Here is a 144,179-nt window from a genome sequence, read left to right as displayed (position 1 = left end):
AAGACCCTGATGCTGGGATAGGGTGAGGGCAGGAGGAGAAGGGGACGACAGAGGATGAGATGGTTGGATGGCATCACTGACTCAATGGACATGGGTTTGGATGGACTCCGGGAGTTGGTGATGGACAGGGAGGCCTGGCGCGCTGCGGTTCGTGGGGTCGCAAAGAGTCGGACACGACTGAGCGACTGAACTGAACTGAACTGAATCCTCCGTTGTATACATGTACTGCATCTTCTTTATCCATTCCTCTGTTGATGGAAATTTAGATTATTTCCATGTCTTGGCTACTGTGAATAGTGCTGCTATGAATATTGGGGTGCATGTATCTTTGTGAATTATCGTTTTGTCTGGGTATATTCCCAGGAGTGGGATTGCTCTGTCGAACAGTAATTCTGTTTTTAGTTTTTGGAGTCACCTCCACAGTGTTTTCCATAGTGGCTGCACCAACTTACATTCTCACCAACAGTGCAGGAGGGTTCCCTAAAAGGTGTTTTTTGATGTCCAGATTTTGTAGAGTGGAAACTCTCTGAGGGTGCACCTGGGGTGAAGGGTGCTAAGCTAAGGGGGAATGGGATCAGGACTATGGATATCATCTTCTTCAAGAAATTCCCTTCCTTCTCTGAGCAGCTGCCTTGCTTTCTAAGCAGTTTTGAGGACAGTGGTTCTTGCTCTTACCCACACATTTGAATCACCTAGGGTGATTTTAAAAAGTCCAGTGTGCAGTCTGCACTTAGAGCAATGACATCAGGGTCTCTGGGGCGGGTGAGAAGGAAACTTAGTCATAAGGATTTTGTCAGACACTCCAAGGCTGGGAACCACTGTTTCGAAGAGAAAAGGCAGATTGCTACTATTTTCCCCTCAGCACCATGATTTGTAAATTTACCATTTTTATTAATACAGCACACATTCATTTCAAAGTTGAAGTACCATATAATCTGTGATATTTATGATCTGAAATACACAAGAGCAAGTATCCTTGAAGGATTATTCTCTCTACAAGAAAGAAAAATGGCTAGTGTGCACATACTGCAGATCAGTATATCTCCAAATTAATTTCCATTAAAAATCATTTTTCCATCTTAGGAAGATTTTCCCTAACTGACTTTTATTTCTCACATTTTGTATGGAACTTAATATTCTTTTCAAAGAGTTCCAGGTCTCTTCTTCCTTGGAGCATACACTTGCGGGTTCCCACACTGTTTACTTCTTATGGCTCTAGTGAGTACTGAATGCTTGTGACTCACTGGAATGTTTACCCTTTCAATTCTTTTTCACAGTTGGCCTCCTGGTCTCCTTTTACCTTTGATGTGAACTGACTAACACTGTGGTTCATTTCCTGTTATTTATAATTTTGGAATTAAAAGTGTAAATGAAGTCAAAAAAATGAAAGACCCAGGTCAGCTATCGTGTTAAGGGTCACAGCTGTGGTTCTGGAAGGTTCCAGTCGAAAAACTGGCTTGTTTTCCCTCCCTCCCTCCCCAAATGTAGGCTTCTCCTGTGGAGGCAGTTATTAGGGTTGGCCAAGGCGCTCTCAGAAAAATGTGTTATCTTTGTGAGCGGTTAGTTTTTTCTATGCTGAATCGCATATTTTGTTGCTTGGGAATGTATTTGATGAAGCTCAAGCAAATAATTTGTCTCAGTTTATTCAGCTTGTCCTTCAACATCCTTTATCCCTGAGATACCAGGAATAACAAGGTGCTGTAAGTTGGCTTCTTAGTTGTGGGGGATGGGGTGAAGAGGAGGCGTTATGGGCAGTTTGCTTGCTTAGGCAGAATTTGGAGTCAGAGGTACTTGTGTTCATTGCAATGTATAACTCAGTTCAAAATTCCAAGGTCATAAACTTGAACATCCACCTCCCAGGTTGGGTGTGCACGTGAAACAAGATCAATGTAAGTCCTGCTCTGTAAGTGCTGTTTTTTAAGCAGTCACCTAGTGTGCTCACTTATTAGAAAAACATTCTGGTTTTAGTATACCTTCTGTCGCAAGAAAAGAATTGGACGGATCTCACATTTTACCCTACTACATGCCAGGCTTGTGTCTTGGAGGAAAAAAGAACAACATAACATGACCTGCTACCAAGCAACTGAGGACCTCAGTGGGGAGAAGACCTTTCCCTGTGGGGTAGATTCAAGAATATGAGGTGTGGCTTCACCTGGTGGCCCAGTGCTTAAGACTCCGAGCTTCCACTGCAGGGGGAGCAGGTTCAATCCCTAATCGTGCATGCTGGAGCAGCAAAAAAAAAAAAAAAGAATATGAGGCAACCTATAAATGGGAGGGGACTACACCACTTCCTGGTGAGACTGACCCCGTGGACTGGGGTGGAGCATGAGCTGAGGGTTAAAGGGAAGGAGAAACATCTCAAACCCAGCGACTGTCTCTGGTTCCCACAGACCTCGGCTCTTCTCGCAGCAACTGCTCCCTCAAAGTGAGGAAGATGGCAGCCATCAGCTCCTGGCTTCTGCTGGGTGCTGGGGAGCCTGGAGGCACCAAGCCCTGAGCCCAGTCCTGGGGTCATGGGATCTTAGAAAGGAGCAGGGCAGGCACCCAGACTAATAATTTGGCCAGGACCCCGGGACCATGTGGGTGGAAGAGGAGTTCTTCTGATAAACAGAAGGATGGAGATGGGGAGTGGGCTGAGCAAAAATTAGAGCATTTGCAGACCATGATATTTGCACATTTCTTTTTTTTTTTTCTGCCTTCTAGACATAAAACTAAAAATCTGGACTGTTCCAGAAAAAAACCAGAAGCCAAACGACCTTACATGTAGTATCCCTATATTGTCTACACTGACGCTGTACAGACACTTCAAAAAATGTTCAAAATGGTACTCGCCTCTCTGCCCTGCCACTCAGCACGATTTCGCTGATTTCTTACAACCCCTCATTTTTTTTCTTCTTGCTTTTTTCCTGCTTGCAAATCATGTGATACTATTTTTAAATGCTGTCTCTTTCTCATCTTCCTTATCCTGTAGACTTTTCACCAGATCATCTTTTGGACTTTTTGTAAAACAAAACAGTAATTATGAAAAACTTTCTTAAAAGTTGTTAGGATGTGGTATGCAATATATACTGAGAGAATTGGAGCTCTCCCTGCTGAAGCCACCCCAGGGTTCAGGCTGGGAGTCCAGATAGGAAAAGAATAGATTGTGATGATGATATGGTTCTGTTTTACAAGAAGAAAGAAGTTAGGTATGAATCTAAAAGCATCAGCCACAAAAGTTTCAGAAATTATCTTTCATAAAAATACATTAAAAGAAAAAAATTTTCAATCAGAATAATTCCTTCCTGAACCTTTAAATAATCATGAAGACTTGAGATATTATCCCCCAAACAAACTTAAATGTGTTTCATATTTTCAAACCAAGAAAAATATGGTGGCTCAGATGGTAAAGAATCTGCTTGCAATGCAGGAAACCTGGGTTCGATCCCTAGGTTGGGAAGATCCCCTGGAGAAGGGAATGGCAACCCTACTCCAGTATTCTTGCCTGGAGAATCCTATGGACAGAGGAGTTTGGTGGGCTACAGTCCATGAATTCACAAAGTGTTGGACACGACTGAGCAATTCACACTTTCACACTTTCAAAGTATAGAACGACTTGCCCAAACCTTTAAATAATCATGACTTATTTGAGATACTATCCCCCAAATAAGCATAAATGTTTTTATCCTTGGTTTGTTCTCAGTACTCAAATAGTAAAGGCAAAGGCTTATCTGAGTTTTGAAGACAATGTTTCCTGAACAGGAAATGAAACTGCCAACGTTCCACAAAGCAGACAAAGTGCCTGATTCGGTGAAGAAATTATGCTGATTCACCAGAAGAAAATGGTCTTAGTTGTAATCAACTGAACATTTGTGTGTGAGAGTTTTTTTAAATTAAATTGCCATAAAAAATCGAATTGCTTTACAGGCAAAGTCATGTCCTAGTGTGATTCACAATTTAAAATGTATTTTAAGGATTTCTGACTTACATGCTGATTAGGAAATGTGAATGTCACAACCATTTAACACATTGGAGTAGGGTGGCTGGAGTTGGGAGTGGAAAGAGAAGTCACTGGAAAATGTCAAAAACAAAGCAATGTCAGGCCATATATACTAGCTTCCAATTTTTTGAGAGTCTACATTTTTGGGTGAACTGTTTATATTTTTGGTTCAACCTAGTTAGAAAGTTGTGTAGCTTTATACATCACTAACGGTTTGTTTTGTTGTAATAACTGTTTTGTTAGCTGATTATTTAATTTACCTTGCAGTCTTCCAGATTACTTCTAAAACTGCAGCTTGTCATTTTTCTAATATGTGATCTATCACTTTGCTCACCTTATACCCATGACTTCCTCTACAAGACCAAGAAAAGCAGGGACTTGCCTCGTTGTACAGTGGCTAAGACTCTGAGCTGCCAGTGCAGGGGGCCCAGGTTTGATCCCCAGTCAGGGACCTAGATCCCATATGCTGCAGCCAAAGAAATAAAATTTTAAAAAAAAAGGAGTAATCAGAAAGCAGCATACTAGAATTGCCAGCTTCCTTTACCACTAAGAGTTCCCTGTGACACATCCCAGCCAATGAAGTATAAATGGAAGTGATTTGAGATGGCTTTCTTATGAATTTTTTTAAAAAGCCAAGCTGTTTAAGGACAGGCTGTGTGTTTTACCGTCTACCTTCCCCCATTCCCTGTGTAGAAAGTGGACACATGGCTTGGAGGCACCAGAAGTGACATTTAAGTTGATTGCTGACAAAGAGTAGGAGCTAATTAGGGGAAGGGAAATGGAGATCATCAAAGAAGGATGGTGCCCTGACAAGAAATAATGTAATACAGAATTTATAAAAGATTGGCTATCAGATATGATTATCGTGAAATCATTAAAAGCATGCTCAATGGATAAGGGGACTATTCCAGCTCCAGTGGGAGAGTTTAGGCCACAGCTGGGTGAATAGAAACAACAGAGACAGCTTTTGACTCCAGGCTAACTGAACTTTTTTAAAAATGGAGCTTTCCAACAATGCTTTGTGCTAGCATATAGGGTAGTAATTTCCCCATCACCAGATGTGTTCAAGCAAATGCTTAACTGACACCCACCCAGGAAGAGTAGAAGTGGGAGTCCTGTGTTCATGCAGTGATTGTATTATTTCAGTTTTGTTCAAGCATTTCTATTCTCATAAGCCCTAAAAGAATTTTGAACAACTGTTATATACCCCTCCACATATTTTGTCTTATAAAAATTTAACTTTCACATTTTCTCTTGCACATTTTGAATCGACATTTTCTATTTGTAAAATCACCAGTTAAATAGTTGCAAAGAACATAATTTCTGATGTACTGTGCATTCTGCACATACTTTAAATCTATCTTTATTGCTTTAAAATCTCGGCACAGTTCATTTAGCTCATTCAGTTAATGGAAAGTGCCCGCTCTACTCATAATGGTACAGCTAGTCCTCATTGGCAAACCAATCAGCCTCATCAAACTAACTTTTAAAGAATTGTGCAAATTATTAACCCTGTCCCTGCTCACCAATCAACGATGGGCCTAAAACTGGCATGATTCTTGCCCTTATGTGTTTCTCTCTAATGAGAGAGACCTGAAAGAATGTCGCAGATAAACAGCAAGTCACAACTGGCAAGACTGCAGTGAAAGAGATGTTAGTGGAATGAATAATACAAGGTGATCTGGGAGGGCTTCCCTGAGGAAGTGACGTTTAAGCAGAAACAGCCCCAAGTCAACTGACCGTTAACACTCTAACCGGTAGTTCCTTAATTGTACACTTAGCTTGCTCCTGAGAGAGACTCTTTGAATTGGCTTGCTCAGGAGCCTCTTTCTCTGTGGAGTTAGAAATAAAACCTTAGTTTATGCTCCTAAGTAAGCTGAGAAGCTGGTGAAGGAGGGCAGACTATCCCTCCCTCCCAACATGCCTCTTTGGCATGAGATTATTTTAGGCTATTTTTAAAAATGAGCAGACCCAGGAGAAGCTCTGAAAACCAAGTAGAAATTATCTTTTTGTAAGAGACGTTTACACTTAGAAATCTCCATTTGTAAGGGTGTTTCTGTCTCTGTACCAGGAAGAAGAAAATGTCTAACTCTCTAGAACCTCTATCAATAGAGAAGGCAGCAACTTAAATCTGCCTTACCCTTGTTTACTGTGCTTTTCCTGGTGACCATCTGTAACCAGCTCCCCTCCCCCCCAACATCTTTCTGTGTTTATATATAATTTGATTTATTTTTGGCTGTGCTGGGTCTTTGCTGCTATGCCGGCTTTTCTCTAGTTGCGGCAAGTGGAGGCCACTCTCTAGTTGCGGCACAGGGTCTTCTCGTGGTCGTGGCTTCTCTCATTGTGGAGTGCCGACTCTAGAGCACAGGCTCAGTAGTTGTGGTACACAGGCTTAGCTGCTCTGCAGCATGTCAGATCTTCCCAGATCAGGAATTGAACCCATGCCTCCTGCATTGACAGGTGGATTCTTGACCACTGAGCCTCCAGGGAAACCCCCCCAACATCTTTCTTTTGGCTTTACCTAGAGATGATATTGAAGGTTGTGGTTTGGGCCATTTTGGAGAGTTACTTAGTTTTCCTGGGTATACAGTAGTGTACATGTATTAGACTTCTGTTTATTTATCTCTTGATAATCTTTTATTACAGGGGAATCTCAGCCAAGAACCTAGAAAGGTAGAGAGAAAAATTCTTTTCCTCCCTGACCCAGGCTTAACTCTCAGGAAACTCTTCCCTCTGGAACACTATACATTGCTGAATTATTTGGTTTGGTGCCCAGAGGTTTTTATACTTTGAGGTAACACACTCTGCTAAGATTCAGTGTAGATGAGGGATACACCTTTTTGTATTCAAGTGCAAGAAAAGTGAAAGTGTTAGCTGCTTGGTCATATCCAACTTTTTGCGACCCTATGGACTGTAGCCCACCAGGCTTCTCTGTCTGTGGGGATTCTCCAGGCAAGAATACTGGAGTAGGTTGCTATGCCCACCCCCAGGGGATCTTCCTGACCCAGGGATTGAACCCAGGTCTCTGGCATTGCAGGTGGCTTCTTTACTGTCTGAGCCACCAGGGAAGCCAAGAAGTATAAGAAGGCTATTATAAAAGAGGAGATGCTAAAGAAGAACCACACAAGCATGGCCTTGTTACCCCAGGGACGTTGTCAAGCAGATTATTTCCAGAAAGAGTACATATGGATTTGAGGTTTGGAAAGCAAGTTCCTAAAATTCAAGTCACATGAAAGTTCTCATATACCTCAGTTTCAGTTCAGTTGCTCAGTTGTGTCTGACTCTTTGTGACCCCATGGACTGCAGCTCACCAGGTTTACCTGTCCATCACCAACTCCTGGAGGTTGCTCAAACGCATGTCCAGCAAGTTGGTGATGCCATCCAACCATCTCGTCCCCTTTTCCTCCTGCCTTCAATCTTTCCCAGCATCAGGGTCTTTTCCAGTGAATCAGCTCTTTACATTAGGTGGCCAAGGTATTGAAGCTTCAGCCTCAGCATCAATCCTTCCAATGAATATTCAGGATTGATTTCCTTTAGGATTGACTGATTTGATTTCCTCTCAGTCCAAGGGACTCTCAAGAGTCTTCTCCAACACCACAATTCAACAGCATCAGTTCTCTGATGCTCAGCCTTCTTTATGGTCCAACTCTCACATCCATACTCGACTATTGGGAAAACCATAGCTTTGACTAGATGGGCCTTTGTTGGCAAAATAATGTCTCTGCTTTTTAATATCATATACCTCAAGTGGCAAGTATTTCCCAGTTTGAAGGCTTGAACTAGAAAACTCCTCTGTCCTTGGGGCAAAGGCTTATAAAAATGATTGTAGGGAGTGATTTATCAGAGATCATATCAAGAGATTATACTTCGGGTTCTGGAACAGAGGCACCTGGGGCACCAACCTGCATCTGTCCAAATGTCCTCAAAACTCACTCTTCTCAGTGGTTCCTTTGAGATAGAGTGATTATTATTCAGTGGTTATTGCAGAAAGATCACGTTGTGCTTTAGTTTCTGAAAAAACTAGTAAACTAGGAAAAACCAGAAACTATTCTGTTTCTCCCCTAGATGTTGGAGCCTATGAAACTTAAAGGTTTGTTTTCAAAACGAAGTCTCAAATAATTATCATTGGACCCAAAAGATTGTGTATTTTTCATTGGAAGAAAGGCATGTTCTTAAAAAATAGTACTTTCAGTTTTGTCTTATCACTTGTTAAATTTTCACTTCCTTTCTCAATCCAAATCTCATTCTTTCCCACAAGCCATTACCAGGAAGCACCTAGATTTGAAAACATACAGCTTGCTTTTTTAAACTGAGTTTTAGGTAGAAAGAATAATAAACTTCATGAAATTCAAACACAGGATAACGCACCCAGAAAAATACTAACAAAACAACCTGGGTTGCAAAACTTGTTTAGCAAGTTTCAGGTGGAGGTTAATTAAAACCTGCTTGGAAACCTCTTAAAACACAGACAGGAATGCAAAGTACACACACCACCACCTAGATTCTTCCCTCGGGAACTTCCTCCTGTCTACTTCCCTGGATTTCAGTGGTAACATTTCCTGAAAGTTCCATCTGGGCAGGTCTAGTGTCCATGACCAATAGAAGTCTATTTCTTCCATCCCAGTGGAGGAGCTGCGGGACTGTGGGTAGGCAGCCTACTCCTTAGCAGTGATAACAAACAGCCACTCCTTAAGATTTTAGCTCCTCTGGGAGGTGGAGTGCTGGTGGGGTGGGGACTGAGGGATTGTAAGAATTTCCTCCAGTGTTTCATGTTTAAGTCTCCATGTTTCGAGACAGAGAGGAGTTAGCGATGTTGTTCTGGACAAGACGAGAGAGCACAGAGAGAGGTCAATCACAGTACAGGAAAAGGCAGGAATGCTGCCTGATGTCTGACCTGTCTGTAAGAGAATATTGAGCTGGCCGAGCATTCTAGAATATTAGCTGTATATTCTTTCAGAAGTTCCTCCAGGTGACCGCTATTATTTCTTCTGTCCAGGCTTGTTTAGAGTGATTGTCAGCTAACACCCCGTTGGTGGATAAGCATCTGTGAGATGTGCAGGCAACAAGGCCGGGGTGTAATTATAACATAATGCTGTAGCAACATTGCACAAGACTGCCTCAGTACTGTCTGCCAGAGTACATAGCCACCCTCTCACTGACAGTCATTTGGATGGTGATTAGTGTTGGATCACGTCCTGGAATCAGGCTTGAAGCCAGAGAAACTGGAAAATGATTTTTGTTTTTCAACTCCTTGGAGGCCCGTGTGGAAAATTTAGGAGAGCAAATGTTTGTTTCTAGTAGCAGAACTTGTATATACTTTGAGGAAGAGAAAGTGAAGTGGGATGGTTCCAGAACCACTTGCCTTGCCCTGAAGCTGGTCCTCCGCAGAAAACTTATTTTCTCACGGAGCTGGCCAGGAAGTGTTGAGGCAGGGAGCCGTTGATGGCAATCCCACTCTCCCCTGGCTCCTCCACAACTAATCTAAGCACAGGCGAGACCCTTTCCAGGTGACAAAGAAACAGTCTCCGTCCCAAAGCACCACCAGTATTAATGACTCAAGGCCACCGTGTATGGTTAAACTAGACAATGAGTTGTGGTTTGTGAGGTGTGTCTGGGGCCTGACTGTCCAGTTCAAATCTCAACCCCATTGCCTTCTGGTTGTATAATACAGAACAAGTTGTTTCACCCCCTATACTTTGCCTTCCTCATATACAAAAGGCTGGCTTTGTTTTAAGGATTAAATGACATAATCCATGTATATCACGTGGAACGTAGAAAGTGCCCTATAATTATCAGCTTGCTTCCCCCCCGCCCCCCATTAAATTCTAACTCTCAACATGGATACCTGTTACAGGGAAAGCATGACATTAGAATCGATTCTGTCTCTCAGTTTTCCCCCCAGACTGGGGCTGGTTGATCCCATTTATTTCATGAATGTTTGTTAAATGCCTACTGCGTGCCATGCGTGGAATGAGAGACTCTGAAGATATAAACATCGTGGGACACGGTCCCTGCTCCTGGGATGTTGACGGTCAAGGAGGTAGACATTTTTGGTCACGCTGCTATGCCAAAAGCATAGATACATACATAAATCCAAGGTCAAAGAGTGTGGATCAGCTGCTTTGAGGAGGGCCAGGGATTTTTGAAAGCACATGTTTGTGGAGGCACAGACTGGGTTAACAGCCCAGACCTGCACTCCCTGCAGTGAATGCAAATTGCTTAACCTCTCTAAACCTCCCTTTCCACATCTTTGAAATGGGCCTGATTCAGTGGTGTGCTGAAGCCTGCTCCTATTGGCTTGGGAGAGCCTCCTGTTAAATATTCAAAACTTTTGCAAGCCAGTGGTTAAAGCCCTTGGTAGCTTGAAATCAGCCTTGGTGGAAATATTTACACCCTGTTAATCATCAAAGTATATAGTTCAAAGATCCTTCCTAACCCCTGCTGGCTCACTGGCACACCACAGGAACCTGTGGAGGGAAGGCAAAACAGGACCTTTATCCTCTTGGGGTGTTTGGCTGGGCCTGAGAATTTAATTAACATAAAACAGATCGACAGGAAAAAAAAGCACACATATTGACTGAATGTGTTTTACAGTGACAGGGCAGGGGAGAGCCCTCATAAGGAAATGCGCACCAAAGAGGTGGCAGAACCTGAATGCTTTTCCAACAGATTGGACAAAGAGGGGTGATTGTGGAGAAGTAACTGAAATATATAGAAAGAAGGCTAAAGGTGGGCCTTGACTCCCAGGTGAAGAATGCTTCTTTTCTCCTGGGACAGGGAAGGCATCTTTCACTTGGGAGTGTTAGCTCTTGTTTTCAGAATGAAAAAAAGAGAGATTAGAATGCCCTTCATGCACCTGCTGTTTTTCAAGTGCCTTTAGCTCGAAATAATCCTTATGCCAAAGCAGCATGTTTTGAGGTGCCATATTCTGCTGCTGTTATGAAGATGAATGAAATAACAAAAGTGTGGTATCTGACGCATAGTAGAGGCTCAATATTTCATGTAGAATATATTAATCATATACATCCTGCACTTCCACAGTCATAGTCTTATTTAGTCCTCATAGCAGCCAGGAGGTAGTTTATTTTTAGTTCTGTAAATGAAGTTTTTTTTTATACCTACGAATGAAGAAGAGCCAGGATCAAATTCAGTTTCCCTTGCCTCTAAGTGGAGTGTTCTTTTCACCAGACCCAAACTGCCTCTGGATGGATGGTGTTGCTCTGCAAACAAGTATCACTGCTGTGGATTTAGCTGTTTTGTAACCACTTTTGTTGCTTTTTGTTATTGATTCACTGGATGAAAGAAAGCAGGATAAGCACCCAGATGGAAGAAGATAGCCCTGGGCCACACAGCTGGTGGAAGGCTCCCTGAGCCAAGCTGGAGGTGAATGCCACCAGTCTGCTGTGTCCATGTCATTGTCAAGACAGAACTGTGACCACTACTCTCAGTAAATGTCACTTCCTGGAAACTTCAGAAGCTCAGGATTCCCTCACCATTGACGTCAGGAGCCTCTTGATGAAAATGAAAGAGGACAGTGAAAAAGTGAGCTTAAAGCTCAACATTTAGAAAACTAAGATCATGGCATCTGGTCCCATCACTTCATGGCAAATAGATGGGGAAACAATGGAAACAGTGAGAGACTTTATTTTTGGGGGCTCCAAAATCACTGCAGATGGTGACTGCAGCCATGAAATTAAAAGATGCTTGCTCCTTGGAAGAAATGCTATGACCAACCCAGACAGCATATTAAAAAGCAGAGACATTACTTTGCCAACAAAGGTCTGTCTAGTCAAAGCTATGGTTTTTCCAGTAGTCATGTATGGATTTCAGGAGTTGGACTATAAAGAAAGCTGAATGCCAAAGAATTGATGCTTTTGAACTGTGGTGTTGGAGAAGACTCTTGAGCGTCCCTTAGACTGCAAGAAGATCCAACCAGTCAATCATAAAGGGAATCAGTCCTGAATTTCCATTGGAAGGACTGATGCTGAAGCTGAAACTCCAATACTTTGGCTGCCTGATGTGAAGAGCCTACTCATTGGAAAAGACCCTGATGCTGGGCAAGATTGAAGATGGGAGGAGAAGGGTATGACAGAGGATGAGATGGTTGGATGGCTTCACCGATGCAATGGACATGAGTTTGAGTAGGATCCAGGACTTGGTGATGGACAGGGAGGCGTGGCGTGCTGCAGTCCATGGGGTTGCAGAGTCAGACATGAATGAACAACTGAACTGAACTCAACTGAACTGATATCATGTCTGGGGTGAGAAATACACAAAACGAACCTGGGATATCTTAAAAGCCAGGAAGCTAACAAAGAAAGGCTTCTGGGATCATGGGCAATGGATTCTGAAGCCAACTTGAAGAAGTTCTCACTGGACAATTAAAGCAGTCTGAGCTTCAGTTAGAAACATAATGTCAATGATTTGAGACACAGGAAATGTTTCAAGTCCACGAGTTGATAAAGATACTTGGGGGGAGAAAACCTAATTGGAAGATGCCAGAAAGCCAATCCATTCTTTTCCAATCTAGTAAATAACAAGAATCAAGCATGTATCCTGCTTTCTCTGGGTGAATTGTACTTTATGGCAACAAAATACAAGAGAGGAGAAAATTCTTTTTATAGAAGTATTTTAGCTAAGGAATGAAGAATGACTGATAAGACCACATTTTGAAATTCCCACTGAATTTCGGTATTGACATCGGTATTGACTGCTAGCATCACAAAAAGAGATAATCAAATGTTATATGCCTCTTGATGGAAAAAGAAGCATATTATCTGTGAAATATTTTTGCTGTAAATCAAGCCTAAATCTGATTACATTGGAGCTCAGTGGGTAGAGTCTTCCCTCTGATGCCACTGGCCTTTTATTTTTTAACCAATCAGAAGTAGGCAGTATTGCATTATGATCACAGCAGTGTTTCTCCAACTTGGGTAACTCGGATTCCTTTTAAAGGAAAGGATTCTTACAGAGCCCCAGTGGTGATTGAAATTATCCTTTTTTAAAATATGTGTATTTTAAATTACTTTTATTGGAGTATAAATGCTTTACAATGTTGTTAGTTTCTGCTGTACAACAAAGTGTATCAGCTGTATTATGTCTGCATATATGCCATCCCTCCTGAGCCTCCCTCCTTCCAAAATTATTAGACTACTTACTGTAGGCCTACAGCTAGACATGGACATTTTACGTTCATGGCTCCTATACAGCTGTGAAACCATATACATTTACAAGTTAGATACAAACAAAACTACCAAACAAAACTCAAATGAGCAACACTGATTTAATGTGAGGGAAGATGTTTTGCTGAAATGAAGTGACTGCTTGCAAAGGAGCATGGTACTGCTGGCAGTTTTCAGTTTCAGCACTGTATGCAGTTGGCTGACACAGTTCTCTCGCCATTTTTTTCCTAAAAATTCTCCAGGATCGTGAGGTGTGATGTGATTTTACTTGGTCTTTGCTTGGCAAGAGTTCACTGTTAATGATGGGGTGTCAAGGTGAGCAGCATAAACACAGATACAAGCGGTTGTACTAGATAGAAGTGGTTGTACTCACAATTGCGGCTGGGATTTGGTTACAAGGTGATTACCTAGCTCAGTGGCCATCAGCCCTGGCTTTACTTTGGAATGTACATTAAGAAATAATTAAATTAAGATTCTCTCAGGGTGGGGCATTAGTATTTCTTAAAAGCTTTCTAGGTGATTGTCATGTGCAGTCAGTATTGAGAACTACTGATTTTGAGGATCCAGAAAGTGCTTATACACTTGGCCTTCCTTTATCTGTGAGCTCCGCATCATTGGATTCAAGTAACAGTGAATGGAAAATATTTGGAAAAAAAAATTCCAGAATCCCCCTCGGATACTGAAGGAAAACTGTACTGATTATTCTTTAGACTATAATCCAAAAGAAACACCAAATTCAATCATTCTGAGAGAGAATATGCCAGTGAACCCCCAGGGGTTTGAGAAATTTGGTTTGGAGTTTGATTCCCAGGCCTAGTTGTGTGGCCTTAGGCAACTTAACCTCTCTGAGGGTTAGTTTCTCATTATAAAAAGAAACTAATAATAGTATCTACCTCACAGGATGTTCGTGAGAATTAGATGACATCATGACTGTACAAAGCGTCAAATGGAATGCCTGGTTCCTGGTGAGTACTTACTAACGTTAGCTCTTATGAACTGTTATGTTGATAACCATGTGGAAGCTACTAAAAACATTTGCTGGGTCGATGTGAGCTCCAAGAAAGAGAAGTAACAGGGGCAAGAGGGTGCTGGGAGAACCTTTCAAGGAAGGGCAGTTAGTGGCCTTTGATAGAAGAGGAAACCAAGGCAATGATGGCAAGGATGGGGGTGGTGGGCTCCATAAGGGTATGGGCCTGAGCCTGGGTTGTGGGTGACGGCTGACTAGGTTGAAACCTGGACCAGCAGCACAAAGAAAAGGGATGAGAATAAAACAGAGTCACCCTGACATGGCTATCCTCAGGAAGACATGATGAAGCAGGGAGACAAAGATGAGGCCAGTCAAGTAAACAGAATCTTGGGAGCAGACATGGCCACCTGCAGATTCTGAACGGGAGTCTGGGCTTCCCAGGGCCTGGCCAGCTCCCTCAGTTGCTGCTGAGCAGCCCCTTGCTTCAAGGAGCAGAGATGAGTCATCATTCTAGCCCCTGCTGGGGACTCACAGTACTGTGTATAGTGGGTATGAGACCTTAGATTTCTTCCAAATCGTTGGTTGTGCATTTCTGTGAAAAAGACTCTACTTTCTTTCCTAGAAAGGCTGCCTGGTGAAATCTACACAGCTGATGACTTTGGGCTCTGGTTTGGACCATGACAGACCATCCCTCTACTATTGACCCTATAACCAGGTTGGTGGCTGGATGTCTTCTGAGCCTATGTGTGGACAGACCCAGCCACTTCCTGTTTTAGCTGTATCAAGAATTACAATTTTATTCTTTTAAGGGAGATACTAAACTTAGCAAATAAGAGTTATTTTCTTAAACTACGCAGAGAAAACCAGAAAATATTCTCACATAAGAACTGGCAAGTTCTTAGGCCTGAAATACTATTCTTCCCAAATGATATTAGGCATAACATATTAGTAAAATAGTACTTTTAAAGTTATCTTTACAGAAGTCTTGTTTACCTGGAGTCTCTCCCCGAACCCTGCCACTTTTTCAGGTTTTTGTTTTTTATTCCCTTTGATTTCCCCGGAACATGCTTTCTTACTTGCCTGGTGATTTCAAGCTTTGCCGATTTGTTTTTAGTTCAGTTTTTAAACAGGTGTCTTTGTAACGAGAGCTGAATATACAGTGGGCTGATGCTGTGGTGTTTCAGTTTCTAAGTTTTAAACTTAAGGGACTTCTTTAAAGTGGACACAAAAACTTCATTAAAGCTTTCGTGGTGACAACACTGGGCCTTTAGGGCTAACTCTAAGAAGGATGAGAAAACAAAGAGTTACATTGTAACTCCCTTGGTTAATCTAATTTATTCACATATTTAACCACAGTCAGCATTTAGTTGTTTTCCTCAAAGAGGCCCACTTTCCAAAACACAATTTTCAAAATGTCTTTCCCCACAAAGCTCCTTGTGTTTCATTAACCCTTTTTATGCTTGCCAGCATTTCTCTCCTATAGTTATTTGCCAGCCTAGCAGGACCCTGGTTGAAAATTGACTCGAATCCTGTTTTCATGACATACTCTCTAAGCTACCAATTAATCCCAAGGCTCTCCTGTTAAATACAGTACAGGACCCTACTGGTGTATATGGCTGCCTTCTAATTTAGGAAGCCACAAAATACTGAAACCAAGGCATGCAGGCCAAAATCCTCCTTTGAGTGAGAAGCCCAGTATTTATTTCCTGGAGAACACAGAAAGAAGATCCTGAGTACTGCTTTTCAGTTATCTGATGAATTCTTTTGGAAAAGATTCATCTTGGAAATCAGTACAGTGATTATTAACTAACATTGTGGGAATTAGTGGCTTTAGGAATTTAGGTCAGTGTCATGAGTAATAAAAAGGAGTTCACCTATCTGTCTCCGCCTCAGCCCTCTTTTGGAGTTTGATTTTCAGTCCTGGAGAAAGGTCTTAGCTACTTCTTCCCCCATCCCCAGTGGCTTTAACCACCCCTGCAGTTTCTCTGCACAGATGTCCATGGTGTTAACACAGTTCCAGAAACTTGTTCTCCAAATAGGATGGTGATTTCCCTGACTGTACCTGTGTCCAACTCCAGCCTTTTAGTTTACCATGTTCCTGTAAAAATGTGGAATTTTTATTCCTGCCTGACTAGCAAAGTGATTTACTTTCCCTTCAGCCTAGTGTTTTGTGTGGGATGAGGTTGTTGTGAGCAAGATGTTTTTTCCTCCCAATTTCCAGTGTTTCAGAATCCCATTCCCACCTCTTTTACTGGTGTAACAAATGGGCTTTTTTACTGTGGGGCCTGAGTTTGTAAGCTCTTGAAAATTCTGTTGGGTTAAGTGTACAGTGTCATCAATAGAAGGTCATATTTTATATGTTGCTACATATAAAACCTTGGGATTCAACTGGCTTCTTTCTAGACATTGGGAATACAGGCACAACACAGCTCCTGACCATCAGACACTTTAGACTGGATTAAAAATTCTTTGAAAAAAATTGTAAGGTTATCATGTTTCTTGAGCATTTTTACTTTGTACTCAACAGCAAGAAAAATGACTATGAAATAAAGGATCAGTAAAAATGCTTACACCAGAGAATTAAATCAAAGGGTACTTTATTAAAAAAAAAAGAATCAAAACAGAAACTCTAAGTACCAGTGTGTACATTGTACACATTTAAATGACTCACAAGAATGAAGTTTTTTTCATAGACATTATCACACTACCTGTTGTTTATCAAAAGATGTTAATAGAGAAATCTGTCTCCAATCTGTATACAAGATTGCCATCTTAAACAGAACTTATTTCAAACATGCAACAACGCCACTGGTAATAAAGCTTTGGAATGGGTGCTCATTCTATTATTTCACTACAAAGAGGAGAGAAAGCAAGATAAGTTGAGAAGTTACTCTAAATAGAATGGAAGCTGTCATTCTCTACACCAGCACTCCTCACTCCTCTGCTGCCATTTTTAGCAAGTACTCCTTGTCGATCTTGAAGAGTCTCCATCCCTCTTCGCTGGATAGATCAGAGGCACCTCTTCTTTTGTAGAAGTTGATAGATGGTTCATTCCACTCTGCCACCAAGAAGTGCATGCTGCTGCAGCGACACTTCATTGCAACCTGTTACACGGGAGAGGAAAATGAACTCAGTAACAGTGCACCTGCTTTCCAAGACCCAATTTCAATTCAGTCCTTCAAATAATCCAGCAACCCTTGCAAATTTGGAAACCAAGCACCAAGACATACCTGGCTTAGCTTCTTCAGAATTTCTGAGCCTATGCCAAAGCCTAAAAGAACCAGAAGTGCCATTTTAAAAAGTCATTTTAAGGACTTCAAGCCCCGATTTCTCTTTAGAGCAGCCCCCCTGAACTCAACCATACCTCTATAATCGCTCATCACAAAGAAGTCCTCAAGATACAACAGTTTGCCAATCCATGGATCATAGGTAAAATAGTACATGGCAAAACCAACAATGCTGTGTCCTGTAATAAGAGTAGCACATGAGTTATGGATGAAAAACAATCTGTCAAGGTTGTAGGTGCAAAATCAGAAGCCTATCATAAGTTTAAAAAAAATATACATGCATGTATTAGAAAAATAAGTAGCCATTGGACCGGACTATCTTCTGACTTTTAGACTAGTGCAATCCAGGTCACTGTTGGATGATCTCACTGTTCTTAGAACATGTTTTCACAAAAAGCACACGTTAGAGCTAGCCGAACCCAGGCTAAAACCATGGACTGGCCACTTGGCAATCTGTTGGATCTCACGCTCAGGAAGTGAGAATGCTTTCATTACTTGCCAGAGTGAAACTGCTATGGTCTTAAACTAAACACACACATTATTCACATCCTATTGATATATTGGTATGTTGACTTGGGAATAAGTCAGGTTTACACGGCAGTTCAGAATAGTAAGTATTTGTAGTTTAGAAACCCTGCTTCCTTAAGGTCAGGACATAAGGCCGAAACAGTAAGGTTTAATTTCAGAACTTGCCTTCCAATTCACACATTTTCAATTTACTTTCCCCAGTGTTTAAGTCGGAAGAAACAGAGGTACTCAGGTATGATGTAACATCCACATACCTCTGGAAAGTACCTCATCCCTTATGTATTTTGCTCATTTTTTTTCTAGCAGGAGGAAATGACCTCAGAACAACAACAAAAAAAACCCTTAATCACCCCCCAACCCAGCGCATCAACTTCCCCATTTGGCTTTGTCTTTTGGCCATTCAACAATGACCAGGAAGAAAAACAACAACAAAGAAAAAAAAAAAAAGAAAAAGAAAAGGAAAAAAGCATCCGACTTCTTCTTAACAGGTGTCTGTAATTCCAATTGGAGGCATAAGTTTCAAATTAAACTTTCTAGCCATCTTATAGTCCTTCCCAAATAGGAAGCGAGTACATTGGAGCTTCTGATCTACCGTGTTTTAAGTGTGTGATAATAGGGCCTTACCTCATTTATCATGATCATCTACTTTATTGTGTAAAGGATCTTTTAGTTACCTCCCCGCCCATCCATGTACACGGAAGGGCCATGTACATGGCGAAGCTAGAGACTGTAACCTGAAGATTGGGACAAATTAAAGAAAAAAATGTAATTTAACACAGATACAAAAAAGGTTACGTTAGGGTCAAACAAGAACCATTTATGAAACTGAATTTACAACAAATGACTTTATACCTAACTTTTCCGGGTCTCCACAGCATTCTGATACTTACATAAACAGCTCAAACTCTTCCGGGTCTCCACAGCACTGATACTTAAAGAGCTCTTTTGACCCGCCCTATTATTAAGTGCAGCACATTTTTTTTTTCAGTACTTTGAACACTGGCTGGCTATTATTTCTGGCCAATTTCTCAGTTAAGTAACTTCAGCCTGTGTTGTCAGTGCTTCTACAGAGCGGACTCTACGTCTTACACAACACTCGGTCTCTTCGGCTTCTAGAAGGACAGGGCGATTACCTTCCGGAGTCAGGTGCTCCTTGGGCACTTCTGCAACTAAGCAGTGGTAGAAGGGGTGCTCTCCGAAACCGTCTTCTAGCAGATCTGCAAGAAGGGGAAGCAGAGACAGTGTTGGAGTCGGTGACGGTCGTCCCCCAGACGCTCGTCCCTTGCCCTGCCACTGATGCGTTACCTTTTTCAGTTAACATTACTTGCTCTTCCATGTATTCGTATTTAGCCAATTCCTGGGTTAAGGCACATAAGAAAAAGGAAAAAGGAAGAGAAGCAGAAAATTAAGTGAGGCCCCGGCCCGGACAGCTCGGGGGAAGGGGGTGGGCGGGGCGGGGATTCGTTCCGAGTTTCGCCCGGAGCAGCGCCGCCTGGCCGGGGCTGTGGGTAGGTGGGCGGAGAAAAGGGGACCTGCGGGGTACAAGGACCCCAACTCCGCCTCGGGAGGAGCCCTAGCTTCCCGCTACCTTGATCAGCCGCAGGATGTCACTGCAGTCGGCAGCGGTGGCCGGGCGGATCACGAATTTAGCCATTTTCGTCTTTTGCTTTTCTTCCCTTTGCGGACCAGGCCCCTGTACTTGAACAGTAGGAGGAGGTGGTTCCTCATTCGTCTCCCGGGAGCGTCCTCTTCCCAGTCAGGATGGCACCATGACCTGGCGAACCTCGGCGAACAACGTAAGACAAGCAGCTCTCTGCAACTGGAGCCGCGCGCGTTCCTGCCGCCGGGCTCTCTGCTTTTTAGCCTGAAGAAGCCCCTCCCCGGGACGTGAGGCGGAGGCGCCTCGTCCAATGAGGTCGCGACCGCCCCCTCTTCCGGGCGCCTCCCTCTTTTCCGGGCCCCTGTGTGAACCTGGCCGGCGCGGGCGGGGCGCGGGCGGCGAGGCGCTAGGCTGAGCTCTCTAGCGGCGCCCTCTCGTGGCACGTGGTGGAGGCTTCCCGAAAGTCCGACCGCCTAGCCTAGGCGTCCCCTAAGTGACCTTTGCAAAAGGAAGAGAGAGGTTCCCCTTTGGGCCCTGGACCAATGACTTGACAATTTCTTCTCTGGAGACACCTGGCTTTGAGCGGCGAGGGGATGAGAGGTTTAGAGTAGCGGCTCGCATAGGGTGGTCTGGGGGGCCCTGTGGGTTCCAAGATCATTTCAGAACTAGCTAGCTTCATAGTAATAATAGGGTTTCATTTGCCTTTCTTAGTTTCGCTGGAATTTTCCAGAGAACTGATGTATGATGACGTCATTGCTCTCATGACTAAAGGAATGTGTGCTTGCATGTTCTTGTGTTTTCTAGAATTTCCCAAGGTAAGCTATTTGGCTTCCTCAATAATTCTTTCCCCCTCTGCTGGCAATTTTTAGAGTTAACAGAATATTTTCTTTCTTACTTTTTTCGTTTTCATTTTTTTCTTAAAATCTCTGGCTTTCCTATGAAAACACTTTCCTTTTGCCTGAGGTACACTCCTTCTGACTTGCATTTAGTGAGGGTCCGCTCTTATAACATTTTCTGTTTTGCTTGTCTAAATATGTCTTTCAGTTATCCTGAAGTTCTTGGAGGATTTATTTCACTGTGAACGAATCTGAGGTCGGAAGTTCTTTTCTCTCAGCATATTGATGACATCTATCTTCTGGCTTCCATTGCTGTTTAAAGTTGTTATATTCCCTCCTTGTTCATTCCCTGTGCTTCTTCTCCCCTCCTTTAAAACTTTTTCTTTTGAAGTAATTACAAATTTACAGGATGTATGATGACATCCTTGCTTTGGTGACTAAAGGAAGGTGTGTTTGTATGTTCTCATGTTTTCTAGAATTTTCAAAGGTTAGCTTTTAGAATTTTTCAATAATTTTTAAATGTCTTAAGAGGAGAATGTCTGAGAACAGTTGGATTAGATTATAGCTCTTCCTGGGTTATACCCACTGGAGTAAGTACTCCATCCAAACCACCTTCCCAGACAGGCCTTCTGAGGGCCCTGCTTCGACTAACCAGCCTGGGTTCCTGACTGAGTCAGAGCGAAAGCATAAAAGGAGCCTGCAGTGTTTTCAGTCTGTAGGTTGGATTATCGCCAAATGACCCCTCCCCCAACATTCAACATAACTCTCTGCCTCTGCTCACAATATCCTGTAGGTAGAAAAGAAAGCAAAAGTAGCTCCCCTTCCCACCCTCTGGGGTTATCATGCCAAGTGAGTCATTGTGAGAGTTTATGGAATGTTTCTCAAACATCTTTAAAAATAGCATTGATTCTCATCTGCCTAAGCCACTTTAGGTAGTGTTTCCTGACACTATTGCACTTGGGATGACCATACATAAGCCCTTCCTTCCTCTGCTTTGTTTTGTGTTGTGGGAAGACCCAGGAGAGCGTGTTACAGAATTAGTACTAACAGTAAGTTAGAACTCTGTGACTAAGCATTAATAATAACTGCCTCCTTGAAGCAAAAACAAGGCCGTTTTCAATGTGGTCTGCTTAGTCTTTTAGAATAATGGTTGTTTGTCATTAAAACACACAATATATGTTTTTCTGTTTATTCTGCTTTTCCGGTTTCAGTTTCATGTTTTTATGCTTCACTTTGCCATTATGACAATAAGAGACCATTCAGAAAAACAGGTGGCTAGAAAAAGCTCATTTATTGTGTTTTTTTAACCCTAAGAAATGTGGATTTTCTTTATGAATCAAGTTAGGTTTTGAAGATTCTAAGCTACTCCATTTTGTTAACAGAAAAACTCCATTTTGTAAGGTTCCAGGAAAAGAGCCTTTGGAAATCCAAGAGGCTTTGGAAATCCCCTGACCTCACCCCACCGCCCACAACCCAATCGGACCCCAGACCAAAATCTCCTGACTTAACGCTCAGGAACTTGTGGTCTACCTAGACAATAGGAACCAATCAAGAACCAACACACAACCCTTCGAAAGAAAGTGACCGATCAGATGTTCCCCTACCTAGAAATCCTTTTTTCCATGTATACTCCCTATATAAGCAATGTAATCCAAGACCCGGGGCTCCTCCCTATAGTCGCTGCGTCGGTATCGGTGGGAGCCCCAGCTCGAGCTTGGTAATAAAAACTCTCTTGCTTTTGCATCGGATATCGGCTCCCTGGTGGTCATTGGGAGATTTCATGACTTGGGCATAACAGTTTCTCCATTGTCAGGAATAGATAGATGCCGTGAGTGACCAACAGTACCTGCTCCTGATAGTGGAATTTAAATTTAAAACTGCATAGAAAGAGGTTAACTGCCTAGCATTTGGAAAACTTTTATTTGGTTAATGAGTCAACAAATCAACAACTATTTATTGACTCTTATGCTAGGTACTTGGGGGTTTATAATAAAGTAGGTCTAAGTTTTGAAAGAACCCCTCAGGACATACAGTTTACTTTAGAGATATATTTGTAGTTTACTACAATCAGACTCCCTGATGGCTCAGAGGTTAAAGTGTCTGCCTCCAATGCGGGAGACCTGGGTCGGGAAGGTCCCCTGGAGAAGGAAATGGCAACCCACTCCAGTATTCTTGTCTGGAGAATCCCATGGACGGAGGAGCCTGGTGGGCTACAGTCCACAGGGTTGCAAAAAGTCAGGCAAGACTGAGAGACTTCACTTTCACTTTAGGCTCAGAGGGTAAAGGGTCTGCCTACAATGTGGGAGACCCAGGTTCAATCTCTGGGTCGGGAAGATACCCTGGAGAAGGAAATGGCAACCCACTCCAGTACTCTTGCCTGGACAATCCCATGGACTGAGAAGCCTGGTAGGCTACAGTCCACGGGGTTGCAAAGAGTTGGACACGACTGAGGGACTTCACTTGCTTACTGACTTACAACCAGATTTAATCTTTATCAGAAATATAATTCCTATAACTGAAGAGGTCTGAGAAGGAGAAGAGTTGCAGGAAAGGAAATGGCCAGGGACATCATGGATGTTTTACAGTCATTGTCTCATTTGATATCAGCTGTCTTGTGAAATAGCTAACGTTAGCTCCATCTTTGCAACAAAGGAAACCAGAGGCTCAGAGGGCTACAAAACTGCCACAGCTAGGAAATGGTAGAACTAGGAAAGAAGGAATTCTGTTGATTTCCATGCCAAAGTGAAGCTGTCCAATTTGCTCTATTAAACTGTTATGGAAGGTGTCATAGTTTTTTTTTTCTGTTTATAAAAATAATGCATATTGATTAGGAAAATTGGAGAAGTGCAGAAATAGAAAAAGTTAATAATAATTCCAATTAGTAGGCTGACTTCCTTCTAGTCTTTTCTATGTACATACACAGGTAGGGCTGATACTAAGTTGGTATGTACAGTGTAGTGAATTAAAATGGCCACAAACTCATCGAAGCTCTTCCCATCAAGAGGTGGAGTCTGTTTCCCCACTCCTTGAATTTGGACTGGCTTTGTGACTTGCCTTGACCAATAAAATACAGTAAAGGTGGTAGTGTACAACTTCTAAGCAAGACCTCAAGAAATCATAAAGCTTCTGCTCACGCTCTCTTGGATTGCTGCTGCTGCCATATGAGGAAGCTTGAGCTAGCTTCCTTGAGGATGAAAGATCTCATTCATATGTAAGGCCAGATACATAAGTGACACCATCTTGGACCATTTAGTCCCAGTCGAGCTGTCAAATGATTGTAGCTACACAAGTGACCCTAGGTAAGACCAGTAGAAAAACCTCCTCGCTGCTCCCAGCCCATGTTATCAACCCACAGAATCATGAGTCAATAGAATGCTTGTTTTAAGCCACTACACTTCAGGGTTTTTTGTTACACAGCAAAAGCTTACTGAACTCAGATGGCCATTTGGGTTGTTTACTTCTGACTTCTATTCTGATTGATTGCAGCGTCCATTCTGACAGGTCTGTGCTTGCTTGTATTCGCTTAAAAATATTTAAAAAATAACCTGTGTGGGTTATGCCTATGTAATAAAAAGTTGGAATCATGTATCTATAATGCCTCTCCTGCCGAATAGTGTAGTAGCTTCTTATCTACTGGGCTTCCCTGGTGGCTCAGACAGTAAAAGTGTCTGCCTGCAACGTGGGAGACCTGGGTTCAATCCCTGGGTCGGGAAGATCCCTTGGAGAAGGAAATGGCAGCCCACTCCAGTACTCTTGCCTGGAAAATTCCATGGATTGAGAAACCTGGTTGGCTGCAGTCCATGGGGTTGCAAAGAGTCAGACACGACTGAGCAACTTCACTTTCACTTTCTTATCTACTACAGATTTGTCCTTACACACTCCCCATCTGTGTGATTACGTCACTGCATAACCTTGTTAAGTCACTGTTTCTTCATCTGTAATGAGAAAATATTAATAGTATCCTTCATATGGTAATTGTTGTAAGGATTAAGCAAAGTAATACGTATGAAGTACCCAGTGGGAATTCCCTGGTGGTCCAGTGGTTAGGACTCTGCACTCTCACTGCCAAGGACCTGGTGTTCAGTCCTTGGTTGGGGGACTAAGATGCCACAAATAGTGTGGTGTGCGTGCCCCACCCCCCCACGAAAAAGAAGTACCCAGCATCGCACCTGGTATAATTGCTAGCATTATTACTATCAATAGTATAAAGTATTTTTCTGTGTCAGTGAGTGTATTTAAATTAAATATATATAGTGACTCCCTAGAGTTGCATTGTGTGCAGTTTATTATACCATTCTATTGTTGAAGACTCAGGTGTTTTTCCAGTGATAAATAATATTTTGATAAACATCTTTTTATCCAAGTTTTAGCCCAGCTTTCTGATCATTTTCTTACGTAGATTCCCAAAAGTGAAATTACTAGGTAAGCAGAGATGTAATTTTGTTGGTCTGGAGCCAGAGAAACACTCTAAAACTTCAGGTCCTCAGTACCTGAAACTGTAATTTGAGATGACTCTCCAGATGTGCTCATTCTAGATTGAATTATCTAAACTTTGGTAACTTGTCTGTGTTCCACAGGTTGTAATAGATGTTTCTCAGAGGATGTTTTTCTTGCTACATAACACAGGTGGGTGATAATCTGAGAAAGATCAATGAATAAATACAACCACCTCTAAGAAAGCATCTTGTTTGGGGCCAGAATTTTCTTTTTTTTTTTTTTCAGATTTATTTTTTTATTGATATGTAGTTGAATTACTGGCCAAGATACCTTCCTTTCTTTTCTTTACCTTACCTTTCATTTTGAGAAATTACAATTTAGGACATGGAAAGCTCTTCCATCTTTGGGAGTAAACCATGAAAAGTGTAAGACTTCTCTTTGTAAACATAAAGTATTATATGACTTTAGGCCGCAGCTGAAAGAGCCTGGTCAGTAATAAGCGAGGTATTAACCAGGCCTCTTGTTTGCAAGTGAACTTACCCCATTCTAACTGGCTTAGGCAAAAGGAGAATTCACTGCTCATTGCAAGAAGCACAGGTATGACAGGAACCAGGACCTTGTGGTACCACCTGAAATGTATATTGAGTGAGAGAGAAGATCACAGCTTGTGATGGGCAGATATTTGTTTCCCAGAACAGCATTTCCTGCTTTTGAAAAATTATTTCCCCCTACTCCCAGGTGGCATTAGTGGTAAACAACCCTCCTGCCAGTGCAGGAGATGTAAGAGACACAGATTCGATCCCTGCGTCCGGAAGATCCCCTGGAGAAGAAAATGGCAACCATTCTCCAGTATTCTTGCCTGGAGAATTCCATGGGCAGAGGAGCATGGTGGGCTACAGTCCATGGGGTCGCAAAGAGTTGGACACAACTGAAGCGACTTAGTGCACAGCTACACACACACACACACACAGCTAGATGCTTTTTCTTGGTCACGCGTGTGTGCTCTTTTTGACCCTACGGACTGTAGCCCCCAGGCTCCTCCATCCATGGGATTCTTCAGGCAAGAATACTGGAGTGAGGTAGCTATTTCCTTCTCCAGAGGATCTTCCCAACCCAGGGAATGAACCCCTGTCTTTTCTGTCTTCTGCAGGCAGATTCTTTACCACTAGTGCCACCTGGGAAGCCCTTTTCTTGATCAGGGAGCTGCTAATCAGAACATGCCACACCCTTGGTCAATATTGTGATCCAAGCCATACCAATCAGAGTCTTTTCTCATTGGCACCAAGAAAGTACTTTCCTTTCTGCTGGCACACCTGGGAAGATATGGAGGTATGAGACAATGACTTTGACTTGTGGGAAAGACTGACCACCTTAGGGTTTTTGGCTCTCCATAGCCACAGCTCAGATGGCATATATCCTCTCAATCACTGCTGTTGCCTACCTCTGATGATGTCATCTCTCCCGCCACTACTACACACACATGGAAGGAGGAGAGAGCCAGATGGTCACAAAGTGTCCATTGCTTTCACTGCAGAAAGCAGTGGGGTTAAGATGTTCCTTGGCCAGAGACGGAGATTGGAGGTGGTAAATGCTGTTTGGGAATATGCAGAAATAGGGGTGATTATATTTTAATTCCCAGGAACATGCCCAGCTGTGCTCATTTCTGACCTTCACCACAAGGAATATCTATAGCAAGGCTGGGAATGAAAAGCTGTATCAGAAGACTGGAGCAGAGATATTGTCCTACTGCAAGAAGCCATCCCAAGCTACCCCTGTCCGTTTATAAGATGGAATGCGTTTGCCATCCTAGCCTAAATCCATCCCAGGCTGTCACTCTTGCCCGCCATGGGGCTCTTGCTGAGGATCATAAAAAATTGTGTTGGAGAGAGACCATTGAGACCCTTTGGTTGAAGTTCAAGGGAGATGATCATGCCTCCTTTCTTCCTTTCTAATGCTCCTTGTCAGGAGGCTGGAACATTGGCAATTGTGGTAAATCCACAGGGATTGCCCCCTGGAAACCAGGCATAGAGGCTGAGAGACTTTTAGGCAAAGACATGGACATATGCCAAAGCTAAGACTGGTCTTGCTGTCCCAATGGCCTTTGCTCTCTATCCTGGACACTTTGTTTCATGGTTCCACAACAGAAAGGTAGTTATTTGAAAGCAAGCTGTGTTATACCACTGCTTTTGTGGTAGTTAGCTATTGCCACATAACACATTACCACAAACTTGGTGGCTTAAATTACATGCATTTATCATCACGGTTTCTGTCATTTGGAAGTTGAGGCATGGCTTAGCTAGGTCCTTTGCTCAGGGTGTCAGCCAGACTGTATTTTCATGTGGCAGCATGGCCGAGGAAGAATCCACTTGCAAGTTCAAGTTATTAGCATCGGCAGAATTTATTCATTTCTTTGACCGAGGGTCTTAGCTTCTTAATGCCTGTCAGTTGTTGCCACTCATGATTTCTAGAAGTTGCCTGCAGTTCCTTGTAATGAGGGCTTACCCAATATGGCTATTTACTTCATCAGGCCAGCAGGGAGAGTGTCTAGAGCAGTCTACTAGCAAAATAGAGTCATTTTTTTATTGTGAAAAAAAACACAAAGCAAAATTTACTGCCTTAGCCATTTTTGCGTGTATGATGCAGTAATGTTAACTACTGATGCATAATATTGTGTAATAGATCTCTAGGACTTCTTTGTCTTGCAAAACTGAAACTCTGTACCTATTGAACAACTCCCTTTCCCCTTCCTCTGTGCTTTGTGCTGTGCTTAGTCTCTCAGTTGTGTCCGATTCTTTGCAACCCCATGGACTGTAGCCCACCTGGCTCCTCTGTCCATGGGATTCTCCAGGCAAGAATACTGGAGTGGGTTGCCATGCCCTCCTCCAGGAGATCTTCCCAGCCCAGGTCTCCTGCACTGTAGGTAGATTCTTTATTGTCTGAGCCCCCAGGGAAGCCCCCCTTCCTCTGCCGCTGCTGCTGCTAAATTGCTTCAGTCATCTCCGACTCTGTGCGACTCCATAGATGGCAGCCCACTAGGCTCCCCCGTCCCTGAGATTCTCCAGGCAAGAATACTGGAGTGGGTTGCCATTTCCTTCGCCAATACATGAAAGTGAAAAGTGAAACTGAAGTCGCTCAGTCGTGTCTGACCCTCAGCGACCCCATGGACTGCAGCCTACAAGGCTCCTCTGTCCATGGGATTTTCCAGGCAAGAGTACTGGAGTAGGGTGCCATTGCCTTCTCTGCCCCTTCCTCTAGCCTGCTGGTAACCACCATTCTACTTACTGTCTCTGAGTTTGACTACTCTAGGTTCCTCTTATAAGTGGAATCATACTGTATCATTTTGTGACTTGTCTCATTTAATATAATGTCCTCAAGGTTTATCCATGTTGTAGCCTATGACAAAATGTCCTTCTTTTCAAAGACTGAACAATATTCCATTTTATGTATATACCACATTTCTTTATCCATTCATCCATCAGTGGACATTTAGGTTGCGACCACCTTTTTGCTATTATGAGTAATGGTGTAGTGAACACAGGTGTGCAAATATTTCTTCAAGATACTCTTTTAAATGATTTTGGATATGTGCCCTGAAGTAGGATTGCTGGGTTATATGGTAGTTCTGTGTTTAATTTTTTGACTCCCATCAACAGTACACAAGGATTCCCTTTCCTCCACATCTGTACCAGCATTTGTTATTTTCTGTTTTTTTAAAATTTATAGTGGTCATCCTAACAGGTGTGAGGTGATACTTCATTGTGATTTTGATTTTCGATTCTCCTGTTATTAGTAATGTTGAGTGTCTTTTCATATGCTTATTGGCCACTTGTATATCTTCTTTGGAAAAATGTCTATTCAAGTCCTTTGCCCATTTAAAAATCAGGTTATTTGTTGTTGTTATTGTTGAGCTGTGGGAATTCTTTCTATATTCTGGATGTTAACCTCTTAACAGATATGTGGTTTGCAAATGTTTTCTCCCTTTTAGTAGGTTGCTTTTTTACTCTGTTGTTTTGTTTGATATGCAGAAGTTTATAAACATTTTTTTGGTTGTTTTTAAGTTTGATATAGTCCCATTTGTTATTTATGCTTTTGTTGCCTGGCAAGAGAGAGGTTTTTGTTTGACTGATTGTTTAATTTTGGCTGCACCAGGTCTTAGTTGTGGCATGTGGGATCTTTAGTTGCAGCAAAGACCCTGATGCTGGGAAGGATTGAGGGCAGGAGGAGAAGGGGACCACAGAGGATGAGATGGTTGGATGGCATCACTGACTCAATGGACATGGGTTTGGGTAAACTCCAGGAGTTGGTGATGGACAGGGAGGCCTGGCATGCTGCGGTTCATGGGGTCACAAAGAGTCGGGGATCTAGTTCCCTGAGCTGGGATGGAACTCTGCCCCCTGCATTGGGAGCATGGAATCTTAGCTATTGGACCACTAGGGAAGGCCCAAGAGAGTTTTACATAATGTAGCATAATCCTAGGAATGATACCCTATCACCCTTACCATATTCTATTGGTTAAAAGCAAGAAACAGATCCTGAATGCACTCAACCAGAGGATCACAAGAGGTGTAAACACCAGGAGGCAGATTCCTGAGGGTCACCCTGGAGTTTGTCTGCATTTAAAGGGCAATAATTGCCTGCTTCTTGTTCAGCATTTACCAAGCATTTATTAAGGTCTGTTTCCTGCCAAACATTTTGCTTGGGAAATGCTGAAACCAATACGGTGTGGTCCATGCTCTCCAGGGACTTACAGTTCAGCATCCCAGGCCCTTACAGTTCTAGTTATGGTTGGAGGGATCCAGCCTTCTGGAGAAAAAGGACAGGAACAGTCAGAACCTGTGTGACCTACCTCCTCCAGGCAGGCCTCCCTCTCTCCCCTTGTGAAATCAAATCCAAAGGGAAGACTACTGCCCAACATTCAGCTCAGGGATCAAGGCTCTAACTCTTCATAAATGACTAGGCGATCTGAAAGTGTGATTAGTCATTCCTAGGCCTCCTAAAGTATCAGCTCAGCTCTTTGAATCTGGGTGTGGCGGTTACTTAGTAAGAAGATCATAGGAAATAATTGCCTGTTAGGGCACAAAGTATAAGACACCCCCTCTTTTCCCTATGCCCCCTGGGTACACGCAATAGATTTTAAAGGTCAGAATCTAGTTTACCAATTTCTGTACCATTCATAAACTGGCAATTAAATGTTAACAGTGAATTCAGGAAAATAGAGGATACTTCAAAGAAGGAAATGGAAAGGAGTGAACTCCAGGCAAGCAGTATGTGTCCTGTGCAGCAAGGAATAGACCCATGTTCTGGCCCTGGTATGAGTGGACGTTGGGCTTATTCTGCTGGAGACCACAGAAATTATTACCTGAGAATCATTCAGGAGGTGGAGGATATGGAGATGAGTCATTTCTTTTAGGGGGGTGACGGAGGTAGGAGAAGGGTGCAAGAAGATCGAAAGAGGACCTAGACCATAGAATTGGGAAAACTGTGATACATTTTAAGTTCTCTTTAAAAGATTAGTTATAAGAGGGTACTATAGGAGAGGAAGAACCAAGAAAGATGCAACTAGCATCTCCTAGCACCTACTATGAGTGATATGCCTTGTTTGGCATTTTACAGATATGATTTCATTTAGTCTTAATTACCTTGTATTATTACTATTTTTACATATGTTCCACTTTGTCATCTAAATTCTGATGAATTAAAAAGATATTTGGTGCCAGGACCTATTGTACAGCACATGGAACTCTGCTCAGTTTTATGTGACAACCTGGATGGGAGGGGAGTTTTGGAGAATGTATACATGTACATGTATGGCTGAGTCCCTTTGCTGTTCATCTAAAATTATCACAACATTGTTAACCGGCTATACCCCAGTACAAAATAAAGAGTTTTAAAAAATAATAAAATAATTAAAAAAAAAACTAAAATAAAAGTTTCAGAAACCACTCCCTCACCCCAAAATGGGCAAAGGATTTGAATAGACATTTCTCCAAAGGTGGGAAAAAAGATATCTGTTGCTCTTTTATTTTAAGGTGATTTATACATTTCCATTCCAGAGCTTCAGGGAAAACAGGGAATGAAACCAAACAATTTTTTAAAAATAATTTAATTAATTTCTTTATTTTTGGCTGTGCTGGGTTTTTATTGCTGCATGTGGGCTTTGTCTAGTTGCAGTGAGTGGGGGCTACTCTTAGTTGCTGGCGCGGGCTTCTCCTTGCACTGGCTTCTCTTGCTGCAGGGCACAGGCTCTAGGGCATGTGGGCTTCAGTAGGTGTGGTGCACGGGCTTAGTTGCTCCAAGACATGTGGGATCTTCCTGGACCAGGGATCAAACCCGTGTCCCATACATTGGAAGGCAGTCTCTTAATCACTGGACTACAGGGAAGTCCCTAAAATAATTTAAATAAAGCTGGCTTGGATGAATATAATCTGGGAGAATAGGTTTTTTTCCCCCTCTGAAGCCCTCCAACCTGTGTTGTTGAGATTTCTGTTATCATAGAAGCATAGAATGTTAGCGATTCTCTAGTCCAAATTCCTTACCTAATAGCTAAGAAACTGAAGCCCAGAGAGGGTTAAGTGCTTGTCCAAGGTACTTTCCACACAGCTAGAAAGTGGCAAAGTCAGAAATATAACAGGAGTCTCTTAACCCTTGGTCAAGAGATCTTTTACTATACCACTGTGGAATTATAGTCCTCATAGATTTTCTGGGGAAAATGGAAAATTTAAAAACAAACATTGTCTTAAGGCTGGAGCTCAGGTGAAAAATTGTAAACATTCAACACATTTGATCCACTTCTTACAAATTAAGTTTTACTAGCACATGCCTTGTTTTATTTATTTACTTTTTTCCAAACTTTAAACTTTTTATTTTGTATCGGTGTATAGCCAATAAGCAATGTTGTGGTAGTTTCAGGTGAATGGTGAAGGGACTTAGCCATACATATACATGTATCCATTCTCCCCCAAACTCCCCTCCCATCCAGGCTGCCACATATACAATAGGTCCCTGTTGGGTATCCATTTTGAATATAGCAGTGGGTATATGATATGACCTTCCCAATCTCCCTTACTATCCCTTCTCCCTGGCAACCATAAGCTCATTTTCTGAGTTTGTGAGTCTCTTTCTGTTTTGCAGGTAAGTTCATTTGTATCATTTCTTTTTAGATTACACATATAAGTGATGTCATACGATATTTCTCCTCTGTCTGACTTCCTTCACTCAGTATGACAAAGTCTAGGTCCATCCATGTTGCTGCAGATGGCACATGCCTTGTTTTAATTACAAGAAGGAATGTACACTCTTGACAGTTCTAGTCTCCCCAGTGTCTTCCTCTTTGTAAACCTTCTTTCTCTGCCTTGTACCCATGTCCCCATCCCAAGAATGGGACTGACAAGTAAGACCCTGCAGTATGGATCAGGAGTCCCTTCTGAGACAACTAGAAACAGTTAATTAGCTGGGGAGATCCCTGCCATCCTAAGAGGCTGTAGAAAGCTTCCTCTAGCCAGGCTCATTCACAGAAGAATTCCAGAGGCCATAGGACCTTCTCTCATAGAAGAATACTCTGTGAACATCTAGTCATTGAATCTGGGGCACCACAATAGCATTCTTCTTTCTGAGATGGGTGCTGTCCCAGTACTTTTGAAAATGGTCCACAGCTCTTCATTTATGTTCTCCTTTCATAGGTAGAATACATGCTCAATCACCTCACAGGAAGAGTGGTTTTTCTCATCCAAGCAAGTGACGTTGAGAATGCCAACCTGTTGGTGTGAAGCCAAAAGGTAGTTGACTCAGTAAGTACTTATTGGAAGGTGGAGCTGAGTGCACTTGTGTGGCAGAAAAAGCCAGGATCTTTGAGGCCCAGCAGATATGGATGCAAATCCCAGCACTGCCAGTTACCAGCTGTATGATTTTGGACAAGATTCTTATATCTCAGTGTGCTTGTATGTCAAATGGAGTTAATAATAATAGTTTCCTCCTCCTAAGGTTGTGAATATTAAATGCTGCTGTAAAGCCCTTTGTGAAGTACTTAGAATACTGTGAAAAGAGCAGCTTCGTTGCATGTGTGGTGTGCGTAGGGTAGGGAGGGATCGGAAGAACTGACCTCTAAATGTTTATTCCTTTCTGTCTATTTAGTAAAATAAAGACTGTAACAATTTTTGGATGAGGAAGAATGATTGTGAATGGTCCAATGGGGAGAGAGAAAGATTTGTCCCAAGACAATTTTTATCCTGCCTTACACAGGGATTATTCTCTTATTCATTGACCTTTGTCATGAAGCTTCACCTTCCTCATGAATAATAAATGTGCAATGATTCTGTTAATGTTTGCCAACCAGTGAGGTCTCCTCCAATGGAATCATCACAGAGGCTGGGTAATCAGTATTGTAATGCCTATTGTATTCTGCCTGGAGTTTTTTTTAATCTGACTAGCCAGACATCATGTGGACAAGGTCCAATCCGGAGCACAGCATCTGGGATAAATTATTTACAATCCTGTCTCTAGAAGTGGACCTCTCTCTGACCTAATTAATATTCCAACTGTAAACCACATGCAGAGATTTTTTAAAAGAGACAAACTTAGTGGAAATAGGAGAAAAGGTTGAAAAGGCATTATGCAGAACATGTTAATTCACACAACATTTTTTCCTTCTCCTTTTTACAGACATTTTAATGTTATACAAAATAGAAGGAAATTATGCAGTTATAGTGCTAAGAATATGGGCAGGACAGCAGATAGAACATTGTCCCATTCTTTCTTTCAGTACTTAGTCTGTGAATCCATGGTTAAAAACAAAAAGCTGTTAAAGAGCTGTGAATGGTGGTTAAGTATTCTTCATTTATCTTCAGCAATCTATAACAATGAAACACAATTTACACTGGATATAAAATTCTGGGTTGATGGTGTTTTTCTTCCAGTGGTTTAAGGATGTTGTTCCACTGTCTTTTGGTTTGCACGGTTTTTGATGAAAAACTAGAGATTAGTCTTAACTTTAGGATTTTCTCTATATCACTAGTTTTGAGAAATTTGATTCTGCAGTGCCATGATGTGGTTTTCTTTGTGTTTATGCTGCTTGGTATTCACTGGAATTCTTGGATATGTTTGTTTGTAGTTTTCAACAAATTTGGAACAGTCTGGAAATTGAGTAAGTCAATAGAGGGGATAAAATAGATTCATATAAAATAATACAAGGGAAGACAGAAAAAGAGGAAAAAAAGGAATAAAGAACAGATGGGACAAACAGAAGTGTAGAACTGCTCTTGTTTCTGATATCTTATACCTATCAGGTAACAAATCACCAAAGCAAATACCCAAAGCATCTTTTATTTACCTCCATATCCAGACTCCCACAAATGGAATTCAGAAGCTTTTCTTGAGGATAACATCAGCTACATTCTGATTCATTCAGTATTGAAATCAGTTCTGTTTATCATTATGAAAGAGATTATTTTGGTTCAGAAGTGCCAGTGACCTGGCACAACTTGGAAGGATTTGAAGGAAAAAGCATATCAGGCAGCAGAGTGTGGGAAAGGAGATGTGAGATGCTTAGCGCTGTCACAGTTGGTGGTTGCATGATTTGTGTAGTGGTATTAGAAATCAGTGAAATTAGCATAGCTTCTAAAAGTGAAATTAAAAATCAAGCAGAGATATTCAAACTGTATCCCAGGCCAGTTAATATTTGACTATAAACTGACTGAATGAATTAACATACCTAAAGTGAAAAAGTATACTTTTAACAAACTTGATCACTTTATCAGTTAGGAATGCTTTTGACTACAGCTAACAGTTAATTAGAGTAACTTAAGTAAGTCATAAAAACTTTAAAAACAATTCAGAAGACTTGAGGTAGCTAGTTCCAGGGCTAGTTCAGCAATTGACTGTGTTATAGAGAACCTAGGCTTTTAAAACCCTTCCTGTCTGCCAATTAGCCTCAGTTTATCTCATGAACATAAAAGGGCTGCAATAGCTCCAAGCATCATGTCCTCACATCAGCATCCTAAGCAGGGAGGATAGGTCAGGAGCAAAAATCTTTCTCCAACTGAGGCTCTGTTTTATCTAGAAAGCAGCATCTTTCCTAGAATACTCTAGAAGTCTTCCTTTAATATCTTATTGGACAGTTGTTTTGCCCAAAATTTTTAATTTGTTAACAAAAGAAACCACTCATTACACAGAAAATTTTCAGTTTTTTTTATAAAGGATTATTTGACTTAATCTCAATATCCAATTATTAAAAGAAAAGAAACAATAGAGAGAAATAACAGCATATATATCAAGAAATTGGGCCAACAACCTACACCCAAACTTGAACAGTGCTGAGAAATTCCTTATTAACAGCAATCTGGAGTCCCCGTTGGGAAAGGATTCTGGGTGGTACATCCACCCCATGAGTGAGACTTCAAATTGCAGTTTCGGAGGCTCTCATTTATAATCCCAGGCCACAAACTGATATTATCATCCGTTTGTATGCAGACATGCTGCTCTGATTTTGCTTTAACTTATGCAATGTTGTTTGTTTCACCTTGTGAGTTACAGGATTTCATTAGACCCTTGGGGGCTGGCCAAGCTCTCAGGGGCTTAAGAGATTCCAAGACCCATTCCTATCTTATCTAACTTGCTGGTAACAATTGGTGTGCTTACAGGCAGGCATATGTCCATACAAGGTCAGAAGTTGGTCAGAGGCTGGCTCCCCTGCTTCTGAAGCCTGAACAAGACTGCTGCTGCTGCTAAGTCACTTCAGTCATGTCCAACTCTGTGTGACCCCATAGACGGCAGCCCACCAGGCTCCCCCATCCCTGGGATTCTCCAGGCAAGAGCACTGGAGTGGGTTGCCATTTCCTTCTCCAATGCATGAAAGTGAAAAGTGAAAGTGAAGTCGCTTCAATCGTGCCCAACTCTGTGCGACCCCATAGACGGCAGCCCACCAGGCTCCTCCACCCATGGGATTTTCCAGGCAAGAGTACTGGAGTGGGGTGCCATTTCCTTCTCCAATGCATGAAAGTGAAAAATGAAAGTGAAGTTGCTCAGTCGTGTCCGACTCTTAGCGACCCCATGGACTGCAGCCTACCAGGTTCCTCCATCCATGCAATTTTCCAGGCAAGAGTACTGGAGTGGGGTGCCATTGCCTTCATTTAATTTCCCTAATGACAATAATGAATAATGGCTAACCATGGCTACAAAGGAGGCTGGGACAGTGAGTATTTGGCAAAGGAAACAGATGATATGTTTGGGCAAGATGAATGGTGATCTGTTCTTTGAGGATGGGCACATTGCTGCTGAGAACAGAATTGGAATGTTCCTAGCAAGAAATTAGAATGAAATGGCTATAATGTAGGTAACTAAAGGTGTTTACTGGGATCAGTCCTAGAAGCACAGGTAAAGAATCTCAGACGCCAGAATCGAAATCTCCTGCTCTGACACTCTTAATGTGAGAACTCCAGTAGCTGAATCTTGAGATTGGTTTTTGCGTATTGTGGAGATGGATACTTAAGATTCTCCTTATTCATTCATTTATTTAACACATTTTTATTGAATCAGGTGTTGTTATTGTCTCTGGAATTTTAGCATTGGAAAGATCAGACAAAAATGTTTGCCTTCATGGTGCTTACAGTCTAGTGACTGTTTTAGCTTAGTGCAATTGATTCCATACTCATCAGTAAATTTTCTGTTTATAACTGGGTTTCTCATGTGTCCCAGGCAGTCTTACATCTCATTATAAATTACAAAGTTAATATTGTTATTTCATGGTTATTTCTTGGTTAATATGAGTCCACATAAGGACATGGATTTACCTTTAGTGAAGTGACAAGTCAGGTTTCTGACTTGCACATCTGAGGGCCAGGACCTAAACTATGGTAAATTCAAGAAGGCATTTCAACCTTCTTGTGAGCCATTGTGGGAGACAGCCAGTTAATACCCCAGCAGTGCATGTTTTCTCCATTTTAATGTTTAGACTTATTCATATGTATGAAAGGGATACAGGAAGAAAATATTAAATTATAAACATTGAAATCTATCAAAAAAAGAAGTCCTCACCTTGAAACTGTGATTCATGCCATAAATTATGAACTAATTGGATTCAAATTCATCCTCAGAGGATTCGAAGTTAAAAAAATTTCCTACTTACGAACATTTAGATTGTGTCCTCCCCGCTTCCACTGCCCTTTCCAGCAATGCTCTTATGAGCATTCTTGTATATGTCCTTGAGTATAGGAGCAGTGATTTATAGGGTATTTGCCTAGGACTGGAATGCTGAGTCAAAGGGTAAAATATTTGGGTTCAGCTTTATGAAATAGAGCCAAATTGTTCTCCAAAGTGATTTGGCCAATTTATAGCTTCTCCTATCAGTGAGTGAGAATTCTTAGCAGTCTCTGTTCTTGCCAACAGTTGGTAATTTCACTTCATGGTTTTTCCTTATATAATGAGTATGAAATAGTATCTTATTGTGGTTTGAATTAGATTAATATGATATTGATCTTTTCATGTGTTTATTGGTCATATTTTTTTCTTCTATTGAATCGCCAGTCCCTGACATTTATCCATTTAAATATTTATTTATTTTTGGCTGTGCTGGGTCTTCATTGGTGTGCGTGGGCTTTCTCTAGTTGCACTGTGTGGGGGCCACTCTTTGTTGCAGTGCATAAATAGGCTTCTTATTGCAGCGGCTTCTCTTGTTGTGAAGCGCAGGCTCTAGGTGAGTGTGCTTCAGTCATTGTGGCACGTGGGCTCAGTAGTTGTGGTGCATAGGCTTAGTTGCTCTGTGGGATGAGGGATCTTCCCAGACCAGGGGTTGAACCTGTGTCCCCTGCATTAGCAGGCGGATTCTTTACCACTGAGCCACCAGGGAAGCCCCCATTTTTGGTTGGCTTCTTTTTTTCTTATTCATTTGTAGTAACCCTTTTATAGAATTTATTATTCTCTCCACTTTTCTGTTTGGTTACTTTTTCTTGCAGACATGTGCTAGGGTTTTTGTTGTTGTTAATAGTGTCTTTAGTCATATGGGAGTTTTTCAATTTAAAGCAGTCAAATTTAGCAATCCATTTTGAACTAACACTATTATTAGGTGCAAGCAAGTTTGGAACTTTTGTATTTTCATGGTGACTTTTTCCTGTTCACATGTTTGTGCCTTTTTATTTTCATACTGGTTTTTTATTTCAGTACATTTTAATGAAATAAATACAGCTAATACAGGAGGAGAAGGGGACGACAGAAGATGAGATGGTTGGATGGCATCACTGACTCAATAGGCATGAGTTTGAGCAAACTCTGGGAGATGGTGAAGGACAGGGAAGCCTGGTGTGCTGCAGTCCATGGCGTCGCAAAGAGTTGAACATGACTGAGCGACTGAACAACAGCAATACAGCTTTGTTTTCATATGTATTTACCTGATATGTTCTTTCTCCCAATCTTGACTGTTTGTAGACATTTATTTATCTCTTTATCTTTGGCTGCGCTGGGTCTTCACTGCTGCTTGAGCCCTCTCCAACTGTGGAGAGCAGGAGCTGCTCTCCAGCTGCAGCGTGTGGGCCCCTTGAGGTGGTGGCTTCCCTTGTTGCAGAGCATGGGCTCTAGGCATGTGGGCTTCAGCAGTTGTGTTCCCAGGCTTCAGAGCACAGGCTCAATAGTTGTGACTCATGGACTTAGTTGCTCTGTGGCGTGAGGGATCTTCCCAGACCAGGGATTGAACTTGTATCTCCTGCATTGGCAGGTGGACTCTTTACCACTGAGCCACCAAGGAAGCCTCCAATCTTGACTTTTGACCTTATTGTATCATACCAAGAACAGGCCAGTAGGAATGGTCCATGTCAGTTATAGAAAATAAGGACCTTGCACCCTCAGAACTGGGCTTCCCTGGTGGCTCAGTGGTAAAGAATCCGCCTGTAATGCAGGAGATGCAGGTTTGATCCCTGGGTCAGAAAGATCCCCTGGAGAAGGAAATGGCAGCCCACTCCAGTATTCTTGCCTGGAGAATCCCATGGACAGAGGAGCCTGGAGGGCTGAAGTCCATGGGGTTGAAAAAGAGTTGGACATGACTTAGCTACTAAATAGCAGCAACAAAGGCCCAGCTTGCATCTGGTTTTGAATTTCATGCTTGTTTTTGTCCCCTTATCACTTGCTGCTTCCATGGTGGATAGGAGCAAGTGATAGATGAGGTTGATATGTATGTAAGGATCTAGCCAATAAATGAGACAGACTCAGATCCACCTGAAAGGATCAAATTAAATAGTAATAAGTTCTGAATCTATTTTTGCCAAAACATAGTGGAAAGAAGTGGAAATAAAGTTCCCTTATTTACTGGCCTGAGATAGAAAAAGAGTTCTAGATTGGGAAAGTTAACATTCAGATATAGAATTCTGAAAGGACAAATTTCAAAACGTTTTGTTTGCAGTATGTCAGGGAGCCATTTGATGATAACACATCAAGTTAGAACCATGTGTCCTTACTTTATAATTTATGAAAGTAAAAATTAAATGTAGAATACATTTGTCCACATGGGGAAACAAACCAGAAAGAGAGAGATAATTGGCAGAAGGCTTAGAACATGCTGAATATGAACATGAGAGGGGAAACTTGAGGAATATGATTTGAGGCCTTATGGTCATCTAGTTTTCTAGATGCCTTCTCATTTCCTGGTTTGGTTCCTCTGTGAAGGATCCCCCAATTCTAGCAGCGATTGCTATTATATGTGACTGAGGTCGTGAATCTACTTACCCAGATCTACTCATACCATCAGTTTTTCAGGGCAAGTCTGGGGTATAAAACTGTGCCCTCTGGTGGAGAAGGACACTATGCACTATGCATCTAAACCCTGATTTTCCTTATCTGTAAAATGGGAATAATGGGAATACAGATCTCCTGTGGTTGTTGTGAGGGCTTCTCTGGTAGCTCATTGGTAAAGAATCTGCCTGCCAATGCAGGAGACAGAAGAGACATGGGTTCGATCCCTGGGTCGGGAGGATCCCCTGGAGAAGGAAATGGCAACCCACTCCAGTATTCTTGCCTGGGAAATCCCATGGACAGAGGAGCCTGGAGGGCTACAGTCCATGGGGGTCACAAAGAGTTGGACACGACTTAGCAACTAAACAGCAACAACATGGTTTTTGTGAGGATTAAATAAGATAATCGACCAATTCATTCTCAATAAATAACACTATCCTTCTTGATATTCCCTCTTCATTCAACAAATATTTTTTATACATTTTCAACATGTTAGGCACTGAGATAAGTACTCAACACATGGTAGCTATCACTGCTGTTTTGTCATTTCATCAATCTATTTTATTATATAATTACAGGGTATCAGGCACTGTGCCAAATTTAGGAGCCAGTAAATAAGACTCAGTCATGCCTGTCTCTTTGCTACCCCATGGAGTGTAGCTCACCAGGCTCTTCTGTCCATGGGATTTTCCAGGCAAGAATACTGGAGTGGGCTGCCATTTCCTTCTCCAGGGTATCTTCCCAACCCAGGGATCGAACCCAGGTCTCCCACATTGCAGGCAGGTGCTTTAACCTCTGAGCCACCAGGGAAGCCCGACAAATAAGACTTAACCTTCAAGACTCTAGATAAGCTTTTCTGGTTCTACTAATGGGAATACATTTGTCTTTTGTGAGTTCTTTGGAATTCTTCAATGATATCTTCTCTTCAGTAAAAGAGATCACTGTCAGATGCCTTCCTACAATGTGCCAGGTTCTGGCTGACTATAGGACAAAAGAAGGGTATGAAGGTTGTGCAGACTTTTGCCCCACATAGGCTCATGACAGGACTTTTGCTCCTCCTTTCCTTTCCTTTTCATCTCCTTTCCCTTTCCCAGAACCTAGTTTACTAGGGGAAATGTTCTGCGAAATACCAGGGGGAAAACACTAGTGCAACAAGAGAAAAGAATATAGACATGAAGCAACCCAGACCCAATGTCCACTCCAGCCTCTCCACAAGAGACCAGAAGGAAGTGCTGGACTTGCCTTTTTTCCAGCCTGTGGGCAAAACCCAGCCCTTCATTCGTCTTCCATTCCATAGCCTTCAGCAAGATGTTCCTCATCTAGTTCCTGGATGAGATAGGCCAGGGGTCAGAAAAGGCTTAAATTTCCTCGGGCTTGAATCCTACAAGAAGGTAGAAAAGGAGAGAAAAAACAAAGAGTCCATTAACCATGGTTATGAAAAGTCAGGCCTTTCCCACTGCCAACCTTCATGTCCTTTCAGGCATTGTAATGCTACAAAGAGTTGCTGTCTCTTTCCCTACTAAATGCCTACTTCTGTTAATCAGGCTTTCCTAGGTGGTGCCAGACCCTAGGAATAGGTTGGGAGAGGGAGGAAAAAACAGTCCTTTATGGCAATAATAAAAAAGTTATTTTTAACTTAAAAGTGTCTCAACGTGGGGAATTCCCTGGTGGTCCAATGGCTAGGATCCTCGCTCTCATTGAAAAGGGCCCAATTCAGTCCCTGATTGGGGAACTAAAATCCTAGAAGGCTGTTGGCCTCAAAAAAAAAAAAAAGTCTCAAACGGTTTAGGTTAATGCATGGATAATAAGTTGGTTAAATTAAATTTAGGATGCTGGGGAGGCTAACTTTTGAGGCTGACATTTACATTGTTGGCTTCCCTGATAGTTCAGTTGGTAAAGAATCCGCCTGCAATGCAGGAGACCCTGGTTTGATTCCTGTGTTGGCAAGATCATCTGGAGAAGGGATAGGCTACCCACTCCAGCATTCTTGGACTTCCCTTGTGGCTCAGCTGGTAAAGAATACACCTGCAATGCGGGAGACCTGGGTTTGATCCCTGGGTTGGGAAGATCCCCTGGAGAAGGGAAAGGCTACCCACTCCAGTGTTCTGGCCTAGAGAATTCCATGGACTGTTTAGTCTATGGGGTTGCAAAGAGTCGGATATGACTGAGTCACTTTCTTTCTTTTTTTTTTTTTAAGTTTTAACGTGATTTTTTTTTAAATTTTAATTTTTACTTTATTTTACTTTACAATACTGGACTGAGTCACTTTCACTTTCACTTTCCCAGGTGGCCCTGGTGGGAAGGAACCCACCTGCCAGTACAGGAGACAGAAGAGACATGGGTTTGATCCCTGGGTTGGGAAGATCCCCTAGAGTATAACATGGCAACCCATTCCAGTATCCTTGCCTGGAGAATCCCATGTACAGAGGAGCCTGGTGGGCTACAGTCCATGGGGTCGCACAGAGTTGTACACGACTAAAGTGACTTAGCATGTGTGTGCATGGCTATCATAAATCATCTTTTTTGTTTTTTCTACTGCAGTGGACCAAATCTTTAATTGGATAAATTGTGAATATGGTCTATATTGTGGACCCTTTCATTTTTATGTTATGCTCTTGTGGAAGGTTCTTTAAGCCCAGTGCAGCTGGTTTTTGAAGGCAGTATTAGGACCAGACCAGCCTTTAAAAGGTGGGAGCATTGCTTACCATTCCTCTCCTCCTATTACTGCTCAAGAGCTGGTTTCCATCATCCAATCAGTTAAATCTTGACTAGATGTTGCGAGTTAACTATCTGCCCAGGTTTGAAATTTAAAAGATGACTCCTGCCTTCTAGAAGCTTGCAGTATCATTGGAGTACCACGATGGACACTTTACATAATTAAAGAAATAATACATAGAAAAGTATAATAAGTTGTCAGACACAGACTTAGTGAAATAGAAATGTAGAGAAAGTAGATGATTACAGAGTCAGGAAATCCTCTTAGAAGAAGTAGAACTCCAGTTGGGCTCTGTGAATACAGGAAAGGAGGAAGGTACTCAGAAAAGGGAATACAGCATGAGCAGAGCAGAGAAAGAAACCAGAAAGTTCAGTTTCAGTTTCCTCATCTGTGAGATTAGTCAGGAAGCCAGATATGAGCCCCTCTGCAGCACAGACTGTTGTCTTCAGTCCTGTGGCTCTATCATCAAGCAGGATTTCTCTCATAGAGTAGGCACTTGATAGATGCATCTTGACTTGAGCAAACGTGACATATGGAGGAGATGGCTTGTAAATTTGTCCACCCAGGGACAAAGTTTATGTTAGCAAGCCATGAATCTCCCTCAGCAATCTGGGGCTCAGCTGAGAACCATCCTGACTGAGACAGGCACATTACTTCTCCCTGGGTGTGGGACTAAGTCCTCTGAGAATGTAGCAAAAGGGTTATCTTGCTTGTGCAACTCGCTTCCACTGGGGACACAGAACCCTGGTTGCCTCCAACATAAGTTTCAACTAGGTCGGTCGTGATAGTGACACTACTAGGTCACTCAGGGAACTTGCTTGTTGGGAAATGAGCAGCTGGGCTGTGGGTACATTGATAACATTGATACCTGGCCACCCTCCATGGGTACCTTTAATTAAAATGACATATTTTAATTAGCCAGGTATGTGCGATAATGTGAGACAGAAAAACAACAAACATTCCCATTTAACTCCTTGGAAAATATTCTTAACCTCTTTATAAAGTTTACTTATGAAACTGGAAAATTCAATTTGGATAGTTTAGTCTCTTTTTGCCTAAGGGAAGAACTCTCAAATGTAACCTCTTCCTGTGATTCTACGGGCCACTAGTCTGTGTCCTCACCAAGACTCCTCCAACTCTCCCTCCCAGCAGAATGCATTATTTATATTGCTTACTCTGAGATCTTATGGCACAGTATTCATTGGAGCAGTTGTCACAGTGCATTTGATAACATTTCTACTTTTTCTCTTTGGGTGGTGGATTCCTGGAGGTCAGGAACTCTCTCTGTTTGATTGTTGTAGCCTCAGCACCCAGCAAAGCACCTGGCATATAGTAGGTGCTTAATAAATGGATTAAATTAATATATTGGCTCTATTGATTACTTTTAAGGAACTTAAGATAGAATTTGCTTCCTTGGTGGCTCAGCAGCAAAGAACCCACCTGCAATGCAGGAAATGCGGGTTTGATTCCTAGGTCAGGAAGATCCCCTGGAGGAGGGCATGGAGACCCATTCTAGTATTCTTGCCTGGAGAATCCTATGGACAGAGGAGCCTGGTGGGCTACAGTCCATGGGGTTGCAAAGAGTAGGACATGATTGAAGTGACTTATTAGCAGCAGCAGCAAGATAGAATTCATCAGAAACATTCCTCCTGTTCATTATCTTTACTTTCTCTGACTGAGACTATAAGAGCCTCTTGGCTAACTAAAAACCATCCACAGAATTGGATTGTAGGGGATTCTGAAATGAATTCTCTCCTAGAACCTCCAGGAAGGAAAACAACCCTGCCAAAACCTTGTCCACTGAGTCCTGTGTCAGATATCTGACATCCAGAACTGTAAGATAATCAATTTGTGTTATTTTAACTCACATAGTTTGTGGTAATTTGTTACAGCAGCAACAGGGAACAAATATAGTAGGTGAGGAAAATACTGTCTACATCACATTGCCCAGGAACAATTCACTCTTGCTGTACCAGGAGTATTTTGCATATTCCTCCATTAGAGTTAATGTCATATTATATTGATTTGTTTCCTGTTCTCTCTCTTTTAGCCTGTTTGCATTTCCTTGTGCAGGACTGTGCTTTTTTCATCTCTGTATTCTTAGTCCCTTAAATGTCACTGACTTTCTATGTGTGTCTCTGGTGACGAAGGAGGAAGAGGGGAGGCATGTGGGGAGGAGACGTGATCATGGTGGCGTCAGCACGAGGGAGGGGAAGCTCAGGAACTGGTGAAGACTGGATCTGGCTGACGTTAGTTCTCTGTGGTGTGGGCTGGCGGTGCTGGAATGCAGAGTATCTGCAGGTTCACTGCAGGCAGGAGGAGGCGGCGCCAAAAGCAGCTTGGTTTCTGTGGGTTTCTTGGTCCAGGAATGATTGATGAGCATGTCTCATCAACAGTGAACTCCTCTCTGATTCCCTGTCACCCACTCCCTCACTCAGAGTGTTTCTCAACCCTTGTAGTCCCAGACTGGAAGCCATAGACTTCAGTTAGAATTGGAGCAGCTCCAGTCACTGAAGTATTCAATTTGGGCTTCCAGTGAGTGACACTGTTTCTCTTGTTTCCCAACACTAGACTGCAGTACCTTCAGGGGCCCTGAATGTGCCCTTTATGAGCAAACCCATATTCTGGCAGACTTGGTCCAAGACATTTATTTCAGTCCATTAACACAGATTGCTCTTAGTACGTGTATGTGTGCATGTGAACGTGCATGTGGTTAAAATTATATACAAGATGGAGGCGGGATTTGAGAATTCCCTGAGCAGACAAAACCATTTAACCAGTAAGCTCAACTTGCTGCTGCTGCTGCTAAGTCGCTTCAGTTGTGTCCGACTCTGTGCAACTCCAGATTTGGCAGCCCACCAGGCTCCCCCGTCCGGGGGATTCTCCAGGCAAGAACACTGGAGTGGGTTGCCGTTTCCTTCTCCAGTACATGAAAGTGAAAAGTGAAAGTGAAGTCGCTCAGTCGTGTCCGACTCCTAGTGACCCCATGGACTGCAGCCTACCAGGCTCCTCCGCCCGTGGAATTTTCCAGGCAAGAGTACTGGAGTGGGTTGCCATTAAATCTAGCTTATTTTATGAAAGTAAGTGAAACTTAACCTAGGTCATTTCTTATAAATGCCTGTGACAATCATAAAAGAAACTTGAGTTATCGTCTTTAACCAATCCCCTGCCACCTTGATCTCCCCACCTTGTAATAACCAGTCATTGTAAGCATTAATAACTTTCTCATTCTCACTTTATAAGCCCTGCTGTAATTTAATGCCCTCGAGCTTCATATCCATCTTTGAATTTAGAAGTCTCCAGTCCCAAACTGTTTTTATTTTATTTAAAAAAAATTATTTATTTTTGGCTGTGCTGGGTCTTTGTTGCTGTGCAGGCTTTTGTCTAGTTGCGGGAAGCGGGGGCTACTCTCTAGTTGTGATGCGTGGGCTTCTCATTCTCTGTTGTTGCAGAGCATGGGCCCTAGGGCACACAAGCTTCAGTATTTGCAGCACGTGGGCTCTAGAGCACAGGCTCAATAGTTGTCGAGCATCGGCTTAGTTGCTCCACAGCATGTGGAATCTGTCTGGATCAGGGATTGAACCTGTGTCCCCTATATTGGCAGGCAGATTTTTTTTTTTTTACAACTGAGCCACCATGGAAGCCCCCAAACTGTTTTTATGTGCACAACAAACTCTTATTAAATACTATTTGTTGATTTGGTGGTTTTAATTATGTTATGTGTGTACATGTATGCTCAGTCATGTCTGATTCTTTGTGATCCCATGGACTGTAGCCCTCCAGGCTCCTCTCTCCATAGAATTTTCCAGGCAAGAATACTGGAGTGGGTAGCCATTTTCTCCTCCAGGGGATCTTCCTGACCCAGGGATCAAACCCACACCTCCTGCATTGGCAGGTGGATTCTTTACCACTGAGCCACCAGAGAATCTTAATTGTGTTATTTCTGGATTTTTGACAGTTTTCTGGCATCAGAAGTGGGATCCAAATAAGACCTTCAACAACTCTGAAGCCAGCGAGCAACTGCGTGCTGGTACCCACAGGACCCAAGGAGCTCAGTGCTTTCTCACCGACCTTGCAGTCAGCCTGAGTGCTGCTCTCTTTGCGTGTTGCAGTCTCCAACTTTATCATGCATACCTGTATTCTGTTTGTTCTAGCTTCTTGGTAAGTCACCCTTCCGTCTGTAAGGGGAGAACCTGTGATTCCCTGGAATTTAGGCAGCAGTAGGATTACTGAGCTCCTCATGGATTGTTTCAGGGAATCTAAAGGCAGAGATAGAGTCCACTTGGTCTAAATCTCATTCTCCTCCCCGCTTAAAGACTCCCGCTTCTTGTATGTATAACCACTATGGGCCAAAATCTTGTGCGTTTCTGGCAAAATGAGTGAACTTTACAAAGAATAATTTGGAATTATCATGGCCACTTTGGGGAAATTTAACTTAGATAACATAGTCTACTTTAAGAGGTGCCCTTGAAAAGAGGATTACAAACTTCTCAGAGACAATGGAAAATACTCTTTGATCGGTAAAAGTTTCTAAGAGACCAACTGACTCCAAAAATAGCTTTTCTTAAAGAATTTTTATAATGCACGTGCGCGCACACACACACACACACACACACACACAGTCTATAGTTAAAAAAAAATTTTGGCCATCTGAACAGGTAACCTTAACCTTAACTTAGTCTGTTGGCCAGAAACAGTTTGGATTCAGATTCTTTTGCATTTTGTATTATTATACTTGAGACATAGTTAAAATTTAAAAATGAAAACTATAATATCTCTGTATCTGTACCTGTATCTGTATCTGTATATCTCTGTACCTACTTGTTTAGGTATATCCATATATGTACGTGTATTATGTATTTATGATTTTTTTTGGCTGTACCATGTGACTAATGGGATCTTAGTTCCCTGACCAGGGATTGAACCTGGGCCCTCAGCAGTGAAAGTGCCAAGTTCTAATCACTGAACCACCAGGGAATTCCCATGTATATATGATATTTTTAAAAGAATTCTATTTAGTTGGCTTAAAGAGAAATAAGTGCTTATATGAATTAAGTATTCCTAAAACTTTTCTGAAATAGTAACTCTAACCCAATTGTTTTCAAGTCCACATGATCAGAAAAATCCTTGATGAAAAAAAGCTAGTTTAAGTTTGTTGGTTTAATAAAAACAAACATTTTTTGGAATTGTCATTATTAAATGTAACGCAAGCATATAATTTTTTCTACCTTTGTTTACTTATCAAATAAGCTCATGCTATCTTTATGTTACAAAATAACTTTAGATGATGGCTAGCTGTTTGATGTCTAATCTAAGCATAATTGTTAAAAACAAGTAATTTAAATAAATGTAAGTAAGATAAAAGTTTATACTAGGTTAAATAATTAATATTTATATCTAGTTCATTTCCAAATAAGATAGTATACTGAGACATTGATCACTGAACATAAATTTAAATTTATTTACTTTTCTTAATTTTTACAGAGATAAATGATACTTGAGTCTATTAATAAATATGTCTTTTGTCACATTAAAACCACATTAAAATTGTACTATGAAAAGCATATTTCTAAAAATAGAAATTTACATAATTATGTTTTTATAAATTTGCTATTTTACTATGAGATGCTAAATATGTGATAAATAGCTCACTACTGCCTGCTTCCTAATTTTCCCCGGGAAGTTAAAGATTCAGTTCAGTTCAGTTCAGTCGATCAGTTGTGTCCTACTCTTTGCAACCCTATGAGCCGAAGCACGCCAGGCCTCCCTGTCCATCACCAACTCCCAGAGTTCACTCAGACTTATAGTTAAAATTTATAAACAATGTGTAAAATTAGAGCTACTACAAACAATGAAGAATGAAAGAAAACAACTTTGTATACAAAGTAAGGGAAGAAAATCAGATTTTAAAAATCAGTACAGGTTTATTCCATTTCCTCATAGAAAACAACTCCATAAAATATTTGAATAAAAAAAAAGAGCAAACAGTTTTCAAGTAAGTGTTTGCATATTTTTTCTACATACTTTTCTTCTCCCTTCAAGTTCCAAAACACAGTAGAATTGAGATATTCTTAATTTTGTCACAGTCACATAGCCTTTAATTCTGTCAACACACATTCTATCCATTGTCCATAAAGCCCCTGAATATCTGGCATGAGGAAATTAAACTCTTTGTCTAAACTCGAGTATATAAATTCCTTCCAAGTGTCAAATTGCTCATTCATTATGAGACTGGCTCTTCCATTTCCTTGCTAAGGATGTAGAGGTGTGTGTTACATCCTGAAAATAATAAACTATGTTTGCATGGATACAAGCATTAGTTACTTCACAAGTGGATAGGACACAAAACTACTTGAGCTAGTGGATTAGTGTGTTGCAAGGAAGAAGAGCTGGTGGCTGGTTTTATCTTTCCCTCTAACTCTTTGACAGCCAACAGCACATGAACATAATTTGTTAAACTATTCTGCCTGTGCATTTTTTCACTTTGATTCAAAGAAAGGAAAACTGACATTGCTCTCTCTCACACTGATTGGAAGAAATCAATATGATAGTGAAGATTTTGGTGATTCTAGGAGTAGGAAACATCAAAGTAATCTTTATTATGAGGCATGAACTTAGAATTTTTAAAAACTGAACTATAGTTGATCTATAATGGGATGTATTTTTATTTGAGGAGTATGTGAGGAATATAGGGTGTAGTTTTGTTAAGGAGAAAGAGTAATGTCTAAAATAAACTTTTTTTCAGAATAAAAAAGGAAAAAGAAGACAAAACCTAAATGGATATAGAAAGATGCAAAAGGTTTGTGGAAAAGAAATTTTATGTTGTGAGGTTATAGCTGGCTAAATTGAATAGATTTATACAGGGATTTTTAAAATAAAAAACGAGAGTTTAATTTTCTCTCTGTTAAAATCACAAAATTTCTTAGATTATTGGTCTGTTTTTAATAAAATATTATAAAGGTTTTTCTTTACCTTTAATGTAACCTGCCTAGGAAACAGGGATTCTTTGTCATGGGAAATATTTCCCTTATTCCAAATTGTCTTTGTCAGATCTTTGATTAATTAGGAAAACAGAGTCTTTTTAGTTTTAAAAGCTAAGGTTTTTTTTTTGTTGTTGTTTATTTTGGTTTTGTTTTTCACAGCTACTTAACTTTGTATATTTGCCTTTGAAATCTTTCAGTTGTCACTTTGGTGAATGGATAACTAAGTATTATTTCATAGTGACTTAAGCTCCTATTTGATGAACTATTTCTAATCTTTTGACATTTTTAACAAACTTCCCCAAATCAAATTCTGAATGAAGTCTTTTTGACCGCAAACTAACTTTGGGATTTTCTGGAGGGCCCTTAGAAGATCACAAAAGATTTGCTCTTTCTCCTTATGAAAGAGAAATCTCAGTTTATTTAGGCTTACTTGATATTAACTTCTGTAGGAAACATTGTCAAATAAAAAGTAATGTTCTTCTTAGATTATATTTACATAGTATATATTATTAATATGTGTTCTAGAAATTATATAAAATTCCAAAAAATCTGATATGTCCTGGTATAATATGATCAGTCAAAATTCTAGTCATTATTTTATAACAATGTATGCATAAAATAATAGTTTGCTTCTCAATTGCATCACTTTTTGGTAGCCTGTCACTAGATCGTTAACCACGCTGGTTTTTAAGTCTTCTGTCATTCATAGTTATTGTTTTTCTCTTGATTCCTCTCTGAAAACATTTATAATTAGCTACCAGCAACCCCACTTCCAAGGAGTGGCGGCTGCACAGGCACAGGAGGGCCAAGAGGAGCTACTCCACATTCAAGGACAGGAGACGCAACCTCGTCCAAGGTAAGGAGCAGTGGCTGCGCTTTGCTGGTGTACCGTGAAGAGATACCCCAAGTCCAAGGTAAGAGAAACCCAAGTAAGATGGTAGGTGTTGTGAGAGGCATCAGAGGGCAGACACACAAACAATAATCACAGAAAACTAGCCAATCTGATTACACGGATCACAGCCTTGTCTAACTCAATGAAACTAAGCCATGCATGTGGGGCCACCCAAGACAGACGGGTTGTGGTGATAGAGGTCTGATGGAATGTGGTCCACTGGAGAAGGAAATGGCAAACCACTTCAGTATTCTTGCTTTGAGAACCCCATGAACAGTATGAAAAGGCAAAATGATAGGATACCAAAAGAGGAACTCCCCAGGTCGATAAGTGCCCAATATGCTACTGGAGAATAGTAGAGAAATAACTCCAGAAAGAATGAAGGGATGGAGCCAAAGCAAAAACAATACCCAGTTGTGGATGTGACTGGTGATAGAAGCAAGGTCCAGTGCTGTAAAGAGCAATATTGCATAGGAACCTGGAATGTTAGGTCCATGAATCAAGGCAAATTGGAAGTGGCCAAACAGGAGATGGCAAGAGTGAACGTCGACATTCTAGGAATCAGCGAACTAAAGTGGACTGGAATGGGTGAATTTAACTGAGATGACCATTATATCTACTACTGTGGGCAGGAATCCCTTAGAAGAAATGGAGTAGCCATCATGGTCAACAAAAGAGTCCGAAATGCAGTACTTGGATGCAATCTCAAAAACAACAGAATGATCTCTGTTTGTTTCCAAGGCAAACCATTCAGTATCATGGTGATCCAAGCCTAACACCCAAAAAAGATGTCCTTTTCATTATAGGGGACTGGAATGCAAAAGTAGGAAGTCAAGAATCACCTGGAGTAACAGGCAAATTTGGCCTTGGAGTAAAGAATGAAGCAGGGCAAAGGCTATTAGACTTTTGCCAAGAGAACACACTGGTCATAGCAAACACCCTCTTCCAACAACACAAGAGAAGACTCTACACATGGACATCACCAGATGGTCAACACCAAAATCAGACTGATTATATTCTTTGCAGCCAAAGATGGAGAAGCTCTATACAGTCAGCAAAAGCAAGACTGGGAGCTGACTGTGGCTCAGATCATGAACTCCTTATTGACAAATTCAGACTTAAGTTGAAGAAAGTAGGGAAAACCACTAGACCATTCAGGTATGACCTAAATCAAATCCCTTATGATTATACAGTGGAAGTGAGAAATAGATTTAAAGGACTAGATCTGATAGACAGAGTGCCTGATGAACTATGGACGGAGGTTCACAACATTGTACAGGAGACAGGGAGCAAGACCATCCCCAAGAAAAAGAAATGCAAAAAAAGCAAAATGGCTGTCTGGGGAGGCCTTACAAATAGCTGTGAAAAGAAGAGAAGTGAAAAGCAAAGGAGAAAAGGAAAGATATAAGCATCTGAATGCAGAGATCCAAAGAATAGAAAGGAGAGATAAGAAAACCTTCCTCAGTGATCAATGGAAAGAAATAGAGGAAAACAACAGAATGGGAAAGACTAGAGATCTCTTCAAGAAAATTAGAGATATCAAGGGAACATTTCATGCAAAGATGGGCTCAATAAAGGACAGAAATGGTATAGACCTAACAGAAGCAGAAGATATTAAGAAGAGGTGGCAAGAACACACAGAAGAACTGTACAAAAAAGATCTTCACAACCCAGATAATGATGATGGTGTGATCACTCACCTAGAGCCAGACATCCTGGAATGCAAAGTCAAGTGGGCCTTAGAAAGCATCACTATGAACAAAGCTAGTGGAGGTGATGGAATTCCAGTTGAGCTGTTTCAAATCCTGAAAGATGATGCTGTGAAGGTGTTGCACTCAATATGCCAGCAAATTTGGAAAACTCAGCAGTGGCCACAGGACTGGAAAAGGTCCGTTTTCATTCCAATCCCAAAGAAAGGCAATGCCAAAGAATGCTCAAACTACTGCACAATTGCACTCATCTCACACACTAGTAAAGTAATGCTCAAAATTCTCCAAGCCAGGCTTCAGCAATACGTGAACCATGAACTTCCAGATGTTCAAGCTGGTTTTAGAAAAGGCAGAGGAACCAGAGATCAAATTGCCAACATCTGCTGCATCATGGAAAAAGCAAGAGTTCCAGAAAAACATCTATTTCTGCTTTATTGACTATGCCAAAGCCTTTGACTGTGTGGATTACAACAAACTGTGGAAAATTCTGAAAGAGATGGGAATACCAGACCACCTGACCTGCCTCTTGAGAAATGTGTATGTAGGTCAGGAAGCAACAGTTAGAACTGGACATGGAACAACAGACTTGTTCCAAATAGGAAAAGGAGTACGTCAAGGCTGTATATTGTCCCCCTGCTTATTTAACTTCTATGCAGAGTACATCATGAGAAACGCTGGGCTGGATGAAGCACAAGCTGGAATCAAGATTGCCGGGAGAAATATCAATAACCTCAGATATGCAGATGACACCACCCTTATGGCAGAAAGTGAAGAGGAGCTAAAGAGCCTCTTGATGAAAGTGAAAGAGGAGAGTGAAAAAGTTGGCTTAAAGCTCAACATTCAGAAAACTAAGATCATGGCATCTGGTCCTATCACTTCATGGCAAATAGATGGGGAAGCAGTGGAAATAATGTCAGACTTTATTTTTTTGGGCTCCAAAATCACTGCCGATGGTGATTAGAGCCATGAAATTAAAAGACGTTTACTCCTTGGAAGGGAAGTTATGACCAACCTAGATAGCATATTAAAAAGCAGAGACATTACTTTGCTAACAAAGATCCATCTAGTCAAGGTTATGGTTTTTCCTGTGGTCATGTATGAATGTGAGAGTTGGACTGTGAAGAAAGCTGAGCACCAAAGAATTGATGCTTTTGAACTGTGATGTTGGAGAAGACTCCTGAAAGTCCCTTGGACTGCAAGGAGATCCAACCAGTCCATCCTAAAGGAGACCAGTCCTGGGTGTTCATTGGAAGGACTGACGCTAAAGCTGAAACTCCAGTGCTTTGGCCACCTCATGCAAAGACTTGACTCATTGGAAAAGACCCTGATGCTGGGAGGGATTGGGGGTGGGAGGAGAAGGGGACGACAGAGGATGAGATGGCTGGATGGCATCACCGTCTCGATGGACATTAGTTTGAGTAAACTCCAGGAGTTGGTGATGGACAGGGAGGCCTGGCGTGCTGCGATTCATGGGGTCACAAAGAGTCGGACACGACTGAGTGACTGAACTGGAACTGGAACCCGCAGAAATGCTTCATCTTCAAAGAGATTCTTGGAAAAGACATTAACAAGTACTTAGAATACAGGTTTCTGATAACTTTAAGATAATATCACTGCACTGGATAGGAATTTCTAAGACTCTCCTGGAAAACTGATTGATTGATAAAGCTACTAACCTAAGATGAAGCAAAATAAAAATTAAAAATAGGAGACTGAATGAACTGATTAAGATGATTATAATTTTTATGACTTCATTTGAAATATTGCTGGTTGTTTAATGTTTTGTTTTCCAGATTTAAAAGACCCCTTTTGCTCCTCTCTTTTAAGCTATTTATAACATGACAGCAATTTGATAAACAGTACTTTTGTAAACAAAAATTGAAACATTTTTGTCTTTTTCTTTTTACCTAATCGCTCAACAATTCAGAAACTCTTATTAAAATACTCGTAGTTTGGGGACTTCCCTGGTGGTCTAGTGGTTAAAGAATCTGCCTTGCAATGCAAGGAACGTGGGTTCGATCCCTGGTCAGGGAACTAAGATCCACATGCTGCAAAGCTACTGAGCCCGGGCACTCTGGAGCAGTGTACCGCAACAAGAGAGCAAGTCTGCCGCAATGAAGATCCCACATGCTGCAACTAAGACTCGACACAGCCAAATAAATCAATAAAAAAAAAAACACCTCTGATTTTTCTGACAGTATATGTCTTTATATAAAGCCAATAAGAACTTGTTCTTGCCATACATCAACATGAATCTGCCACAGGTGTACACGTGTTCCCAATCCTGAACCCCCCTCAAAACCAACACAATATTGTAAAGTTAAAAAAAAAAAATCTAAAAAAAAAAAAAGAACTTGTTCTTGTTGCAGGATATAATTAGACAAGTCCTTATCTTGGCTTCTTAGCCTAAAGAGACTTTAAAGGCCTAATCTGAAATTCCTTATTATCAGACAATTTTAAAGAAGCAAAGGTGGCTCAGTAGTAAAGAATCTGCCTGCCACACAGGAGATGCAGGTTCAGTCCCTGGGTCAGGAAGGTCCCCTGGAGGAGGAAATGGCAACTCACTCTAGTGTTTTTGCCTGGGAAATTCCAGGGACAGAGGAGCCTGGCGGGCTGAAGTCCATGGGGTTACAAAAGAGTAGGACACAGCTTAGCAACTGAACAACAACAAAGTTGAGTTTGGAGCCAGTAAAGCCTCTTGGATATTACCAAGGCTTTGACTAAAATGTCATATTTGAGAATCTGCATAGAATTACTATTCTTACTACATTTATGTAAATAATCAATCCAAGTTTAATGAGATGACTTTATTTAAAGTTTTTTCCTGCCCAGGCAGCATGTGGGATCTTAGTTCCCCAAGCGGGTATCAAACCTGTGCCCCCTGGAAGCACAGAAGTACTGAGTTTGAATCACTGGACAGCCAGAGAAATCCCAAGATGACTTATTTTATAAATAAATTAGTTTCACTATAAATATCTTTGATAAAAATGGAATGACTATGGAAAAAAGTATTTCAGTAGAAAACTATGGTTATCATGGTATCTCTCCTATCAGGTAAGTATAGAAAAGTATGCTGTGTTCATGATCAGATTCTACTCCTGTTAATTGTCTTTGAGGTTTTGTTATTTACTTGTAAGCTTCAGGGAAATCATTACTATAGATCACATATGGACAGCCTTCGTGCTTCATGCTGTATGGACCACTCAAGAAAGTTCAATGGAATACCTGATGATATCAAGCACAGTCTGCAAACCAGGAAAACTGACCAAATTGAAAGTACCATCCTTATTTCACCCCCTAATGATGCTTCAGATTCAAATCTAGAAATGTTATGAACTGACTGCTCCCCAAACAAACTGAATTTATAATTTGCTTAAACTAGTAACCCTTCTTTTTCTTTTATTTCCATAGAAATGCCTCTTATTAAACTACCTTATTGCTCATATCATGTAGAGGCCTAATTTAGGTGGAAGTGTACCTACAGCACCACCTCCTGAGCTAAAATACAAAGTACCCTCATGTTCATCCTGTCCTAAGTAATCATGAGGATATATGATTGCTGATACATCATGTTGTGCCTATGTAAAAAAATTTTAGATAGATAGATTGACTCAGAAAGCTAAAGGTTGAAGTTGGTTACAACCCATTTGAATTTAGTTGGTTAAATCTTAGCTTCTGGGAATCTCTGCCCTGGAGAATTTGAAAAATTCTTGGCTGTTATGGGTTTTAAATGCCTTTGGCAGCCTATACCAAATAGGAGAAGGCAGTGGCACCCCACTCCAGTACTCTTGCCTGGAAAATCCCATGGGTGGAGGAGCCTGGTAGGCTGCAGTCCATAGGGTTGCTGAGTAGGATATGACTGAGCAACTTCACTTTCATTTTTCACTTTCATGCATTGGAGAAGGAAATGGCAACCCACTCCAGTGTTCTTGCCTGGAGAATCCCAGGGACTTGGGAGCCTGGTGGGCTGCCATCTATGGGGTCACACAGAGTTGGACACAACTGAAGTGACTTAGCAGCAGCAGCAGCAGCATATACCAAATGATATCCATCAGTATTAGACAACTTGAAGAACTCAGTGATATGACTTCCCTGGTCTATGATGATGCAGCTGTCGGTAACAGCAACTACGTGACTCTCTGTCCTGATGACTCAACTACTGCAGACAATGAATGTGTGATGCTTCAGCCTCGCTGCATCAACAGTGGTCACTAAGAGCAGTGCTAAACTAGTTGGTCACACTCTGCACTTGCTGAGATAAGGACCTAAAAGCGGGGAGCTGCTACACATAATCCAGTTTTACCTCCTGACAAGTGCTAAGAATAACAAGCATTGCTTGTATTATAGTATACTCAGCTGCTGCTGCTGCTAAGTCACTTCAGTCGTGTCTGACTCTGTGCGACCCCATAGACAGCAGCCCACCAGGCTCCCCCATCCCTGGGATTCTCTAGGCAAGAACACTGGAGTGGGTTGCCATTTCCTTCTCCAACGCATGAAAGTGAAAAGTGAAAGGGAAGTCGCTCAGTCGTGTCCGACTCCTTGCGACCCCATGGACTGCAGCCTACCAGGCTCCTCCACCCATGGGATTTTCCAGGCAAGAGTACTGGAGTGGGGTGCCATCGCCTTCTCCGAGGGAAGTCCCTACATGTACTATATTTGACAGTATCTGTATCTATGTCTTGATCTATAGCTATACCTCCTCAGAAATATATATGTATCTCCTTAGGGAATTTTTAAGGGAACTGCTAGGGACAGGGTGAGGGAGATGGGGGAGCCTGAACAATATACAAGGAGTGAGTAATTGTGGGTTATGGTAGGAAGTGGAGTCAAGGAAGAAATGGCCCCATTGAAGAGCCTTTTTAGGAGTAAAATAGGGATATTTCCTCTCTTCAGGCATGGTTTTTGCATCGCCACAGATGAAGCCAAACGCAAGCCATATGTGGTGACCTGTGCAATGTGCTAATGGGTTACTTATATAAACAGACCAAAGCAGGCTAACAATCCCATAAAGATCACACATAAAGATAAACTGCTAGAATAACGTCACTGTTTCTGAAGATAAAGTCATCTAATACTAACGGCACCATCCTGTGTTTGTGTGGCCCCATCTCCAAATAGCACAAGATACACATTTATACTGGGAAAAATGTTGTGTAAATTCAAACAGCATGATTTTTAGTATCTCTAAAATATACAAATCCTCATTGTGAAGGCAGTTTTGAAAGCTTGCCGGGACTCTGAAGCATGAACTTTTGCAGTGATACTGCAGTATATTTACAGCTTTGTTCCCTCTGTGTTATGCATCTGGTGCAGCTGTAATTGTATTGGAGGTACTTGTTGATTTTCCTTGGGCTGAGGAATGGAAGTGTTGGTGCCTCCACTGGCCCAGTTGAATGGACTGCCTTGGGGTCTGAAGGGAGGCTCTATTTCCCAGCTGGAATGGTAGCAGTTGAGGTGATGTGAAAAAATGATGGAAAGTTGGTACGCAAGAGAATGGAGATAAATAGGATGTAGAGGGAGAAATGAATGGAAGAGAAGTGACTTTGGTGGAGAAAGTGGGTGAAGTGGGTGGCAGGGTGGGCATGACAAGGTGAAAATGATAGAAGATTAGGTATGGGTAGGAGAGATGCCCATTGTAATTTCACCTTTTAAGTTCTATTTTATTGAAAGACATCTTTATTGAAGATGACGCTCTGAAATGAAGATGTCCTAGCCTAATGAGACCCTCTGATCCCATGTCACTAATAGTATGCCATGTTTTACATGTTTGCCATTTTTAAGCAAGAGGATACTGTTAGAGGGAAAGAGCATTGTTGAAGACATAAACCTGTCAACACTTGGATTTGATGAACAGTAGTAAAAGTGGAGCTCAGGAAAGGTAAGAAAAGTGATAAAAACTACCACCGCTTTGAAATTGCCTAGCCTGGGTTTTACTTCTCTTGGAGCTGCTGCTGCTGCTGTTCAGTTGCTCAGTTGTGTGCGACTCTTTGTGACCCCATGGACTGTAGCCTGCCAGACTCCTCTGTCCATGGGATTTCCCAGGCAAGAATACTGGAGTGGGTGGTCATTTCCTCCTTCAAGGGATCTTCCCAACCCAGGGATTGAACCCACATCTCCTGCTTGGCAGATGGGTTTTTTACTACTGTGCTACTTGGGAAGCCCAGGTGGAGAATAACAGGAAACAAAAATGTGGGGTAGAACATCTGTTACTTAGGTGATTCTCACCACTACACAACTGTTGCCCGTTTCCTGGCCTGGTTTTGTGACCACTTTGCCTTCTATCCCTGCTACCCCAAATCTGGTATGGCATATACCAAATGTACACCCCCCCCCCCCGCCACACACACACACACACAGATATCAGGGTTGCTGAGCTGTTTTAAGAATTTTACACAGGCTGCCAACTGAGAGAATTGTAGACGTGGATGAATGCTGGACTGGCTGGGTTTTAACAGGGGTTCCCTGAGGTTAGAACTAAGGTAAGTGGGCTAAGCGATGATGAGATGATTTTTTTGTTCTTTAAATAATATCTGCAGTGAGACATCTATGGGGTTGATTGCTCTGTACTCCTTTTCCAAGGAGAGCTCCATATCCCCATTTGAATGGCTACTTATGAAGATAGCCATATGAGTAGATTGTGACGTGTCCACAGGCCTGGGTGAGGAGGTTCCTGTTAAGTCAAATGGGCTAGTCATGTGACCTTGCCCTGCTGCCACAGTTGACCAGCTCAGGGGTGTGTACCTGATCCCACCTGGATCTACCTCTTTCAGGACTTTTTGTATTTGGGCTACAGATTTTGGGGATCAGTCTCCAAGCATGTGGATGTGGCTGTGATTGTAAAATGTAAAATTCAGGAGCTGCTTTGACCATGTGGAGGATGCCATTATATAGGGAAAAAAGAAAGAAGCCTGTGCACAAAGTAAAGCAAAGATAAGCGATGGAGAAAAAGCATCTTCATGGCATCAAGTCAGTGAGTCTAGCTGTTCCAGCCCAAAATGACACTATTTATACACTGAATCACCGATGGCTCAGTGGTAAAAAATCCATTTGCTAATGAAGGAGACTTGGGTTTGATCCCTGGGTCAGGAAGATCCCGTGGAGAAGGAAATGGCAACCCACTCCAGTATTCTTGCCTGGGAAATCTCATGAACAGAGAAGTCTGGTGGGCTGCAGTCCATGGGGTTGCAAAGACTCAGACACGACTGAACGACGAAACAACAATACACTGATTACAGGCTGATGAGAATGTGTCTGGCTGGAAAGTGACTTGATTGCACAAAATTATAAGCTATGCCTACCTATCCTTATACCATCTATGTAACCTAAAAAATTCTCTTGCACTTAATTTTTCTCCCTGAACCTACTGTTGCCTCAACCAAAAGTTCAAGTAAAAACCAACAAGAAAGTGTAATTTGATAAAATATTTATTGCACCATGTTAGGTATGGTAGCGTCCAAAAAATATTGTTACCAAACCAAATCTGAGTCTGCTCACCTGACTGCTGGTAAAGCCAATCTACTGATATCAGGTTGTGGTGAAGGAAAGTATAGTGTTTATTGCAAGGTGCCCAAAGTGGTCTTTAAAGGCCATATTATAGGTGACATTGTAGGTGCCTGATCAGTGTGTGGACATTCTTCTGATTGGTTGGCAGTGAGGTAACAGTGGTATTTTGGGAGTTAACCATCATCAGCCTTCTGGTTCCAACTGATCTGGGGTCTAAGTGCTTGTAATCAACATTCAGGTGGGGGTTTTAGTACCTGCAAAAAAAAAATCAAGGATATGGCTCAGGATTTTATCTATCACTCTTGTGCTATGTGCTAAGTTGTTTTCAGTTGTGTCTGACTCTCTGTGACCCCATGGACGGTAGCCCGGCAGGCTCCTCTGTCCATGGGATTCTCTAGGTAAGAATACTGGAGTGGGTTACCATGCCCTCCTCCAGGGGATCTTCCCAACCAAGGGATCGAGCCTGCATCTCTTACGTCTCCTGCATTGGCGGGCGGGTTCTTTATCACTAGTGCCACCAGGGAAGCCCCAGTAGCTCTTGAGGAGTAACTAAAAGTCCTTGACTTTGCTTTGTGGCTAAATTAATGTTATTTTGTCTTGCTTGACTGTTTTCCTTTGCTTCTGTATTTTCTCACTTCTCCAGTTAAATTTGCTCCATGGAACTTGGGGCCGAGCTATGAGGCTAAAGCTTTTCTATAGATGAGAGGCAGGGGACATGGTGGGGGTGGGGGTAATGGGTTCCTGGGAAGGCCCTATAGGGTCCTGCTCTGTTTCAGTTGAACTGTCATAAAGCAAAAACAACAACAACAACAACAACAACAAAACCCCAACACTGGAAAGGTATGGACAATATGAACAAAAAGAAAGGTGAGATCCATGCAGGCCAAAAGGAGAGTGGTATTTCAGGAGTTAACCATCATCTGGATGTGGGACTGATAAAAGCAGGGAAAGTTAGGTGGAGAGGAAAGAGGAAGCCAAAGACCATGGTCCATCTGTAATTCATAAATTGATTTTTTTTAAAAAGCCACCTTAATTAAAACTGACAATTTTTTCATAAGCATGAGGTATCAGAAAAAGCATACAATATCGACCCTGCCTTATAGGAAATTACCATCTTCAAGGACAAAGCAAGACGTGCGTATATTTTGGAAAGATCCCTCTCATTTCCTTCTTTTCTTTCCTCCTTTGACCGCTTTATCACGTTTGAAACGATGCAATTTGCTAACTTGCTTGATGATTATAAGGTAAGCCTCCTAAGGGCAGGGAGTTTTGTCTATTTTGCTGCATCTTTAGAATCTACAGAGTCCTGCACACTGCAAACAGCTGTATAAGAATTCGTTGAATGAACTGGAGAATCACAGCCTAGGGTAACATCGTCTTAATTTTCTGGCCTTGAATCTCTTGGGCGGGCCAAGATCTCCCACTGCCATACGCTAGGGGGCAGATCGAGATTAGAAAAGGAACAATTTTTTCCCCCGGAGGGCAGAGTTCTCAACCTTTGCTAACGTTAGCATCACCTGGGCTGCCTTTAGACATACTGCACCAGGATGCTGATGATGATGTTCAGTCGCCAAATCGTGTCCAACTCTACCTCTGACTAAATCAGCATCTCCGGAGGGTGGGGCCCTGAGTGGGATAACGGAGACAAGCTCCAAGGACGCGGCTGAACCTATCCTCTGCGTCACACTCTGGTGCCGCCGGGTGCATTTTATCCACAGTATTTGTGATAGGCCAGTGTCGTAGTTAGCAACACTTCCGCCGCTGCTGATAGAGCGGGAACCTGAGGGGAGACGGATTCCAGCTTCTCGCCAATGAGGGGGCCTGCAGGCGCAGCGTGGCCCCGCCCCCAGGCAACGAGGCCCCGCCCTTGGACAGCGAGACTCCGCTCCCGGACTGCGTAGCCCCGCCCCCAGCCCCCTTCCGCGGCCGTGGTGCAAGGGTGCGGTCCGGGTGAGGTCGGGTCTGGCGCCCGAGCGCTCTCCGTCTTCGCGCTTTACATTGCTTCGACTTCTCTCCACCGACCGGTGCGTGGGGCCCGGCTCTGTGGTCAGGCGTGCAGCGGCTGCCAAGCGCGATGAGGCGAGCGGCGCTGCGGTAGGTAGCCGGGCGCCTGGCGGGGCGCGGACCGGGGGCGCCCACTCCCTCCCTCGGCGCTGCTAGTGGGCCCGGGCGGAAGGAGCGGGCCGCAGCAGGCGGAACTAATGCCGGGGGCTTATGGGCAGAAAACAGGGTCGGGTAGGGAAGGGCACTAAGGTACCGTGACCCCGCCGGCTTCAAGTGGGGCATCGCACCCCCGACCGGCGCGTCTTCTGGCCGGAGTTTGATGATGAAAGTGAAGCGACACTTGAAGGGAGGAAGTTGGGCGTTCCCTGACGTTCCTTTTTCTTTGCTCATCTGGGGTGTAGTGTGGAGTTAGCCTTTTGTCGGAAGGCTGGAGTTTAGGACTGCATATTACTTTTATCGCCCTCTACGCTTCTTTGGAGAGCATGTTTAAGGTTAAGTGCTTGACAGACTTGGACTCTGACTTGAGTGTGTTGTAATGTGGGTAGAGATTGCAGGGTACCTTCTGGCCTCTCCGGACCTCAGAACTGTGTGACTAGGTCCCCTGGTGCTGATTGAACTTTACTTTTACTGAGCAGCAAGACCCATAAGGCCAGGTGGGGGAGTGGCTTTGATTGGGCCACTTGCACAAGGAGGATGCCTTTTTGTGTAAGTCATCATCCCAGCGTGTCCAGTGACGGTTTAAGGCTTTAGACTCCAGAGCATGTCTGGCTCTCCCCCAACCCGCTGCACCGGAGCCCTCCAGCTGTTCCAAGATCTTTCTGCTTGGTTGCGTCCCAGGGGGCCGACCCTTGTTGCAGCTTCTGAATTCATCCTGCCACAGGTGTACCAGCCCCCCTGGTATGGCCCGCAGTGGTTCTGAGTGACGGTGATCCCCAGCCGTTCACTTGGGGGCCCTGAATCTCTCTCATTGTTCCTGTGGACCCTGCTGGCAGTTGAAAAAGGTTCTCTGTGTCTGTCTCTCATTTTCTCATTAACTTTGTTTTACTGCTTGAAGACAGGTTGAAGGTCATTAGGAGAAGAACCACAGTTGCCTTTAGCTTGTATTGACATGATGTGGCAGGCCTTGTACAATCTCCAGGGTTCTGTCCATGTGCCTTTTCCCAGGAAGCCTTACTTGATCTCGCCTCTCCCCCATTCAGAAGTCCTCTTTATTTTTGCCGTGAGCTCCTTGTATACCTGCCATTCCTTTCTTCTGATTCTTGTAGACCCTCAAGCAGGTACTCTGTTAGTGTCTAGCGAGAGTACATAAATGAATACAGACTGTCTGGCGTATTTAGGTTATTTGACTGGTAGGTTGTTTTTGTACTTTCTTTTTTTCCCCTTACTAGTGGAAGAGTCACTTATATTTGTTTAGTCTCTAAACTGAGGCATTTTTCCTAAGTGGAGGGCCTGTGAGTGTCATTGCCTGGTTTTGTACTGAAAACTCTTCCCAGATGCCCATCCTAAGCTTGGAACCCAGAACAGCTAAGACTTCTGTTCACATCTGCATGTGACTTTGGTGACTCCCTTCAGTAGCCATGGGCAGGTTGGGTTCCTTCGTTTCCTTTCATTGGGAAGGTTCAATAATGGAGTCCTAGGGCCTGACTCTCCTAGAGGCCTCTTGACAGTTTCTTCTAAAGGCCTAGAGGTTTTGCTGTAATTAAGACTCCAGAGGGCTTATTGGGGAATAAACCAATAACTGAGGTACTGAGGTGTTAGGCAGTGGTTGAAGCATTACACCGCCCCCCCCCATCTCGGTGTCTCGTAGATAAAGAGAAGTAGTCTGGAGTTATGAAAAGAGCAGCTTCCCAAATGTCTGGTGTATGTGGGGGGTGAGGAGGGATCAGAAGAACTTGGCTGTATACAGTGTGCTAGTTGACTGGCAGGGGAAAAGTCATCTAATTTCTTTGGGCCTTAGTTTTTCCAGGAGGTTGATCTGAATCACAATATTTTAAGTCTAGGGGCCCGTGGGGGTGTCAAAAGGGAGTGGTCTGTGAACCATCTGAAATAATATATATCATTGTGTGTATCAATAAAATATATCCCCCCACCCCAGCTACTAGGCATGAGGGGCCACAGGTTTCATCAGATTATCGGTAGGGACAACATGAAATTGTAGTGAAAAGTTACAATACACTGAATATTCACAGGATAATAGAAATTTGTTATACTGATACATGATCAGTATAATCAATGATTTTTAAAAAGAGCATTCACATTAGGCCTTCATTGTGCTACAGGGATGTATTTCCACATTTTTTATGGCAGTGTGCAAAGAGCAGGGTTGCAGGACCAGGACCACAGTTTTCCAAATAATTTGACCCAAGTGTTTCTCTGTATTTATTAACTTTTTTTACTGTCTCCATTTGATACTCTATTCAGAGATGGTCCATTATAGTGCCTGGCTTATTCCCAAACTTCTGGTCACTTTTGACTTTTAGGGGAGACTCTGAAGAAGCATGCCTTTCTGGACTAGCTCATGTTTTTTTGAGGACTTGTCAATGTACTAGGCATGCCCCTCACAGGTTAATGTGTATTAACTTCTCTATTTTACATATGAGGAGACTGAAGCTCAGAGAGGTTAGGTAACTTGCTCAGCTAACAAGCAGCATGGTCAGGCTCTTAACCTCTGTATGCTACACCGCTCTTCACTCAGGCAGAATGAGATAGTTTTCCTCAGTCTGCAGAAAATGCTGCTTCTTAAGGAACAAGACAGAATGCTTGTATAAATGTGTATTTACCCAAATATGTGAGATGAGTTGTATAGCTCCTGTTAGTCCGTGATTAGTATTTAAAGTTTTTACCCACTCAGAGTCAGATCTCATTTCTTATATTGCGATCATCTACCGCATCTATTATTATTCCCAGTTAATGTATTGAGGGCATGATTTTTTGCTCTTCCAGCTAATAGTGGCAATGGGAGATTTTTAGCTTTTTCCAGTGTGCTTCTTAAAACCCAATATATTCAGTTGCAGAATAGTAGTTTCTGAGATGGGAGAACGAAGGACCACATGCTCTATTTCCTTCAGTGAGGGATTTGAACCTACAGAGTATACAGAAAGTGAAATAGTGAAAAAGTTCAGCTCATGTTCTGAGAAAATGCAAATTAGAAGGTCAGGAATAAGAAGATTGAAATATTAATCCACATATAAAAATACAGAAATGGAAAATTTATTGGGAAAAGATAAACCAAAACTGTAAGGTAGAGTCTTGCTAGCTGTGTGATTGGAGAATAAACACAAAACGAAAACCTGAACCCTTTAGGAAGCATTCTGGTCTTAGTGGATGAGCAGGGAGCATATCAGAAACAGTGTGATGTCTGGCTGGCTAAGGAGTTAATTTAGCCATTGAGCATGTGCTCCTTTCTGTATTCTTTGCAGTTAGAGTAGTTGACTTGGTGAAAGGACCAGGATTTGTTCTAGTAGCACATGACTGAAAACTACATGGAGATTTTACCAGATATTTTTAGTCAGAGACCCTTTGTGAATGCTGTAATTCAGAAGAGAAATCTATAGTAAATTTGGACTCTAAAGAAAATAAGTTAGTTATTACTGAACCTGGCATTGCTGCTGCTAAGTTGCTTCAGTCATGTCCGACTGTGCGACCCCATAGACGGCAGCCCACCAGGCTCCCCCGTCCCTGGGATTCTCCAGGCAAGAACACTGGAGTGGGTTGCCATTTCCTTCTCCAATGCATCAAAGTGAAAAGTGAAAGGGAAGTCGCTCAGTCGTGTCCAACTCTTAGAGACCCCATGGACGGCAGCCTACCAGGCTCCTCTGTCCATGGGATTTTCCAGGCAAGCGTACTGGAGTGGGGTGCCGTTAGGTAGTAAGAATTTACTAGTCACTTGAGCTGGAATGAATAACAATATCTGGGGTTCTTGACGTTTTCAATGCCTTGCCTTAGTCCACTGGGCTCTCAACAGATCACTCTGTCAGTCCCTGATACTATATGTGTGTTATCCCTGATAGCAGAGTGTGTGGTTAGGAGTCAAAACTTACGTACTAGCCAAAATCAAGTTAAACAGTTTGTTTTGGGGGAACAGGTTAAGAATATTTGGGTGAATACCTTGGCTTTTATTCCATTGGGGAGTAGGAAATTTCTGCCTAAGTACAATAAATATTCTCTTTGAGTAACCCTGGAAAGGGTTAATTCTGTTTTCAAAGCTGATTGACTTTTAATTGGGTTTAGTTTATTTATTGAGGAAGTATGGTATGACAATAACAAAATATTTTTTGTTTACTCAGCTGTTTACCATATAGATTCTGGGCTTCTGAAGGTAATAAGTTAGAACCATGAAACCTGGTTGATATCTTTTATTTATTCATTTTGTAGATTGTTAGCCTAATTTACTCTCATTGGAGAGATGGTTTATGGTGTAGCCTCATAAGCAAATATACATACACTTGAGAAACAACTGCAGACACTGTAAAGACAGTATTTACTAAGAGTGTGCAATGGCAAAGTGCTCCAGAGGAGGCACAGGTCTTTGGAATTGCGAGGAAAGAAGCTGTGGAACCTTCTCTAAGTGTGTTTCTTCTTGTTTTATAGGCTTTGTACCCTGAGCAAGGGCCTGCTTGCTCCCAGCAGAGGACTGACTCAAGAACCTCAGAACCCGGAAAATGTCTTCCACATCCGTGAAGGCAAGCATGAGTACTTACCTTTTAGGCCCATATAGGGAAAAAAACCACCCTGTTTTATTTGAGAGGCATGTAGATAGACAGTTAGGGCAAATGACGCATAGTAAAGGTTGCTTTTTCATAAGATTCTCATTTAGAAAATGACCAGGATAGCTTTGGGTAGAAATCACATTCAGAATTTGACCTTTGGTTCCTTAGGGACCAAGCTTTTAGTTAAGTGATTTTTACATCCTCTGTGTAGGTACTGTGAAGGCATGGAAAAAACATATAATTCATGAGCAAGAGACAGGCCCTTCAGTTGTACCAACTAAAGACTTCTAGTCTGTAGTTTTGTTAGAGGTATCCTATTAATCTATGGTTAATCAAAGTTAGTTTCAGTTACTAACACGATATGCAAACTATGGATGTCTGTGTCAGTGTAGGAATATTCATTATAATGAAAATTATGGCTTCTTTAAAGGATCCAAATATATATATATATGTGTGTGTGTGTATATATATATATATGTACACAAAATTTAAAATTTGCTTTGTTTTCTTGGTCTTCAGCACCTGCCTCTCTTCTTAAACTCATTATAAACTAATAATAATCATTTTTTATCACTGAGCATCAGTAATCTGTGTACTATTTGGGATACTTTCTATCCATTCTTTTATTTAAAGGACTTGGGAGGGAAAAAAAGTCAGAAATAAGAATAATTTACTAATGGATATTTTTGGCACAGTACTCTATGGTTTAATTGTAATTAGAGTTTGGACCTAATTTATGGTATATAACAGTTGGGTTTTTTTTGCCACACTGTGTGGCTTGCGGGATCTTAGTTCCCTGACCAGAGGTTGAACTCAGGCCCCAGCAATGAAAGTACAAAGTTCTAACCTCTGGACCACCAAGGAATTTGCTATAACAGTTGTTTGATAGAAAAATCAACCACTTTTTAATGAAAAGTAAAATGCATGTTCATCTAACCGTATTTGGTTTTGATCACTTAGTTTTTGAAGGAACAAGGATTGCTGTAGGTAATTTTCTGTAACCGGAATGTATATTTTTAAATGCTAGATAACAATGCATGAACTCAAAACATTATTTAAAATCCTATAGATTTATTTTCTAATGTTGACTAACTACTGTTTAATCTTAATTTATTTCCCCTTTATCCATATAGCATGTTCACCTATACATGTGAATCATGGTGTGTGTGTGGTAATTGGTATCAACTCTTTTTTTAAGTGCTTAAATTTTTTTTGCAATAATTTATTCTTGCAATATGGGGCAATGGACATTAACTAAACTTAAATTGCTTTCTTTGCCTTTCCTTTTTTGCTTCATTTTCCTTGCCTCAACTTTTCTAACATTTAGGGTAATATAAATGTATGAGAAATCAATTAGAGTGAGACTCAAATTTTTTTTTTTTAAATCTTTAATTCTTACATGCGTTCCCAATCATGAACCCCCCTCCCACGTCCCTCCCCATAACATCTCTCTGGGTCATCCCCATGCACCAGCCCCAAGCATGCTGTACTGCCTATAAGAGGATAGGCTGGGATTCTGTTCATAATGTCTTCATCATAAAGGGACTCCTACTGATGCTGATACACAGCCTCATCTGATGAATAATTGGAGTTACCCTTTTCTGCTTATTTATAAGGAAAAAAGTTTGGGTTTTTCCGTATCATCTTATGGAAAACCCGAACTTTTTGGCCAGCCCAATAAATCCCAGTGATTGACACAGGATATTCTTTTCTGCACTAAGGAAGGAGAAGGAAATGGCAACCCACTCCAGTGTTCTTGCCTAGAGAATCCCGTGGACGGAGGAGCCTGGTGGGCTGCTGTCCATAGGGTCGCACAGAGTCAGATGCGACTGAAGCGACTTAGCAGCAGCAGCAGCACTAAGGAAACAGTAATTGTTTTAAGTTTTGGGGACCCAGAGGCCTGATCCCTTCCCTGAGCTGTTTGTTTATGGCATTAAATGGAAATTCATAGCTCTTTGAATATTTTGAATGCATGACTCACTTTTTGGAGTTCTGGAGCTCGTTGCCGTAATCCAGTGCTCACATTCTTAGTTTCATGGAATGACCTCTATTTTTGTTTCAGTTCGAGATAAGTTGCGGGAGATAGTAGGAGCATCCACAAACTGGAGGTATGCACTCTGTTCATTCGTTCTTCTATCCCTGGAGTGGTATGCCAGGCTTATTTAGGCTCAGTTGATGCTCCCATTATAGGAATGGGGGAAACCCATTGTTAAGAAATGGATTGAGAGCTTTTTTCACTTGGGGGAGAAGATCAACATTCCAACATACTCATCAGTTGATGCTTTGTTGTCGTAAAATCATGTAATTTACATGTACTCTACATTTTTCAAAGTGCATTCAGGTATATTACCTCACTGATTGTCAGTGAAACTTAGGACACGCTTATGACATATGTTTCTGTTCCTTTTTTGTATATGATGAGACTGAAACTCAGACATTGAATGATCGAGTGCTGGGGTTTGGAACTTGAACCCAAGTTTCCTGGTTTATCTGTTTCATGAAGCATGACTCCTTTATTGCTTCTTATGAGTTCATAATTAACCAGGTCTCCCATACAATCTTTGTCTCTCAGTGTTTCCTTATTGTAAAATAGGGTAGAATCCCTCTTGGTGTACAGAATTTTGAGGCTAAAATGAGATAAACAGAAAGCAAAGTAATAATCTATTATTGGTATAAAAATTACCTAATGACTTCTTTTTATCTCATTTTATGAAAAATTTCAATTTACTGAAAAGTGGAAAAAATGAATACCTTTTGTTCCCACCATCTGAATTGGGTGCTTAGGAACATTTTTCCAAATTTGCCAGTTTACATATACTGGCTATATAGGTTCATGACACTTCAGCTCCAGTTATGTTCCAGTACATCTCTAATAAATAAATATATTTTCTTATGTAACAAAATAAGCAGTTGTAAATCTCCAATAAGTAAGATGTTCTCTCCTGTGGTGAAATTGACAGTAATTCCCTAATAGTATATTATTCATCTGTATTCAGCATTCCTCCATTGTTCCCCACATTTTTTATAACTTTTAATAAAAATCAAGATCCAGTAAAAAATTGCATGCTTATGACTCTCTTGTCTCCCCTAATGTAGAATGATAATTACCCCTGCCTCCTTTTTAATCCCTATGAGTTTAAAGAGGCCAAGCCATTTGTCTTATTGAATGTTCCATATTCTGGATTTATCTGGTTCCATTTGTAGGCTTCACCTTTCTGGCAGTTATACTTCATAAGTAAGCTTAGAAAGACAACTTAATGAATGATACTGTGAACATTTTAGTTCCCTATCCCCTTGTGTCTCTCTTCTCTTCCACCTTAATTGTCTCTTCTTTTTCTTCCCTGTCTCCTTTTCATATTATTTTCCTCTTTACCTTTTGGTCTGCCTTCCAAACTTCTTTTGGATATACTCCATTTTTCCTCCTCTGTCTCTCTTTCCTGAAATTGAAGGCAGAGAGAGAGAGAGAGCTGGGGCACAGAAAAAACGAGACTTGTCCAGGTGAGAAATGGGAATGTGGAGTTCAGTGGCCATGTTGTTCTTTAGTGCATTTACATATATTTTAATATATATATATTTATTATGTCCATTTCTGTGTTTTTAGTTTGATTTTTAAGATTCTATTCTTTCAATACACTTTTTGATGAGGGTGAATGTATCATTCATTTGGATATATCTGTATCACTTATATTTTTCTTATCTACTAGGCTGAGAAATTTTAAAAGAAATTTTTAATTTCACCAAGTGGCAGGTGGGAAGGGAGGGAAGGAAGGGAAGGAAAAGGAGATGAGGTAGGTCCAGACTTGCTCTTTCCTCCTTTCATGTTGTCTGACGGGCCTGTATAGCACTGAAATTGTGGGAGAGCAGGTTCCTGTGTTTTATGAAGCTTGTATCCTTTCTTCTCAGAGACCATGTGAAAGCAATGGAGGAAAGAAAACTACTTCATAGTTTCCTGGCTAAGTCACAAAAAGGACTGCCTCCTAGGACCATGAAAGACAGTTACATTGAAGTTTTCTTGCCTTTGGGCAGTCAGCCTGAATTACGAGAGAAATATTTGACTGTTCAAAACACTGTAAGGTAACACAGCACTATTTTTGCTTGTGCCATTTGTTTTTATTTTATTTCCTTTCTTTGTTATAACTTTGAGATCCATTCACTTAAATGTGTGATTCTCTGATTTTTAATATATTCAGAGAATTGTACAATTTTAGTAGATATTTATCAGCCCATGATGTGTTATTTTTTTTTAAAGGGTGATCATCATGATTTTCATTTCATCACAGTTTTCTTTATTTTACAGGTTTGGCAGGATTCTTGAGGATCTTGACAGCCTAGGAGGTACTGATATTTTAATATTTTTGAATAGGGACTTACATCAATGCATTGATGCCTCTGGCTGGAAAAGGTCTTTTTTTTCTTTAACTTGCACAGATGAAGATATTCTAAAAGAGCAGAAAAAGAATGGCATCTGTACTAATTCTGAATTGTCATAATTATTTAATTAAATTTACCGAAAAGTGGCAGAGTACAAGGAGTTGTTCTTCCCTGAATCATATGAGAGTATGTTGATGACACGATGCACATCAGCCCCAAATATTTTCACATGTGGTTCCTACAAACAAGGACATTCTTCTTCATTAACTACAAGATAACCCTCAAAATCAAGAAATTAACACTGACATTTAGACAGTCTAATCCTCAGACCCCATTCAACTTTGGCCAGAAGTCCTTTATAGCAGGAGGATCCACTTCTGAATCATGTATTGTGTTTAGTTGTTGTGTCATAGATAGTTCGTCAGTCTTTCCCTGACTTTCATGACCTTGACACTCTTGAAGGTTATGCGCCAGTTCTTTTGTGGAATTTCTTTTTATTTGGTTTTGTTTGATGCTTCCCCAAGATTAGATATGGGACATGCATGTTCGACTGGAGTGACATAGAAGGGGTGCTGTGTTTCTGTTGCATCTTAGCAGGTAGTGCATAATTCTAATTTGTCCTATTCCTGTGATGTTATCTTTGATTCCTTGGTGAAGGTGGTGTCTGCCAGGTTTCTTTGCTGTAAAGTTAGTCTTTTCCCCTTTTTAATTAATAAGTACCTTGTTGGGACTTGTGAAAATCACATTCCTCATCAGACTTTTATCAATTATTTTGAACTCAGTAGGGACTCAGGGATTCCTGTGTTACTGAATGCATTAGAATGGATTTCTGTCGTCTGTTTTGATGTTCAAATTGTCCCAGGACTGTTTCAGTCCCTTCATGCTGACTTCTGTGGTTTTTTTTTTTTTTTTTTTTCTTTCTTTCTTGGATATGTCCCCGTCATTCTCTGAGCACTTCCTCACTTTTTGGCACAAGATCTTCTAGGCTCATTTCTACTTTTTGGGCTCCAGTCCTGGAATCAGCCAAATCTCTGAGGAGCCCTGGATCTTTTTAATGGAGAAACCAAGATCTGGGTGCTGGAGTGGTCATCGTTGCTGGGGTATCACTATTCCAATGCCCTTTTAGTATGTGAGCTGGGGAATATATGCACATACATGTTCATTTCCATTTATACCTGCCTGCCAATCTATCTCTTCTCTTCTTCCCATCTGTGTATATCTCTGTCTGTTGGAACCCTGGGTTCATACTGATAGTCCCAATTCTAATCCAGCCACAGGTCCATTCTTTATTCCTCCTTGTTCACATTTGTAATTCTCTTCTCCAGCTGGCTCCATTATCCAGAATATAATTACTTATTTGATCAGTTCCCCTGTATATAGCCAGTTTCACGTGACTGCCACCTCAAAATCCTCCTGGATGCTCCCCTCACCTCGCTGGGGTGCTGCTCTGTACCAGGTCACCCTCTGCAGGTCACCGTCCTCATTGTGCTTGGGCTGCAGCTTGCTGGGCCATGGCTCTCATTGCCTCACGGTGTGCCTCCTGACCCCACGTGGGCTTCAGCACTCGATTTGGGGCTGTGCTGCTTGCTCCTACTGAATGGCCTTTGGACTGAACTGTTTGGAAAGCATTTAAAGAAAGGCTCTGTTAATCTTTAAAATAGAGACGTAAATCCCTTGTTGGGCTTACACCTAGTTACGTTTTTCTTGAAATTAATAAACTTGCTTAAAAATTCATAAGTTAGTTAATGTTAGTCACTCAGTTGTGTCTGACTGTATGTGACACTGTGGACAGTAGCCCGCCAGGCTCCTCTGTCCATGGAATTCTCCAGGCAAGAATACTGGAGTGGGTTGCCATTTCCTTCTCTGGGGGATCTTCTGGACCCAGGGATCGAACCCATGTCTCCTCTGTATGCTGCGTTGCAAGCAAGTTCTTTACCACTAGTGCCACCTGGGAAGCCCTAAAAATTCTTACTGGCTCTTAAAAAAAGATCTCTCTCTCTCTCTCTCTCTCTCTCTCTCACACACACACACACACACACACACACACACACACTCACACACATTCACTCACTCACTCACTTACTCACTCGACTTTGGTTTACTTGAAAGTGAAGTCACTCAGTCGTGTCTGACTCTTTGCGACCCCTTACTGGCTCTTAAAAAAAGATCTCTCTCTCTCACACACACACACACACACTCACTCACTCACTCACTTGACTTTGGTTTACTTGAAAGTGAAGTCACTCAGTCGTGTCTGACTTTGCGACCCCATGGACTATAGCCCACCAGGCTCCTCCGTCCATGGGATTCTCCAGGCACAAATACTGGAGTGGGTTGCCATTTCCTTTTCCAGGGGATCTTCCCAACCCAGGGATTGAACCCAGGTCTTTTGCATTGCAAGCAGACGCTTTAACCTCTGAGCCAAATAAATGGGCTTCCCTGGTGGCTCAGACGATGAAGAATCTGCCTGCAGTGTCTGCCAGTGAAGGAGACACTGGTTTGATACCTGGGTTGGAGAATTCCATGGACAGAGGAATCTGGCAGGCTACAGTCCAGGGGGTCACAAAGAGTTGGACATGACTGAGTGACTAACACTTAGCTTAAATACACAAACACCCCTGCCACTATGCTGTTTTTCTTCATCACCTCATGTAGATGGCTAGTCCCTTTTCCTTGTTCATTTGATACTGTTCCATCCCTTTCTTCAAGAAACTCGCCTTTTATCACATACACTTTCTCCCTCGTATCTCAAGCCTTTGGTCAACTTCACTTTTCCCTCACTTTCTAAACATATTCAAGGCTCTTAATGAAAAATAGGTAAAATCCCCTTCCCTTATAGCGCTCTCCAGTTTTCTTTCCCTCTCACTTGAGAGCTAACTTTGTGTTCTAGCTTCTGCTCCTCTGTGTCATTGAGCTGATCATGCCAAGCAGTCTGTTGCTGCCTTACTGCGTGATCTCACCAGTGCTTCTTGGCATACCTGACCCCTTTGCAGCTCCTGACAATGTTGAATTCACCTGTGGGTGTTGGCTATATTTCCTCCCACCTCTCAGGCTGCTACTTCCCAGTCTCCTTTGTAGCTTCCTCTTTCTCTGTTGATCCTTTAAATGTTGCTGATCCCCAGGGTGTTGTCTTCTGCCCCTTTTGGTTGTTGATAGATGCACTTTCTCTATAAATCTCGAATCCCAGTGCTTCAGCTGTTCTCAGTATTGTTGAGTTGTTCAGTCGTGTTCTACCCCGTGGATACCAGGCTTCCCTGTCCTTCACCATCTCGCGGAATTTGCTCAAACTCATGTCCATTGAGTCGGTGATGCCATCCAACCATCTCATCCTCTGTCGTCCCCTTCTCCTCCTATATTAGCTGTATTTATTCCATTAAAATGTACTTAAATAAAAACCAGTATAAAGAGGCACAGACATGAGAACAGGAAAAATTCACCATGAAAATATAAAAAGTCCAAACCTGCTTGCATGTAGTAATAGTCTTAGTTCAAAATGAATTGCTGAATTTGACTGCTTTAAATTGAAAAACTCCCATATGACCAAAGATACTATTAACAACAACAACAAAAACCCTAGCACATGTCTGCAAGAAAGAGTAACCAAAAAGAAGAATGAAGAAAATAATAAACTATATAAAAGGGTTACTACAAATGAATAAGAAAAAGATAAAGAAGCTAACCCAAAATGGGGGCTTCCCTGGTGGCTCTGTGATAAGGAATCCGCCTGCTAATGCAGGGGACACAGGTTTAATCCCGAGTCCAGGATGATCCCATATCCCACAGAGCAGCTAAGCCCTTGTACCACAACTGCTGAGCCCACGTGCCACAGTGACTGAGGCCCACTCGGCTGGAGCCTGTGCTCCACAAGAGAATCTCTGTTGTCCTCTTCTCCTTCGGCCTTCAATCTTTCCCAGCCTCGGGGTCTCTTTGTATCAGGTGGCCAAGTACTGGAGCATCAGTATCAGTCCTCCCAATGAATATTCAGGGTTGATTTCCTTTAGGATTGACTGGTTTGATCTTCTTGCTGACCAAGGGACTCTCAAGAGTCTTCTCCAAAACCATGGTTCAAAAGCATCAATTCTAGTATGGGAGCTATATAAGGTACATTTCCTGGCCTGCTCTTGTGAGTTGCAGACCAGTTTGTCCTGCCTTTTGGCCATCTTCATTTGGATCTGCCATGGACTTCCTGAGTTCAGTGTGTTGAAAATAGTCCACTCTGCTCTTCCTGTGTATGTCCTTTTTCTTAGTGAATGGTACATCGTCTTCACTCATGCAAGTTAGATACCTGAGTTAATTTAAGTCTTGTCAAACCTGCTTTCTTCTTAGCTCTTGGATCTTTTCTCTTGTCTTCATTTCCACTAATGTGCCGTAGGTCAGACACTTACAGTTTCCTTTCTGGGTACCATAAAGGTTTGTAAATGGAGTTTCTTGCCTTTTGCTCCTCATCCCCCTCCTAGTACATCCTTTAGCAGGTGCATGGATGGAAGAGTTTATTGTTACTCAACAGATACTGAGCACAGACCCAGTCCTGAGGGTTGATGATACAAATTTGAATGAATCATCGGGTAGGCAGGAATGCTATTGAAGAAGTACAGTACAATTTTAAATGAGTTGATATTTGTAAGGTACATAGAGTCATGCTTAGCACCTGTACATACTTGTTAAAATATGGGAAGTACACAGATCACCATGGGGTAGTGTAGGAGCCGAGGGTATTATGGGGAAGGAGGGAGAGCTCTAAGCCAAATAATAGCTTCATGATTCAGGAAGAGTCAAGAGAAAAAAGGTAGGTGAGTCCTTGTCTTTTATTTTTCTTTTTGAAGAAGTTTGATGTTTTCAGACTCATGTGTTTGGGTCTTTTGCTGCCTTAGGCACCATACCTTGGTTGAGTGATAATAAGCCACCTGGTAGACCTGGGCTTTGGGCTTCAGTTTCCTCATCAGAGCTAAAATTCAACAGTCAGATTAGAGGATTTCTAGATCTCATTAATGTATCAAAATCTTTGGTTCTAGGATATGACCACTAGTGGGATATAGGGAATTGGGTCTTCAAAACCAGATAAGACTGTTTATGAATTTCAAGGAGTAAATTGTGAACATTAAAAAATAATTTTGCCTTTTCCTTTATTTGGTTCTCTTCTGTTTTCCTACAGTTCTTATTTGCTACATGCACAACAAAATTCATTCAGCTAAGATGTCTCCTTTATCGATAGTTACAGCCCTGGTGGACAAGATTGGTAAGTGATATTATTTTCTTGGCATACTTAGAATTTTTAGTAATTATAAAATATTGATATTAGAGGAAATATTTTCCTTTTATGGAGGAATTTTTATGTATATATATGTATATGCATATGAAAATGTCAACTATGTATCAACATGTTTTTTATAATTATCTTTGAGTGGAAGGGTTTTGCATGATTCTGGTTTCACTTTTTATATTCTTTGCATTGCCTTATTTTTCAGAAAGACATACATATGTCTTCAGTATGTCAAAAAGGAATCATATTTTTAGTTTTCAAGACAAAAAAGAAATATAGTGGAATTTATGAAAATTTCCAATGAAATATGTCGATTTACAGTACAGAAAAGTTGGAGTATGATTTGTGCTCAGGTTGATTTTCTGTTTTGTAGATATGTGTAAGAAGAATTTGAGCCCAGAACAGGACATCAAGTTCAGTGGCCATGTTAGTTGGGTTGGGAAGACATCCATGGAAGTGAAGATGCATATGTTCCAGGTGTGTCTGTGCCCAAAATCTGCCCCCTTTTTCTAATACAGCCAACTAGCCTGAGTGAAAGAAAAGCTTACTTACCTATCTATCCATAGACAGGTGTATAGTTTTATAAGTTTTCCACTTACAGAAGAGCAATTCAAGTTCACGTCATACAGATGGTGTATTAGTATCCTCCTGGACAAAGACTGACAGATTATTTGGTGTTTATGCGTAGTGTTTATTATTTTCAAATCATATATAGCTCCGTGTTAAGGTACTTATTTCTGGTTTTACCCTAGAGAATTTCACAACAGTCTGAGTTCTGTTAAACATAAATGGAATTGGTCACTGTTAGTTTCGTAGGTCTGCTGTAGCAAAGTACCACAAACCAGATGGCTTAAAGCAACAGAAATTAATTGTTTTACAATTGGAAGGCTATAAGGTCTCAGCAGGACCATGCTCCCTCTAAAACCTGTATAGGAGAAGCCTTCTTTGCTTCTTCATAGCTTCTAGTGGTTTGCTGGCTTTTTGGCATTCCTTGGCTTGTAGTTGTAACACTCATTGTCTTCCTTCTTTATTACATAGCACTTTCCTCTTGTGTTTCTATGTCTCTTCTATTCTTACAAGGGCATCAATAATACTGGATTAAGGGCCCACCTACTCCAGTGTGACCTCATCCTACTTGATTATATCTGCAACAACCCTATGTCTAAATACAGTCACCTTCACCTGTACTGAGGGTTAGGACATCAACGTGTCTTGTTGGGGGACACAGTTGAACCCATAACAGTCACTTAGATTACTATAGCATCTAGGAACAGCCTTTCTGATGAACACAAGTCAGAACAGCTATTTTAAGATAATGAAGAAGGACTTCCCTGGTGGCCTAGTGGCTAAGACTCTGTGCTCCTCATGCAGGGGGCCTGGGTTTAGTCCCTTCTCAGGGACCTAGATCCTACATGCTGCAACTAAGAGTTTGAATGCTGCTAAGACTTGGCACAGCCAAATAAATTAAAAAATATATTTTTAAAAAGAGATAAAGAAATTTGTCAAGAAAAAGTACCTGAAGATAATAGTACAGAAATCAAATAATTCAGAGTATGTTCAAGATTTCATTGTGAAAACTTATCTAAGAACAACTTAGTTATATCAGGGTATTAGATGGATCTATCATTCAGATACATTTTTCTTTTCTGTTATGAAATCATGAAGCATTTCACCTTTTGGAAAAAGTCTGAAGGTTGCTCTGCAGTAATTAAAATTATTTTGTCAAAATGAATTCAGTTCAGTTGCTCAGTTGTGTCTGACTCTTTGCAACCCCGTGGATTGCAGTCCTGCAGGCCTCCTTGTCCATCACCAACTCCCAAAGCTTACTCAAACTCATGTCCATTGAGTCGGTGATGCCATCCAGCCATCTAATCCTCTTTCGTCTCCTTCTCCTCCCACCTTCAATGTTTCCCAGCATCAGGGTTTTTTGCAATCTCAGTTCTTTGCATCAGGTGGCCAAAGTATTGGAGTTTCAGCTTCAGCATCAGTCCTTCCAATGAATATTCAGGACTGATTTCCTTTAGAATTGACTGGTTGGATCTCCTTGCAATCCAAGAGACTCAAGAGTCTTCTCCAATACCACAGTTCAAAAGCATCAATTCTTTGGTGCTCAGCTTTCTTTATAGTCCAACTCTCACATCCGTATATGACTACTGGAAAAACATAGCTTTGACTAGATGAACCTTTGTTGGTAAAGTAATGTCTCTGCTTTTTAATATGCTGTCTAGGTTGGTCATAGCTTTTCTTCCAAGGAGAAAGCATCTTTTAATTTCATGGCTGCAATCACCATCTGCAATGATTTTGAAGCCCAAGAAAATAAAGTCTGTCACTGTTTCCATTGTCTCCCCATCTATTTGCTGTGAAGTGATGGGAGACTGGATGCCATGATCCTAGTTTTCTGAATGTTGAGTTTTAAGCCGACTTTTTCACTCTGCTCTTTCACTTTCATCAAGAGGCTCTTTTGTTCTTCTTCACTTTCTACCATAAGGGTGGTGTCATATGCGTATCTGAGATTATTGATATTTCTCCCAGCAATCTTGATTTCAGCTTGTGCTTCATCCAGCCCAGCATTTCACATGATGTACTCTGCATTTAAGTTAAATAAACAAAGCAGGTACTTTTAAAATTTGATACTGTATGTAAACATTGAATTTTTTAAACTCCCTTGTTGCTGCTTTTAAATAATAATAATCATACTGCTTTTAAAACCAAACATGAAGTTGTTGGGGATGGTGCTATGATTTGTTCACTTCCTTTGTTAGTCCTAATGGTTGATTCACAGTGGATCCCTGGCATAAGACCTGCTTTGTAAGAATCTTTTACAAATAGATTGAAAAAGAGATAAAGGAATTATTTGGAAGAGAGCCAGTGAAAAATCAGTGTCAGAAATACACTTTTGTTTTGAATTTGCATTTCTCATTGGCCATTTTGATGAATAACTCATGGCTTAAGTGATCTTTTTTCCAGAGAGGGAGCTTGGCAATAGATACCCTGCCTCTGGTTTGGCTAAAATGTAGGTTCAGATTCCAGCTCTTGGACTTCCCTTGCAGTTAAGTGGCTAAGACTTCACACTTCCACTGCAAGGGGCACGGGTTCGATCCCTGGTCAGAGGACTAGGATCCCACGTGCCACATGGTGTGAGCAAAAAAAAAAAAAAAAAAAAAAATCCTAACTCTGCTGTTTGTTAGCCGTGTGACTGTGGGCAGATTTCTTGCCCTCTCTGAGATGCTGTTTTGTTAGCCACAGTAGCCACTAATCAAATGTTGCCAATTATGTTAATTTATCATCATTGCTGTGGAGATGGTTCTAGATCTCTTCTAGGCTTGACCTTCAGACCTGCCTTTTGGGGTTCCCATAGATCTCTCTCCCATGTGTATTCTTGCTGTCTCCCAAGTCCAGTGTGTTCCAGACTGTGTCAGCTTCCTTTCCAATCTTGATTCTCCTTCATTTTCCCCTTTCCCACCCTCCTGTTTCTCCCAGCTCCAAACCTTTGTGAAAGCTTTAATTTTTCCCTGTCCTGTGCAGCCCTTTGCCAAGTCTTGCAGATTCATCACCCACTGTTGCTCACCAGAGTCCTCGCTTCCCCTTCCCCCTGGCCTCTGAGTTTCATTCAAGCCCTCACTGCCTCTTGTGTGAGCATCTTAGTTGTCTTTTAATTATTCTGCCTGCTTTTAGTCTCTTCTGTGTTAATGTTACACATATCTACCAGATAGATCTTCCACAACCGATCTTCAGTCATATCATTTCCCTTCTCAGAACCCTTCAACGGCTATTATCTGTGGTTCAAAGTCTAAATTCCTTTGACTAGTTAGGATCTAAAGTGTTATTCACTCAGTTGTGTCCGACTCTTTGCGACCCCCACAGACTGCAGCCCACCAGGCTCCTCTGTCCATGGAATTCTGCAGGCAAGAATACTGAAGTGGGCTGCCATTTCCTTTTTCAGGGGATCTTCCTGACCCAGGGATCGAACCTGGGTCTCCTGTAGACTGATTCTTTACCATATGAGACACCAGTTAGGATCTAAGATGCTCCATAAATAGCACCAATCTACCTAGTGGCTGGTTCACACACCTTCTTAGAGCATACCACTGGAGACCTTGAGCATCCTAAGAGTAGAGTTGTTTGTTTTGCATCCACAATGCTTGGCACTAGTGCATGTTAATTATAATAAACTGGAACATTACACAGTAGGTGAGTGGATGAGTATCCTGTTGTACATCTTCCTTTTGCTGGGATTTCGTGGGCAGTGGCTCCCTATATCCTCATTCCACCTGTGCTTCCGGGTCACATCATACTCCAATCTGTCCCTGATCCTTTCAGCTCATAGTACCTGTTCCTTCCCCACGTCCCTCTCTTCTGGTTCCTGATATCCTCTTCTCTACAAGCTCTATACACACATGTTTTTTCTGTTTGACTATGTGCGCATCCCCAGGGAGATGTGGGAGTGAGTCATCTATTCCACTTCCTGATGGCCAACATTTAACACTGACTTTGCAGTGATTTATGGGGTGTTCCATCTGTGCTTGGTATACAGCAGTGAGCAAAACAGAGAAAGTTCCATTCTCTTGGAGTTCACACTCTAGTAGTGCTCAACAGTCAGTTCATTCATTGACAATCATTGATTGGGTATCTGCTGTCTGCCAGTCTTTGTGCCAGTTGCTGGGATAAACATGTGAATAAAAATGGTCTTTGTCCTCAAGGAGCTCTCGGTGCAGTAGGAAGACAGACACATAAGTAAATCATTATGGTATAGTCAATTAAGTGGGCTTCCCTGATGGCTCAGTGGTAAAGAATCCACCTGCAATGCAGGAGACACGGGAGACGTGGGTTCAGGAAGATCCCCTGGAGGAGGAAACAGCAAATCCACTCCAGTGTTCTTGCCTGAAAAATCGTATGGATAGAGGAGCCTGGTAAGCTGTAGTCCAAAGGGTCACAAAGATTGGACTGAGCGACTAAGCACAAATTAAGTACTGTGCACTATTTCTCAACAGGGACACTATTAGCATTGTACGTGGGAGAATTCTTTGTTCTGCAGGACCTTCCCCTGTGTTGTGAAGTGTTACCTGCGCTGCATTAGTAATGTCCCTCAGCTCATGGCAACCATCACCAGCCCTGCATGTTTCCAGATGCCCCTAGGGGGTGATATCTTCCTAGCTTATGTTGAGAACCACTGTCAGAAGAGGCCTTTGTTTCCACTTACGTGGCAAAAAAAGAGAGGGAATGATCAACTCTGCCTGGGGAGTAGGGCTGGGACTGGGGATGGGGAGGAGTATCTTGAGGAATGCCACCCTGAGGAAGGCATCAGGCAAAGATGTGGAGAGGAAGTGCTCAGGTGACAAAATGGGACATTCCAGGACCTCCAAGTTGTTAGGTGTGGCTAGAGAAAAAGGTGCAGGCACGAGGGGAATGTTCGGTGAACAACTGGAGAGAAATTTGGGCTCCGTGGCAGAGGCTTTCCAGCAGGCTTAGAACAGATGCTGGGAGAAAGGAGGAACTCTTGAAAGGTTTGAACAGGACAGGGACGTAATAAGGTGGGGGAGACTCTTCCCAAAGTTGAAGGGGAGGACTCATAAGGGGTTGAACGGATATTGGTCATGAGGACCAATGATAAGATTTGTTGAGGATGGAATCAGCTGTAACCCCAGGTTACGATAGGACTTGAGGATATAACTTTCCTGGAAGTACAGACTCCTAGGGGGTAAAAAAATACCTTAAAATCTTGATGGACTCTGCATTGTACATATTTAGCTTAATCCATAGAGTTGTCACCCATCTTATCCATTTTTGGAAGCCCCTGTGTTGGGCTAAGGAAACAGGCACATCCTAGTAGTTGGCACACTCAAGTTTCCAGAAAATTTGAATGTCTGGGTGAGCAATGGGAGGTCTGCCTGGTTGTGTGTGCCTTTGGGAGGACAGCTAGGCCTGAAGAAAGCCAGCCTTCTGCAAGATGGTTACACTTAAGTGATGGTGATGCATAAGGTCCCTCTGTGACCCTTGCCCTGGGTCCCAGTCATGCAGCTCCAAGGCATAGTTTGTGCCCATCCCAGCCCTTCTCACTCTGTGCACTGTTTGGGTTTTGGAGGTGTCTCCATTGTCTGCTAGACCACAGATTGCTTGATCTTGCTGCCACTCCCCGCCAGCTGCCAGAGCCTAGTCATGTTTCTGGCATCTCACCAAATGGCAATTAATGAATGCACTTGTCCTCTTTTGCTAATTTCAGCCTTTCCTGAAGGCTCTGGTATCTGTTAAGATTGTACTAGGTCTTCCCACTAAATGCATTTCTTACAGCTGCATTTTCTTTTCTTTGTTCTGTAGTTACATGGCAATGACTTTTCTCCTGTTTTGGATGCGACATTTGTAATGGTGGCTCGTGATTCTGAAAATAAAGGGTAATTGCTGTTTTTTTTTTTTTCCCTATTTCTTCTTTTTTCCTGTTCTTTGAAAAATATAAAATATATATTTTTCAAATATCTGGAGATACCTGAAAACTGGAGAGAAAACTTTAATAAATCTCTAGATTTATTAGATTTAATTAATTAAATTTCTAGATTTATTCTAGATCTAATAAATTTCACTCAGTTTTGTCCGACTCTTTGCAACCCCATGGACTGTAGCCTACTACGCTACTCTGTCCATGGGATTCTCCAGGCAAGAATACTGGAGTGGATTGCCATTCCCTTCTCCAGAGGATCTTCTGAACCCAGGGATTGAGGGGCTTCTGCATTGCAGGAAGAGTCTTTACCATCTGAGCTACAGGGAAGTCCTTAAATATATTTTTCAAATATCTGGAGATATGTGAAAACTGGAGAGAAGACTTTGATAAGTTTCTAGATACCATCACCTAAACTTAAGAGTTTTGACCTTTTGCCATATTTGCTTCTTTTTTAAAGGTATATTATTTTCTGTGTCATATTTTAAAGCAATTCCAGATATAATGACATTTCACCTCTAAATACCTTAGTGTAGACATTGCTTTAAAAATGAGGATATTTCTTAAATAACTACATTACCACTAGCACACCTAACAAATAATAGTAAGTACTTAATGTATTCTAATAGTTCATATTCACTTTTCCCCAATTACCTTTTTAATGATTTATTTAAATCAGAATTCGAACAAGGTCCACTTACAGCATTTGATTTTTATGTCTCTTAAGTCTGCTTTTTTTGTTTGCAACTTTATTGAGATATAATTCACATATCATGCAATTCACTGATTGAAAGTGTTCAGTTTAATGGCTTTTAGCATATTCATAAAATTGTGCAGTCTCTTCAGTCTGTGTTAATCTGTAATGGTTGTGTGCACCCACCTGTCCTTTACCCCTTCTCATGAAGGGGGCAAAAGCCCAGATTCATTGTTCTATACAGCGTCTCACTCTCTGGATTTGTCTCATTGCTTCTTCATGGTATTTTTTTTTTTTTAACTTGTTTCAGTATCCCTCGTATTTTCTGTAAATTGAAGTTAGATCTAAAAGCTTAGTTAGATTTGAATTCAGTGTATTTGGTGAGAGCACTTCCTAGGTGATACTGTCTCTACTGTATCATGTCAGATTTTCCCACTCATAGTAAAGGTAAGATTAGTGTGTGGGTTCAAGTAGCAACAGACTGATCTTTCCATTATGCACTTCAGTTTATCCTCTTACGATCAACAATAATCCGCAGGTGTAGTACAGTACAAGATGTATCCCATGTACATCTTACAAATAGCTGGTTTCCCATCAGTCTTCCTTCAGTGCTTTTAATCTCCTTTGCTGATTAGCAGTTTAATCATTTTCATTAGAGGATATAAAATGATTCTCAAATTCTGACATTCTTTCTGTATTTGTTAGCCAGAGATCTGTAAAGAAGACTTTTTCTTTACCAGCTAGGGCAGTTTGGTTTGTCAAGGAAAATCAGGATCAGTGTTTCATTCTTTGCTTTATTTACACATTTACTAGCTAGTGATGACATGACAGTTTTTCTGCCTTTTAAGAAAGTATCACTGTGAGTTCATGGATTTTAATATAGGAAATATATTTCAGTAAATTGCAGCCATTGTTCTTCCTGTTCCTTGGAATGAACATCTTTGGTCAGTGGGAACTCCTTTAAGCTGCCTCCTGTGATGAGCTATTTTTACGTTTCCTAGTCTTTGATAACTTTCTGCTCTCTGGTACCTTGAACTTATCCTATACATTTCCTATCCCAGGCCTGGTATCAGCTATTTCTCCAAGGAGTCCTCAGGTTCCTTTTAATGGGAAATTGGTAGTTAGACACTGAAATCTGGGCACTAGAACTATACGTTTTTATTAGTTTGTCATTGTTTCTAGGCTTTTTCAGTGAACAGAGCTTGAATGTATGTTAAAAAGAAAACAAAAAACCTCATAAATTTATACTATCATTTCCAAGTCAAGTTTAGCTATACATACTTTAAAGCTTTCAGTTCAGTTCAGTTCAATCGCTCAGTCACGTCCTATTCTTTGTGACCCCATGAATCTCAGCACACCAGGCCTCCCTGTCCATCACCAACTCCCGGAGTTCACTCAGACGCACGTCCATCGAGTCAGTGATGCCATCCAGCCATCTCATCCTCGGTTGTCCCCTTCTCCTCCTGCCCCCAATCCCTCCCAGCATCAGAGTCTTTTCCAATGAGTCAACTCTTCACATGAGGTGGCCAAAGTCCTGGAGTTTCAGCTTTAGCATCATTCCTTCCAAAGAAATCCCAGGGCTGATCTCCTTCAGAATGGACTGATTGGATCTCCTTGCAGTCCAAGGGACTCTCAAGAGTCTTCTCCAACACCACAGTTCAAAAGCATCAATTCTTCAGCATTCAGCCTTCTTCACAGTCCAACTCTCACATCCATACATGACCACAGGAAAAACCATAGCCTTGACTAGACGGACCTTAGTCGGCAAAGTAATGTCTCTGCTTTTGAATATGCTATCTAGGTTGGTCATAACTTTTCTTCCAAGGAGTAAGCGTCTTTTAATTTCATGGCTGCAGTCACCATCTGCAGTGATTTTGGAGCCCCCCCAAAATAAAGTCTGACACTGTTTCTACTGTTTCCCTATCTACTTGCCATGAAGTGATGGGACCGGATGCCATGATCTTCGTTTTCTGAATGTTGAGCTTTAAGCCAACTTTTTCACTCTCCTCTTTCACTTTCATCAAGAGGCTTTTTAGTTCCTCTTCACTTTCTGCCATAAGGGTGGTGTCATCTGTATATCTGAGGTGATTGATATTTCTCCCAGCAGTCTTGATTCCAGCTTGTGTTTCTTCCAGTCCAGCGTTTCTCATGATGTACTCTGCATAGAAGTTAAATAAGCAGGGTGACAATATACAGCCTTGATGTACTCCTTTTCCTATTTGGAACCAGTCTGTTGTTCCATGTCCAGTTCTAACTATTGCTTCCTGACCTGCATAGAGATTTCTCAAGAGGCAGGTCAGGTGCTTATCTTTTCTTTCTTACATCGAATTCTTAGTTCCTAATGCTCGTTATACCCAAGACATTCAAACTGGGAAAAACTGTTTAATTATGTGTGTGGGAGTTGGGGTAGCAGGGAATGTTACAGGATTGCTATTGTACAGCATGGAGTCTGGAGGCCTATGAGAAGTCTAATTTGTTTCAAAAATTTGAGTTAGGAGTCTTCAATGATAAATCTCTTTTGCTGCATGGAAAACTGACTTGGAGACCCAAGTTAAGAGCAAAAAATCCCTTGGTGACTCTTATCTGAGTGAAGTATCCACCTGTCTTCTCTATCTCCTCCAGCCACTTCCAGCTGACCTGCTGCTCCTAGTGGCTGACCTGGGGCTCCTTTTCCAGCGCTGAAGGCATTACTTAAAGTTTCTCACCCAGCTGATGCATTCTAATTTTCCAAGCTGCTATTTCAGTACTTTTGTTTCCATTTTTGTTTCATCCAACCTTTGGATTCTGCCATAGTGAAGGATTATCCCTTTTCTCCGTGTTTTAGTTTGAAAAATTTGACACCTACAGGAATGTAGAAAGAATAATGCAATGATCACCCATATACCCTTCACCTAAGTTCTCAAATTAACATTTTACCACTTTTACCTTACTCTTGCCCTTTTTCAGTAAATACAAATATATACACTTTTCCTCATGTAATTGTTTCAGAGTAAGGTTGAGACTACTTTACCCATAAATAATTCAACATGTATCTCCTAAGAATAAGGCGATTCTCCTATATAACATTACCAACTTTATTATACCCAAGAAATTTAAGTTATACAATTATTGTTTCTAATATCTGATCCATATTCAAACGACGCCAGTTGTCCCTAAAATAGTCTTTATAACCTTTTCTCTTGAGTCAGGGTATGATTAAGGAGCATGTATTGTACGCTCTTGGGGCTTCCCTGACGGTTCAGATAGTAAAGAATCTGTCTGCAATGAGGGAGACCTGGGTTTGATCCCTGGGTTGTAAAGATCCCCTGGAGGAGGGTATGGCAACCCAAGCCAGTATTTGTGCCTGGAGAATCCCCATGGACAGAGAGGCCTGATGGGCTACAGTCCATGGGGTCACAGAGTCAGATACAACTGAGCGACTAAGCACACATTATATGTTATTATCTTGTTTCTTTAAATAATTCCTCTTAAAACAATCCCCCTGGCACTTTCTGTCTTTTAAGACATTGACTTTTTAAACTTTTTACTGAAGTATAGTTGGTGTACAATACTGTGTTAGTTTCAGGTATACAGCAAAGTGATTCAGTTATGTATCTCTCTCTCTCTCTATATATATATATAGATAGACTTTTTCAGATTCTTTCCCTATATAATTATTATAAAATATTGACTATAATTCCTTGTATTATACAGTAGGTGCTTGCTGTTTATCTATTTTATGTATAGTGATATGTATATGTAAATCCCAAACTCCCAATTTATCTCCCCCCTTTCCCCTTTGGTAACCATAAGTTTGTGTTCTGTTTGTGAGTGTTTCTGTTTTGTAAATAAGTTTATTTGTATCTTTTTTTAGATTCCACATATAAGGGATATCATATGATACTTGTCTTTGGCTTATTTCACTTAGTATGATAATCTCTGGGTCTCTCCATGTTGCTTCAGATGGCATTATTTCATTCTTTTTTATGGCTAAATAATATTTCTTTCTGTTGTTTTCCTCTGTTTCTTTGCACATCGTCTTTATCCATTCCTCTGTTGATGGATACTTAGGTTGCTTCCATGTCTTGGTTATTGTAAATAGTGCTGCAGTGAACATTGCAGTGAATGTATCATTTTGGATTATGACTTTCTTTAGGTATATGCCCAGGAGTGGGATCATTGGATCATATGGTAGCTCTGTTTTTTAGTGTTTTAAGGAACTTCCATACTGTTTTCCATAGTGGTTGCACCAGTTTACCTTCCTCCCAACAGTGTAGGAGGGTTCCTTTTTCTCCATACCCTTTCCAGTATTTACTATTTATAGACTTTTTGATGATGTCCATTCTGACCTGTGTGAGGTGATGACCTCATTGTAGTTTTGATTTGCATTTCTCTAATAATTAGCAGTGTTGAGCATCTTTTCATGTGCCTTTTGGCCATCTGTGTGTCTTCTTTGGAGAAATGTTTATTTATATCTTCTGTCCATGTTTTGTTGTATTGTTTGTTTTGATATTGAGCTATATGAACTGTTTGTATATTTGGAGATTAATCCTTTGTCAGTTGTATCATTTGCAAATATCTTCTCCCAGAATGTAGGTTGTCTTTTCATTTTGTTTATGGTTTCCTTTGCTGTGCGAAAGCTTTTAAATTTGATTCAGTTCAGTTCAGTTCAGTTGCTCAGTTGTGTCTGACTCCTTGCAACCCCATGAACTGCAGCACGCCAGGCCTCCCTGTCCATCACCAACTCCTGGGGTTTACCCAAATGCACGTCCATTGAGTTGGTGATGCCATCTAACCATCTCATCCTCTGTCGTCCCCTTCTCCTCCTGCCTTCAATTTTTTCCAACGTCAGGGTCTTTTCAAATGAGTCAGCTCTTCACATCAGGTGGCCAAAATATTGGCGTTTCAGCTTCAGCATTAGTCCTTCCAATGAACACCCAGGACTGATCTCCTTTAGGATGGACTGGTTGGAGCTCCTTGCAGTCCAAGGGACTCTCAGGAGTCTTCTCCAACACCACAGTTCAAAAGCATCCATTCTTCGGCACTCAGCTTTCCTTATAGTCCAGCTCTCACATCCATACATGACTACTGGAAAAACCATAGCCTTGACTAGATGGACCTTTGTTGACAAAGTAATGTCCCTGCTCTTTAATATGCTGTCTAGGTTGGTCATAACTTTCCCAAGGAGTAAGCATTTTTTAATTTCGTGGCTGCAGTCACCATCTGCAGTGATTTTGGAGCCCAAAAAAATAAAGTCTGCCACTGTTTCCACTGTTTCCCCATCTGTTTGCCATGAAGTGATGGGACCAGATGCCATGATCTTAGTTTTCTGAATGTTGAGCTTTAAGCCAACTTTTTCACTCTCCTCATTCACTTTCATCAAGAGGCTATTCAGTCCCTCTTCACTTTCTGCCTTAAGGGTGCTTAGGTCCCATTTGTGTCTTTTTTTGTTGTTGTTTTTATTTCCATTACTCTAGGAGACAGATCCAAAAAGATATTGCTTCTATTTATGTCAAAGAGTATCTTGCCTATATTTTCCGCTAGGAATTCTGTAGTACTTCACCTTACATTTAGGTCTTTAATCCATTTTGAGTTTATTTTTATGTATGGTATTAGAGAATGTTCTAATTTCATTTTTTTACATGTAGCTGTCCAGTTTTCCCAGCACCACTTATTGAAGAGACTGTCTTTTCTCCATGGATGATATGTTCTTGCCTCCTTTGTGGTAGATTAATTAACCATAAGTGCATGGGTTTATTTCTGGGCTTTGTATACTGATCCATTGATCTATATGTCTGTCTTTGTGCCTGTACCATATGGTTTTGATTACTGTAGTTTTGTAGTATGGTCTGAAGTTGAGAAGCCTGATTCCTCCAGCTCTGTTTTTCTTTCTCAGAATTGCTGTGGTTAGTCAGAGTATTTTGTGTTTGCATACAAGTTTAAAATATTTTGTTCTGATCCTGTGAAAAATGCCATGGTAATTTGATAGGGATTGAATTGAATATGTTGATTGCCTTGAAAAGACATTAACATTTTTGGAGAGTCCAGGCCAGTTGTCTTACAGAATTTTTACAACGTGTTTTTGGCTATTTCCTCATAATTAGAGTCAGGTGAAACATTTTGACAAGTGGCCATATCCTTTTTTACAATGTGAACTTTCTAGTGTGCAGATCAGTCTGTCCAGAAGGCTCCCCTGATTGTTCCAGAGCCCTTATGTGAAGCTGTCAGTAGCATTACCTAAAATGAAAATCTTCAGTTTTTTTTTTTTGGGGGGGGTAATGGCATGTCTTAAAATTTTTTTCTTTTTTCTCTTTAGTCCGGCCTTTGTAAATCCACTCATTCTTGAAAGCCCAGAGGAAGAAGAGCTCTTTCAACAGGGAGAATGTATGTTAATTTGTTCTTAATAAGATAGAATTTAAAAAACATATTAACTCTGTTGTAGAGGAAATTAAGAGTATGTATGGACTCCTCATACCAGTCAAGTGTCCAAAGAGTCCATTCTTTGAACAATTTTATTGATCATACAATATTAAGTAATTTGTTTTTTTTACTTTTGATGAAATGCGAGTTGTCTCTTAATGAAATAACTGCTGGTTGGGGCTGTAGGTCAAGGTGATTATAAGTGATCTCACACTGAGTTGATATGATTTCCATCTGAAAGCAAAAAAATCACTGGAAGTTTTATGTAGCCTTAGGAGCCTTCTTTGGGATAAATATACAATTTCCAGTGGGCTTTTCAAAATCTGGAAATACTGTGTTTTTAGGGTCCTAGGCAGCCCTGGACAGGAACCTTGTGCTGTAGTGTGGTCCTTCTGATCATAGCTCTTATTGTCCCCTGTTGCAGTGAACAAGGGGAGAAGGGTCGCCTTCAGCTCCACGTCATTACTGAAAATGGCCCCCACTGCCGAGGAGAGGACAGCCATACATGAGATGTTTCTTAACACGCTGGATCCAAAGTAAGTTAGGATGGTGAGATTTTGGGTTGGGAAAGTAGGCCTTCTCCAGAGCTACACTTGCTCGAACATATTGGGTGGTGGTTGGAAATATTTTACTTTTCCGTAGCAGAGCCAAGGCATTGACAGGGTTTCCTCCACCTCCATTTGCACAGGACTATAAGTTTTCGAAGTCGGGTTTTGCCTGCTAATGCAGTGTGGATGGAGAATTCAAAACTCAAGAGCTTGGATATTTGCCACCCTCAGGTATTGGAACTTAGTGAAGAATCTTCTGAACAGGATAACTAGGACTCATGACACTCATCTCAGATTTGGCCTGCTTTTCAAGACTGTCCTCTGTTCTGTGGTATTGTTAATTCCTTATTCTGTAGATTTGGATAGTCACAAGCTTGTATTTATTAATATTTATCTTATGTCCTATAGGAGCGGAACATTTTCAATCGAATCTTTGGTGGTTTCCTTATGAGGAAAGCATATGAACTTGGATGGGCTACTGCTTGTAACTTTGGGTGAGTTAGATTTAAGGTAGTCTTAACTCCTGAGAAGCTGTTTATACTACCACACTCAGGGAAACATTTTGGACCAGTCTAAATGAGTTTGGTAATATATGGTGTTTTTAAATAAATGCTACACTGGTTTCAGATGGGTTTGTTTTTTATTTAAAATTTTTTATTGGAATGTAATTGCTTTACAATGTTGCATTGGTTTCTGCTGTACAATGACATCAATTAGCTATAAGTATGCATATATTCCCTCCCTCTTAAGCCTCCCACTCCACTCCCCTTCTCCCTCTCTAGGTCATCACAGAGCAGAAAGCTGAGCTCCTTGTGTTATAAGCAGTTTCTTACTAGCTATTATTTTACATGTAGTAGTATATATATTGGAGAAGGAAATGGCAACCCACTCCAGTGTTCTTGCCTGGAGAATCCCAGGGACTGGGGAGCCTGGTGGCTGCAGTCCATGGGGTCGCACAGAGTCGGACACGACTGGAGTGACTTAGCAGCAGCAGTATATATATGTCAGTGCTACTCTTCCAGTTTGTCCCAAACTCTCCTTACTCTGATCTTCATTTTAGAAGGTTCTTGCTCTGATGCTGTCAGTTAGTACATTAAAGACCCGCTGAGAAAAAGGGGTGATGACATGCAGCAGGGAAAAGATGATTTTGGCACTGATCTGAACACAGTGTCATCTCTTACAGTTCCTTATTGGTGTGATTATTTCCTCCTCCTCTAGGTTTATTCTTTGATCTTTTAAAGTTTGCTTTAGAGGATTATTAGGGAAAAACTAGAGATCAGCTGAATTTTGCAGTTGACCCCATGTATTATCTTTCCCCGATAGTGGTTCCCGACCGTTTATAGTTGCTGTGGATGATATCATGTTTCAGAAACCTGTTGAGGTGGGATCATTGCTGTTTCTTTCCTCACAGGTAGGTGTGTGATGAGACAGGGAAATATAATCTTTTATTATTTGGGCATAAAAGAGAGGCTTTTGTATTCTAAAGCCACCATTTGTCTTATGACTGCTTTCTTCCCTCTTCCTGATGCAACTAACTATCATGTCCCTAATCACTTAGGTCTGCTTTACTCAGGGGAATTACATTCAAGTCAGAGTTCACAGTGAGGTGGCCTCTCTTCAGGATAAAGAGCATATGACCACCAATGTCTTTCATTTCACGTTCATGTCGGAAAAGGAAGTGCCCTTGGTTTTCCCTAAAACATATGGAGGTAAGTGACGATGACTGCTTGTCCCTAACAAGGGGAACTTTCAAAGATAGCTTTCTCCTTTTAGGTTGTTGTAAGAAGTACTCTGATGCCCATCCGCCCGAGTGCATGTCTTTAAGGGATTGTGCTTTTGAGATTCTGCAGCCCTGAATGTCAGGGTGCCTCATGGCCCTCGGGTGGCCATTGCTGTTCTGCCTGCCTGGCCATTGTCTGAAGGGCTGGTGCCAGTGCAAGCAGCCACTGGTGGTTAGGACTGGTCCTGCCAGGGCTGGAGTTGAGGCCCACTCCCTGGGGTATGCGGCCCATTCTCTGGCCCAGCATTGCATGCCTGGTGTCAAGTTTGCATTCCCATTGCTATCCCAGGGTCCCAGGTGGTCTTGTGTTTGTACAATAATTTTCTTAGGTTTCCCCAGGGTTCTCTCTCTCTTGTGTTCCAGAGTCCATGTTGTATTTAGATGGGCAGCGGCATTTCAAATCTATGAGTGCACCAGTGACCCTGAAAAGGCACTACATGGTCGAGCCCTAGGAAGACTGCACTTGTTGAAGACCAGCACCCCGCAGTGACACAGTGCCGGATGAAGGCCTAAGCGAGTGTATCGGTTTTAGTGTTTATTCTCATCTTCCATGGAGATGAAGGATATATTCGGCTTTTAGGATGGTCAGAAAAGAGGAACGAGAAATGGCTGGGTGGGGCAGAGGGAGAAAGAATTATTGAATAATAAATACTTTTAAGAATTTAAATTGTGAAGCTACCATGTTGCCTCCTGTCTGTTCAGGAAATGAGGGCAGAATGCCTTTTTATGTGGCTGGACACACTCTTTTTTTACACATATTGCAACTATCAGTCTACATGGTTTCCTGCCCAGGCATTTGGAGGGCATTTGTTAAACCTGACCTGAAGTGCAGTTCCCCTATGTTGTTTAAATCCTATGTACCCTATGTGATTCCTTTGTAATTTTACCTCTTTCTATTTCCCAGCTTTGTTGTTAGCAGAGGACAGATGAAAAGTTGAAGTGAAGGGATTCAACAAAAGACACTGCATTTGTAAGAATCTGTGGGACACTTTAGATCGGAAACCATACCAAGAGGAGGAGTTCACAGATGGTCTAGGTCAGGAGATGCAGGACCAAATGTTCCTTCTTCCACTCACCTGACAGCTCTTCAGTACACTCTGCTAGGGGCTAGGAATCTTCTATCTGATGACAAAATATGAACAGTAATGGTAATAGCAGCTGCTTGTGCTTCTGGAGCTTGCTCTGTGCTAGATAGGCATTCTGTGAAGTGCGTGATGTGTATCAGCCCATTTGCTGCTTTCACTGACACTGAGGTAGGCTGTGTAACCCGCTCATTGGGTTCGGGCACTCAGGAATCTGAAGCACAGAGAGGTTAATAACCTACTCAGGCTCCTTCAGCTGGTCAATGGTGCTGCTGGGATTCATAACCAGGTAGTGTCGGGCAGGGTACTGCTTTCTGGGAATGTAGCAAGGGAGGTTATGCCCAGTATCACAGAGCCACCTTGGAACCCAAAGGGACGTATTCCCATGAGTCTGCGGCCAAGACCCAGTTTATTCTTTGATGTGAAGTTGATCAAGTACAGAAGAGAGAAAAACCATGCTGCACAGAGGGGGAAAAAGTCACCTCTGAAAAGATGTTCCCAGCAAATAAAAAGTGTGGGTTCCAGAATGGCTGTCACAAACTTGGCTCTCTGCCTCTGAATCGGCTGTAGTACTTTTTTTAAAAAAATTCTATTAATGTTTATTGAAACCACAGTTACATGAATGAGTACTTCTGGCATAAATAGTCATGGGAACAAACAACTGCTCTGGAGGTGGGCATTTGGACTCATGGCACCCAGTGTGTGCTACATTGTAAGCTTGCTTGCATCTGCCTTCCTTCCCCTGCCCCCGCCCCCCTGAGCTGTATTATCAATACTACCATCCTGAGTTTCACCTGGCCCTTCAGTCCTGCATTTTGCAGATCTACCTATAACCTGGTGGGGTCCCTGAGCTGCTTGGTGGGAAGAAGGGACAGCCCTGCGAAGTTGTCTGAATGTGTTAATAAGCAGAGTTCAGTTGAGAGACCCACTGCATGCTGATACATAGATTGTACATTATGCATTTAGCCACTTATTGCTGTACACGGAAGCTTTTGCAAGAAGTTTTCTTCCTGTTGTGAGAAATGTTACAGTTAATATCCTAAAGCTAAAACATTTAATTCTTAAGTTGTTTTCTTTGGAAAATTGTTGATAAGTGATCTGTATGTCAAAATAGCATGCATAAGACTTTTAATATGTATTTCAAGTAATTCTCTAGCAGTTGTACACATTCATTTAACTTTTTAGCAATTTTCCTGAATTTGGCTGAATTTTAACCTTTTATTTTTTTTAAAGATTTTTTTTTTTTGATGGGGACCATTTTTAAAGTCTTTATCCAATTTGTTACAGTATTGCTTCTGTTGTTTTTTATGTTTTGTTTTTTTGGCTGCTCGGCATGTGGGACTCTTACCTCCCCAACTAGGGATCAAATATGCACCCTTGTTTTGGAAGGTGAAGTTTCAACCACTAGACCACCAGGGAAGTCCCTATCCTTTAGTTTTAAAAACATCTTTGCCATTTCTATAGGTGAAAAATGACATTTGTTAATTGCTTTCTTTGAATTCTACTGAGATTGAACTTTTAAGTATCGTCTTTTTTTTTCAGTTAAATAACTTGAGTAATTTTGGATATCAGGTTTTAAGTCAAATTATGTTGTCTACCAATAACAGTTTTAATATTATAAGAGCTAGAGATTTTTATGTTTAATACAGGACTTTAAGAAGATGAGATGAAGCAAACTCTGAAGGATACACTGTAGGTTCTTGGTGTTCAGTGTTTTGTCCCTCTTCTGTAAGGAATAGCGGACTTTCAGCCAGGACCAGCCCTGCTGCTGGTCTAGCGCAGAACTTCCTAAAATGGGTGGAGCATAGTTTTATATCGACTAGTCCATGTGCCCCATTTTACATCAGGCATTATTACCATGTTCTTACTTTTTGCTCAGGTAGTTCTTCACTGGTAAGTCGTCAAGGATGATGTCTTTTAGTTTTCTTAAGAGTTCACTTCACATTAGTGTACTCTGCACTGGGTTGTGTGTGTCCACATGAGGCTGTGGCTCCATTTCTCGTGGTAACCAGACTGTTCTATGTGGCTATGTGTTCCCTTTGCTACCTGCATTCTCTGTATCTTCTGCTCTTTCTCCTCTCTGGGAATAGAGTCAGTAACTTGATTCCTGAAGAACTGAAGGTTGCCCTCCACCCAGGAAATTCACCGTTTTATTTTTCGTTTCTGAGTTTGGGCAGAGAAAAAGACTTGTCATCTTTCAAAAGACACGTTTGATTTTGTGGCATGGCTGGGCTCATCTGGGAGGTTCTTTTGCTCTTTGTGGTGTTGGCTGGCATCACTCAGGCAGCTGTGTTCAATCAGGAGCTCATCTGGGGCTAGAACAGCTGGCCCATCAGCTGGGGCTGTTGGAATGGGTGGGGGCCAGTCAGGCCTCTCTGAACAGACTAGTTGAATTTCTTACATGGTGTCTTATGGGCTCCATGAGCAACCAACCAGATTCCTAGCTCCTAACTGTGTTACCATCCTGCCTCTCAAAGTTATTTTTGTGAAGAGTGATCATGGTGTCATGGAAGTTCCGAAAGTGAGCACTGGAAAGAAGCTACCAGTTGAATGATTGAGAGGTCGCTGGTAAGAAAAAAAATGGTTTCAAAAAGCAGTGGTGTCTAGGGCTGGGTGGAATGAGGCTGAGTAATTCCAAGCATCCAACTCTTTTCTGGGTGAAGTCCTTGAACCCTGGTGAGATGCTCTTTGATAAACATTTTATGTGTTTATATTATAAACAGTTTAATAAAATTTATGAGATTTTATAAAATTTCCTATATTTTATTTACAAGAAACATTGGGAGGCACTGCATCAGATACCCCTCCTCTGGTAGTTTATAATGCATATTAACTTAAATCAGACTTTGAAAAGTAGGGCCATTAGAACAGCTCTTTAACTTTTTAAATCAGCTTTTGTGAAACTTATTTGATTAAAGACTTTGTTGTCGTCGTTAATACCTATGACTAAATGGAACATATTAGGTGTTTTAATAGCTTTTACAAAGCCATGATTATACTCTGTATTTTGTAACCTGAAAAGGCATATGTATATTGTCCAAGGGGGAAAATATGCCCTATTTTGCTATGGAGAATCAAGTATTAGTATTATGTTTCTTAACAAATTTATTTATTTTTATAATTTTTGTGTTTTTTTTCAACACCAAAAACAGTTTGTATTGGGATATAGCCAATTAACAGTGTTTTGGTACTTTCAGGTGAACAGCAAAGGGACTCAGCCATACATATACATGTATCTTAAAAACAAATTTAGAGCAGCATTTTAGATCTGACTGACTTTATCACTTTCCAGTGTTGGCAGTCTTGCCTTTTTTTTATGTTTACTTATTTAGTCTATTTTGATTTTTGGCCTCACCACATGACTAGCAGGATCTTAGTTCCCTAACCAGGGATTGAATCCATGCCCTTGGCAGTGAAAACAGGGAGTCCTAACCACTGGACCCACAGGGAATTCCCAGTCTTGGTTATAAGTTTTTTATCTTGAAAGTCGCTCAGTCATGTCTGACTCTTTGTGACCCCATGGAGTATACAGTCCATGGAATTCTCTAGGCCAGAATACTGGAGTGGGTAGGCTTTCCCTTCTCCAGGGGATCTTCCCAACCCAGGGGTTGAACCTAGGTTTCCCTCAATGCAGGCAGATTCTTTACCAGCTGAGCAGGAGTGTAATTTCTTGCTGTCACTGCTGATATTTTATAAAACATTAACACGTAGCAGTGCATTTAACTTAAAATTCTGAGTAGCTCAGCTGGTAAAGAACCCTGGTTCGATTCCTGGGTTGGGAAGATCTTTTGGAGAAGGGATAGGCTACCCACTCCAGTATTCTTGGACTTCCCTGGTGGCTCAGACAGTGAAGAATCCATCTGCAATGTGGGAAACCTGGGTTCGATCCCTGGGTTGGGAAGATCCTGTGGAGGAGGGCATGACCACCCACTCCAGTATTCTTGCCTGAAGAATCCCCATGGACAGAGGAGCCTGGCAGTCCATGGGGTCACAAAGAGTCAGACATTACCTAGCGACTAAGCATGCATACACACAATCTTCTAGCATTATGCCCCATTTATAGATGTGAAGAGGAAGGCAGAAGGAAATACATTAGGAAGCTGGTGAAGGTTAGTTTATAAGATATTTGCGTCTATTCTGATACAGAGAATACAAGTTATTCAATTTCTGTACAAGAGCCTCAGGCTCAAATTCAGTGATGTATGCTTTAATGTGAAAATAGTTGCCAGTTGTTTACGGGCCTCTGCAGTGGCTGAGTGGAGAAGGCAATGGCACTCCACTCCAGTACTCTCGCGTGGAAAATCGCATGGACGGAGGAGCCTGGTAGGCTGCAGTCCATGGGGTCGCGAAGAGTTGGACATGACTTAAGCGACTTCACTTTCACTTTTCACTTTCATGCATTGGAGAAGGAAATGGCAACTCACTCCAGTGTTCTTGCCTAGAGAATCCCAAGGACGGGGGAGCCTGGTGGGCTGCCGTCTTATGGGGTCACACAGAGTCGGACACGACTGAAGTGACTTAGCAGCAGCATCAGCAGCAGTGGCTGAGTGGTGAAGAAGCTGCCTGCTAAGCTGGAGACATGGGTTTGATCCCTGGGGCAGGAACATGCCCTGGAGGAAGAACTAACAACCCACTCCAGTATTCTTGCCTGGGAAATCCCATGGACAGAGGAGCCTGGTGGGCTACTGTCCATGGGGTCACAAAGAGTCAGACACGACTAAGCATGCATGCACGGATTCTTTATTTGGTTATATAGAATCCCATGGCAACTTGTATTAACATATTAATACTAATGTGCAGTGTGGCAAAATATCAGTCACAAGATGTAATCATAAAATTTTTATATACGGCTAACACATATTGGATTCTTAGCACTGTGCTGCTGCTGCTACTGCTGCTTAGTCACTTCAGTCGTGTCCGACTCTTCGCGACCCCATGGACTGCAGCCTACCAGGTTCCTCCGTCCGTGGGATTTTCCAGGCAAGAGTACTGAAGTGGGTTGCCATTGCATTCTCCGTAGCACTGTGCTAATGACATCAAAATGTATTTTCTCACTTAATCCTTACAATCAGCTTTTGAGGTCAACACCATTATTACCCACTTTTTCAGATGAGGAAAGCGAGACAGAGAGGAAACTAACTTGCCACAGCTTATCTTGTAACTGTATAGAGGTAGGAGTAGGTGCTGTAGACCCACACTATGTCTAGAAGCTTTACCACATAACATTTTCTCAGCTAGTGTGATAAGAGTTAACTTGTGATTTATATATATGTAAATATGCATTGGAATATAATTGGACCTCAACCATAAGTACTCTTGCCTGGAAAATCCCAAGGGCGTAGGAGCCTGGTAGGTTGCAGTCCATGGGATTGCGAAGAGTCGGACACGACTGAGCGACTTCCCTTTCACTTTTCACTTTCATGCATTGAAGAAGGAAATGGCAACCCACTCCACTGTTCCCAGGGACGGGGTAGCCTGGTGGGCTGCCTGTCTATGGGGTCGCACAGAGTCGGACACGACTGAAGCGACTTAGCAGCAGCAGCAGCAGCAACCGTAAGAGACGAGGATGGTTGACTTATTTGGGACATTTACAAGAAGTATTTAGTTTTGGCTGTGCTGGGTCTTCATTGCTGAGCAGGCTTTTCTCTAGTTGCAGCGAGCCGAGGCTACTCTCTAGTTGGAGTGCATGGGCTTCTCTTGTTGAGGAGAATGGGCTCTAGGATGTGTGGGCTTCAGTAGTTGTGGTTCCTGTTCTCTAGAGTACAGGCTGAGTAGTTGTGGTGTACGGAATTAGTTGCTTTGTCATGAGAGATCTTGGATCAGCGATCAGACCCATGTCCTCTGCATTGGCAGGTGGATTCTTTATAACCGAGCCCCCGGGCATTTAACTTGCTCTTAGAGACAAACTTTTGGTACAGTTGTGATTGACTCTCTAAAGTGACTTGTGAATGTTTTCTCTCCCTCCCTTGGCAATAAATAATGAACTATTTTAAAATGAAGTGAAGTGAAGTTGCTCAGTCGTGTCCAACTCTTTGCGACCCCATGGACTGTAGCCTAGCAGGCTCCTCAATCCATGGGATTCTCCAGGCAAGAATACTGGAGTGGGTTGCCATTTCCTTCTCCAGGGAATAGTAAAGAGAGATTAAAAATAGGGATTTGTGTGCGGTGTTAGAAAGTGATCTAGTTTCATTCTTTTACAAGTGGTTGACCAGTTTTCCCAGCACCACTTGTTAAAGAGATTGTCTTTACTCCATTGTATATTCTTGCCTCCTTTGTCAAAGATAAGGTGTCCATATGTGTGTGGATTTATCTCTGGGCTTTCTATTTTGTTCCATTGATCTATATGTCTGTCTTTGTGCCAGTACCATACTGTCTTGATGACTGTGGCTTTGTGGTAGAGCCTGAAGTCAGGCAAGTTGATTCCTCCAGTTCCATTCTTCTTTCTCAAGATTGCTTTGGCTATTCGAGGTTTAAAGATCTAAATGTAAGATCAGAAACTATAAAACTCCTAGAGGAGAACATAGGCAAAACACTCTCAGACATAAATCACAGCAGGATCCTCTATGATCCACCTCCCAGAATTCTGGAAATAAAAGCAAAAATAAACAAATGGGATCTAATTAAAATTAAAAGCTTCTGCACAACAAAGGAAAATATAAGCAAGGTGAAAAGACAGCCTTCTGAATGGGAGAAAATAATAGCAAATGAAGCAACTGACAAACAACTCATCTCAAAAATATACAAGCAACTTATGCAGCTCAATTCCAGAAAAATAAACGACCCAATCAAAAAATGGGCCAAAGAACTAAATAGACATTTCTCCAAAGAAGACATACGGATGGCTAACAAACACATGAAAAGATGCTCAACATCACTCATTATTAGAGAAATGGAAGTCAAAACCACAATGAGGTACCACTTCACACCAGTCAGAATGGCTGCGATCCAAAAATCTGCAAGCAATAAATGCTGGAGAGGGTGTGGAGAAAAGGGAACCCTCCTACACTGTTGGTGGGAATGCAAACTAGTACAGCCACTATGGAGAACAGTGTGGAGATTCCTTAAAAAATTGCAAATAGAACTACCTTATGACCCAGCAATCCCACTGCTGGGCATACACACCGAGGAAACCAGAATTGAAAGAGACACATGTACCCCAATGTTCATCGCAGCACTGTTTATAATAGCCAGGACATGGAAACAACCTAGATGTCCATCAGCAGATGAATGGATAAGAAAGCTGTGGTACATATACACAATGGAGTATTACTCAGCCGTTAAAAAGAATTCATTTGAATCAGTTCTGATGAGATGGATGAAACTGGAGCCGATTATACAGAGTGAAGTAAGCCAGAAAGAAAAACACCAATACAGTATACTAACACATATATATGGAATTTAGGAAGATGGCAATGACGACCCTGTATGCAAGACAGGGAAAGAGACACAAATGTGTATAACGGACTTTTGGACTCAGAGGGAGAGGGAGAGGGTGGGATGATTTGGGAGAATGACATTCTAACATGTATACTATCATGTGAATTGAATCACCAGTCTATGTCTGACGCAGGATGCAGCATGCTTGGGGCTGGTGCATGGGGATGACCCAGAAAGATGTTATGGGGAGGGAGATGGGAGGGAGGTTCATGTTTGGGAATGCATGTAAGAATTAAAGATTTTAAAATTTAAAAAAAAAAAGTAAATTAAAAAAAAAAATAGGGATTTGGCAAGTTCAAAAATGGATTTAAGGACCCTTGAAGAGTCACTGCTTCTAGATAAAACTGTTGTATCATGGGATTATTTTGGTCTAAGGGGATCAATCTGAGGTGGATTTGGCGTCCTTTGGTCCAGTGGGGGGTTTCAGGCAGGCAGTGTGATGTGGGAGGAGGGGTTCTGGCTCGAGTGTCCATACCTATGCATTCTTGCCTGTGTCTGCAACCAGTCTGTTCAGAGGATAGGGTGGGGGGTGGTTCATCTTTTTGGGTTCTGTTTCCTTCTCCATAAAAGGAGAGGCAGTTTTCTCATCCACAGTTTCCTGATTTAGGCCTATTTTTCTCCACTTGGTTAATGCCTGTACTGCACATAATGTAAAAAATCAAGTTCCATTTAAGATGTGTAAGCTAAAAAAAATGGAGCTTCAGAATAAACCAAGACCTTCTCAAAACCATTCAGTAAGCCAGAGGCATTGATAAAGTAATACCTCAGAGAAAGGATTATAGTAAATGAAAGAAAGGATAGGATATTTTTATTTCTGTGTCATGGAAATTATGTACCTTTAATAGAGGGAATAGTATGACTAAAACAAATGAACAAAACCATAATGGAAGGAAAATTACATAAGACAAAGTATTGCTATGCCAGGCCTTTATTGTATCCTGATTTTATTTGTATATACACATATATTTCAGTTCAGTTCAGTCACTCAGTTGTGTCCAACTCTTTGCGACCCCATGGACTGCAGCACACCAGGCTTCCCTGTCCATCACCAACTTCTGGAACTTGCTCAAACTCACATCCATCAAGTCGGTGATGCTATCCAACCATCTTATCTTCTGTCGTCCCCTTCTCCTGCTTTCAGTCTTTCCCAGCATCAGGGTCTTTTCCAATGAGTCAGTTCTTTGCATCAGGTGGCCAAAGTATTGGAGTTTCAGCTTCACCATCAGCCCTTCCAATGAATATCCAGGACTGATTTCCTTTAGGATTGACTGGTTTGATCTATATTATATATATATACATTTGTTAAAAAAGTGACCCATTAATAGGTCATGTAATTTAGTGGGTTGTAGCCAACATTACAAAAGTAAAAGGCTGCGTCACACATAGTAACAGTTCATATGAAACTTGCTATATATGTGCATGGTGCACACACACATGGTTGTGCTAGGTCATGGTGTAAAATGTACTTCTAACTGGGTCATGGTCATTGATGGGAGGGATACTCAGTACAGATTAAGATGCTTCCTTGAGTTGTAGTTTTGAATTGGTCTGAATTTTAAGTTTTTTTTTTCCTTTTTTTTTTTTCTTGTGTGTGCTAGTCACTTAGTCATGTCCAACTGTTTGCGATCCCATGGACTGTAGCCTGCTAGGCTTCTCTGTCCATGGAATTCTCCAGGCAAGAATACTGGCTGCTGCTGCTGGTGCTAAGTTGCTTCAGTAGTGTCCGACTGTGTGAGACCCCATAGATGGCAGCCCACCAGGCTCCCCCATCCGGGGGATTCTCCAGGCAAGAACACTGGAGTGGGTTGCCCTTTCCTTCTCCAATGCATGAGAGAAAAGTGAAAGTGAAGTCGCTCAGTCATGTCTGACTCTTAGTGACCCCATGGACTGCAGCCCAGCAGGCTCCTCCATCCATGGGATTTTCCAGGCAAGAGTACTGGAGTAGGGTGCCATTCCGTTCTCCAGGGGATCTTCCTGACCCAGGGATCAAACCTCTGTCTCCTGCATTGGAGGCGGATTCTTTACTGTCTGAGTCACAGGGATACTCTTTTTTTCCTTTAGACTAGTTAAAAAACAAAAATCGAGGACTTCCCTGGTGGTCCAGTGGTTCAGACTTCACACTTTCAGTGTAGGGGGTGCTTTGATCCCTGTTAGGAAACGATCCCACATGCTGTGCTGCCGGCCAAGTAAAAGACAAAAGCCTTCCGAAAACCGAAAATCGTTTGGGTTAGTTGTTGCTCTGAATAGTTTATCCCGAAAGGGGGTGGGGTGGGGAGCTTGGGCGGAAACCTCGGGACAAGGGGGGCTTTTGGTGTGCTGGGCGCCATCTCGTGGCCTTTGGGTTACAGTTCAACGTAACTCCCTTTGATAGAGAACTTGCGAATCGTTTTTCTGATGTCCTGGCTGAGCTGTACAAATGGCCAGAGCTTGAAGTTAAACCCAAGTCTGAAGATTCAGTTCTTACCTTCGTTTATCCTTGTCCACACACTCAACCTGTAATTCTAGCCAGTCATGAGAGAGGATGATCATGAGACCAGCCACTGCTTAGTATCCCGAGGTTGGGTCACATGTACTGCCTTTTAAAATAAGGACAGTATACTGGCAGTGGATTCCGCTTTCAGTGGAGGAAGAGGAAATGGGCTTACACTTCCCCTCCTCTGTGATGCCTTCTCTCATCCCTATCTTCCCTTGTTGTTCATGTTGGCCTTGGAGCCAACACAAGTGTCAGCATTTTTAGCATTTATTCTGCTTTTTCACTGATTTATTCACTGATTGATTTTTTACATGCTTATTTGGGAAACGGCTTCTTGAGGGAAGGAATTGTGCCATATCTTTTTATTCATATTACGTAGCAAAGTACCTTGTGTGTATGCAGGTCATAAATAATTTCCATGTGAATGGATGCATGATTTAGGTGAATTTGGATATTTGACTTGGTTTTTTAACTTGTTAATTTAAAAAATTATAGGCTTAAGCCTCAGTATGGTGAATCTTTAAAAGAGTTTTTTAAGGAATTTACCTAAGTGTACAATATTATGCACAAATTATGTTAACAGTGGAACTCTTAAAAGTTGCTTTGCAGCACTTTTAAAGACAATATTAAAAGCAAGTTAGAAAACATCTGATCTTTCTATAGAAAGTTGGGTACAGTATGTAACTGCAGGAAACCCACTGCCCCTTTGTAAGTTGTAGAACCCAAAATGTATGGAAATATTTGATGTTTTCAGCAAAAGAAAATATGGTCCAAATTAAATTTTCCAGAGATATGTTAAAAAAAAAGGTTGCTTTGCTATCTTGGACTAAATACATAGTATTTTACTATACTACTATGATAAATATTTTATTTCCTTTTAAAGGCTAAGTAAAAAATTTAATGATTTTATAGAAGTGTGTATGTATGTATATGCATATGTGTATGCATATGTATGTATATGCGTATGTATATGTATGTATACATACAAACATAGTATTTATACACCCCCACCACGACTGGCATGGAGACCTTTATGGAGCTATTTGTGTGCAGTATATGTTTCTTCACATTCATGTTGATACCTGTATTCAGAAATATTTTAGTGACATAATTCATAGGTAACAAAGTACAAGAATGCATTCCATAACATCACATGGGGAGGGTAAGGTACAAAAATATCATTAATAAAAGTGGTTAATATGTTTAAGAACAAAATATAGAACCTGGAAGTCTACTGACAGATGCCAAGTTTTACTATGTTGGATTAGATGTATCCTTGGATATGGAAGAAATGATGGGAATGAGGAATGATTCCTTGCATGAGCTTCTGGGGACTAAGAAATTGCTGAAAGGGCAGGCCACCATGAGCACTTCAGAGGTCAGAACACTGGCTAGGCTCAACTGGGGAATAGCCAACAGAAGATCAGAGATTTGAGGGAGAAGCAGGGAATTACAGATGTTATTCATAAATATATATATATGTTCATATATGTGGTGTATGAAAAAAGTGAAAGTGTTAATTGCTCAGTTGTGTCTGACTCTTTTGAGACCTCCACGGACTGTAGCCTGCCAGGTTCCTCGGTCCATGGAATCCTCCAGGCAAGAATACTGGAGTGGGTAGCCATTTCCTTCTTCAGGGGATCTTTCCAACCCAGGGATCAAACCTGGGTCTCCCGCATTACAGGTGGATTCTTGACCACTGCGCCACCTGGGAAGCCCTAGATGACGTATGTGCTTGCATGTGTGCTAAGTTGCTTCAGTCGTGTCTGACTTTATGACTCCATGGACTGTGAACCACCAGGTTCCTCGGTCTGTGGGATTCTACAGGCAAGAATACTGGAGTGGGTTGCCATGCCCTTTCCCAGGGGATCTTCTGACTCAGGGATTGAACCTGCATTTCCTGCATTGGCAGGTGGGTTCTTTACCACTAGCGCAACCTGGGAAGCCCATATGGTGTATGTATGTGTGTGTGAAGACTTTGCCTAGTGTTTCATAGAAACTTTGGGCTACCTCTTGACCTATTATTTTGGATAATCTTCTACTGTCATGGCATGGTCTATTCGCCTGCTGCATAGGTAGCTAAACTTACTGGTCTCCTTTCCTTAATCTGTTGGCAACTGTCCCTAGAGAATGGTTTCTCGGCTACTATTGACATCTTGGACCAGATGATGTCATGTGCACTGTGGGATGTGTAGCATCATCTTTGAATCTACCCACTTGATGCCAGTAGCACTCTCATAGTTGACAACTAAATACATCTCCAGACATCAATCTGTGCTCTGGGAAGATTGTGCCCAGTTGAGAACCACTGGCTGTAGATTATGAAGTTGCATGTTTGGGAATAGGTCTCCTGTGCTTCCCTTATTGTAACAGTAAATTGTCCATCCAAGAGAAATGGATTGCCCTGCCTTTTCCATCTCTACACAAACCGCAGGCCCAATGACACATCTGGGCTTTGTGAATGGTGTTTAACATGTATTAGGGGTTATGTTTTCTAAAAAGTTGTGACACTTGTAAATCAACCATAGTTCAAATTACATACTTAACATGTAGATCAATTCCTTATGATAGGCTAAATATAGAAATAATTTCATTTCTATTAAAAAAAACAAAGTCAGTGTACACATATATCCTTTAGGTATAGAAACAGCTTCATTCTTGTTTAATTTTGATTTGAAGACCCAGATACAATATTCTTTAAATGACAATGGCCCCTAAAACTTAAACTTACTATAAAAAAGTAAACAAGTGAAGAAATATAATTTTAAACTCTGCTCCTTGCTTGAGCGCCTGGAGGAACCCCCCCAAAAAAGCTACAAAAAAAGTCATTGCTATATTCAGGTGATGAAGTAGCACTGGCGGAGTTCAGCTTTATATGTGGTCATTTGTGAATAGCTGGTTACATTATATTTAGAGATTCAACTTTTGTTTTAAACTGTATGTCTTTTTTTATTTTTGGCCACGCTGTGCAGCTTGCAGGATGTCAGTTTCCCAACCAGAGACAGAACTCAGGCCATGCCAGGGAAAGGCTGGAATTCTAACCACCAGGCCACCGGGGAACTCCCACTGTAAACTAAATACAAATATTTCTTACTTATAGTTTTGGTACAAGCTGAAAATGTAAATTTAGATAAAAGAGAGAACCAAAGGGCTTTATGCTGGGTACAGAGTAGAGTCTGGAGTCCACTGTTTCTACCAGATGCAGTGGAAGGTAACTCTGCTCACAACCTATTCTTTCCTGCTGCCCCCAGAGGTGAGCCACAGAGGAACGTAAAGAGCCCCGAAACTAGAATTAGCCTATCTGGGTTCAAAGACTGATTCTGCAAGCTGCTTCCTCATCTGTGAAATAAAGAACTCAAAGAGTTACTATAAGAGTTGAGTGGAAAAAAAAATGCACTTATACTCCTAACAATGCCTGGCACATGGCATGTACTCCATAAATGTCAGTTAGTATTCCTGTTACTAGTTTGAGTCAATCTGACATTTCATGTTTTGGAACGATAGAGAATTTGGCATCAGTGTCTAATGACACTAAGTATCTTTGGTTCCTGACATGGATTTTTCTATTATTCGAGAAACTACTACTGTAACACAATGTGGTAACACACAGTGAGTTTTATTGAGAAGTTTCAAGCACTGTGACCTGAGGAAGTATTTTCAGTTCAGTTTATCGAAATACTTCAGTTTTCCGGCTGGATCTGGGATTATCTGTTGAAGAAGACAACATACATCATCAGTAGTCTGATAATAGTTGTCCATCTCTTGACTAAAGAAGGTAAAGATTATTTTCCTGTACCAAATTATATATATTTAGGAAAAACTGGATTTGTCCTACCTGCTAATTTTAATCTCAGCTATTTTAGAAGGCAGGTGATCTGCTACTGAATTAACATCTGTACTCAAGCACTCCCAAACTTACTTATAACTCTTCTCTTGGCCACCAAGCTTTCACGGCATCTTCAGGTTTGGTCTAATTAAATCAAACACATTAAGGGAGCATGGCTACAGATGTTAATGCATTAGTAAAATAATCTGCTGATGAAGTGATGGTATGCTACAACCTGAAAAGGGGGCAGAGAACTCAAATGGATTTTTTGGCAGTCTAGGGTGTAATCTTTTAATCTCAAACTGCAAAGTAAAACAAACACTCTATATAGCCTCCTAAATGAAAGAATGTGTTTCAGTCTTGTCTTCCTTCATATGACAAGGAGAGAATCATTAGCTTCATTGTCAGTTAAGCCAGATTTTCTCTAAAGCTTTTAATATATACACTGAAAAAATTTTGTGACCATTCTCTTTGCCCTGAATTTAACAAGTCTCCACTGCTTCCCTCCTTCTGCTTTTTAAATGATATAATTCTCTGAATACTTGGCTTTAAAATCCAGAGCATCAAGTCCCATATTCTGCTTTCCCAGTTTCAGGTACTCTCCCTACAGTCCAAAGAATGCCTGTAATTCTTTTAGGAGTTCTGCCTAGCAATGTTTACTTCATTTACAAAATCAAGGCAGGTCTGTTACAAACAGAGATTATCCCAGGGTTGGCTTCTTCTTTTCGGCCCCAGCCATCCCCTTAACAGAAAAATGAACTTGACTTACTGTTTCACTACCAGGTTTCCAACCAGCAGGGCAGACTGAAAGGAACAAAAATTGGCAAAAGACAGTTTAAAAACTGTTCAATTCTCTCTAGCAACTCTCAGCTTTTCCTTTTCCAAATGATACCGAAAATAGAACCTATATTAATGAGAACATTTCTAGGCCACTGAACACTTGACTTCTATTAGCTTACTGGCTTGCAACAAGAAATTTTAGTCCTGGAGCTTATCAGCAGACAGCTATTTTTCAGTTTTCTCAGTCATGTTTAGTTACATTTATAACAGAAGAAATCAAATTGAGTGTTCCTCTAGTAAAGCTGGAAAGTTTGGGAATCTGGTGAATCGAAAGGTCTGGGTACAGCAAAATTCCTCAAATGTACATCCCCTTAAGCTTACCTTCTGTGCCCTGCAGTATTTGGTTCTGATGCCATGGTTCACTGTTTCAGCACCCTGACCCAGGCACTGAGTTATACTTTTGAAAGGAATATGTAACATATGTTCTATTTTAAGAAGAATCTGATGTTTACCATTTGGCTACTGCAAAAACTTGGAGTGAAAAGGTGAACTAATAGATCACTAACGTGTTAGTGAATAACCTCAAAGATTTCTGAATTACCTTGAAGAAAAAAGCTAAATAATGTAAAACATGCAAATAAAACCTGCATTACTAGATACGGCCAGATTGGCTGGCACATTTTAAGTTAACAGAAACATAATAGGAAAAATTACAGTAGCAGAAACTTTTCTGAGATTATCCAAAAGGACTATGAAAATAGCAGTTCTTCTATCCTATTCAGTAGGTAGAATATATTAGTGATATTTTGTTAAAAGCACTTTCATATTAATAATTAAAATTTGATTTGCTTAAAAGATCTAATAATTTGAAAACAATTGGAAGACTCTGGAACCATCAAAATTACTTTTAAGGTAAGAAACCATATTATGCTACTATCTCTCAAACTAAAAGATCCAAAGGCTATGACAGAAGGAAAGGGCACCTTCTCCGTGTTTGTCAGTGTACTGGAATGCCTGAACCAAACGTAGTGTCTCATCCACAGATCTACCCACGGGAAGGTCATTCAGAGTAATCTGTCTTAGGATTCCCTTGTCATCAATAATGAAGAGACCTCTGTAAAAAAGAAGAATGGGAAAGATGAGGACATTTGTTCTCAGTTAAAACAAATATTAGTTAATGTGAATCCCTGTATCGCTCAAACAGAAGGATGTTATACAGAACCAAAAACATACTACCTACCTCCTTGACTGGTATGTACATGCACACACCCCTATACCCACACCTATCTACTATGTATTTTGGGATTATCACTGTTAAACGGTAGCATTAAAATTTTGTTTTTGTCTTTGAAATGTACTGTAGTATTATCAGTTGAATCTTCACGTGTACTAGATTTAGGACTGTACTGTAAATGATGAAACTGTATAGCAAAGCCTTATTCTACAATACTTTAAATTTTTTTTTTGAATGAGTAACGCAACCTCTGAACCTACTAGGGCTCAGTCTCTTTAGACCAGATCAACTTGGTCAAACTTAGATAAAATTGTTAATTACTATTCATATTTGTGTTCTTTCACGTACTACTTTCACAATTGAAAATCCTCATAATAGGTGATCAAGTCTGTTTTGAAGTAAGCGAGGCTGATTGGAAATTTTGACCTTGCCTCCATAACACTCATCATAGCCACACACTCCACATAAAAAGAAAGTCTGTCTGTTTTTTGGTAGCAAACTGTTGCTTCTGTTTTCTCTTTTGATTTTGTATGCTGCTTCTTTGATAGACTGAGACTAAGACATTTGCTGTGCTTGCTGATATTAGATAGTTTACTTAGTTTGTTCGGAGAAGGCAATGGCAACCCACTCCAGTACTCTTGCCTGGAGAATCCCAGGGACAGGGGAGCCTGGTGGGCTGCCGTCTATGGGGTCGCACAGAGTCGGACACGACTGAAGCGACTTAGCAACAGCAACAGTAAATGTTCAAATAATTGTCAATTTGAAAAGTGCCTCAGTATTTAGTAGCATATTTATTCTTTGGGAGTTAATAATAATCGCTAGGCAGAAACAATTATAGACTTGACAAATACAAAACAAAAAGAAACTTGGCAAGGATAAATTGATTCAATATGGATGAACCTTGAAATTATTACGGTAAGTGAAAGAGGCTAGTCATAAAAGAGCAGATACCATAGGATTCCATCTATATGAAATGTCCAGAATAGGCAACTATTAAGACATAAAGTAGATTAGTGGTTGTATAGGGCTAGGGGAGGGGGACTGGGTAAAATGGAGAGTAACTGCTAATGGGTATGGGATTTCTTTTTGGAGCAATAAAAATGTTGTAACATTGATTGTGGTGATGGTTGTACAACTGTGAAATACTAAAAAATACTAAATTGTATACTTTAGATGGGTGAGTTGTATGGTATGTAAATTATATCTCAATAAAGCGGTTCTAAAAAAACACAAGATTATAAAATACTGACACCTTTACATAAAACATTAAATGAACTATTAGCACTGCAAAGTAAATCAATATGATTATAAGAAAATTACAAGTATTTCAAGCTGAAGCTGCCCTTTTTTCTAAGAATTACATCAGCAATTGTTAGCTCAAGTAACTCAATGAGAGCTGTTAAGTAAAATATATCCTTAATTTTTCCTACTCCAGAGGCACAGGTTGGCTAAATACTATGATACTTGTATTTAGGAAAACTATTACTCGAGTCAGTTTGGAAAAGAGAAAGAAATGGACAGAAAGTTTGGGGACCTAGGTTCATGTCTGAGTTCTGCAATTAACTATAGTCACTTTGGCTAAGTTCTTGGAATGCTGAATCTGTTTTTATGTAAAATGACAGGGCTGAAGACCTCTAGAATTTTCCAGTTCTAACAGTCTTTGACACTCATATAGTTTGTCAGGCACTCACCAATTATTTTTAATGTTATCTACAACATTTTTGCAAGTAGAACAAATATTTCTTGATCCAACCTTGTATCTTCTAATTCCATTTCAAGTAGGATTACAAATATATTTGTATTTGTCATCATGTACAACTACTGAAAGGTACCTGAGAGTGTGGCCTGAGTCTTCCAGATATACGCCATAGTCCTTTGAGATCTGATGGTTCAAATCCGCAAGAAGTGGAATACTTATTGACCCAAGTCCTCCTTGTCTTCGAGGAGTATTAATCCTGTTAACAGAAAATCTACCTTTCAGGGTTAAGTAAACAGCATACATTAAAATAGTCCACACTCCCTGCATATGTACACAAACATGTGCATGGCATCTCTTGTCATTTCACTGTCAAATTTTTTGCAATTAGGTGGAACATCTTTTCATGTTTAGTGAATTAAAAATTATTTAATCATTGCTTCTTATAAAGTAAATATAAAAAAATTTATTTCTCCAGATTAAGGTTATCCAATTTATCATAATAATCATAGAATTCAGTGGTTTTTGCTATAGATATTACATCTTCTAAAAAATAATTATTTGGTACTGACCATTTTAAAAATCTTTATTGAATTTGTTACAATATCATTTCTGTTGTTTATGTTTTGGGTTTTTGGCTGTGAGGCATGTGGAGTCTTAGCTCCCTGGCCAGAGAATGAACTGGCACCCTCTGCACTGGAAGGTGAATTTTTCACCACTGGACTGCCAGGGAAGTCCCTATATCTATCTTTTGAATTTAACTTTTTCCAAAATTTGAAATGTTCTATAAAATCTTTAAACATTTTTACTGTACTTTCATTGAACTAGCAGCTCTCAGATAAATTTATTCCTGAACTGTCTGATAAATAACTATATTCCTGTCATGTTAAGAGTTGTCTGCCCATAATTTAAGAGTATGTCTGTTCTTTCCCTATAAATGTTAAGTTTAAGATACTGACCAGGCCAAATGGGTGAACTGTGAATCAACAGAGCATGCTACCACTTCAGTGTTGATTGATCTGAATTCGTCAATTCTATCACCAAAGGCGATGATTTCAGTTGGACACACAAAAGTGCTGAAATTTAAAAAAAAAATCATTATTCTCAAAATACACATATACTTAGTTTCAAATGATTTTGTTTTTATAAATACTTTGGTATATAAAAATGCACATTAAGAACAATTTTATATATGAACCTTCTCAAAATGGAGTAGTCTAAGAAATGGTCATTGGATCAAATATTATTTAATTAAAAAATATAGAGTTCTCAATTATGTCTTGATAAACTTTATATTGGTGCATACAGACTGACTGTTACCTTGTATGTATGTGTAAGTGTATAGGGCAGCAATGAAAAATGGACTCCGTGCTGTGTGTCATGGTCAAGAAAGTTTGAAAAACATAGACGTAGGGGACAGGTTCCTACCACAGTCCAATACAGGCTTTTCAAATGTTTCAGTTGTTTGAGTAGAGGACTGCCATATGCAAGAAGACAGTTCTAATCCAGATTATGTCTTTGGAAATCTGACCTATAAAATGAACTTTTAATATTTTCCAAAAGGTAAGAATGATTGGCCCTTGTCCTCCTTTCTGTTATCCCAAGAAATGTTACCTAGAGATATACTGTGTGTGTGTTAGTTGCTCAGTTATGTCCGACTCTTTGCGACCCCATGGATTGTAGCCCACCAGGCTCTTCTGTGCGTGGGATTCTCTAGGCAAGAATACTGGAGTGGGTTGCCATTTCCTTCTCTTACTGGCCCAACATAAAAATTTTGGCAGAAATCCGAAGGGTTACAATTCTGATTTTCTTCCTTGCAGACTGTGGCAAATGTTCCAGGATTCTTCTTTCTCTAACCAGGTCCAGTTTGGCTGGCATTACATGCATACAGCAGAAGCTCTCTTAGCTCCTTGCTCCAGAAGACCATTGCTAACATCATGCTCTAATTAGATATGCCTTGTTCATTAGGGAGTTTTAAGTAATACTGGAGAAATAGCTTATTTGTCTGCTATGTTAGGCTAATTTCAAAATTCACGATTAGCATCATATATATTTAATATGTGTGCTGCTTTTTGGTTTTACAGCAACATGAATTTAGAAGGCCTATCATTTTATATACATTAAAATGTCTACTTCGGGTTTCTATTAGAAGTTAAGTTATAGTATACATTTTAGTTAGTCAAGCCATAGTACAAATTGATTAGAAAGAAGGAAGTTCTTACTAATTTAAAAGATTACATATTATGCAGAGTCATGGTTTGTATTTTGTTTTTGCAAATAAACTTTCAAGGGAGTACAAGACCCCTTTATTATTGTCTGTGGCTATTTTGTGCTATAATGGCAAAGTTGAGTAGTTGCAATGAAGATCACTTCAAGACTAAAATTTTTACTATCTGGCCCTGTATAGAAGAAGTTTGCTGCCCCCGGTCTATAGGAATAAAGATACAAGCTTAAGTATATCCTCCCTACAAATTTAAAATATATTTACATAGTTCTAGATTACTCCTAATGGAGAAAGGAACTTAGTATACAGTGGCACAGACAGAATAATCTGTTTACTTTTTGTAACCAAAAAACATATTCAAACAGAAAAGATCAAAGTTTTGCTAACTCTCTTTGGTATTCTTTTCATTTGCATGGAATTTGAAAAATTCAAAATTAAATCCTCAGTGTGACTAAAACTCGAAGAATCTTTACTTTGAGTCAACTTTCTACCTATAAAAGTGCGGTCAGAGTTAGAGAGAACCCCCTCCATAATCATATTTATGTTAATAGGTGTTATTCCTTAAACATATCCAATATTTTCATGAAAATGTTCAAATCACAGGAAAGTAACATGCAACAAAGAACAAAAATAATAAAGCCAAAGTTAAATGGTATCACCAGATAAAAAGCCTTATAAATATTCATATCAACAGAGAAAGAGATTTGTGGCCTAAGTCTTGCTATTTAAATGCTTTCTAAAATATTCTCAATCCATTTTCTTGCCTTAGTGAGTTTAATGAATATAACTGTGGCTTTTGTCTAATGATTACATTATGTTAACACAATCACACATATATAAGTATACAACATTGGGGTCAATGGGTTATGATTCTGAAATATATTCAAGATGTTACCTTCTTGAAAAAAACTCATCTCAGGTTGCCCTTTACGAACAAGTGCTAAGAAATTTCTAACTATATGATGCTCCTGAGCAAAGATTAATAATGACTGAGGTATTACTAGCTGCTATGATATGGATTACTTACAAATCAAGTGGGTAGAAGAAAAAAACCAGGTACTTCCCACGATAATCAGTTAACTTGAGCTCCTTAAATTCGCCATTTATCACAGCTGTTCCTTCCCAATAAGGTGCTGGCTTGGAAACTAAGAAAGAAAAGCATATGATGTTCTTAAACGATGGGAAGGTTGGTGGGATGACAGGACATCTTTAGGACATCACTAAAAACCAAGGCTTCGGAGGGAATCTTTGGACCTCTTTTATCAGTCTGGTGATGCAGATGGACTTCTGCAGTGTTACTAAATGCGTAAAATATTTAGCATATTTAGAATTTCAAAGGAAATAAATTACATTGAAATGCAATCATCAAAACTATAAAAAAAAACTGGTGATATATTAATATTTGTGTCCTTTTTCTTAACACTTTAAACCTCCAAGACCTGGCAGTGATCTAGTAACAACTCAAGATTGTGATGAGTGTAAATGTTTCAGGATACCTGCAGCATCCATAATAATGGTATGAAATATATGTGATTCTTCTTGGCGACAACTACAAATGAGTACTGCTGAGGCTAAGGTGGTTTGTTGCTGATGTTCATAATGGAAAGAACTGCTATATTCCAGCTGGAGATTAGTGAAAATAAAGATTCTTTTTCCTATTCATGCTCACAGACCCCCTACGTTCTATCCCTGCACTAAACCCTACGGGATACTTCACTATAGTTCCTCCAGGTTAATCAGCTTGCCACATTTCAAATAATTAGATTTTCCGTTCTCTAATGGCAGTCTTCCAGATGTATTAATTTAAGTGTTTGTTCAGTTTCTTGAGTATACATGGAGGACCTGCTGCTACATTCAAGGAATAGAAAATCTGCAAATATGTCAGGACAGAAGGGTAAAATCCTAGACCATAGGATTATTTTCCAGGCTTTGAAAGAGACCCTCTTGCACAAGTGACCTAATGGAAATTGAATAGTTCATGCTGCTGTCTTGTCAGGGTATGATTGGAAGTCTAGCACATGCTTTGATAATAATGTACCTTGATATTCTGTTAACACATTTAGATAGCACTTAAACTTTCAGAACCATTACATACATTAACGTCAATACTTGCTTCCAAGTTTGACTAAGGTTCCTAGAAAGTAAGGCTTATAATAGCATTTATTATATTTTGTATAGTAGCCAGCATTTTTGATAACTCTGAAAACAGAGACACACTTAATTTCTCTGTGAAGTTAATGTAGAACAGGTGATTACTTATCTTGAGCCAGCAGCCTACCTCACAAAAACATCCTGATCTGATTAGGTAAAGGCTAGGAGGGAGAATTAGATAGCAGGATATGGAACTATATATGCTTTATATATATTATTTAAAAATACTACTCAAGTGTGACGTTATAGTTGTAACAATGTGTTACAATCATAGTCCATAGTGATTTTAGCATATTGGGAAAACCAATAAAACTGAAAAATTTTGCTCTGAAAATCTTAATTTTTGAGTTCTTTTCATAGACATTGATGGAATGCTTTATCATCATTATTAGGCTTAACAAATTGGTAAAAGTTTGTTAAATGGTAACAATCTTGGCAAGGTGGTGGAAAGGCATGCCTTCATATCCTTGACTCTACCTAGATATGGCTTTCTTTTTCTTTTTTTGGGAGGGAAATTTTGGGTTCTTGATTTACGAACTGCAGTGTTAGTTAAAAAAACTGTCATCAGTTTATAGAGCAGAGAATGCAGTTTGCTAAGATCTATAAATGGAATTCTCAAAGCAACCACTCGCATGTCAGGATGGGGAACACATGTACACCCATGGCTGATTCATGTGAATGTATGGCAAAACTACCACAATATTGTAATTAGCCTCCAATTAAAAGAAAAAGAAAAAAAATAAAGAACGTTCTTACCAAAAAATCCCCAAAAAACAAAACCCAAAAATTGTCCCAAATTCAAATCATAATTAACAAAGCAAAAGGAGAGGAGTATAAAGTATATTTAAATTCCCTTTGCCCATAACCCATCTGTTTAACTACTGTTAACATTTTGATGTCCTTCCTCCTAGTCTTTTTAAACACAAATTTGGATCTTGTTGCATCCCACTTGTGAAAAAAGGAAGCATTAGATCATGAATAATTTTTCATGTTACTAAAAATTATCTGAAAGTATGAACTTAATAGCTCCATAATATTCTGTTTTGAGTGAAGGTCCTTGGCTCCTGTAATTCTAGATGAGCCTACACATGAGAGAAATGTAGCAAATATCTAAAATTTGAAAAGGTCTGCTGGTAGAGGGAAATCTTATTACTACCATTAGCTTCCATGAGCAGACTTGGATGGCATGTTATGGGAAATATATGTAATGCCAGTAAACACTTAACTGGCTGCCATATTTCAAAATATCTTCGGAGGCAAGTAAAAGCAATGAGACTTGGAAATATGATCTTGAAAGTGCAACATTAGCTTTTTAAAAAACAAAAACCTAAAGATAACTTGCAGTAGGAAAGAACTGCAGATGTTTGAGGAGCCAAAACAGTTTTTCTCATTTATCACTCCCACTCCATCCTAAGGCATATCAACATTCCATTTAACACTGGGGATTCATAACTGTGAAGCATTGCTTTTTTTCACTGAACATAGGCAAGGAACATGCTGTAACTGGACCACAAAAGCCAAATACACATCTTCAGAATGCCAGATGGTCAGTAGGAAAAGCAGGTTATTTAAAAGCAAGCAAGGGACACTCTTTATCCTTTAGCCCCTACCCACTTTTTGGCTGATCTTAACATCCAGATGCAGCAGGCCACAATTTTCTCAGTATCCACTTAGTCTGACGTGTCTTTTCTGAAAGTGGCCATTAGTTGTGTACACTGGACAGAAATGCAAATAATCAAAAGCCAAACTGGCAGGACACAAATTTGCCACGAGGTTTATCATCAACCCAAATGCATTACTTCTAACCTCCTTTTCCGCATTTCCCTACAAAGAGCCTCCAAAATACACCCTGTAACAAGCTCTTCATTTCTGAGAAACACAAAGGATGCCCATTAACGCTAAAGGTCTCTGGGAAGGTGGCTTTTAATAGTTTTCTTTGTAAGATGCAACAACAACAAAATGAAACGTTTGCTCTCCTGAGCTAAACGTTGTTCAGCCACTTTTCTGTTTATCCAAACTTTCTGTGAATCGTTATTCAACTTATCAGCGCATTATTCTCCGAAATCGTACTTGAAAACAGACGCGATGCGCTGCAGGCACTTCGCGATGTTTGAGGAAGTGTTCTAGTTTGCACAGCATCCTCGTCGCCTGCAAGCCCAGGACCAGGGCCACCCTCTCCCTCATCTGCGGCTTTTGGGGTAACCACTACTTCCTCCAAAATCTGATCAGTGGAACCCACCGCTTTCTTCACAACTCTGGAACCCCCTCCATCCCCCCACTCCCCAGGAGAACCAAGCTCCCCCTTAGGGACCGGAGGTAGCCCAGGAGGTGCCGCCCAAGCCAGGCCCCCGGGTAGCCACCGTAACCAGGGTACACGTGTCCCCTGGCCCTCCCCACCTCCGGGTGTCACCGGTCACCCCGCCATGGTGGGGCACCACCTACTTTTGGCTTTGCTGAGGTGCAGGGAGTGTTCGGCGACCGAAACCCGGGACACCTCTCCCGGGTACACTTGGCCACCCGCGTAGAAGTGGCACTCCTCTTCGCGGGTTCGGGGCCTCTCCTCCTTCTCCAAGCCCCGCACAGCTTCGGCCCGCAGCAAGACCAACAGCAGAGGCAGCAGCAGGAGCTTTCGGCTCCGGCCAGGGGCCAGAGTCGTCGCGGGTAGCGGCGGCGGCAGCGGCGCCTCCATGACCACGCGAGCGTAGTCGCACGTTCCTTGGCTCGAACGCTACTTCTCCCGCCTCCAGGCAGCTACAACCGCGCGCTCAACGCTCGCTCGAGCCCAAGCGCGGCCTCGCGAGACCAGCCCCGCCTCCTCACTCCCCCGCCCCTCCGCTCCCCCTGTCGCCCTCTTCCCGGGCTCTCTGGGAGCCGGCCTGGCCACGTGGTCGCCAGCCCCGCCCACTCATCCCCTTGCGGGCGTTTGCGCATGCGCCCTGGGGCGGGCCCAGGCAGGGCGCTTTGCCCAACTCTGAGAAGCGACAGCGGCGGTTACTGGTCTCACGCGCTCTCTCTCTCACACGTCTTTAGACATCCTTTTACGCTCGTCTCTTCCACAAAGCCTCACCACTGCACACCATTCCCCACGCCCCCCAAAAGTGAAACGAACTTATCTCTGAATGGCTTGCACTTTATACTTCTAACAGGTACTGTTTTTTTCCTCGAAGTGATCTGCCAACAACCCCACGACTCCCCTCACCTCCATCCCTAGTTGAAGCCCTTGTAAGTTTGTAAATCCTGGGAAAACTTGGAGAAGAAAGGCCTAACCATTTACTCTTCTCCAGCAGGCAAGGCAAACAGGCAGTTTGGTGACTTAAGCCTGCCTCAAAGGTGTCTTATTTTTTAACTTGAAAAGTTCCCAGAAAACCAAACTTTCTTCCAGCGCAGTATAGTTCCATCGTCTTGACAATTACCCCATCATTTTACAGGAGTCTTCTGCACTCTTTGCTCTCCCCCGCCCCCCCCCCCCCCCCCGGGGTCCCTTCTAGCCTCCTGCGAGCTCTTGTCATCTTTCTGAATCTCACAGAAGCCATCCGACAGTTTCTCTTTCCTCTGTTAGATTGTCAGCTCCCTGGGATCAAAATCGACGTGGAATTCAGCTTTGTTTCCCAAGGCACCTGGCACAAGGTGGGCATTTGCCATTGTAAGCTTTGATTTTGTGAATAACACCTAATGTTCCCAACTGCCAGTCAGTTTTAAGTTGCTTTCACATTTTATATCCTTACTCCCTGTGACAACCCTTTCCAAACTAGTTCTGCCCACTATAGGACCTTGAAAGAGCAATGGGCTAGGTGCTGAAGGCCCTTGGCCCCTACAGTCTGTCAGCCCCTCCTGCGACTCTCCCCCCTCTCTTGGAGGCATTTGCGCCTGCGCCCTGTGGGCAAGCCCAGGGTGCTCAGCGAAGCCGCACAGCGAAGCCCAACGGCCACAGCGGGTCTCCTGCCCTACTAGACCACCCTCCCTTCTCCCAGCCATTCCTGTTCGCCCTCAGCAGTGTTTTAGGTGCTCCTCATCTTTCCAGGCCCATCTCTTCCACAAAGCTTTGAGGGAGACTGTGCTCCCGCCATTGCAGGTGACTGGTCAGCACTGTTTAAGATCCTCTTATTCTTCCGCGCACATCTCTCCTACAGGAGCCTCACTACCATCCGTCACCCCTCCCCAAAGTAACCTTTCTGCCTCTGAAATTTTATGCTTCTGTGTGTGTGTGTGTGTGGGGGGGGGTGTGCGTGCGCGCCCATGTGCTCAGTTGCACAGTTGTGTCAGACTCTTTGTGACCCTATGGGCTGTCACCTGCTAGGCTCCTCTGTCCATGGACAGAATTCTTGTCCCAGGCAAGAATATTGGAATGGGCTGCCGTTTCCTCCTCCAGGGAATATTCCCGACCTAGGGATAGGACCCATGTCTCCTGCATTGGCAGGCAGATTCTTTATCACTGAGCCAACTGGGAAGCTGATTTTATACCTCCAACTGATACTTAGGGCTTCCCTGGTGGCTCAGCTGGTATAGAATCCGCCTGCAAGGTGGCAGACCTGAGTTCGATCCCTGGGTTGGGAAGATCCCCTGGAGAAGGGAAAGGCTACCCACTCCAGTATTCTGGCCTGGAGAATTCCATGGACTGTATAGTCCATGGGGTCGCAAAGAGTCAGACACAACTGAGCAACTTTCAGTTCACAACAGATACATATTCTCCTTTTCCCGCAGTGAGCTGGGTGAACTGGCACCATGACTCCAGTTGTAAGCCCTTTTAAGTCCTGGCAGAATTTGGAGAAGAAAGGTCTAACCTGAAAAGCAGTATCTTGAGTTCAATTATTATCTTTCAGTGGGAAAGAAGAAGCTCAAGCAGAAAAGTCACATTTTGGTGATTTGAGACTGTCTCAAGGTGTGTATTACTCTTTTAAAATCAAGACTTGCTAAGTTCCCACAAAACTCTTTCTCCCAGGCATGGTATTGTTCCATCTTCTGACAAGTAACCCCATCACTCACCTGTTAGCTAAGATGGCAGATGAGAACTGAGGGGAGACACACAGTGCGCACACTAGAAAGAGGTAAGCCATTGGTAGCTTTTATGTCTCCCTTCTATTTTCCTGTGAGCTCTTGTCATCTTTCTGAATCCCACAAAAGCCATCCAGCAGTTTCTGTTTCCCCAGACTGTCGGCTTCCTGGGGTCAAAATCTACGTGGATTCCCAAGGCACCTGGCGCAGCTGAGCATTTGCTATTGTATACATTTGATTTTGTAAAGAGCATCTAATGTTCCTGATAGCCTGTCATAGTTTAAGGTTGCTTTCACATATTGTACCCCTCCAGACAACCTTTTGAGGCAAATAGGAAACAAACTCATCCCTCTCCCCCGTCCCACCCATTATATGCTCTGCTTTTTGTTTCCTGACCTGTTTCCTGTGGGGAAAGGAGGAAGTCACCTCTCTTTTTCTGAGGGTGGTAGAGGGAGTTATGGGGGAGCATGTCCTTACCCATAACGTAGTCTGTCATTTCTTCACTTTGCAGTGGCCTGTTGATAGGAGTAGGCGTTCTCGGACGAGGTAGCTCTCGAACCTCCCATTCATCTTCTCCTCTGGCCTCCTGTTCCACATGGAAGGGGACTGAGGCCCGGGGAATTCGGGGCTGAGTTCCAGGGACTCGGCTCAGACCAATGCCCCGAGGTCGGCTTCGGTGATCCATGCTGACTGTTGGACAAACAGCCACACAGCCTTAGTGAATTCTAGGCCTTGAGCTGACTCTCTTAATTTAGGAACTGGGAGAGAAAGCTTGGGGATAGTGTTATTTCCTGACACCTCTGTTATGGCCTGAGCTGAGGTGCCCAAGTTGGCAACAAGGGCTACCCACCAAAGGGGGCCCCAGTGAACCTCCTGGCCACTGGCAAGAGTGGCCAGGTAGGCCAGCTCCCAGCCACAAACTGTGCTCCCCTCACCGGAACCCCCTGGTAGCTGACATTCTGGGTGGCAGTTGCTCTGAATCCTTCTGTCCAATGATGACCTGCCACCTGCGGGTAGGCATTGTGCTGTCAGAGTGGCAGTCACAAGGAGGCTTGGGGTGGGGCCTTGGGGTGGGGCCCTGCCCCAAGGCGCTCACCATCCAGCTGACATCAGCTGTCCGTGTTAATAATACAAAACCATCAGACAATGAGGTGGGTCTGTGTATAGAGAAACACCTGGTGAGCTTAAAGACATTTGAGTGTACAGACCAAGCCCCAGAAATGACCATTTAAATCAGGGGTCCCGAACCTTGGGAATCTAATGCCTGATAATCTGAGGTGGAGCTGATGTAATAGTAACAGAAATAAAGTGAACAATGAATGTAATGTGCTTGAATCATTTTGAAACCATCCCCCAACACCTGGTCTATGGAAAAATTATCTTACACAAAACTGGTCCCTGGTGCCAAAAAAGGTTGAGGACTGCTGCTTTAAGTGATGTTGAGGGGGCTGGTTCTCAACCGTGTATGGTTTCACAAATGATGTGTCTGGTTAAGAACCACCACTGATGGAGGTTAAGAGCACAAGTTGTGGACTTAGCTGTATTTAGGTTCCAATCTGAGCTTTGCCACCTGTTGGCCTTGTGGTCTGGGGAAATGAACTTAACCTTGGGGAGCCTGAGTTTCATCTGTAGATGGGAGTTGTTAATACCTTCCCCATGTTGTGAAACTGAAATGATATGAGTTTCATGATATAAGTGTAAAACCTGACTTGGAACATCAGTCAGACTTAAGGGCTCATTTCTTTCTTTTTTTTAATCTCAGAAACATTTGTTTTTAATTGGAGGATAATTGCTTTACAATGTTGTGTTGGTTTCTGCTGCACAACACTGTGAATCAGCTGTGAGTATACCTATGTCCCCTCCCTCTTGAGCGTCCCACCCCATTCCCTCCGTCCCACACTTCTAGGTCATCACAGAGCGCTGAGTTGAGCACCCCATATCACACAGCAGCTTCCCACTATCTAGCTAGCTATTTTACACGTGGTAGTGTATATATGTCAATGTTACACTCTCAGTTCATCCCACCCTCTCCTCCCTCACCCCCGCCCCCCGCCTGTGTCCACAAGTTTGTTCTTTCTGTGTCTACTCCTGCACTGCAGATAGGTTTGGATAGATTCATCAGTACCATTTTTCTAGATTCCATATACATGCATTACTATATAATATTTGTTTAGTGACTCACTTTGTTTTTTAAGGGACTCACTTCTAATGCATACAAGGAGGAATGCTTTATGACTTCTGAGTCAAGGTCATAAAACGGATAGTTCTGTCTTGGATTTACATTCCTCAGCCTGGGGGAAGACTTACTGTCCAAAAATTGTTTTGAGATAAAATTCAGTAAACATATAATTTATCCTTTAAAAATGCAAAATAAATTCAGTGGTTGTTAGTATTGTCACAGTGTTGTACTTTGTGCTCACCACTATTTAATTTGAAAACATTTCCATTGAAGAAGGAATTCATAGGGCCTGGACTCCATCTTAGGCCTGTTCATGCTGATCATGCTCGGCCACCTTTCCAATGGACTCTGAACTCTGTGTTTAGTGCTTATGGGAGAAAAACAACAGAAGGATAAGACCCCCTCCAGACAGGGGAACCTTGAAGATCGTATCTAGGTTACTCATCGCTTAAAGGAAACATACACTAATCACCCCTTCCTTCAGACAGGCCATAAATTTTTCTGTATCTATTGGAGTGTAACCTCGGGCTTATTGATTATTGGCTAATTGTTTGAGCACATGAGCACATAGCACGTGAATGATGGGGTTACTGGGATTGTGTTTTCCTTGGCTTATGTAAGTCTCAAGGAATTTGGAGTGGTGGGTTCAGACATGTGCACATGGGGTATAAAAGATTTTCACAAATACTGGTCTGGGTCCTTGGCTAAGAGGAGACTCTGCCTTGGGCCTGCCAGTGTAATAAACTGCACTCCACTATCTGCATTGTCCTTCTGAGTGAGTTTGTTTCCCTGAATGCATGGCTACAACACCATCACCCTGAAAAAGAAACCTCATTCCTGTTAGTGGTTGATTTCTCCCTTACCCCTAGGTCCTGGCTATGACTAATCTATTTTCTCTCTGTGTGGATTTGCCTATTCTGGACATTTCATATAAATGGAATCTTGCATGTGTTCTTTTGTGTCTGGCTTCTTTCATTTAAGTATGTTTGTACGGTTCATCTCTGTTGTAGCATGTATTGATACTTTATTCTTTTTTTCTTGTGATGAAATATACATAGCATAATACTGTTTTAACCTTTTTAAGTGTATATATAGTTCAGTTGTTGTAGCCACGCTTTCTGGGAAACAAACTCACTCAGAAGGACAATGCAGATAGTGGAGTGCAGTTTATTATTACACTGGTGGGTCCAAGGCAGAGTCTTGTCTTAGCCAAGGACCCTGACAGTTTTTGTGAAAACCTTATATACTCTAAGTGTATAAGGTTCCCTGAAACTAGTCTGAACAAAGGAAAAAGAAAGATACAATCAAAGTTAACCCATGATTCATATGCCTTAAGCCTAGGTAGTAAACAGTGGACAATTATCAATAGGTCATCCCCCAATAAGCATAATAGAATGTATGATTCTATTCGGTTACTCAGATAATTAGGGTATTCTTTTAGGCTGTGGAGAGTCTAGGTGTGGGCCTGGTTTTCCTGTTGGTTTGTCATTTCCATAGAGACTGGGCGTATAGCTCAAAGTCCACAGTCTGGCCCAAGATGGAGTCCTGCTTTCAAGACGGCCTGTTCTGTTTCCTCCTTCACAGTGACATTAAGTACAGTTACACTGGTGTGTACTCATCACCACCATCTTCTCCAGGATTTTTCATCTTCCTGAACTGAAACTGTACCCATTAAGAAGTAACTCCTCATTCTACCCTCCCCTCAGCTCCTGGAAACCACCATTCTATTTTCTATCTCTGAATGGGACTACTCTGGATACCTCATAAAAGTAGAATGATACAATATTTGTCCTTTTGTATCTGGCTTCTTTCACTTCAGCTTAATAGTTTCTAGGTTCATTCATGTTTTAGCATGTATGATACTCTTCCTTTTTATGGCTGAATAATATTACATTGTATGGTTATACCTATTTTGTTTGCCCACTCACAAATTGATATTCAGATTGTTGATACTTTTAGACTAAAATGAATAATGATGCTATGAACATTCATGTACAAGTTTTTATGTGAACTTATGTTTTCAGTTCTCTTGGGTATCTATCTAAGACTGGAGTTGCTGGGCGATATAACTTTATGTTTAACATTTTGAGGATCTGCCAAAGTGTTTTCCACAGCAGCCATCCTATTTTACATTTACACCAGCAGTGTATGAGGGGTCCAATTTTCCCACATCTTCTTCAATACTCTGGTTCCTTTTTTGGTCATAGTCATCTTAGTCAATGTGAAGTGGTATTGTACCATGGTTTTGATTAATGATGTTGAACATCTTTTCATGTATATCACCTTTGGAGAAATGTCTATTTAAATCTCTTGTTCATTTTATAATTGGGCTGTATTTTCTTTCTCTTGTTGAGTTGTAAGGATTCTTTATATAACCTGGATACTGAACCCTTATCAGATGTATGATTTACAAATATTTTCTCCCATTCTCTGGATTTTCTTCTCACTTACCTGATAGTGTCTTTTGATGCAAAAGGTTTTACTTTTGATGAAATCTACTTTATATTTTTTCCTTGCTTTTATTTTGGCATCATATTTAAGAAGCTGTTGCCTAATTCAAGGTCGTAAAGATATAAATCCATGTTTTTTCCTGTTTTATTATAGTTACAGCTTTTACATTTATGTATTTGATCCTCTTTGAGTTAATTTTTATATATGGTGTGAAATAGGGATCAGGAATTCTTTTTGAGCACCCACTTTGTGCCAGACACTGTTGTTAGGAGAAAGCAGTAACAAAGGAGACATGTCCTGCTATTCAGTTCAGTTCAGTCGCTCAGTCATGTCCGACTCTTTGCGACCTCATGGACTGCAGCATGCCAGGCTTCCCTATCCATCACCAACTCCCAGAGCTTGTTCAAACTCATGTCCATTGAATTGGTGATGCTATCCAACCATCTCATCCTCTGTTGTCCCCTTCTCCTCCCACCTTCAATCTTTCTCAGCCTCAGGGTCTTTTCAGATGAGTCAGTTCTTTGCATCAGGTGGCCAAAGTATTGGAGTTTCAGCTTCAACATCAGTCCTTCCAATGAGTAGTCAGGACTGATTTCCTTTAGGATGAACTGGTTTGATCTCCTTGCAGTCCAAGGGACTCTCAAGAGTCTTCTCCAACACCACAGTTCAAAAGCATCAATTCTTCAGCACTCAGCTTTCTTTATAGTCCAACTCTCACATCCATACATGACTCCTGGAAAAACCACAGCTTTGAGTAGATGGACCTTTGTTAGCAAAGTAATGTCCCTGCTTTATAATGCTGTCTAGATTGGTCATAGCTTTTCTTCCAAGGAGCAAGCATCTTTTAATTTCATGGCTACAGTCACCATCTCCAGTGATTTTGGAGTCCAAGAAAATAAAGTCCTGCTATTATCAAGCTGAAAGTCCAAGGGCACTCAGATACTAGTCCTTGGTAACATAAATGTCTACATGTAAATTTGACCACACACTGTTTTGGATATATAATGGGGCTTAGTGTCAGGATTGTGGGGGAAGGGTGCACCCTCTCATGGTTGACAAATTTACAGTCTGATCTGGGGCTCTGATATGGAGAAAATCCCTGTGTGACTGTCCCAGGGACATTGGCAGGTTCCTTAAGGGACCTCAGATTTCAGTCTCTGCCACATCCAGTGTTTTCCCTCTGAATAGCTACTTAGACTCTCAGTCAGTCCCTTTGCTTTTGTGACCCACCCCTGTGTTGGGATCCTTCTTTTCCCCTGGGTGCCCCTCCCCTGCTGCTTTTCCTTTTATGATAGTTTCCGGCCACTGTCTTTTGTGGGATCCACATATGTTCCCTGGAAACACAAATTTCTCTGCATTTGTGGGCAGTGTAGTTTCATCTCAGGCTGCCATTTTGTTGTTCTTTCTGCCAGGGACAGTTTAGTCCCAGCCTCTAGAATTTACTTGTGTGAGGCAGACATTAGTTCCTGTGATCCTCAGCCTATAGGAGACACAACTTTTCTGCAACATTTTGTCATTTGCTTGAGGTAGCAACATTGTCCCTCTCTCATTCTAGGAAAGTCATTCACAGTCATGAGGACATTCCAGTGACCTCTGAAGAGGCTCATGTGGGAAGAAACTGAGGCCTCCCAGGACCTCCCAGCACCATCTTGCCAGCCTGTGACAGCACCAGCTTGGAAGCAGATCTTCCAGCTCCAGTCACTTCTAATGACTGTAGCTCTCGTGGCATCTCAGCTGCAGCCTCATGGGATGTCCTGGGCTAGAAGAACCTAGCTTAGCAGTTCCTGGATTCATGACCCACACAAACAGTGAGTCTGATAACTTTTCTTTGTCATTATTTTTGCAGATTTTGTTGGAAATAAAATTCACATATGTAAACATCAGCATTTTAAAGTATACTGTTTAGTGGTTTTTAGTACATTTATTGTTACGCAACCATTGCCACTATCTCATTCCAGAATATTTCCATCACCTCCAAATGATACCCCACACCTCTTGGCAGTCACTCTTTGTTCCCCCTACTCCCCATCACCTGACGACCACTAATCTACTGTTTGACTCTAAGGATTTGCTTGTTGTAAACATTTGCTATAAAAGGAAGCATATGATATTTGGTCTTTTGTGAATGACTTCTTTCATGTATCATAATGTTTTCAAGGTTTATCCATATTGGAGCACAAGTTAGTTAGTTATTCCTTATTTTTAAAAAACTTAATTTTTTTTAGAGCATTTAGGTTTATAAAAAAATTGGGAGTTAAGTACAGAGATTTCCCATATACTCCCTTTCCCCCATGTACATAGCATCCCCTATTATCAACGTCACTCACCAGAGTGGTACTTTAAAAATTTTTTTTTTTAACCAAAGATGAACCTACATTGACACATCATAGTCTCTCAAGGTCCATAATTTATCTTAGGGTTCACTCTTGGTGTCATACATTCTATGGCTTTTGAGAGACGTGTAATGATATATATTCATTGTTAAGATACCAGTTAGATATTTTTACTACTCTAAAAATTCTCTGTGTTCTGCCTTCACTCTTTTTAATGGGTAAATAATATTTCATTGCAAATATATACTGTGTTTTGTTTATCTTTTCATCAGCTGATGCATATTAGGGATATTTCCACTTTTTGGCTATTATGAATAATGCTACTTTGACATTTGAGGATACATTTTTGTGTAAACATATGTTTTCAATTCTCTTGGATATGTACCTATACTAGACTTGCTGGTTATACATGGCAACTGTATATTTGACTGAGGACTGGTCAGAATGTGTTTCCACAGTGGCTGAACCACTGCATGCCAGTACCTCCAAGGGCCTCTTGTCTCCATGTTGATTTTAACCCGAGCTCTCATGTGGACTAAGTGATTAGGACCCCATATGCTTTTGACATTTCACTTTTTGAAAATTTTGACTCCCTTTCCTGGATCATGATAATGTCACAGTGTTGTATCGGGAAAATATAGATGAGATCCTGTAGGTCAAGGTGGGACAAGTTGATTCTGAAGAGGGAGAAAATTCTGGCTGTACTAGATGTTCAGTGGTGGACAAATCTAACTTAGAAAACCATTCATATAGAATAAGCATGTGGGAATGGATTCTATTGTAATTCTCCTTGCCCAACTACCCCTAGGAAGGTCTCCTTGAATTATTGGGGGCTTGTCTTCAGTTAGAGAATTGCTGCATTCTTTGTAGCTATTACTCGCATAATGAATGGGGACATGGGAGACTTGGGGAGAAGTAGAGAAAGCAGACAAAGGGGAAAGAAGTGAGAAAAGAGGGATAACTTGGGAGTAATTAAGGAGTATAACATGAGGTGTAATGTGCATGTAATCCAGTATCCTTTCATCCTTCTCTGGGTGGCCAGGGTGCATACAGACCCTGCCACTGATGTGATGGCTTTCAGCTATGTCTTCTTTAGTAACCTTCTTGTTATTCTTGCAGAATCATCTCCCCTGTGAATTTCTTTACCACTCTTTAAGCAGGATTCTTTGCATTAGTAGGTTTTCTCAGGGGGCCTCTTTTTCTCTCATATCTTCAAATCACTTCTGCCTTTTTATCTTCCATCTATTCCCAGTTGACCAACTGCTCACTGTTACCATCCCTGGCCACCACCAGTGCAGTCCCCAGATAGAGAAGAGCTTAAGGAGAAGAGCAAGTCAAAGATCTTTCTTCTGTGAATGGTAGAAATTCTGCTCACTCCCAGGGGCATGCTTATTGTCTTTTCTCCCAGAGACATCCAGACCTGCCCACGTGGTTTTACTCCTGTAAGCCAGATGCGAGTTCCTGTGTTTCTCAACCCCCATGGGCATCAGTTAGCTTTTCTGTAGCCTTTGTCACCAGTTTGCAGCTAGGGGAAAATAGTATTTGTCCTCCCCTCAGGAGTATGGCAGTGTGCCGCAGTCCATGGGGTCACAGAGAGTTGGACGCAGCTTAGCGACTGAACGACAACAGAAGTGTCGACATAAACATTTGCTCTAGTGACAGTTCTGTAACATTTCTCCCTCTTCCACCTCAACTCTTATATCTCTGTGTTGGGTAGTGGGCTACTGGTGACAGAACCCATTTGAGTCCATTATTTGGCAAGCTGGCCAGTACCTCACTTTAGAACATGGCAGTGTTTGTTGTTTATTGTCTTGGTCTTTGGAGTCTGTGGGCTCCCGTTGTGGCTCAGCTGGTAAAGAATCCACCTGCAATGAGGGAGACCTGGGTTCTATCCCTGGGTTGGGAAGATCCCCTGGAGAAGGGAAAGGCTACCCACTCCAGTGTTCTGGCCTGGAGAATTCCATGGACTACAGTCCATGGGGTTGCAAAGAGTCGGACATGACTGAGTGACTTTCGTTTTCATTTTGGAGTCTGTAATTGTTTGTAGGACCACCATAATAAAGTGCTACAACTGAGTGGCTTAAACAACAGCAGTGTACTGTACCATTTGAAGGCTGGAAGTCAAGTCCAAGGTTTTGGCAAAGTTCATTCCTTCTGAGAGATGTGAGGGGAAGGGGTTTTCCAGGACCAAGCCCTTAGCTTGCAGATGGCTGTCTTCACGTTCATGTGGTGTTCTCCCTGGACTTGTGCCCATGTCTACATTTCTTCTTCTTAGGACACATTGGATGAGAGCCAGTCTACTGGCCTCATTTTCACTGGGTTATCTCACTAATGACCCTATCTCAGGGTTATCTCACTAATGACCCTATCTCACCCAAATCAGGCCTTACGTTGAGGTACTGGGGGGCTTAGACCTTTAACATGTGAGTTTTGAGAACACAGTTTAATGCATAAGTGAGCCTCTGTCAAATGTCTTATCTGGGGGGCATGTGTTCAACACCCTGTTCAGTACAGGCCTTCAGGAATGTACCTGTCCCCTGACTGGGCACTAGACTCGTGCCTGACCCATGAATTTTGTGACTCACCCCTTGTTGTGCTCCCTTGATTCCCCCCAAAGGCTCCTCTTTGGTGCTTTCTTTTAATGCATGCTCAAACCGCTCACTGCTCTAGAACCTACATGTGGACAGGAAAAAACATGGGCCTTTCTTGTGCATGTGGTGGAAGTGCAGGGCATGCCGGGGCCAGCTCTACACGCATAGCTGATCAACACACACACACACACACACACACACACACACACACACACACACACGTACATTATTGTAACCAGTACTGCTTGGATGAGGAGAGTTGTGTTAAGTATGTGTAATTCTTTTCTTCATTGTAGAGGTGTTCCCACTGGGAAAGTGCCATAGTAGAGCAGTAGTAATGGGACAGGTGGACAACTTGGGGCCCCCACAGGCTGCCCCAGCCCGGCCATGAGGTTTCCGTAAAGCAAGTTAGGCTTCTGATTTGAGAGGTGTGTCAAAGGAGGTCTCTATATTGGCCAAGGAACTAATGTAGACGTGCTTAAAGAGGCTGTACTACCTACAGTTTCCCTAAGTAGCCAGAGAAAGCAGTGAAGGGTACTTGATGCCTCACGTTTCAATAGGTGACCACAAGTTCTGTGGCAGCAGTCTCCTTGTCTCTGTAGTTCTGATATCGTTACATTCTAGGACTCCATTGCGCATACCAAAGGCTCTGTGTGCAATGATGGAGATGCTAATGATTTTTTCAAATACCACTGAACCTATGTGATTGGAGTCTGCTTCATGGGTCGGACTACATTATACATGAATGTGGTAATGTGATGAGGCCTGAAGGTTTTCATTATTAGATAGATCTAAAAGCACTGAAGGCTGAAACCTCATCACAGGTGTCCTGGTACCATTACATGGATGACATTATTTAGATTAGAAGGGACAAGAGCGGCAGATGGTCTGCCTTAGAGAGCTGGTCCAACTTCTTAGTAATTGGCACTAGATTAGCCAGTTACATATTAAGAAGCAGCCTCTCAGGTAAGGAAATGATGTATTTGTCTTCCCTTCCTAGTATGTCACTGTTCACATTCATCCATCTGTGAAGTAATAGCTTATGGTCTATTAATGCCACCAGCAGCACTCAGAAGTATTCCTGAAATTGTCACAAATATACAATCTAATATTGGCATCTCAGTCTCTTTGAGGAGGTCAAGGTGATATTGCCACTGGGGCTTTTGTTTTTGTGGCTAGTCTGACACTGCAACTGGACATGCTGCATTTGAAAGACCAACTGGCTTATTAGTGAGTAATGATGGACGTCAAGAGAGCAACAAAGCAATAGCAGGGGTTTTTACATGCCCATATCCCTGTCAAGGGATTGGTGAGATGAGAATCTCACGGAACCCAATGAGCCTTCACGTTTATGTGGAAGTGTCACATCAAGGAAAGAAGTTACCTGTGGGCTTTGGTGGCATCTCATAGTTGCAGGACAATGTATCCAGTCACCGTCCAGGTATGGCCCTCTTAGATGGACGGATTTAGGTCATCACTCAGGCTACTTGGTGGCTTTGGGATACCAAGTTTCTTATGGATGCTTGGGTCTAGTTGATGGGCTTATCCACTAAATTAAAGTCTAGTGGGTATTGTGAGCCCTTGTAGCTGCACAGTACCAAAGAAAACCATTTACAGCTATAACTGCAATGAGAATTCTGCTCAATTAGTAGAGTTTGGAGGTGCAGTGCTTTTCCTGGACAATAAACTCCCAAATACATCTTGCTACATTTTTCCTGACTGTGGTAGAAATTAATATCCTGGTAATGTCCAGCCCACCACCTGGGCTGGTGGCTGGCAGCTGAAAGACTGGATAATCAATTTTTAGCTTTTGTTGGAGTGAACATTATAAGCAGAATGCTAAAGATGTCTACCATCTGTTCATGTGTTATATGCATACCCGTGGACAAGGAACCTTTGAGGGAAAGTCAGTGGAATCAACAAGCTCATCAGACATGTCCTGCGCAGGTTGGGACCAGTGCCCACTGCACGGTAATCCATGTACAATTTGGGACCTGGCCCCAAACAAGATTTCATCACATGAATCCATGGAATCCTAGAAATGTGCAGGGTGCCAACTGCACAGTTAAGTAAAAGGGATCTCTGGATCCCATAGCCAGAAATGCTAGAGCTGGTGTTCCTATTCTCTTTTCAAGTGTATCATTGGTCACGGGTCATAGTAGGTATCTTTTCTGAGTATGGCACTGTCAAACCCATTTTCAGAGCAGACTGGGAAATTTCTGTAATAGGCTTTGTTTCATTTTGGGATTCATTGGCTGCATACAGTCAGACAAGGATGTCTGATTTAAAGGAAGAAATTCTCAGCATTTTGAGTTATCTTGGAATGTTTGCTGGATTGTTGATGCTCTGTTGAATAGCCAGGTAGTAGGTTCCACTGAAGGATGGCTTGGATTCTCATGGAAGAAACTGAAGAAGCGAAAGAGATGACTGCTGGTCAGTTTTCAGTGGAATGCATGTTTAAGAAACTCAGTTTGAGTTCTAAATGTTGCAGTTCCCCAGGAGGGAACACTCCATTTACATAGAATGTTGAATTATGTCTTTTAGAAGCAGAGTAAGGAGGCCCAGAGTCATGATAGTGCAAAATATGCCTACCACATTGACAACTCATTGAAAATTTTATAATTCTTCCAACTAAACTATTTTATATCCTTTCATTTGGTGATGGCATAATGCCAGCAGAACCAGTTTTGATTATTTTGGGGCACGATGCCCAGCACTTCACTTTAAAGGTTATATTAGACATTAAATGTTTTGTCCTTTGGAGTCTCTTCTCTATCTCTTATAGTAGAGGACATGTTGCTTTCTTTTTTCTTTTGGCTGTGCTGGCTCATCATTTTTATGTGCAGGCTGTTCTCTCTAGTTGTGGCAGGCAGGTTTCTCTTGCAGAACACAGGCTCTAGAGCATGGGCTCAGTAGTTGTGGTGCGTGGGCTCAGTTTCTGCGAGGCATGTGAGGTCTTTCCAGATCAGGGATCGAACCGGTGTCCCCTGTATTGGAGGGTGGGTTCTTTACCGCTCAGCCACCAGGGAAGCCCTGAGGGCATGTTGCTTTCTACATCTTGTTCAGTATGCACTTAGGAACATGGCTGCCTCACACCTCCTTCCCTTGCTACACCATTAATTGTACGCACAATGAGTGCATTTCCTTTTGCACTTTACTTTCTTTTAGGTAAAGTGGTAGTTCCTGTGTATTGCTGTATTCTCAGAATAACTGGGAAAGGGGAGTTTTATCTGCTTAGGACATGGGATGGCAACTCCATCTGATGTGAGACCTTCTCTTCCTCTTGCTTTTGGGGTCAGATGTTTTAGGTTCTGCTTGTTTTCCTGGTGGCCTTGAGAGAGACATTAAATCTCTCTGTGCCTCAGTTGCTTTACTTTTATATGGGAGGTATTTTAATAACTTCTCTGCACGAAAGTGAAAGTGAACTCGCTCAGTCGTGTCTAACTCTTTGCGATCCCATGGACTGTAGCCTGCCACACTCCTCTGTCCATGGGATTTTCCAGACAAGAGTACTGGAGTGGGTTGCCATTTCCTTCTCCAAGGGATCTTCCTAACCCAGGGATAAAACCTGGGTCTCCCGCATTGCATGTAGACGCTTTACCGTCTGAGCCACCAGGGAAGCCTCTAACTTCTTTGCATATTGAAGGTGAAATAAATGGTAAATATAAAATCTTAATACAGTTCTGAGACTCTGTTAATAATAGAAATCAAGTGTTAGATTCAGTAAAAATGTAGGAGTTCAAAAGAATGTGGGGTAAGGTGCATGAAGGTGGGATTCACAAGTGTTTGTCTTAAACTTGTGTGTTGTGGGGCCATTTGAACTCTGAAAGTAGCCTCTAGTTGAATATGGACAACTTCTGACGGTCTGTTATTTTTATCTGTGGTCAAGATTGGGAGGGGTGGAACAAAGGGCAAAGGCAGATTCCAAAGAAAGTTTTCATTTACATTTAGGGGAAAGAGCAAGAGTGAAAGCTCCCACTTGTGAGAATCTACTGTCTAGTGTTCCTTATTCAGGCACATGTGTTTTTCTATGACATTCTTAAAAAAATCAAAGTTGGAATATGACTTGTGGAGCAGACCTTAATCCCTGTGAAGACAGACACTTAGGGAATATGATTCTGTGAACTCCATATGTCTCTAAACCTTTCTCTATTACCTGGTCCACAGTGGGCTATTTTGTTACTTATCCATTTATTCTTTTTTTTGGCCATGGTCACTCGCCTTGCAGGATCTTAGTTCCCTGACCAAGAATTGAACCTAGGCCCCAGCAGTGAGTGCACTGAGTCATAACCACTGGACCACCAGGAATTCCTGAACCATTTGTTCTTTATATTGTGTCTTTATATTTTATTGTTCTGTCCTGGTCACAATTACACATTAATCTACCAAGACTCAATCTTATATTCAGTATGCCATTTCCAGAATACTTTTTGGTACTTATTTTGTACCAGGCACTATTATTAGGAGGCAGCACTAACAAAAGAGATATGTTTCTTTTAAAGAGCAAATTTTGGGGGTATTGTTAATAATTTATGGGAATATTATATAATTATAAAACTAAAATGCTTTTTATGAAAGAAAACTATGGACTACTATGAGGGTCCATAGCAAGAATATAGGATTTATTCTCCAGTGGGTTCAGAGTGGGTGAGTAAATCATCAGGGAACACTTGCCTAAGAGGGTAATTTTGAAGCCTTGAAGATTGTGTTGGTGTCATGCCTTCCAATATAGGAGACACGAGTTTGATCCCTGGTCCAGGAAGACCCCATATGCCATGGGGCAACTGAGTCCTCTGGGTAGAGGGAAGAGTCAAAGGTCAGGAATGAGCATCCCAGAGGTCCAGAAGACAATGATGTGGAAGGTCTCAATGCTGGAATGGCTGATGTGAACCCCAGGACCTGAGAGAGACCCAGAAAGGATGTAGTTTAACTTACCCACCTAGTTTAGAGATCAGGGGATTCAGCTTAGGGAAGAACACTGTGCTAGAAAGTGTCAGAGCCAGCTCCCCAGTGTGGGTCTTCTGGGTTCAGAGCCTTTGTTCTTATCAGCTTGCCCAGTGCCTCTTAACCTATATGAATATTAGTCAGTCTCTTGGAAGCACTCTGTCAATGGCCTTGCAGCAAGCAGTAAACGTTGCTCGTTCTTCCCGCATGAGTGTGGAGGAAACTTCCAGCATACTGACAACTCTTTCTAAAATTTCTTTCCTCTTCCCAACCAGACCATTCATATACCTGACTTGAGTGATAGGTAATTCATGTGGCAGAAAGCGAAGAAGAACAAAAGAGCCTCTTGATGAAAGTGAAAGAGAAGAGTTAAAAAGTTGGCTTAAAACTCAACATTCAGAAAACTAAGATCATGGCATCTGCTCCCATCACTTCATGGTAAATAGATGGGGAAACAGTGGCAGAATTTATTTTCTCGGGCTCCAAAATCACTGCAGATGGTGACTGCAGCCATTAAGTTAAAAGACACTTGTTTCTTGGAAGAAAAGTTATGACCAACCTAGACAGCATATTAAAAAGCAGAGACATTACTTTGCCAACAAAGGTCCATCTAGTCAAAGCTGTGGTTTTTCAAGTAGTCATTTATGGATATGAGAGTTGGACTATTAAGAGAGCTGAGCGCCGAAGAATTGATGCTTTTGAACTGTGGTGTTGGAGAAGACTCTTGAGAGTCCTTTGGACTGCATGGAGATCCAACCAGTCCATCCTAAAGGAAATCAGTCCTGAATATTCATTGGAAGGACTGATGTTGAAGCTGAAACTCCAATACTTTGGCCACATGATGCAAAGAACTGACTCATTTGAAAAGACCCTGATGCTGGGAAAGATTGAAGGTGGGAGGAGAAGGGGACAACAGAGGATGAGATGGTTGGATGGCATCACCGACTCAATGGACATGAGTTTGAGTAAACTCTGGGAATTGGTGATGGACAGGGAGGCCTGGTGTGCTGCAGTCCATGGGGTTGCAAAGAGTTGGACACGACTGAGCGACTAAACTGAACTGAATTCATGTGGACTTATTTTCTTACAAGGTGGCCTAATACTCACTTTAGGTTCTGGGACTGTGTCTTTTTTTTGTCTTGGCCTTAAGAGCCTTTTCTGAGGTCTTCCCTGAGAGGATGTACATTCAGTGTCTTACTCAATACAGGCTTTCAGGAATGTGGCTGACCCCAGCACCTTCACTTATTGTGGCCCTAATTTTTGCCCAGTGGGTGCATATCCAGATGTTGTTTATGTATTTGAATCATTCACCCTGGTCTCGTCAGATATCTGATGATCTCCCCTGCTGATGGAGCCTGTATACTGCTAGAAATCACAGATACCCTCACAGAAGAGGTTGGCCTGCCTAAGGGCTTGTGGGAGCACATGCGAGACCTTCTGCAGGGAGCCCCAGGAACCACATTCCTCCCCAAGGGTCTTCCTCTGTCTCATGTCCCACAGTCCAGAATTGTGGCACTATTGCATTTATTTTTTATGTGTTTCTAGGTTTTCATGCTGTGTCTTATTCATGATCATAGAATTTAAGACATTGAAAACGCATATTATGTTAACTACTTAATTTTGGGAACACTTTTGAATGCCCATTATATCTCAGGTACTATTAGTTGGAAGGCCACATTGATCAAAGAGACATATTTCTGCCTTTCAGTAGCTTAAAATTCTAGTTGCATCATTCGAGACTTCAGGAATGCTCATTGAAGTAGGTAACTGTGTAGTGATATGGAGTCTATTTTCTGAAGGATACATGGAGACTGCTTAAGGGTTTCTAGTACAGGACACAGGACTTGGCCCAGTGTGGTGTGGGTCAAGGAAGGCTTTCCTGAGGATGTGATGTGTGAGCTCCTGAAGATGAGGTGGGTATCATTTGCTTCAGATGGAGCAAAAGCTCACCCCTCTCCTCTCTCCCTCAGAGCCCACATGTCCTCCATGGAGCATGTAGAATTCTACACAGGAGGTAGAATTGCAGTTCACTGGCTAGTCAGCTAACCTCTAAACCTTTTCACAGGGGCGCCTCCAGCCCTAACTTCTCTTCCTCCATGAGTCAGATCCTAGTCACCGTATTCCTCTCACTGTAGTGACATGAACAAATGAAGGCTTATTATGAAGCATTCATAAACAAGTGAAGCTTATTGAATGAAGCTCTTGCTTTTTTGTCAGTCGTCCAACCCCTCATGTTCACTGTGAGTGTCTAGTTATGTAAGTCAGAGTTCTATACAGAAACACGTTTTGGGTGAAGGCTGGAACCAGCTTCCTTGTAGAATGGGGAGATCTTAGGACTTAGGGGTGTCCCAGGAGAATGAGCCCTGCAGCATTATCCATGTGTAGGGCATCAGCTCTGAATTTGCCCTTGTGACCGTGCACATATCCTTATGGGCCATACAAGGGCAAACTTAAAGTACAGCTCATCTGAGTACAACAAAATCCCTGGAGATAATCCTGGGATGCAAAAGGTTGGGAGGCCTGTGAGAAATTCCTCTGAGGCGGTGTCCCACTCGCCTTCCTATCTCCCTTGAAAGGTTGTTAATGGGGCATTTTCTCTTCTGCTCTACAATCTTTTTAGATCTGGCCCTTTCTGCTGCCTGTCCCCTGCCATGTCCCTGATCATAGCTACAGAATAGAAAACACTGAAGTGTCCACAATACAGGTTTGCTATTGTGGACCATATTGTTCAGTCCTTTGGTGATAAGGAGGCATGTGATCCTTGACTTTTGTCTCTGGGATCTCTGCTGACTTGCGTAGATGCTTTAAAGGGAAGGAAGCCCATGAGTCTAAGAAAAGCATTTCATAGTTGTTGCCTACATATCTGTGTCACCAGTAAATTGAGCCTGCTTCCATCTGATGGGTGGCCATGACCATAGATAAAATACTCCCTCCTGATCAGAGATGGCCGATTATGCAGAGATGAAGGGAGGTCTGCTCCTCCAGGACCAGGAAAGAAGGATATTAAAGGATAGATTTGGGCACTGGCCAAATAAGACTGGAGCAGGCAGTGGCTGCTCCAGACCCAGGTTTTTGACTTGTGTAGTTCAGACACTATCCCTGAGTAAAACTCCATAGGATGTAAGAAAAGCTTTCTGGTGATCTGCATTATATGCCATCCCTCCTTTATGAGGGTAGAGAAAAATCCTATCATATTTCCTGTCTCAGGGTCCACATGTCTGCCATGGAGAACAAAAACCTCTCTTCTGTAGGAGGTGGAGATAAACGAGTGTACCAAAGTCAGCCTTCTTATTGAACCTCCTGGCAAGGGCAGCCCCAGCTCCAGCTTATTTCCTTTGTGAGTCACACGTTTGTCCCTTTGTCCCTCGAACCCCAGGATCATGAGTGAAGCCTCCTGAAGCTGCTCCACTAAGATCATCTATCTATTCGTCTTAGTTGGCTTGGGCTGCTAAAACGAAATACCATAGAATGGGTGGCTTCAACAACAAAATGTAGTTCTCATGCTTATAGAGGCTGGGAAGTTCAGAATCAAGGTTCTGGCAGGTTTGGTTCCTGGCGAGGCTCCTCTGCCTTCTCACTGTGTCCTCACGTGGTGCAGAGTGAGCTGTGGCATCTCTTCCTCTTTTTCAGAGGGCGCAAATCCCATGAGGCAGCTCCCTCCTGATCTCATCTAAACCTAATTTCTTTCTAAAACCTCCATTTCCGAATACCATCACATCAGAGGTTAGAGTTTCAACTTACAGATTTGGGGAGAGGGTAGAGTTACACATACATTTATTCCATTGCATCATCTCTCACCTTGTAACCCATTGTGGGTCTCCAGTCATTCAAGTCTGAGTATTAGAAACATGTGGTGGGTGAAGAATAGTCCAGGCTTCCTCCAAGAATTTGTGATCTTATGACTCACAGGTGTGCCAGGTGGAGAAGCTCCTTGGTGTTATCTGTGTGTAGGGCACTGGCTCTGCATTTTTGCCCTGGTGACTTTGTACACACTCCTGAGATCACACAGGGAAAAACGTGAAGCATAGCTCACTTGAATGTACAGGTCACCTTGCTGTGTCCCACTCGCTTTCCTGTCTCCCTTTCAAGGTTGTTGTGAGGCAAATTCTAATCCATTCCACAGTCTTTTGAGATGTGGGACTTTTTGGCCCACCCACTACACTTTCAAAATAGGTCAACAGAATAACTAACATCACAGTGTCCACAGTATTAGTGTGCACTCAAAGATCATTTTGCTAAATTCTTTAGTGACTGAGGGTCGTGTGATTCTTCACCTGTGTCCTGAGACCTCTGCTGTATCATGTAAGTGATTTGAGTTAGATGTAAAACATGGAGAACCCCATAAATCCAAGAAAAACATTCCTTAGTTATTGTCCACTCACTTGTGTTCCTGGGAAATTGAAACTGCTTCTGTATGGCTATGACTACAGATAAAATCCTCCCCATTGTTCAAGGGTGATCAGTTATATGGTACTGAGCTCTCTCCTACACAGAGCAGAAGGCAGGGACATGAAGGATTGGTTTGGGAAAATTCCCAATGAGATGGTAGAGACTTCCTCCTCAGGTAGTAGATGAGGGAGCCCCACCAGCTGTGCTGGAGGGAAAGGAGCGGAAATCAGCCGTTCACCTAACAACCAACTCCGTGTGCCAGGCCTGTCCAATCACGGGCCTCTGCGTATTGACAGGAAGAGCAGTTGAAAACCTCGCCTAGATTTGTCTGTTCACATGGTTGGTTAACAATCTCAGCACCAACTTTCTACCTAGACCCTTCTTCTTTCAAGAACAGGCAGGTCTAGAGTAAGGATCGAAACCCCAGACTTTCTCTAACTGGAACCAGAGGCTTTATCCACAAGTCAGAGTGTGTTGGAGACTTGACTGTACTCATGTTTTTCAGTTTGCTTTCAGTCATTATGCACACAGGGGCACAAACCACTGTGGTGCCTTGAAGCTCCCATGGACACTGTCAAAATTTACTTTGAGGAAATAACTCTCAGATTAGACATGGACTGATATGAGTTTAAGGGTGGGCCCTTACAGACCAATGCTCACACAAGATATTATAGCTATTACTGCTGAGTGTATTGTGGGAAGATGTATGTTAAATATATGTAGTTGCTCTCTTGATTGCAAGGGATGTTCCCAATAGGGAAAATACCACGATTAGGACAATGGTAGTGGGATGAATGTACAGTGTGGCGCCCACCAGGTTTCCCCAGTTCAGCCACGAGATATCAGTAAAGCCTTGGGGGGAAAGTAGTGAAAAGAGGTCTCTACCCACTGATCAAGAAACTAATGGATAGAGAGGTGCTTAAAGAGAACATACCACATGATAATAACCCTGTGTGACCCATGAGAAAAGCCATTGGTATCTCATGCCACAATGTGGATCACTACAAGCGCAATTCCGCAGCAGTTCTTGCTCCTGTAGTTCCAGTTATTATGATGATCACAGAGTTCACTGTGCCAATCGTATATAGCACTGGCCATTTTCATGCTTTTTCCAAATTACATTGCAATTGGATGATCAGGGGAAACTTGCCTTTACAGAGCTCAGAATGTAATATATGTTTTCCAGTCTGTCACAAGGTACCCTGAGGCACTTCATGATTTCTTACTGTTGATTGGTTGAGACCTACAAAAAACTGAATTCTTACCAGAGCAGTCCTGGTATGGTTAAATGATGATATTTATTCTGATAGAAGGGCTAAAGCCAATGTATTAGCTTCACTATATGGACAATCTAGTATCTGGGTAACCAGTGTGAGAAGTTTAACTCTGAGATGAATCAGTGGCTAGTCACCTAGATATAGTTCTGGGGAACCATGTACACTAGTACCCAGATAATATTCTCTCTGAGCTTATTCAAGAAAAACTGATGGCCTGAAAACCTCTAGAATACCAAGTTTGGTAGAGCATATGATAAACTGATCAATATTAGATGAACTTCATGCCCCCTATGAGTTTCTCTGATGGCTCAAATGGTAAAGAATCTGCCTGCAATGCAGGAGATGTATGTTCTATCCCTGGATTGGGATGATCCCTTGGAGAAGGAAATGGCAACCCACCCTAGTATTCTTGCCTGGAAAATTTCATGTACAGAGGAGCCTGGCAGGCTATAGTCCATGGGGTTGCAAAGAGTTGGACACAAATGAGTGACTAAGCATACACGCATATCCCATATAGGGATCCTGTTCCTTCCATTATAAAAAAGTTACTTGAAAGGAAGCCATTTTGAACAAGTTTGTTGTAGAAACTCTTAAATGATATACAGACCAACCTTTGTAATCTGGGCAAATCACTTGCACAGTGTGTTTTGAGAGAAGGTGTCAGAGACTGACATTTATGTGGACTGGAACCTGTGGCAAAAGATGTGGCTACTAGGGAATGGCCCCCCCTGGGATTTGTTTGTGGTACTTCCCTGACACTATCACTAGGTATACCCCATTTGAGAGACTTGTTAGTACATTCTGATGGACACTGAGAGAGTGACACTGCATGAGCAGGAGTTGATATGCCATAGCTCACCTCTCATGAAGAAATGAGTCCCAAGTGAGAACTCCAACAGAGTGGGTATTGCTCAAGAAATACCTGTTTTTATGGGAAAGTGGTCTATCTGTAGAAGTAAACCCACACATTCATGGTACCTCGGAGGGTCAGGAAAAAGTGTCCAGAAATCTCTTCGAATGTGAGTGACTGAGATGCAGAGCTGGTGCCAGCACCCCACTTTTCTGATGGCTTCTGTACACCCAGGCTCCTGAGGCTGCCTGGTCTGATACGTGGACATATCCACTAAACTAAAGGCAGGTAGACCACGGTGGGCTGTGGAAACTGTACAGCCCCAAAGAAAACCACTTGAGCCTGGGAAAGGGCAGTCTACTTAACTGGTAGAGCTTGCCTGCATGGCCTGCAGGCTGTGGGGCTCGCCCAGGAAAACAGCTCCCCCAGTGTACCTTGTTACATGTGACTGACTTCTGGGCAGGAGCCCGAGGGCTGACAGTGTGGACATGTACCTGACAGCATGGTGACTGGATGATCAAATCTTTGTTTCTGTGGCAGCAGATAACATCAGCCAGTCGCACAGGATGTTTATCTCCTATTTGTGCCCTGTGTGATGTGCATGAATCAATTTGAGAATGAAATTGGTTGGAGTAAGCAAGCTGATCAGATGCTTCCCACCCGGGTTGGCACCCTGGTCACCTGGATAGAGTATGCACTAGAAATGGTAATCCATCTACAAATTGAGACCTGGCCCCAAAACATGACCCTGTAATTCCAGCACATGAGGCCAAGTAAGTCTGGAAGTATGCCGGAGTTAGCAGCTGTATGGTCAAGTGGAAAGAGTGTCTCCAGGTCCCATACACAGAGGTACTGGACCTGAATTTTTATACTCTCCTTTCAAGATTACCACTGGGCACAGACTGCAGTCAGCCCCTTTACTGACAATATTTCTGCCAACTTTTTGTACCTGCACAGCAGATGGGGGAATTTTATGCAGGGATTTATGGTTGAATTGTGGTTTTATTTGGATTCATTGACCATATGCAGTCAGACATTGGGGTCCCTTTTATAGTAAAACATACTCAACAGTGGACTATATCATGTGACATTTGATGGAGCATTTATTTTCTGTGTCATTACTAGGCAGCAGATGTCATTGAAAGATGGATTGAATTCTTAAGGAAAAAAAAAGAATGGACAACAGATGCTCAGCTCCCAGTGGATCACACACTTAACAAAGTCAGTTTGAGGTCTCAATGTGGCATTCCTCCAGGAGGTACTCCCATTTAAATTGAATGTTTAATGGGATTGGGAAGTAGAGAGGAGGCCCAGATTCTGGTTGGGGAAGAAAAGGCCTACTACATGGATAACTCCCTCAAAGTTTTTCCCCCCTTCCTCCACCTCAGCTTTTCATAATTCTTTTTTAAAAATGTTTTTTGGCTACATCATGAGGCATGTAGGATTTTAGTTCCCAGACCAGGGATTGAAACTGTGTCCATTGCACTGGAAGCACGGAGTCTTAACCAGTGGACTGCAAAGATATCTCCTTTTCATAATTCTGGTAGGAAATGGACTAATGCCAGCTGGCATCAGGTGAGGAATCCCCATCCCAAGTTTGCAGGTGAGGGGGTGCCAGATACAGTTCCTGTCTCAGTGCTGGCTCTGGGTCTAACCTCCCTTGGACAGGACAGTGTGGTCCCAGCTTCTTAGACAAATTGTTCCCATGATACTGTTGCCTTCTTTTGAAGTCAGCTAAGTTAGAATGTCCCTTTGAAAAACACTTGTGAGACCTTGCCTTTCTTTTTTTTTTTTTTTTTTTGAGACCTTGCCTTTCTTATAGAACAAGTTGATGCTGGAAGGGGATGGCTGAGCTTCTAGAAGTGTTCCATGGTCATTGCTCTCAGAACTGATTTAGGAAGAAAGCATATGTGTAGGGGATGAGTATGTGGAAATGGATTCCATTAGTATTCTCCCTGTCCAGCTTCCCTAAAAATGTCCTTAAATGGTTGAGATCTTATCTTGGTTGCTAGAGCTCTTGCATCCTATATAGATATCAGTAAATCTAATGAGTGAGAACAGGGCGATTCTGGGAATATTTGACGAAAACAGAAAAGGAGGAAGATGGGACAAAGGGGGTGAATTGAGAGAGAGCCAGGGAGATAGGGCACATTATTGTGGGTATAATCAAGTATACCTTCATCTCAGCATCCTCTGAAGATAGGTTTTCCAGATTTGATAGTGTAGGCAACCTGTTGAAAATCTTTGTAGCTTTAGGCAGCAAATGTTATAATTAAAATCTCCTGACAGCTTGGACTTTTGTTAAGCTGAAGCTTTCAAAACTACCTTTCTAGACATACCTTCTTCCATCCAAGAGGAAAGGGGCAAAGGTTGAAATTAAGGCCCCCCTCTTTCTAAAAAGACTTGGCAAGTTCATGTACTGGTTAAAGCATAATAAAAGACTTGCCACAGCCCAGATTGCCAAACCAGTGTGGGTTAGCACTTTATTGTGGTGAATACCAGTTCTTCCCAACATGCTCCTTCTGTCTTCTGTGTAGTGACATGTCAGTCCTTCACACATGCAGCCTCACCACCAAGCTGGGAAACCCCAGGCCACGCCTCTGCAGTTGTCAGTGGCTGCTCCTTGAGTGACCTGTCTTCATGTTGGCCCTTGGCTGGAGCTCTTGAACTCTCACAAGCACAGGCTACTCACAGCTCCACCTACTTAGGATATATTGACTCCATGAGATTTTGACCCACTCTCCTAGAGGCTGCTAAGGCCACAGTGTTCTCTTGACGATACTGAAGAGACACTGTAGGTCTACACAGAATGCTGTCAATTGAGCACCATAGCTGTGACGTGGGACACTCTCATTTCCAGTTCATTCCCATGCCAGCCCGCTTTGTCCCTACTGGTGGAGCAGCCCCAGTTTTTCTCTCTCCATGATCAGATTCCAAACCTGTGTCACCAGAGAACACCAGTGAAGCCTTCTGAAGCTCTTGCACTTGGATCAGCGGTTCTAGCTCTTACCCTCATGTGGCAGTTTTCTCATCTTCCCTTGACATTCCCACAGGAATGTCTGCCCTGCCCTCATTTGAGTACAGAGCAGTAGAGAGGAAAGCCACCTAGCTGCAGTCTATAAGGAAGCCCTCCACAAGTGGGTGTGCTGCAACTTGTACTAAGGTCCTTCTGTTCATTTTCTTACCATGTGTTTTTTTCATTGTGGTTGTGTGGCTTAAGGATTACAGGGAGTTGGAATTTGCCTCATTCTCTTTTGTTGTGTTTGTGAATATTAAAGTGTCAGAATATAAAAGGGCCTTTAAAAATGTTTTCAGTGGAGTAAGTGTGACTCTTCTGTGGCTTTGCATGTCTCTGTGAGTGCGATCCTGAATGTGGCACTGATTGTGTGTCTGATAAAGTTATGATGCTCTTTCTTGTATTAGATAGGAGGCCATACTGGTCAGGTCAATGGCTAAGATAGATTCCCCAGAATCTGGGATCACATCCTCTCACTTAAGTGGCTGTGAGATGGATAAGAGGGTCCCTACACTAGTAGAAGTTTTGCTCCATGTTAGAATAGACAAGGCATCGGGCATTGGTGGTCCCTGTGATGATCCTGGCTGAGGCTGTGGATGACATGAGGCTCTGCTGAGCTAACAGCACAGCAAAAGCAGATTAGGAGAGCTCAGGGCTCCTCTGGATCTGATAGAACAGTACAGGCCAAGTTATGGAGAGTGTGGCTCCCAGGAGCTGGCAGCACATTCCTA

General features: G+C 41.7%; 3 protein-coding genes, 1 long non-coding RNA gene and 1 other non-coding gene across 6 annotated transcripts; 2 read left to right on the top strand and 3 right to left on the bottom strand.

Moving 5' to 3' along the window:
* Positions 1-16,708: 16,708 nt before the first annotated feature.
* Positions 16,709-20,225, bottom strand: SAT1 (spermidine/spermine N1-acetyltransferase 1). Its single transcript, XM_070291457.1, has 6 exons — positions 19,532-20,225; positions 19,249-19,300; positions 19,077-19,160; positions 17,493-17,594; positions 17,359-17,399; positions 16,709-17,232 (listed from the first exon to the last, which is right to left on the bottom strand). The coding sequence occupies exons 1-6, from the start codon at positions 19,595-19,597 to the stop codon at positions 17,062-17,064; spliced, it is 516 nt and encodes a 171-aa protein (XP_070147558.1). The 5' UTR covers positions 19,598-20,225; the 3' UTR covers positions 16,709-17,061.
* On the top strand, positions 20,088-51,550 carry LOC138930949 (uncharacterized). Its single transcript, XR_011446300.1, has 3 exons — positions 20,088-20,358; positions 46,200-46,402; positions 49,979-51,550. It is a non-coding gene; the product is annotated as an uncharacterized lncRNA (long non-coding RNA).
* TRNAE-UUC (transfer RNA glutamic acid (anticodon UUC)) lies at positions 47,146-47,218 on the bottom strand. Its single transcript has one exon. It is a non-coding gene; the product is annotated as a tRNA-Glu (tRNA).
* A 9,501-nt stretch (positions 51,551-61,051) lies between the features above and the next one.
* On the top strand, positions 61,052-92,190 carry ACOT9 (acyl-CoA thioesterase 9). Its single transcript, XM_070291456.1, has 15 exons — positions 61,052-61,422; positions 65,923-66,014; positions 68,104-68,149; positions 69,945-70,115; positions 70,339-70,376; positions 75,565-75,648; positions 76,046-76,149; positions 81,988-82,061; positions 89,092-89,159; positions 89,620-89,731; positions 89,884-89,974; positions 90,152-90,237; positions 91,067-91,154; positions 91,302-91,452; positions 91,887-92,190. The coding sequence occupies exons 1-15, from the start codon at positions 61,403-61,405 to the stop codon at positions 91,973-91,975; spliced, it is 1,314 nt and encodes a 437-aa protein (XP_070147557.1). The 5' UTR covers positions 61,052-61,402; the 3' UTR covers positions 91,976-92,190.
* Positions 92,191-106,112: 13,922 nt separating this feature from the next.
* On the bottom strand, positions 106,113-117,333 carry PRDX4 (peroxiredoxin 4). Of its 2 annotated transcripts, none has more exons than XM_070289860.1 (7): positions 116,869-117,333; positions 113,303-113,420; positions 111,011-111,127; positions 110,188-110,310; positions 108,105-108,235; positions 107,111-107,145; positions 106,113-106,223 (listed from the first exon to the last, which is right to left on the bottom strand). In XM_070289860.1, exons 1-7 carry the CDS (start codon positions 117,113-117,115, stop codon positions 106,173-106,175), a joined length of 822 nt encoding a protein of 273 aa, XP_070145961.1. In that variant the 5' UTR covers positions 117,116-117,333; the 3' UTR covers positions 106,113-106,172. The 2 variants fall into 2 exon arrangements, with proteins under 2 accessions (XP_070145961.1, XP_070145962.1); XM_070289861.1 differs by lacking the exon at positions 106,113-106,223 and adding an exon at positions 106,354-106,485 and having other exon boundaries at positions 116,869-117,292.
* Positions 117,334-144,179: the final 26,846 nt, after the last annotated feature.

This window comes from Ovis canadensis, chromosome X, assembly GCF_042477335.2.
Source record: "Ovis canadensis isolate MfBH-ARS-UI-01 breed Bighorn chromosome X, ARS-UI_OviCan_v2, whole genome shotgun sequence".
Lineage (NCBI taxonomy): Eukaryota > Metazoa > Chordata > Mammalia > Artiodactyla > Bovidae > Ovis > Ovis canadensis.
This window is presented reverse-complemented; position numbering and strand designations above follow the sequence as displayed.

Coding starts and splice junctions, on each gene's coding strand:
- SAT1 (XM_070291457.1), bottom strand. CDS start 19,597: ATGGCTAAATTCGTGATCCGCCCGGCCACCGCTGCCGACTGCAGTGAC. Junction 19,301..19,531: donor ACATCCTGCGGCTGATCAAG/GTAGCGGGAAGC, acceptor GCCTTAACCCAG/GAATTGGCTAAATACGAATA. Junction 17,233..17,358: donor TTCTGAAGAAGCTAAGCCAG/GTATGTCTTGGT, acceptor CCCGTGTAACAG/GTTGCAATGAAGTGTCGCTG.
- PRDX4 (XM_070289860.1), bottom strand. CDS start 117,115: ATGGAGGCGCCGCTGCCGCCGCCGCTACCCGCGACGACTCTGGCCCCT. Junction 113,421..116,868: donor GCACCTCAGCAAAGCCAAAA/GTAGGTGGTGCC, acceptor TTTCTTTCTTAG/TTTCCAAGCCAGCACCTTAT. Junction 111,128..113,302: donor TTCTTCTACCCACTTGATTT/GTAAGTAATCCA, acceptor TTTAAATTTCAG/CACTTTTGTGTGTCCAACTG.
- ACOT9 (XM_070291456.1), top strand. CDS start 61,403: ATGAGGCGAGCGGCGCTGCG. Junction 66,015..68,103: donor TGTCTTCCACATCCGTGAAG/GCAAGCATGAGT, acceptor TTTTTGTTTCAG/TTCGAGATAAGTTGCGGGAG. Junction 76,150..81,987: donor TGAAGATGCATATGTTCCAG/GTGTGTCTGTGC, acceptor TTTGTTCTGTAG/TTACATGGCAATGACTTTTC.